General features: G+C 40.3%; 2 protein-coding genes across 4 annotated transcripts; one reads left to right on the forward strand and one right to left on the reverse strand.

The window, feature by feature from the left end:
• The first annotated feature begins 26,249 nt into the window (after positions 1-26,249).
• Positions 26,250-87,894, forward strand: SHTN1 (shootin 1). 3 transcript variants are annotated; one of them, XM_051617812.1, is made up of 17 exons: positions 26,250-26,403; positions 34,963-35,015; positions 42,630-42,690; positions 46,180-46,274; positions 49,046-49,214; positions 52,385-52,482; positions 53,451-53,532; positions 56,068-56,162; positions 65,231-65,377; positions 66,692-66,845; positions 68,999-69,104; positions 70,820-70,902; positions 73,181-73,290; positions 74,245-74,298; positions 77,157-77,277; positions 78,276-78,459; positions 86,687-87,894. In XM_051617812.1, the coding sequence occupies exons 1-17, from the start codon at positions 26,346-26,348 to the stop codon at positions 86,895-86,897; spliced, it is 1,881 nt and encodes a 626-aa protein (XP_051473772.1). In that variant the 5' UTR covers positions 26,250-26,345; the 3' UTR covers positions 86,898-87,894. The 3 variants fall into 3 exon arrangements, with proteins under 3 accessions (XP_051473772.1, XP_051473773.1, XP_051473774.1); XM_051617813.1 differs by lacking the exon at positions 26,250-26,403 and adding an exon at positions 27,163-27,231; XM_051617814.1 differs by lacking the exons at positions 26,250-26,403; positions 34,963-35,015 and adding an exon at positions 41,026-41,087.
• ENO4 (enolase 4) lies at positions 87,503-109,556 on the reverse strand. Its single transcript, XM_051617811.1, is given in 15 exon segments — positions 87,503-88,981; positions 88,983-89,032; positions 91,024-91,141; positions 91,721-91,788; positions 92,750-92,945; positions 94,972-95,097; positions 95,999-96,166; positions 98,194-98,256; positions 98,961-99,026; positions 100,507-100,638; positions 101,665-101,834; positions 103,960-104,096; positions 105,603-105,793; positions 106,982-107,110; positions 109,389-109,556. Coding segments are annotated over 15 exon segments (1,938 nt in total). The 5' UTR covers positions 109,545-109,556; the 3' UTR covers positions 87,503-88,813.
• Positions 109,557-144,179: the final 34,623 nt, after the last annotated feature.

Genomic DNA, 144,179 nt, shown 5'->3' on the forward strand with positions numbered 1-144,179 from the left:
CCAGTTTTCTTCTTTCTGGTTGCACTGACGCAATGAGATGTTGTTGCACCATGTGTAGTAGTAAGAGTGAACACTAAATCCCTTGCTACGTGCAGTCTCTGGAATGACAGTCATGCAAGACATTCACCTAACCGTCCTGAATAGCAGAGCAATTTGGGGAAAAAAATAATAAAAGCACAAATTATTTCTTTCATATATCAATGAAAAGAAAAAGAAAGTCCTTGAATACTTTAATTCCTATAAATCTGCCCAGCCTTAATAATCACACACAGGGAGAGAACAGAGGGGGATAAACACAAATGATGTCTGTCTCTGTTTGCAGAAAACTAACCTGGAGGAGTATCAGAAAAACAACTAGGAAAAAATCCATTATGAAAATATTTTACATTCTGTCAGCTTTTGCCTCTGTCAGACAAGAAGTAAAAAGGCAGGAGAGCATGATATTAAGATGCCACTACCTAATAATTTCTTCATAATTGCTCTTCAAGAGCAAATGACAATGAAATGAGTAAGGTAGAGCTTTCACCCACTCTATTCTGATTTAGGCAGTATGCTTTGGTACACACTTCCTTTGAGTAAACAGTACCTATAGTTACAGAGGATCTATTCTCCCATTGATGTACCAGGGATTTATGTAGGTGAGTCCCATTAATGCTAATGGAAGTTATGTGTGTAATTCCCCTTTTTCAGCAATGAGAGAATAGACCTTTATGTTTCTAAAGTAATTACAGCCTTAGCTCTGGCTAGGCTGTTCTCCCCACCCTCCCCCCTTTTATAACTTCTTTGCTTCCCTCCCCAGCATTGACTCTGGCAGGAAAAAAAGGGATAAATTCCTCCATTCAGAAAGGAAAATTGGAGAAATAGCTGAAAGGTGAAACAAATGTAACTAGATCCACTCATTGTGTGAAGGAAATGCAAATACAGGAAGCCAACCTACATCCGCTACCTTTGCTGTGCTTTTGGGGACAGATGTAGATTCATTTTCCTTAAATAGTGTATTCATTGGGTATTCACTCTTTTCTGGGCATGTAGGTTATTTAGAGAGAACAAGTGGGGGCCTGGTACTTCATTCTTAATCTGGTTTAGGTAAACTACACATTTTGATGCTGCCAAACCTTTGCAGAAAAGAAAGTAAAGAGAAGTGAAGAGAATGGAGGTTGTGGAGAAGCAATGAATTGATTCACAGAAATCACTGTCATTATCTGAACCAGAACTGGGGGACAGGGTATCCCATGTGAGAGCTGAAACACTCTGGAGTTCTGAAGCATCTCCTTTAATGGGGTTTCTTAGCCCTGGGCTCAATGCCAGCAGGCTTCCAAGGGCAGACTGTACATAGTGTCAAACCCTCAAGTTTTAAGCATTATGTTTATGTTCTGTTCCTGATTCTGCAACAGATTATCTCTGAAAGTCATGTGCCAGGTTTTCATTACACCACTCCACCCCCCTTTCTAAAATGCAGATCCTAATATTTTCCTTTCAGAGTGGGATGATGGGAAGTCTATCTCATTGATGTAGTTGGGGTGTGCAGAGAAGACCTGTATTATTTACCTGTTTGGTCATTTTAAGCATTTCTGTCCATAAAATGATGGGAGCAATATTCTGCCTCCTTCTGAAGAGATCAGGTGAGTTTTGCAGCTTTGCTGACTCCGTTTCAGTCCCTGTCGTTGCTCTCCAGAGCTGCCCCATGGTTCCTCACATGGGATGGGGCATGAGGAGGGTCCCTGCATCCCTGCCCCAAGATGGAAAGGGACCCTTGAAGAGCTGCACTTGCTGCCTCTGGGGCTGCTGCTCCCGGTGGGTCTTTCTTCCCTCCTCAGCAGCAGCTGGCACTGCACACACAACCACCCCTCCTTCCCAGCCCCCTGGTTTTGCCTGTTGCTGACAGACACAAAAAAGGGACTGAGGACTTTTTTTGCCCCTTGGAAATGTGCTGCTCTCTGCAACCCTATTCCACCCCTGCTTTCAGCCAGCGCTGCTGTCATAGCTGCATTTAGAGCCAGCAGCAGCCTTCCAGAGCTGATTCCAGTAGGTGTGAGTGTGGCTGAGGTTTTCACCCATGTCCCTGAAAAGCCACAAAAGTAACTTGAAAGACAAAAAATTACAATGTTAGAAATCCCCAGAGGCTATGGAGCATGCTGCTCCAAGTTTCATGGGGGCAACAACAGGGGTGAGGAATCCCACTGCATGCTCTGCCTCCTTTTTTTTTTTCCTTTTTCATTGAAATTCTTCACTTAGTCTTTTTTTTTTTTTTTTTAATCTTTTTGGGGTTTGTTTGTTTGTTTGTTTGTTTTCAGAAAACAAGGTGGGCAGACAATATCCAGCAGGATCAGGCCCTCATTTAGGAATCTTTCTATTTTACTAATCTGCAAAAAGGAGCTGCATATACTTTTGTGGTTCTTTGCCACCTGGCAGGGATAACAGAAAATACCCAACAGTTTCTTATAGACTCACCCAGAGTTTAATACCCCTCCTGCCACGTCAAGAGAAGAAAGGAAGAGTGGGTGGAAACTTTTTTTAAGTACCAAATCAGCCAAAATGCTGATTTATTTTCTTAAAAGCTGGTAGAGATTAACCCCTGTGACATTTACAACACACATACATTAGCTGGATTGAAATACCACTAGAGCTGTAAATGTGAGGGGGAGTGGAGGGAAATGATTGGAATGGGGAGAAAAAAAAAAGTTTGACATATTCACTGTACACTCACCTCCCAAAGAGGCTGGAGTGGTTTTCAGAGGCTATTTCTTTCTCTGTTGTTTTTTGGATTTTTTGTGGTTTTATTTTTAGTGCTGTAACACTGTGGAAAGCACAGATTCACACACCAGCAGCAGTTCACAAGCATGGCTTCAGCTGAAAGCTCTTTCTCTGTAAAGCTCAGTAAAAAACGAGAATGATTTGGCGCTCTAGAGCAGTTACTTTTTGCTCATCTTGAAAATAAACACTATTTTTTCTTTCCTAGTGATCTGCTGTGGTTCTCAGGCAAAGCCCTTGCAATGAGGTAAACTTTGTTTTCTGCTCTGATCCCAGGCAGCTCCAGAGAAGCTGGTAGAATTTGGGTGAGACACAGGGGGGATTTGTAGCAGGATTTCTTGGGTTGGTTCATTCAGTCTCTTCTGCTGCCTCACCTTGTGTGGCTTCAGGCCTGTTTTATAATGAGCACTGTACGTGGATGACTCTGGGACAAGTCCTGCTCACCTTACTCATGTGGGTAATCAACTCAGTTCAGGAGACAGAGCACGATTCACCTGCAGATGAATCAGAGACATTTTTGGGTTTTTTTGGTTGAAACTCCTGAAATATGCCACCTTTTCCAGCCCTTGCTGAGCAACTCCTCCAGCACATCATGGGGGGCACATGGAAGCCTGCTGTCACTTACCCAAACTCTGGGTCCCTAAGTCATGAATTCCTTCTTGCCTCTGCTTTTCTTGCTAAGAAGTACATTGAGACAGAAATAAACTTACGAAATATGCAAAATCATTAAAATCCATCTGTATGCTTTAAAATTACAACTATATTATGGGAAAAGGAAGGTTATTAGCCTTCTTACCTATGCATTGAAATTTTGATATTTCTGTTCAATTCATTCTTCAGCTTCCAAGGGAATTTTTTTCCCAGTTTGATCATCTGCTTTTCCATCCGTTGCTTAAGGTGCTTTTGTGGTCCTGTTTGTTTCTGAGATACACTTTGCCTTAACATTTTTAAGCAGCTGACCCAGAAAGTGCCAAGCCAGAGAAAGAGTTACTTTTACCATGATGAGATCAGTGAATCAGTCATTCATATCAAAAACGCACCTTGAGATAACGGAACAAGATTAGCTTCTGGTAGCTAACCTTTCTTTTTTGACATTAAAAAACAACAACACACCTCATATTTTAAATATGAGTAAGGAAAATACTGACATTCTCATTTGCAACCCTTTCATCACCAAAAGTGCTTTAGGAGATCGATAGGAGATTGCAGCACTTTTTGCTGCTGTCTCTAAACGGATACTCTGCATTTCTTTGACATTTTGTATTCAGAGGGTTAGTTTGTTTGTTTGACAATAATTGTGCAAGTGTAGTGTCTTTGTCTTACCTTCCATCTCTAATGATGGGTCCTTATTCTTTGAGCAACAAGTCTCTGCTAGTTAAGGAATCTATCATTTTATATGCTTTATCTTCTTTTTAATTATTATTATTATTACAAACATTCACGGAAAAGTACATCTGAGTAGTTGTTCTCTGGTGAAAGAATTGCTACTGTAGTTTCATTTCTGTGTACACTGATGTGCTATGTAGGCTTTTATTACTGTGTTTTTACATTCGACACCTTGAAACACTCTCATGAAAGAGTCTTTTAAGTGTTTTGCCCTTGCCTAGAGCAGGGTCTAATGAAAAATATTCATTATGAGTAAATGCAGGAATGAAAATATACCAAATGTATTCTATCTAAAAACTTGCGTTCAGCAAGATTATAATAGTACACACACACTTTATATCTTTCTACTTTATCAGGCTGTGGGAGGCAAACTCCTTTGACCTATGAAGTTGATCTGTGAACTGTGTCAAAAAATTCAAAACCTCACGGTTGAGGTTTGTGCATTCTATTAGCATAATTTACCACCCAAGCTGTAAATGTACACTTTGTACAATGGCATGCTGAACAGATAGCATTTTACAACTTCCTAAGGGGGAGTGTTTATATCTAACATTTCTTGTGCACATTTGATTACAAGTTTGCCATAATAGCTGCTTTTTCCCCCCTTTTCCATTCCCTTTTTTTCCTCCCCACCAGCTGCTCTGGAAGTACCTAATAAAAATGTCATCTCTACTTCAGATCCTAGATATTTATTTGTGCCACATAATGGACCAGCAGAACACGCAGGGGTAAGGACTTTGGCCTGGACTGACCCACCTCCTCCCAAGAAGGACAGGAGAAAGGATGTCAAGCCCTTGGGTTGCATTTGGGTTTCTCCCCCAACCACCTCCAGCCTCCAAAGCACAATTTGTGCATTAGAAATAACAAAATGGAAGAGGAATCCTAACCTGAAACTGAAATATAAGCAGCCCTTGGCTTTTTTTGGGGGGGCGAGTGTGTGTGTGTGTGTGTAAAGGGTGTTTGTAGAGCTTACTTCATGGTTCCTAAAGCTTTGTACAACCAATTCAGAATCAGCAAGATGATGTGTGCCATCCCCCCCTCCACCATAACCCCTCTGGTTACAACCTCCCTTCCTTTTTTTTTTTTTTTTTTAATTCCTGAAATTAAAATGTGTTGGAATGCTCAGTGCTGCTTTTCACTCTCTTTTCAATGGGCCCTTTAGTTTTTCACACCAAGGTGTCCTTTGGGGTGCCAGGTCAGGCTACCAAAACAGCTTCTAGGAGGGGATTAGGACCAATTAACATCTTTGTACACAAAAGCCACTGGCAGCTGAACAGGCGGCCTGGTGGCCTGCTCGGGAGCTGCATTTTAAATAGGGGCCTTCTGTACTTGAGCTCAAGTGGGAAGAGGCGGAGAAAGTTTTTATTTATAATTGAAAACGCTGCTCCTGGATAAAGTCTAATGAAAGGCAGAGTGGTGTTCAAAAGTATCTAACAAATACCATTTGAATATTGGCCTTTCTTGTATGATTTCCATCAAGGATAGCATAACAATATAGTCATTTCTCTGACATATTGAGATGAAGTGATTTTTCTTGTAGAGGAAAACAGCTTCAACCACAACCCTTCTGTTTTTCATTTCTTGTTTTAAATTCTGCTATACATTAAAGACACCCAGTAGGATGGCTGCTCAGGAGTGATGTATGTCCATAAACCTCTTTTTGAAGGGAATTTTGCCATGCATCTACCTGATCCACTGAAGCTCAAGCACATACTAAAGAAATAAGAGAGAATTCAAGTATATGCATCAGGATGGAGGGGGAGGGAGTCCTACAAGGGAATCACTGGGTTTCATATGGGCAAAAAATAAAGAGCTCCAGCTCTGAAGTGTTGAATTCAGCTGAGCCAGATCCTCAGCGGAGGTAACGGCCTTAGCAGCTTGGCTCTGGGTATTTTGCACCTGACTTAATATCTTTACTTCTGCTCTGCTTTGTTTTCAGCACATATCACTTCTAAATCATCACTCTTGCAATCTGATCAGGCATTAAAAGGAAAAGGAAAAGGAAAGAAATATATGGTGTGTGAATTACTATTGCACGAAACCTAGCAATTTACAAAAGCTTGTAAGTGGGAGTTGTGTGAATTTGCAGCCACGCTATGTTATAAGGATTGTAATGAAACTGATTTCTGTATTTTGAGGATGATCTGTTTTCAAACACAATATTTGTAATCATTGCATAAGCATTCCTCCTTCTCCTTTCATAATAGTAATAACAGGGCAGTTTCGTATATTTGTGTCACTGGAACTGGAAAGTGATTTTTAGATGGTTTCTAACCACGTGTTTGATAGGGAAAATATTCATGTTAGGAAATAACAAATGCTGTAAGTCCATCAGGCAAGGTGGTACCGATGTCCTGATTGATAGGGTTTTAAATGAAGGTGTTATAAGGTGTAAGGATGGTGCACAGAAGTTTCCAAGAGGTTTGAAGTGACTGATTGAAAGGAAGCAAGAGGGAGATCAGGAGTTTGGTCAGTCCATGTTGGTTTAGCTGCACTGGTACATATGAAGGATGTGGTCTGCTAGAAGAGAACTGGATGGCATTTGCTACAGTGTTTATTCATGTATTTTTGGTAAGCTACTAAAATATGGATTTCTCTCTGGGTTGACTTGAATAGAAAAACCCTAATCATGATCATTTTCAACCTCCTGGTTTACACAAATAAGGAGAGATTCCACTTAGTGCGACGTTCTGCAGCAAACATTAATACACTCGCTATGTGTGGCTTTGCCCCTTCCTACCCCCTCTTTAGTTTCAGATACTGTATTGTATTTCTTCCGACATGTTGATTCTACCTAATGTTAAATGGTAATTGGCAGTAGTATAGGTGGGGAGAGAAACACTGTTATATTTTGTTCATTTTTCACACTTCAGCAGTTATCCCTTTCTCTCCCTGGCTCTACGCTTATTAGTGTACGAAATGCAGGTGTGTGGGAAATGGCAAGCACACATTGACAGGTTATTTTGTTGGCCACTGCCTAATTAGTAGCATAGTGGATGCACCCTGCTAAGCTTTAGTGTGGTGCAGTAGAGCTGGTCTGTTCTAATTTCCTCACAGCTTTGATATTCAGCAAGAGATTGACGGTTCGCACAAAGAGCCAAAGCGCGACGGAGGCCTGCAGAAACAATGGCCCTTCTTGCTTGTAGACACCACAGATGTGAGAGAAAGCTGACTAAAAACAATCGGCCGACACTGTCTAATTGTCTCCAATGTCAGCATCATTAATGTTTTCCCATGTAAAAAGTAAAAGGCCAAGGTTGTATCCTCCCTTTATTTTGAGTCACATGATTATGTAACTTACTGAGATTCAGATTAAGTGTTAATTGTATTTGTGCAATAAAGAAACTGAAGCTACCTTGAATTTAATGAATATGTACTTAATTAATTTTGACAGCCTTTATCTTTATTACCTATTGAATAATCACAATCAGAATTAATAACATTTATAGGCAATTAAAATTACAGCCTATTTAATGATAATATATGTTTACATCTTTTGCCGAGATACAAATTATGAATACTTATTAGCAAAGAAGTTGTTTCCCTGCCAGGAGGGTTTCTTGTCTGTGCTAACAGCAACAAAACAACAATAATCAGTTCAATGTGTAACAGTGCCTTTCACATCCCACAGTCTCCCAAAGCGCTGCACAAGGGCACGTGAGAAAAGGCTTCGCAGAATTTAAAGGTAATCACTAAATGGCAAAAATTGTAGTGTGCCTGGAAGAAATGCTTCAAAATTACATATGATGAGACAAGTCCAGCAATATTGGAGCAGTTTCAGAGCTTCATTTTCTCGCAGAAAAAATAACAAGAATAGAAAGGGTCCATTGAGGGTGCAACAGCAAAATCCTTGCTGACCTAGTACGATCAGACCTGAGCTTCAGCAGCTACCAGCCAGAATAGCTCCACTGATACCAGTGTGGCTAAAAGTCTTTTGGCCCCAAATCTTGCTTAGAAATCCTAATTCCCTGGTACTGCGGAGGGAGAACAGACATGGCTCTGACTCTACCAGTACCCGCAAGAATAGGCAGCTTGATGGGAAACACAGTAAATCGTACAAATAAAGATGCTTTGGAACAGTGGATCCTTTCTGCCACCATCCAAGAGCAGCAGGGGCATTGCCAATTAGGGTAAAAAGGACACAGGTTGTTCAAAGAAGGAAAGAGGATCAGGCCTGAGGTTTGGAAGTCATAACTTAAACCATCTCATGCAGCAGAGAAAGCCAGATGGTGTATGTGCCCACACTGTGTACATCTTTACCAACTGTATTAGTCTGCACAAGTAATTTCACTCTTGGTGGGTTTATTTTCTTAACATTTCTGCCCCATCCGGGGGGTGGCAAGTCTTTGTCCCACTATACAGGCACTGTCTTTGGCATGATGCACAAGGGCTAGGGGGTAGTTTGGAAACAGGGCCATTTTTCTGCTATTGACTTCTGTGAATCTTTGTAGAAGAAAACTGCAGGGTACCTGCAGAGTGAGCACTGGAAAGGATTCCTTAAATCGTGGGCTTTCCCTTGGTCCTGGCTTGGGAGAATTGGAGGGACTGTCTCATTTGAGAAGAGGTCCTAAGCAGGCAGGGCCTTTCTTGGAACTCCCAAGCCAAGATTTGAGCACCTCCTGCTCAAAGTTTACTAGCCATGGCAGTCGCCATGCCTGTGTAGAATTAATGGAAAAAGTTGCACTTACATTTGGCTGCTAAGAAAACAACTAATTCTGCAGTGTAGTGGAGGAGGGGAGTGGCACAAGTAAGCTAAGGGCTAGAAGTTTGGAAAATGGAGAGCCTTTGGTTCAGAGAGACTAACAGAGTTTTGCTTGCTCATCCTGTCAAAATGAGCATGAAAAAGGGGAATTATTACTCTTTACAAGTATATACAGTCAAGATCCCTGAGGGAGAAAAGCTACAAGGTAAGGTTGATGCTACCAATAGGTAGTTAGATATGGTCTAACCTCTAGTTTAATATCTGAGTAGCCTTGCAATCAGAGTTAAGTGTGAGTAGTGTCTACTTGGTCTTGAAAGGGAGCTGGATAACTGTATGAGACCATATTGTGAGACTAAGTATGGGGCTGAATGGCATGTCCTGAATGTTCTTTGTGGGCTCAAGTTCCCTAAGCAGCAAAAGATTATACTGGAGGTGGCTCTACATAAAGAGCTTTGGCACATGAAAAAAAGGAGTTGTCCTGCCATCCTGACTTCCGAATTTGGATTGTAATGGTAAACTGAGGCTTTGAAAGTTAAAAACTAACTGCACTAATTCAGATTTCTGAAGACATGCATATCAACATTCACAAAGTTTAAGTGAAGTAGCACATTTGAGGGCCTCTTACCTACCATTTAGAAAGGGGTCTTATGACTGACTTGAGGGTAAGACTCCTGCCAACTCCCCTGTTCCACAAAGAGACAGTAAATAACCAGTTTCTCCTGGGCATTGACAGAAAAAAAACCCCACAATACACTGTTCTACAATAGCTATCATGTATGAAATAATTATGTTAATTTATAAATGTTCACATATTGTTATGATATTCATTAAGCTATGGAGTGTATACACAATAGTTTCACAACCCTGAATGTGTGGTGTATTCTCATTTATTCAAATGCACCTCTTTAATCTCACACTTCATCAACTTTGTTACACTTAAGGCATTGACTTTTCTTTCCCATCAGGCACAGGGAGGTGAATCACTCACCCCTTATGCAGCTGTGTGCTCTTAAATCAGCTTCTCTCACCTTAGAAAAGTTTACTTGATTGTATCGAAGATAATTGAGAGCTCAAAGCCAGGTTATTTCAATCTGGGGTTGAACATTAAGCTTTTCTGCACTGCAAAGCAGCTGTGAGAAGGCTGTGCCACTCACACGCCTACTCAGAAAGTGCAAGACGAGGGCAGATGCTGCTTGTAGCAGACAGTGACCCCAGAGTCCAGGGTTATGTTGGACTGCTGATGGAATGACAGCCAAAGGTGAGACCTTGGGGACTCTTTTACAACTGATTATTTTCAGGGATTTTATTTCCCATTATAAAAGTGCTGGAGTTCCGTCCTAGCCAAGCAGTTAATTTTCAGGCATTGGTTGTACAACTGCTTTTCTCAACATGTTCAACAGTGTAATGCACTGCAGGCTGAGCCTGCCTGCAAACAAAAATACAACATGTAGGGGAGCTGAGACATCAGTAAGTAAATGATGACACAAGAATCCCCCTAAATAGCTCAGTTTCTTGTAGAGGTCAGCAATGAGAGATGGAACTCGCAGAATGCCAGAAACACCTGCTTGTGTGGAGGAATGTGTCTTGCTGTCTGGCCATGGGACATCCCCATCTTCCCAGGTGCTTCTCAGCACACCTCCCTGCTTAGGAAATGTGTATTAAGCAGGACCTGCTGCACAAATGCACTGGTCTGAGCACAGCAGTGGGAGATGACTTACTGAGGAGAGCTGCACAGCATTATTAGCCCAGGTGCTACTGTTGTTCTTGTTACAGATGACACTCAAATATGAAAGCAAAGGATGGATACTAAAAAATACCCTTTTTTCGGATACTGACTATCTTGGTGGAAACCATTCCTTATTTAATTGAGGTTTGCATTAACAAATATGAGGTATGAGATCAGGTCTCCTCACTAAATTTCTTGGCAAAAGGTAAACTACAGGAATTTGCAATTTCCAGGGCATTCTCTCTTCTGTGATGTGGCGGAGTAAGCAATGTGCTACTGAGTCAGTTGTTTGAGATGAATTTCTGCTTTTATAATCTGCCCCTGCATGCATCAAAGACAGTGGTTGCACAACACACCATGTTATAGCCATACCTAACAACAACATTACAGAAGATGAGGGCTTGTCTTGCACTTTGAATAAGTCTTTAAGTAGCAGTGTCTTCACCATCTGCACTAAGAGGCTCTGAACTCCAGATGTTGCTACAGGATCCCTTTGCCCAACTGGGAACTTCAGCACCTAAGACATTCTAACTTTCTCCTTAAAAAACATTGAGAGTTCTGCTTATACAGATTGCATTGCATTTCCTGCCAAAAGTACAGACTTTAAGCTAGGTTTCAAAAGCCAATCTTCTGCAACTATTCTCGTTGCCTTTTTTTTTCAGTGCCTATTTTATCCTTTCTTAGTGTTCTGAGTTTTCACCTGAATGCATTTTGCTTATCTTAATGAAAGGCAGTTTAAATAAATGGTCCTGTTTCATCCATTGCTATGGTACCCATCAGGGAGATCAATAAATGAAGCAAATCTTCCTAGAAATAAGGAGGCCAAGGAAAAAAATGTAGGTGAGTTTTGTAGTATCATTCACTCAGCAAATGATAGTCTGCAGTAATGTAGGCAAGAACAACAGTATCGACTTCTAATCCATTATGAACCAAGGTGTTAGCTTTGTTGCATGGTCTTGTTTTCATTTTTTAAGACTTCCCTGTGGCTTTTAGTACTTTACATCTTCATTAAGGATTTTAAAAGCAAAGATCTTTGCTTACATTTAAAATATTTTCCCAGTGCTGTGCTGAAGCACAGTCACTTGCTAATGGATTTCTGAATGCCGTTTTCATTATAATATTTTTATAAGACCCTTCTCTTCCTCTGTTATTACATTTGCTTCTGTAAAATGGTTGAGACTGCTCATCATGTACTTTAGGTCCTTTAAATATTGTTCCTATTTACCATTATGGGAGAGAGTTGGTGTTTCATTTATATAAGAATAAAGCCATAATCCAGTTCGTATTTGACAGCTAAGTGTATTTACCCAGCACCAACATTTACTCCCAGGATGGATAATAGGCCATCCTCCTTCAGTATGAATCAGTCATGCAGTTAACTTTGAACTATATATATGTAACATTGGCTGAAGCATTAGTCAATGCAGTATTTATATCTGTAGGTGTCCAGAGATTCCACAATGCCATAAAAGTAAACTCGGCTGCACAGGATAAGTGGTGTTATTTAGGGGAGATGAAGCATTGACAGCTTGGCCATCTCAGGCATGACTGTGCAGTCTGTCCATGAAACAAGGGGGAGAACGAAGTGTTGCAGTTTCCCTGCCCACATGCAGACACCTGCTAAGAGGTGGCTCCTGTTTGGAGTGGCTGCTGATGGCTGGGGAGGGACGTGGTTATCTTAGTCAAGCCAGTTTTACGTCACTCCCTGTGCCCAGATGGGACAGTCTCACACTCAGACCTTCCCACCAGTCTAGTGGTCTTGTTGAAGAAACTGCCTTTTATTTAACTAATCAGCCCATAGGCCTGACTCCAGCCCAGCAGGACTTCACCAGCCCAAAAGCCTTGCCTGGGGCTGCTTTGCCCCAGCCTCTTCAGGCATCCCTGCAGCTCACAGGAAGGGGGCTGAGAGCCCGAACCTCCCTGGTGCTCACCACAGCCGGGAGGTGGGAACACCACTTCCACCACTACTGGCAACTTGGCAAGGAAACCTTGACTTCTTCGTGGTGGCTCCTCCAAGGCATCCACTACCCTTCTCTTCACTTAAAAATACAACATTAGATTCTCTCCTGATCTGTATCAAAACAAAGTGGAGACACAGTCCTTCTGGTTATAACACTAGTATTCTGACAGCGGCCTCTTTGTCACTGTCCTCTGTTGCAGTCATCTTTCTTGATTTAATTTTGTGGAAAGTAGAGCTGACTTTTGTTCCCTGGATATAGTTCTGCAAGTTCACATTAGTAGAGATGTACTTGTGCCTTAAGTAGGAATTATCTAAAATGAATGTGGTTCCTGGCTGCCCAGAATACTGAGCAACCCTTTCAAGAATGGCTGTTGTAAATACCAGTAATGTTAACATACAGAGTGTTATTACAGAGCTTTTGTGATGTATTTTTATGAGGTATTTTTACTAGTGTTTTTCAGTTATTCCAGCTATAGTAGGTCAACAAGCCGACTTAGCAGCTCAGGATTTGCTCCAATGGGTAGAAGTCAAGGAAAGAAAAGCAATTCTTGGGCTTGATGAGTGTTACACTGCCTTAATGCATCTTTTAACTGATCTGTAGGAAATATTTCAGACCTACTAATCCTGAAAATCTTCTTTCTGTTCATCTGTATGATTTGTGCTGATAGCTCTCCTCTCTTGGAACAATGATAACAATGCTTTATAGAATTCCTGCATAGTTAAAAGCAGATGCTACCCTTATGAATCCCACATGTTGAATGTGCTAAAGCAAGGACAAAAGGCACAAAGCCTTGAGCCCAAGGGCTCCTGATAGGCAAAAGGAGACAGAAAAAACAGCAACAGAGGCTGTCTAATGACAGCACAGGTGGCACTCCCTTTCTTCTAGTCTCTGATTGCACTATCTATGGAAGCTGAATTTTTTTTGGAGGAGAGGGATGGAGATGGAGAGGTTTAACCAGTACCCCATCCCCAGGACTTTTAATGGCAGGATCATGAGCGTAGGGTTCAGCTAGAGCTGTTTAGGTGCCACTGCTCTCCAAACACACCGGATACAACCTTGAGCAATTCCAGATGGGGGATCCCTGTCACAGCTCCAAAGGATGGGTGGTGGGCATTGTGAGTAGAGTGAACATGGAGGGACCTGGAAAACACCTGACCAGTGCAATATTATGGTTGGATGGGTCTCTGACCAACTTTGTCTATTTGAAGATACCTCTGTTTACTGCAGGGGGATTGGACTAGATGACCTTTAAAGGTCCCTTCCAACCCAAACCATTCTATGGTTCTAAAACTCTACGGATGTTTTCAATCTGATGAGCAAGTAAAAGAAATGAAGAGGGCAGAAAGGCAGAGGGAGACAGAGTACACACTAGAAGGCTGATTCTGCCAGTGTAATATTGCCTGCCAACTTGAACTCTCTTTCCTACTATCATCTGATCTGGTGTTTTGTTTGCTTGCTATTCTGCCTCCCCACCCCACTTCTTCATACACTTTGGTCCTACTTGTACTACTCTGCAATTTGTAGGCATGTTGAACTTGATGTAGTCCCACTGAAGCAGCTGGTTTCATCCTAGACATGAGAGAACTGAAAGGTCCTGGGTATTTTGAAGAGATTTTCCTCCTGTGTTCCTGACAGGAAGATGATTTTCTGATTTTTGATAAAAACCAGTTGATTCTTAACCTGGAACTCAAGGCTAAGACACGTTTCAAAAGCATTACTGAGATACTACCTCTCCAGACCAGAGGCAAGGAGAGTAGAGCTACAAAACTGTTATTTACTTGAAGAGTGGCTGGTTTTTAGTAGCTCTGGATATGTGGGAAATTGTTCTGGTGAGACAGCATAGAGAGGAGACTGAAATTCAAACTGTTCATCTCTAGGTTGCCACATCAGACTGGGTCAAGATTTATGTGCTGATGTAAACAGCTTCTAGAAAGGGACAGAAGGATATTAGCATCTCTCAGTGCTGGTAAGTTGTATAAAAGTGCTGTGGATGGAACAATTTATGGTGTTTTTTGAGTGCAGTCCATTGTTCTTCATCAGAAACAGAAAGAATAGAGATTAAATCACCATTGGTGCATGCCAAGGACTTTAACAGACCTGGATGGGCTTGAGACTCATTACTAAATCTGCTGCTTACGCCAGAGCCAGAACTGGAGGAGATGTCATGGACCTGTGGTGGAAGCTCTCCCACACAGGCAGTGATTCTCACCTCTGCAAGCCACCTTTGTTTCCAGACTTTTCCTGCCACCATATTTGGTTGGAGAATCTGCCCTTACTTCCAGAAAATACAGCTGGTTCCTTTATAAAGGTCAAATGCCATTTATGACTGGGCAGAACAGGATGTTCAAATGAGCTAGGCAAGCTGGACCGTGTCCCACGCAACACACAATTGCCTGTGTTTTTTACTAACCACACCAGAATGCCTTTACCAGTTTAATAAGCACATGCAAGTTAAACAGGCATAATTCTTGAGGCACTGTAGGAAGTAAAAATGTAAAAGTAATTTTTTTGCCAAGAATTTGTTCCAAATAAATGTACTGTTCAATAAAGACTGCCTGTTCTTGGCTCTTCTGCTGCCTCCAGACCAGCTCAGAAGAGTGTGCTTGTGTTCAGTGGAGGGGAGAGCAGTTTCTGCAAAAGCTGGTGTGGCTGTAGGTCAGTTCACTCCTTGTGAGGACCCATAGTTAGGGTGAAAGTACTGGTGTGACATTTTTACTACAAAATCATGCTATCCCAGTTTCAGCAGCTAGTCTGTAAACATCTGGGAGTTGGTGGTCTTGCATAATGCACAGGGATGACTCTCCTGCCTCAGTAGTCTGACAGGAGCAGTACCATAGGCATGGACAGCAGGATTTCAGTGTCAGCAGAGAACAAAGTGGCTCCATATTTTCCCCTCTCTGGAGGGGATGGAGCTGCTCAGACTTGTAGCTGTAATCCTATCATGAGACAGGAATGCGTGTTCCTGCAGCCTGGGTTAATAGTGGGCTTACTGCCCCTTTGCAGCATTCCCTCTTCCCTTCCTTCTTCCTGCACCTGCCTCTGTACATTCCTGCTTCAGCAAAGAATTGTTAAGATTAGAGCCTTTGTTTAGAGCACTCAGACTCAAATCTTTTTTTTTTTGCAAAGTCGAGCACCCAACTTACCATCCTCAAAAGGGTGTAGTTATTTTGTGTTTGTCTTACAATACCACCTAGAGGCCTTCACTGACTTTTGGTTGATAAACTCAGCTTTTTCTGAAAATTGCAGTCTTTTAAGGCTTTTCTTTAACTGGGTGCTCCAGAAACAAAAGCCCCAGGAAGACAAGTCACACAAGGAGTTGGGGTGTTTTCTTTCTGGCAGAGTATTCTTCACCAGAATTTCTGAGCTGTACAAACTGCTCACCGCAGGGATTGTTTTTTCTATGGTGGCAAGAACTCCAGATGAGAGTTAATTCAAAATTAAGAGGGCACGTGGCTCCCCTTCCTTTATGCTTCAGAGTCAAAGGCTTTGGGAAAGCAACTCACCTGAGTATTAAGTTTGAGGGTATCTTGTGTAAGTATCAGAAAACCTAAATGGAGAATGAAAATGGGCTGAAGCAGTGAATAACGATGTACAGAAGGTATGGAGCACTCTTCTAGAGGATACTCTTGCCAGCAGAAAGTGTGACCATTTCCTGTCATACCCCGTGGAAGTCACCTGATGAGCTGATGCTGTGGTTTCAGAGCACAAATGTAGCCTTTTCATATCAGGGCATCGTGGTGCTGCAGCTCAAGTGGCTCAAGTAGAAATGAGCTTGCTTCTGGCACTTTTTCTTTCTGTTAGGAAGCAGGACAGATTTTCTCTAAGCAGTGAGGAATGGTGCACTCTTATTCTACCTGTGATTTCTCAAGCCGGCCTGCTTTGCTTTGAAAAGTGTGAGAACAACTGTAACACCTGATTTACTCAAAGGTCTTGTTTTTAATCCACACACAACTGCTTATCACCAATGGGGAAAAGTTTTTACTTTGTGTCCTAAGTCCAGGCCGAAAATTAGACCTTAACTCCCCATATTTCAGAAAAAAAAAATTAATACACATTAAGTCTAGACAATGGAATTGAATTGTTAATAAACAATATAAAGGCTCTTGGATAATACAAACAGTAATCCTAACTAAAAAAAATGATACTGTCTTTAACAGAATGTTGCCTTAACTACCTCTAACAGGCTGAAGTGTTTAGTTGTATTAGTTGTACACCTTCCAGATCCTGCAACAAGATGGGCAGGGCTGCTATTAATAATGGAAGGAATAAGATGGGCTCCACAGGGAAAACAACTGTCATTACATACCAAAGACTGCACCCTCAAGCATAGAGATAAATGAAAGAATCTAAGGTTCAGAACTAGAGGGATCCACTCCAGCTGGGCAATGGTTCCCAGTATTATAGACTCACTGTCCCTCTTCGATTCCCAGGTCACTTGTTTCCCCAGCCATTCTACCTTCCTCGTCCCATACTCTGTAAGTGGTGCCTGCTCCTACCCACTCTACTACCTCCTGCTCAACACGGACTCAGTGTACACCATCTCCTTGCACCATGTTCCTCCTCCAGAGCCAAGAAGACTGGCTGTCACTGCCTGTCTCCAGGTTGCTCAGGTGGTGCAGAGGCCACCTTCTCCAGGCCATCCCTGCCCTGTGTCTCCCAGCCCTCTGCTCTGGCAAAACCAAACAGTGTGGCCAAAAGGTCTCCAGGCCACCACAGGGGTCCCTGGCTGGGTTTCTAGAGCTGCCACAAGGGGGTGAAGTGCTACAGCTTCCCAAGCCAGTGGCAATAAGATATATATATATTTTTTTTAAGGTATCCAAAATCAGTGGCAGAGTAACTGCTGAAGCAATCCCACAATGTGGCTTTAGCCAGAAACTTGCCACTGAATTCCATAGTCCAAATCATCATATTTTTGGTAATGCTATAAACAAAAGCAAACCAGTCCTTATCATGATGTGTACCCAGCACTCGACCTGCTCTGTGGTTAGTCTGAGATGTTTTACAGTAGGTAAAGAAGTGTCTTGATTGCCATGCACTTGCATACAAATAAACAGTGCTGTATATTTGTAGGAAGCAGTAAAAAAAAATCCCAAACCTTTTTCAGCGTCTGTAGCCTTTGGCATTACCTATGAGATCATTCACTGAACGGTTTAAAGACAGATTTTTGTCATTTTTCAGTAGCACTAAGCATCAGCACAGCCCACGGGTGTCAACACCTTGGGATCAAGGCCTTAAATGAAAACAAGCAAAGAAAGCCAACAGAGTTTCTTCAGTTTCTTTATTTCAAGTGTAAAGTTTTAAAATCAAACTAACCTATTTTGTGTGAAATCCTCTACAGAATTTCAGCTCAGGAATGCAAAAGCAGGATTATTATTTTATTTTTTTTTAAGTGTATCAGCTGAATTTCTGAATGTCTTTAAGTGGCTTATACTGTAGAACAGTCTGATCTGCTCCTCTGGCACCTTCCTCTAATGTTTTGTTGAGCACTGCTGGGTACAGCCTGGTATGATTCAGAGTTTAGCACTTGGCCCCTCGCCTACGGAGGTGCAGGAAAAGGTGGAAAAGGCATCCTGAGGGAGCCCTGGTATGCATGCTGCAGCCACCAGCTGTGTGGGCTGTGTGATGCCAAATGCAGGGTGACACAGAGGAGTGTTGGTTGAATGCCTGACCCCTGGTGTGTGCTCGATCCCTCTTCCCAGAGCTGAAATATGGGCCCAGCTCAGGTCACGCTTTGCATATGCATTTTCTCTGAGTGTCTTCATTCTATCAAGAGATGCTTTGTATAAACAATGCAAATTACAGCTTCATCTTCCTCCAGGAACAGAAGGAGAAGATAACAGAATAGGGGACAGGGTGTTTGCTTTGGCTTCTAGCACCAAATGTAAGTGGCTACCATAGCAATGTGAAGCAGATTTTAATGTTTCCTGTTGTTTAGCAGATAATCAACCATGGCAAACATTAATGTTTCATGTCCAAGGCAGTGTGGGCAGCTGAAGAAAGCAGGAGATGGAGACATCTTAGACAATGGCAGTGGAAAGCCCTGCTGTAAACATCGAGCTAGATGCTCCAAGTAGCTTGATCCTTACCTAGGTAACGGATTCTCGGACCTGCAGAGCAGGAATGTAGCTCAAAGGCCACAGCTGCAAGACCGAACGAGGCAGTGAAGTCAAGAGTATCCAGCACAAATCAGATCACAAGCATCTCAGTCGGAGTTTCTTGGCTGAATGCATTTGGGGGGGAATACTACAAGATGGCGATGCTGAAGGCTGCAGTGGCTCTGCTATGTTATTTAGATGAGCAGCTTGCAGAATTTCTCCCTCCTTTCTACCTTTTATCCTTGGGAATAGTGTTCTCGATTAACCTTTTGGATTGTTAATGCTCATCATCATCTAAATCGCTTTTTGTCTTTCAGTTATCGCTCTCTCTTCTTGTAGGCGGTGTTCATAGGAACTTCTTCCAGGGAGAGAAAAATTATGATTAACCCTTCATTCGCCTTTTTATCTTCTCTTGATTTTAATGAGACAAGAAAGGCAAAAAGTCTGAGGCATCTGTTGTTTCTTTCAGCCATTTCCACAGAGACATTAGATAGCATTTCAAGCACTCAACTGACAAAACAACTCGCCTTGTGAGAACGCTCTGACTTATTAGATTGTTGCATTGCTCTAGTTTTGTACAGTGGAGTGAACAGCTCTTTCTCTATGACTTCAGTTTGTCCCCATTAAAGCAGTATTTCCACCTAGTGTTATGTTATTTTATGATAGATGAGTAAACAGATGCTTGATATATGGAACGTGAAGGGAGTTAAAAAGAATGCAATTAATGTCCAAAATAATCCTCTGAAGGGATCCAGAGGTGTGGTTAATGCATGATTTACCATGTATTTTAACTATCAAACTTCAACATAGAGTCAGTATAAAAAGAAAAAGCCCTGTCAGGATGACAATATTTTAAATATTACTTCTGATAATAGATGCAGTGATAATATGATATATATTTTTACTGGTGATAGAAACAGTACATATCCTCATCCAAGGAGCAAACTTCTCTTTATTAAAATGTGGTGAACTGAGAAAAAATTTGAAGCCAAGGTGGTTACTGAAAACTAATTTTAGTGTGGGAAGCAGGATTTTTACCCCAGTGTTCACTCCAAGGAGCTCCTGTATGTCCTGTTTTGTTAGGGAAGACACGGTGAAGTGCTCTGTTGGCTAAAACACTGTGGGGCCAGGCTGGGTGACCAGTGGTGGGTGTGCTGCCCTACAAGGTCCTGCCTCATTTTTACTGTCTGCAACTCTCAGTTTCAGACTCTTGTAGGAACTCCCAACAACCTCTCACTGTACATTTTAAAAGTCCATGTAACACTGAAACTACAGGGCTAGCCCTGGCTCCAGCTGACCCACAGAGCCAGCTCACTGGGGTTGCTGAGGGCTCACAGGAATGAGTTGCTCTACAGAGGGTCCAAGAGCGGGGAGTCCTCTTCAAAATTAACAAATGCTTTGGGCCAAATTCAGTGCCAATAAAACTCCACTGCAAGCACCTTTTTTATCTCTCCTGAGCAGCCCTTTATGAACTTCTTGGAATTTCCAGTGCAAGGTTCATGACACAGTTTCTTTATCCTCGTTTATAGTATTGCCGTAACTGCACCTGGGTGAGCTGTAGGAGCTGCCCTGGGGTACAGCAGATCAGCAAAATGAAGGGTGTTGTAAAGGATATATTTCCTTGGTACCTGATGATGAACAGTTGGGCCAGTGGGATAAAGTTTGTCTGGTATTTTTCTGGAAGTAAATTTGCTTACTCCTTAGTCCCCTTGCTTCTGCCTTGTTGAATGACTCCCAGAAACACTGGTGAAACTGGTGAGAATCCTTATGGCAGCTTTGTCTCTGTTCCTAAATTCTTACAAGGAGCCTAGTTTTCTACTGGCATGAATTGATAGAGCTCCACAGCATGTAGTAATGCCACGACAATTTTTATCAGCAAAATACCTGGCATAATTACCTTAGTGTAGCAAGAGTGGTTAAGCGGTGTAATGTAATCCCAACACCATCTGAAGAATGGTTTTGCAAGAAGGGGGTAGAAGGGCTTGGAAGGAGAGCCCAAATGCCCTTTAATTCAAGGAACTAGCATCTGACCCTAATTAGGTAGTGAAAACAGAGGTAGTGCAAGCACCAGAAAAATGGACAAGTATGCAACAGGAAAAAAAGCATCAACTGCTGTTGAGCTGTATGCAAAGTTCAACTGAGAGAGAGAGACAGACAGACAAAGTGGCTCCAGTTGCACATAAATACTTGATGGGAAGTGTGCTGAGGAAGCAGGGCAATGGGTAATTTCTCATAAGCTTCAAAATTGCTTGATGTAAGTGAAATGAATTGCCCTTCTTGTAGAGATTAATTATGAAGGCAACTTTACAGAGTAGCATAATAAAGATGTAGGCAAAATAACAGTGGTACTGAATTTAAAAGCTATGCATAATGAATGGTCTGTTAACATGCCTGTGATCTGTACCAAGAGACCTTGACTGTTGTATAGTAACATATTTAAGTTTTGAACTAACTGATTTTATTATTTAGTTTGACATGGTGTTAGTTGTTTATCAGAGAGCAAGGTCTAAAAGAACACTGCAAGCTCAAGGAATAACTTACTAAGGAATAACTTTTTGTATTGAGTGACACTTCATTAGATTTTAGTGTGTTCTTTCCCTAAGATTTCTCTGATGATAAATACTTCTCCACACCAAAATCTGATTATATCTACGTTTCATAATGAAATTATGAGCACAGAGATACTTGATCCTAAAAAGCTAAGATATATTTTTCACCCAATCTGATAGATCATCCCTTCTTCCTAGAAAAAAAAAAGAAAAAAGTAAAATTCTTTGCTGTCATCATTTATCGTCACATAACACATGGTAATTGTTTAGAGATATCAGAGGAGGGACTACTGGGAGTTAATGCTGTTTAAGTATTTGCAAATAAGCCACACACAGACCAGCTACCTGTTAATAGGCATTTAGGAAATTTCCAGAGTCCTGGTAAGACTGTGGGAAGTAACTTTTTTTGTAGGGGGGAATATCAGATTTTCTTTGAAGCAGGTATGATCAGTCTTACCAGCTCATCTCTCCTCTTTGCAGAATACCACATAACAGAGGCTGGAAGCAAAGGAGATCTCATATTTTGCTGGTAGGAACATAGTGAGTCACTCCTGAGCTACTTGTTATCTCTAAATATGTGTCCTTGCATGTGTTGGCAGGTGTTCACAACTCAGCGGCTGAAACCCACCACCTGTCTGTGCTTGAAGACAGAGGAAGCACCTATTTCAACCAAATTATACCAGGTGAGCATCCATGAAGTGTGAAGCACTGCTCTGAAGGGCAGGTAGATATCATTTGCCTAGTTACATTTTACAGTTGCAAATTCAATATGCAGAGTTGTTAATTATGATATAATCAGAGCATTTTAAAATGCCATGCTAAATACTTAATCTTCTTCTTATATATTCTCCAATCATGTTGTGCCTTTTTTTGTGCAGATAGACATTTGCTATCCTAGATGGGGGTAACTAGCAGAGATAATGCCAGTGCCTCTAATCAAATGGTTAAGTTTTTCAAATGAATCCATATTATCTGAGTTTTTATTTTTAATCATACTTATGCTCCAGTTTGAATGGCTGTTGATTAGTTAGTTGTCATCTTAGGGAAACAAGAAGTGCTTATATTTACCCAGGTATATTATGCTAGTCATTATGCAGCACTGATTGGTCTGATGGAAAAATATACATTAACTCAGCAGATAAGCTGCTTAGTCGTATTCATTGTGTTAATTATATACACAAATAGCTATTGCCAGTTAATTTTTGATGGAGTTTATTAATAGTTATTTATCTGTGCAGTGATTAGGTAGTTTAGTCTTCCTGCTCCCCCCCTCCCCCTGCCAAAAAAGAAATACGTCTGCTCTGAAAGTGGTAAACAACTGGCTGTAGCCATGTCCCCAGGGTAACTTCAGCTCATACTCACAGTTGTTTCCACAGGGTAGCTCTCCTCAACAGGAGGATGATGAATCCTCCAGGGTTAATTTAGGCTTTGCAGGCACTGATGGACACCACTGCTTCAGAAGAGAATGTCCTTGTCTCCCAGCCAGAGGAACTCCACAGCCATTTGTTGTTGGAGATTCTTTTGTTTTATTTACATACAAAAGGTAAGATTGTCTTTTTGTTCCCTAAAAAAGTAGCTTTTAGCCCAGACAAGGAAAATGAATATGCACGTTTAGCATAGATAACAACTACATCAAGTTTCTGACTGTCGTATCTCTTCAATAAGGTACCACGTTCTTCACTTCTGCATGTACAATTTTGTGAGGTGTTCTCTTCAATAACTAATTAATGAGAAAAAAATTATGCTCTATGCAGATTAATAGATAAGGTTCTCAATCTACTGTCTCTAGGTGATTCCAGGCCAAAATATCTCATTCACAAGATGACTGCATCCAGTTCCTAGCTCTGCTCTCGAAATTCAATAAATGTAGGAGTTATGTGAGTAATCACTAGCATTTGCTTCAGTTTGTCATTCTGTGAAATATTCAACTAGCAGAGTCCCTCTGGGTGAATACTCATCAAAGTCCCATCCAAGAGGAGAACAGGCATAAAATATGTTCTTAACCAGGGGAAAAAAACCTCCAAAAAGTACACACAAGTTAATTATTGGTAAGATTCTGCACAGGTGTAACAACCTGCATCACACATTTGCATTGGGAACTGTTTCTCATCAGCTTCAAGCATTAGTGAAAACAACAGGTGCCCAACAGCTGACTAAGACTGATCCCAAGAGAAGACAAAGAAAGCTAAACCTCTCAGCATTTTTCTTTAATTTTCTATGTAATTCAGAGCCACATATTACTTTCATTTACTCAAACTTGCAGAAACTACGCACTTACTGTACTGATGCATTTGATTATCACTGTTTCTGTGTAGCATAAGAGAGCATTTTGTACAATGATACCCAGGTGAAATCACTGCTCCGCTTGGGCAAGAGATGAATTTCAATCCCACTTTCTGCAGTGCTTCTAGCCTTCCCCATCGTGTCTGTTTTCAATTTTCCTACTAAGTATAATGGGTGGTTCTCAAAACTTTGCACGGTCTGTGACAAAGCTATCCCAAGTCTTGGAAGAACAGGCACAGATGGGTGGAACCTAAAGATATGGTGAATCCATCTGAATTTTCATCTCCAAAAGGAAAGGAATTATCCATAGCATGCCATGTTCTGTAGAAAGTGACTCCATCGTTGATTTTTTTTTTCCCCCAACACTGATACTGACTGAGTACTGGACAAGTTTTCTGACACATTTCATTTCACTTTTCCATACAACAAAGAAGAAATAGAATTCTTGAAACGATATAGGTCTATGTGACTAATAATAAGAACAAGGACAAAGCTGCAATATAGAAATGATGGAAGGGAATTCTTTTAGCAGAGCCATCATACTTTGTTTAAAATAAATAAAATAATGGAAGAATCGTTTTACTGTCTCTGCAGACATCAAAGAGATTGTATGCCCTGTTTTGGCTGTGCACAACAAACAGAACGTTGTTACAAGATGAAGACCTTGGGTATCTTGGCACAGTGCAGGGATAAGCAACTCTACAAATGACTCTTTTGCAAATGCTGCTATTTTGCTGCATGAAAGATGTTGGTTTGGAATTGGAGAGGGGTGATATCAGCAATTGGAAGGGGGGCCTGGAATGAGACCTGTGGCTGAAGGGAAGCCAAAAGGCAGCCCAAGAAAGGACACTAAAAAGTAAAACCCTAGCTAAACTGCTCTGGCTTAAAGTGGAGGCTATTTGAAATGGAGGTCAGCCCAGAACTCCAAGGACCTAAATAGGACCTCTGTGTTCCTTCAAATGGAGGCAATTTATTGATGTGTGACTTCATTTGTAGTTTTTACGTTCAGCTTCTGGTTACAGACACAGATTCTGGGTGACTCTTCTGCACTAGGCTGAAAAGCCCTCAAGTATTGAGGATTCTATCTTGTGCAATTAACATAATAATTTATTTCCTTTTTGCTCAATTAAAAAGATCAAGGGTTTGAGGTCTCTCATTGCAAAGCAGTCTCCTCAAATCTTGTTTTTTTCTCTTGTGGTTTTTCCATAAATGTCTCTGTACCATCTTTTGAAGAATTGGATACATTAACTTTGTCAGTGCCACAGAAGAATTTTTTCTCTGCTGTCAGTGTACAATCCATTTTGCTGCAGTATCTCACTGGCAGCACACATGTAATTACTTGCACACTTTTGTCTTCCAACTTCCTCTACCAAACCACCAATTTCCAATGTAATTTCTTAGAAAAAAAAAAAAAAAAATCGCTCCACCTCTAGGAGCACGAATAAATAACTTTGCATTTGGTACAGCTAGATGCATTTTGTGCTGACTAGTTTGAAATAAACTGACTAGCTTACGAACTTCCCTGCCTGGCCTTCTTTGCCTTACATGAGTGTACCACAAGTATGAGAGGCACTGGTAGAGCGCACATGTATCTCCTGGCTTCTTTCCAGAATGCTCCACGTGTTATTAACTACCTCTAGGACTGATAACACTGTAAAGTATCAATATGGAGTCTCTTCATGTTTTAAAGGTTTACTAGGTCAAGGTGAGAAGACTGGAGGATGTAGTGAGGGAGGACAGAGGAGGGCGGACTGAGCAGCTCTTCGTTGTGAGGCGTTTTTCTTTTCCCTCACAGGTATTTCTAACTAGTGTTGCCACGTCTGTGGCAAAGCTGTGTTTTCTGACCTGCCTGCCACGGTGAAAGGCGGGTGTTTGCCAAAGAAGGAGGGAGGGAGGTGTATGAATTGTACCTTTGCCCATGCAAATCTGAAGACAGTTGCCTCTCGGCTGACTGCTCCTGCAGCTCAGCAACTGCTGAGGCAGAAACAAACCCTGCAGGGCACTCGGTGCCAGCCTTGGGGTAAACCAGGTAGGGTAACCATTTTCACACAGAGAACATAACTGGTTCCCCTCCTTCTTCACACTGCTACCATCGGAAACCAGCAGAGAGACCTGTGTCCTTCGGAGAGGCACAAAGCCGGGCTCCTGCCAAAGCCTTCTGCCCTCGTGTTGTTCCAAAGTCGCATTTAAGCACTGGAAACCAGAGCTGGCGTGCAGCTGCTTCCCTCACAGCCTCACAAACAGTAATGCAACCCTCCATTTCTTTTGATTTTATAGTTTTTTTTTAAAAAAAACCTTTTAGCTTTCTTCATTCCACTGTACTCAAACACCAGCTTCACCGTCCTCTCGCAACTCCTCCGGGCACTGCATTGATCCTCAGCGGACAGCTGCCCTACCCCAACCGTGTAGAAGGTGTTATCCAAAAGCCACGCACCCGCCTCAGGAGCGCTGGGGATCCCCCTGGATCAGGAGGACCCCCGTGGAACGCCCTGCTCGGGCTCTGGCGGGAAGGCTGCTCACGGACTCCCCGTGCCCGTGAAGGCGACCAGGGGGCACGTCTCCCCTGCCCGCTGGCCTGATGCGGGGTGGGGGGGGGTTTATCCCCTCCTCCCTCCCCGCTAACATCCCGAGCAGCCCTGCCCGGCCTAGGGGAGCGGGCAGGGGGGGCAGAGGAGCCGGCGCTGCGGGCCGTGCGTGATCCCGCCCGCCGGTGCCCGCCCGCGGGCCGAGGTGCCGCGGTGCCCGCACCCCGCACATGCTCACTGGGGCGCCGCGGGAGTCTGGGCATGTGCAGAGCGGGCCGGGCCGCTCGCCGCGCCCCGGGGCTCCGGCCGCCGCCCGCTGCCAGGTGTAGCCGCGCTAGGTGAGGCGGAGCGGGGGCAGCGGGGCAAGATGAACAGCTCCGACGAGGAGAAGCAGCTGCAGCTCCTCGCCAGCCTGAAGGACCAAGGTAGGGGCGGGCGGTGCCGTCGCCGGAGGGAGCGGTTCCCCGCCGTTCGCCGCCGCGGGCCCGGGCTCGGCCCGGCGGGGGGGAGGCGTGAGGCGGGGGCGTGAGGCGGGGGCCCGGGGGGCCCGGGGGGCCGGGGCGCGGCCTGCGGCGGGGGGCTGCGGCCTGGGCGTCCCCCGGCCCGCCCGTCAGGCCCCCCGCTCCTTCCCAGGTCCCTTTCGCTGTCCACACAGAGGGGGGGGGGGAAAAAAAACACAACCCGAACCGAAACCCTTAACTAAATCAATAGCGGGAGCGAAACGTGTTGGGTTGTTGGTGCCCGCCCCGGCTGCCGCGCCTCCCCACGGGTGCTCTCGGGTGCAGCTTGGTGGGGCGGGCGTCGCGGCAGGCGATGGGGGGCTGAGGGGAGGGCGGGAGGCTGTGGTGCACATGGGCTGCTCCTCCTGCCAACCCGGACCTTCCTGCCCAGCCTGCGGTGCTGACCGCGTGTGTCGCGGATCCCCTGGCTCCTGGTGAGCCGGGATGTCTGCCTGGCTCCAGGAGCTGAAAGTCTGTCAGCCCTGCTCTCTTCCTCTGCGGAGCTTCGCTTCCCATAAGGTGCCTGGCCGTGCCTAACCTTGTATCGGGTCCTGTCCCCCGCTTCGCCTTTCAGGATCCGGTGCTAAGCCAGCCCATCCATCGCACGCCCTCTCTCCCGTGCTCCATCGGCGTGCAGGCTTCCCGCCCTTGGCTCGAGGCTCGCCCTGGAACTCCCCAACGTTTCTGTAGAGCCTTTGTGGTTCCAGTGTAAAGGAAAGGAAGTGCTTGCCTGGGGCTGGTTGGATTCCCCGTGTGAGTCACTCTTTGTGCTTTTGTAGGAAAGTCCAGTGCTTCAGTTTGGTGAATGACCAGCTGCTTGAGTGCGTAGTTTGTAATGTTTAATTTTCTGTAAGAAGGCGCGTGGAAAAGAGCTTGGATGCTCAAAAGGCAGCCTGCTTTCCTAGCTCCTCTGGTCAGTCCGTCCCCAAACCATGTTGCCTAGCAAAGTTTCTACCTTGTCTGGTTAAGTAGACAACATCTGAAGAGTGAGCATTACCAGCCATTTGAACTGTGTGGACATCTGCCTGTGAGCAGGCATCAAGGGACTGGTGTGCCTCCTGTCTCACAGGGGGTGCAGAGTACCAACCAGCGCTGTCATTCACAGCTGTTCATTTCCACAGTTGCATTCCCCTGGTCCCCCTGGGGGCTTGGGAGGAGCTGTTGGGAAAGCACCTGTTGGACAAAGTTGTGTAAAAGAGTGGAATGGTGGGAGCGTGAGCTGTCACTCCTGCTGACCAGAAACACGCTCAGTCACCTCTGCTGTATAGCAGAAGTTTTTCTTAACCAAATTTCAGTTGGATATTTATGAACTATCTGTGACCTGCTTTGGCACCTCTTTTTTAGTTGTTCCTGTACACTGAGCATTGTAAATTCATTATTACTGGCTGCACTGCATAGGTTCTGACTTATAATGAATTTTACACCCATTGAAATACTTCTAATCTTGCAGCTATGGGTTTTGATAACATATGACTGAAAAATAAGGCTAAAAATCTGGGTTTTGCTGACTGACTCCTTCCTCTCAGTGCCTTTGTCTGTGTCAAAAGGACAGCTGTTAAAATGTCAATAATCAGTTGCGAAAAAGCAAGTTTGGGATGTTCTTTAGAGAAGTACTAGCCTCTTGAAATTGGTTAGACTGGGCCTTCAGTTCTGGTGTCTGAAAGTCTTCTGCTCCAGTAGGCTGAGTAGCCTTTAATGTGTAATGAGAGTGTATGAACTGCAGGAATTAGTTCAAGGGAAAGATAGTGTAACTTGAGGACTGGCTGTCCCAGATCCATTTAAGCTGTTGAAATAGAAGCTGTACTCAGCAGGTCTTGTCCTGTCGGGCACTGTTCTTGATGGGTGTTTCTCCTCAGATGTAAGAGTTTTAGTATGTTATTGTGAGGCTGGCAAATGTTTTTGTCATTGTATGGCTGGCAAGAATGTAGGGATTTTTTTTTATAGATGGAAAATTACCTGGCAAAAGACTCTTGAAAATACACTTCTGTGCTGTTTTGCATCCAAAACAATGCAAAATTATGGTAGCATACTGTAGTTAAATTATGTTAACTGACAAGACAAAGTAAAGAGTTCAAGCGATGAAAAGGTAATGAGATGTATAAAATTAATCCTAACAGTAATGACCTAAATAATGTTACTGTAGGTAGATAAATTTTTATATACTGTAAGTTTTATATGCTTTTTATATACTGTAAATTTGAATATATAGTTTGCCCTCCATTCTTACTGACAAGGAAACAGAACTATTTGAGATACTAACAGCTTTCTTCAAGCAATTTTAGGTTGCTCTGTTAAGCTGAGGCAGCATGAAAAGAAGAGAAAAAAAAATTATTTCTCTTTACTGCTTCCAGGTGTAGATAACAGTATTACTTTGGAAGTAAATGGGATCTTCTGTCTCTAAATATTTGGGGTAATGAGTGTACATACTTTCCCAGAGTCCTACCTTTATTGCCTTCACAGTGGCATATGGCTTCAGATTACTGTGACATTATGGTCTGTAGTCAGATTTCTGAAAAACATCCATTGATTTGAAGGGATTTCAGAGAACATTTATTCAGTAGTCCTGGTTTGGCTTCTCTTTCAGGATGCATTTTTCCTAGTCTTGAGAAACTTGCCTGACACCAGGTAGCTAAATTGGCTGAGAAGTGATGCAAAAAGTAGAGGGAAAGGCAAACAGCAGCATGTGTGGCTGATTGCTGTCACATTTCAACTGCTGTTGAACCAAGATCAGTAGATTGAACCTGAGACAACGTGATCTGTAGCTGCCTGCTTAATTCTCAATGGCAGCTGTGACACTGACTGGTGTCTGGGCAAATTCACTTGGCTCTTTTGAAGAGCTCTGAACGACATTGAAGCTGTTTGTGTGCAAGATATGCTTATCTTTCACCCATGCTGAATTTTCCAAGTCCTGGATGTTAGACTCAGATATCTGATACTGATAGTTCTTCAGCTCGCTCCATTACCAAGTTTAAGGTGAGTGTCACAGAGAAACACTGCCTCTGTATTGATGATATTTAGGACTTCGAAGTATTGTTTGAGTTTTAATCCTGTGAATGGCTTTCTGAGATGGCTTGGTTGAGTAAAGCAGATCCAATATAAATATTAGTATTACCTAACTACTCCAAGTGCTGTTTCCAGCAGTGCACATTTCTGTTCAACTCGCCCTTTTAATTTCTAGGGGTAAGACTTAAAAATTGAATTAAAAGAAAATCAGGTGGTCAAAACCTTGTGTTATTGGTGGTTGGTTGCAGAACCTGAGTAAAAGCTGTAGCAAACCTGAGTAAAAGCTGCATTGTAACAGCCATTTGTTACCTGCCTGGAAGGTTGCCTTGTTTGCCTTTGGCACTGCAGGTACTTTGCCCTTAAAGATAGTCGTCTGCTGCTGTGTTACTTCTTTGTTCAGTTGAAAACAGGAGTCAGCAACCAGAACATCTGGGATTACAAAAGAGGTGAAGTTACACCTCAGCTGCTACTGTCACAGTCACATTTCTACTCACTTTGCAAAATTGCTCTGCTTAACAACTACTGTTAAATACACAAGATTTTCTTCATCAGTTTTAAAGATCTTACCTTGCTCTCTGTTTGTTGGCTGGATTTGATGAAGTGTGATGGTTTCCAGTCTCTAGTCCCAAGCACTGTGGCTCTGTACAAGATCTATTTCATCTCTTAAAAAAAACCCTAAGAATGTCAGAAACTTTGAATAAGGGAATATACCATGGATCTTCTAAGGAACAGACTGGCAATCTGTCAGCAAAATCTCAGAGCAGTACTTTTAAAGTATGTGCTATTGACAAGCTCTTAATGTGGTTTGACAAATTTATTCTTCTTTGTGACAGAGGGGTAATTTTTATGGCTGGAGGAATTTCTTTGTTTAGGGTAGGATATCTTGTTGGCTGCTGCATTCCCTTCTGTAGTCATCTGCTCGACAGATAATTTTTTTTTCTTCATACACCTGTGCATGTTGGTGTCCATACACAGCAGCCATCATTCCCCAGCAGAACCCATCCTGCTTGAATGCCTTCTTCACTTATTAAAGTGTTTCCCACTTCAGTTTCTTATGTCGAACCATATTTGTTTTTCCATAACTTGTGAAGGCAAATCTTCTGGTGTGAGCTTAGTGGTTAGGATTTATCAGACTGTGGGGTGTTTAATTTCCCTCTTCAGACTCCAGGAAGTTATAAGGCTGCAGCATGCAAATTTGGGGTCTCATTAAAAAATTGTTTGTACTTTTACAGATTTGTGTAAAATCAAAGCATGTGGAAACACAGGCAAAATCTGATTTACGGTATTTGTATTTAACAATTACCTTTATATACTTACATGTGATTTGAGGGATGGTTTGTACAAAAGACTAACTCTTCCTATTCCAGGTACACTGGGATGAGAGAGTAGTGGCAGCAGTCCTGTTAAAGCTTCTGGTGCAGAGTAGCTGCCAGGAGTAATGATACATTCAAACCTGCAAAAAGCTAGATGTTAATTTTTTTCTACCAAAAATAAAAAAATTACTTCATTAGGTTAGCTTGTTGCATGGAGAATTAAGGACTTCTTGTACTGTAAGTTCTTATTTTGCCTGTTATCAGTAGAGGCATGCCTGGTTCATAGTCTACAGTGGAATGACATGAGCTTTCCTTGACAGCTCTCCTTACTTTTTGTTTAAATAAGTAGGGTTGAAATGCTGGCGTGGCATTGCTCATTAGTGTGGCATGGAAGGGCTCTCAATATCCTTGAAGGCCACCTTGGTTTACAAAAAAAGCATATGCATTTTTCAAGTTGCTTTGTTAATTTGTGTTTTTTTGATGTACAGCTTCAGAAAAGAGGTTGAAGATTTTTAATAAAAGAGTAGGAAGAGTTTCACCACCCCACTCAGTAAATGGAGGTGTCTTTTCTGTTCTTCACTAGGAATTATAGTCATGACATACTTTTACCCTTATGACCTTGTTTTACTAATAAGTGCTTTCTAGCCGTAGTAAGTATCTAATTTAGATAATACATATCTTCTGTTAGCAAATTCAGGTTCAGGAGACAGAGACTCACAACTAAAAATCAAAAGACTAAGACATAATTAAAGGAGTTTCTGTATACAAAGTTACCTGCTTAATTAATACAGGTGATGTGCATTGAGACGTGTTGACTGGACAGTCTCTTCTGGCCACTGGAGCTGAGTGAGTAGATGATGAACAAGGGTGGTCATGCTCAGAAGGAGCATGCTGTGCTCACTCATGTTGGCTGTTTTGTGGTTTGACTGTTGTACAGTGAGAGCAGGGTTGTCTGGTAATCTTTTGGGTGGGTTAAGAGCTACAGCCCAAAAAATGAGGTCATTTTCTCCTTTTATTCAGTTCTTTCCATAGTCTTGTAGTGTTGCCCTCAAACTGCATGAGGACAGCCTGAAGCAACGTGATTTGTATCCTGGTACACTGTTTATATAATGCTGCTGTATATCACAAATAATTCTGTTAAGGATAAACTTAAGTTAGCATTAGAAAGCAACAGCATCTCAAGGGGTGTCTAATACATATTTGTTACAGCTCTTCAGGATTCACTGGAAGGCTAATGACTACAGCATAGGTATTTTACTGTCAATGCATGCTACAATATTGATACTTTGTAAAAATGATGTAGAGTTATGGGATTTCAGTAGCACCTTTAGTAAAACATCTTCAGTTGTTTGTTTCATTCATCTCTAATTTACTGGAAAGAGATATCTTTATTCTAGGGTAATGTACATATAGCATAATCTGAAAGAGTCATACTGAGATGTGAGAAGTTTTGAGATGCTCAGGTGCTATTGTCATGTATATTGTGTGAGAGCCTTCCTAGATTAAGGACAAAAAAATAGTCCTGTCTCTCAGAAAAGGTTTGGGAAAGTCCTTGTACAATAGCATTCATGGCTTGTCAATCTACAAAGAAGACTGACAAATATACCTCCTATTCTACCAAAGAGGTTTTACAGCTAAATAATCTACATGGAATTTGGAACATGTAAAGTGTTGCCTAATGCTGCTGGTATTAATTGTTCTAGGGTAGTTTTAGGGCAAAGAGATCATTATCAGCTTTATGACATTTAGTGCTTCAGTGTAGGTTATGTATAATCTTGACCTTTTTTGAGATGGCCTCAAAACCTCATTGTACATAAAACACGTGAAAAACTGAATATAACAACTTCGCTATACCATCTCATAAGGTTAAAAAAAAAAAAAATGCACCAACTTCCCAGTCACACTTCTCAACTTCTAAGTCATCTTCTGCATTTGTAGAACCTCTGACAGCAGAAAACATGTAGTAGTTTTTTATTATTGTTTCTGTTTCCAGGCCTGTTAAAAACAGCAGTTTCTTTGTTAGGTTTAGTGTTTAATAAATCATACCTGAAAGTCTGAATGATGGGATCTCTATGGGAGCATCATCTAGAGGTTGCCATCTGTGAAGAACAATCTTATTCTAGGATATCAGATCCTTACTGTGCATTAGCTGTATTCAAGGAAGAAGTAATAGCTTTGCAAGGACAGTGAGGGCATGGTGAGCATGGTAAAAAGGCACTGAAGAAAGGTGCTGTGAGTGCAGCATGAAGTACCTGATGATTTTGTTTGCATTCCATGATGAACATGCTGTGGATTACCATCTGCAGTACAACAAGGAAGGGCTACTCTGAACAGGCAGCTTAATTCCCAATCTCACCCAGGTGAACCCGTACTGGGCACTGCTGGAGCATTGTGTAAGTTCTTATCCTTGTTTTTTGGTAGCTTGTTTTTGTATCCATGCCTTGAGGGCTGATGATTCAGTTTTCTATTCATGGAACACGTGAGGAAACCTGTCGAGGGTGGGGCAAATCTGTATTTATTCTTTTCAGTCATTTATAAAGTATTGAGCAGCAAGTATGAGTTTGTCTTAAAGGCGAGCAAAACCAAGCAGTTTTCAAGTATGAATAAGCTTGAATTATATCTGTTTATACAATGTTTGTTCGTTTTCTTGTATCTGCATGCTAGAAATCTTTTCCCTTGTTTTCCTAAAGGGAACAGGGAAATGGCTTAGAAGTGGAACACAGTGATCAAGAGGCATAGCTTTTAAGTTACTGTGTGGGAAACATGTTGTTTCACTTTAGGTGCCCTTTCTTAGGGCAACTACTTCAGTGCAGCTTCATGCCTGTTCATCTACCTGGTGTTTTTTTCAGCTTCTTGAGTATGAGAGGTGGGAAGGGGCCTCAGGGGCAGAGTAAAGGGTAATAATATGCAGAAACAATCAATCAGTTACCAATTAAGCTTTCAGTTTACTGTGAATTTTTGTGTGCCCTTCTTAAACTTCGTTTTACTACCTTAGTAAAATGGTGCCATCATTGCCCCAACTTCCCAATTCTGTTATCCTCTCACTGTGTCTCATATGGGCAGTTTGGCCTTCAGGACCATAGAAATTTTATTGTCACTCAAAAGATGTTGAATGTATCTCCAAACCTTAGAAAAACAAACCTTGCTAGAAGGAAACACTTGTCAGTCTTTAAGATGCATACTGCAAGAATAAAATGAGAGGGCTGTTGAAATTACATCTTGTACCAGCCCATCAGCATCTCCTCAAATTTTTCTTTGTACCTAAAAGCTACACCTAGCATATAGGTGTTATTTCAAGCCAACTTAATTAAAACTGGATAAAAGGTATACATGTATAGTTTTCAGCTGATGATAGCAGATATGTTAAAGTTTAAGATGAAACTTAACATGCCTTATCCTACATCTGAAGACATGAGCATGTAGAACCTGAAAACCTACTAGTCCTTTCTAGATCTAGATAAACTTTTTCAAACAAGAAGCTCCTACAAATAAAGTTACACTTTACGCTGTCATGATGTTCCTTTTCTCCTCCCTCCCCAGCATTTCAAAATCTTGCATATTATTTACTACTTTGAAACAGTGGACCTCCAGCATCCTAGAGGTTGATCCCTTCTCACCTGATCCCTACATCTGAGTTCTTGTGCAATTTTGGGTAAATCATACAGTTGTTTTGTGTGGCCTCTGTGGAGTTTAAAGAAAAAAAAAACCCAACAACTCATAGGACTCTTTTTGGAAAAATATGTTAATATATAAATAAAAAAGGTGCTCAGCTACTCTAGAAATGTGTGCAATAGTATTGCAATAACCATGCTTCCTAGCATTGATCAGTAACCTGAGCCAGTGTGGGTTTGAAGTGGTGGCTGCAAGCCAGTACATTCACCTTGTAATTTTTGAACTCGATCAATAAGGTTGCTTAACACTCCATTGATGAAAAATTGATTGTTTTGGCAGTCACCATCTTTTTCAGCCGCTTCCCAATTACTTCAATTCGAAAAGGATATCCAATTCATCTGTAGGCTATTAATGAAGTTTATGACCCCTGTTATTTAAGAAGTCTATGTAGATAGCCAGAAGAGCTTTAAAATGAATGAAATGGAGAGCTAATTTGGGTAAAGGAGATGCTGCAATATTAACTTTTTTCTTTTTTTTTTTTTTCCTCCTTGTATAGCTATTGGTGAATATGAAGAGCTTAGAGCAGAGAATAAGAAAACGAAAGAGGAGGTTTGTATCTACTGATTATTTCTTTAAAACTAAAATGCTAAATGTTAGAATACCTTATGCCTATGGGAGGTTGTCATCTGCTTTTGTGAGCTCAGCTGATTGTTTATAACAGTGTCACTCCTAAGTACTACATGTATGCCTGTATGTATTAAGGACTCCCTGTATGTATTATTAGTCAACTCCCAGCAGCTATTCTAGCTGTCCCACTCCTGAAAAGTTGCTGTTAATTTTTTTTGGTTGGTTGTTTTGTTTTAATGATTGCTGCTATATCCGCTTTGCATATGGTTACAGGGTGAGTATAGACCAACTCAAGTGTTTATATATTCTTGGGAAAACTTGTTACTCTTGGATCTAAACCTTAGTCTATTACAACTTGATTTGCACAGTGGAACTTACTGAAAAGAAAATAAAATGACTCCTCTCACCCAGCCCTTCTGAAAATTCCGAATGTCAGAATATGATTTCTGAAGGTATTGGAAGTCTTTCTCCCTGCCCTACTCCTCCTTAAGCCCCCCAACTTTTAATAGAAGACTAAGATACCCTATCTCAACTTGCAGAATGGTACTGCAGCATAGAACAGATTTGCAGCACATTACATATCCTGTGAAATCTGTGTGCCTGTCCAACTTGAAAGGAGGCTTTGAATGTGTGGGCTGAACTTCATACATTAGTGCAGGCTTAATTTTTTTACTGCTCAGAGATACTGGAGTAAGAAGAAATGACCACTTTCTAGACTGTTCATTAATTATGATACATTATCTTCCTAGTAGTAAAATTAAGCATATTCTGTAAGGTAGCTCTTCCTACCCAGAACTCTTGTTGATCCAACACAGCTGCTTTCTGCGAGGAAGCCAACAGGAGCAGAGAGCTTTGATGGCAGTGTTCTGTTGCATAAATCCATGTCAATGTGCAAAAGGTTTTTAGCAGATACCTGCCAAAAGAAACTGTGACCAGTTCAAGTCTCTTATCAGATCTAGACAGTGGGATGGCAGAAGAGTCAATGCTATGCTGTGTTGTACATAGAAAATTCTCTTTTCTCCAGTATTAGTGACCTGAACATGCAAGAAACATGTTAGTTTTCAAATCCCTGTTAGTTGCCAAGACACGTAGTTTTAATTTAGCTTTTTGTGAAGTCATTTCTGAAGGGTCACATTTAGTCCAGCTGCTATAAACGCTGCAATTAAAGTCTGTATTGGGAAGACCTTGTCCTTAACTACTTTCCTATTATTAAATAAAACTTGAAAATTATCTTCATGCTATGCTTCAGCAATGATTATTTGTATTTCCACTGAGCTCAGCATATTGTATTTCACTCCCTCCTACACACTGACTTTCTAGACTTTTTTATCGTGCTTGTTGTTGCATTCCCATTATGCTGCCCTACACCAGGGCCTCAGATATCCCAGGAGATCTCTCCTCTCCACAGAGGCACTTGTCCTGTCCCTCACAAGCCTGTGGTGATGGTTGGCTTCCACCATGTGTGAGGAGTTTCACAGCAGGATTGTCCACTGCATGAAAATTGGGCTCTCCAGCTTTGCCCTGAACCCAGATTCTGCTAGCTTTGATGTTTCTTGAACAAAGCTCTGTTTAGCTTGGGAAGAGAAGGGGAATGAGGCTTTTCTTGAGCTGCATTTTTCTTCAGAAAATGTTTTTCTTCGAAGGCAATTAATGTGAAAAATGTTGTCACCAACACTGAGATGAAATGAGATGTTCTGAGATTGTTTCTTGCATTCTGCTCTTCTTTCTTCCTTGCTCCACACTCTTACAAGACTTCTTCCCTGTAACTGCATGTCTCTAGCCACTCCTGTGTGTTTCTTCTGACAGTTGGTATGATGTTTTTCTGGATACTTGTGTAACAACTGAAAATCCTCCAACCCTGAGCACATGGGGATTACATCCCCAGTTGGGCAAATTAGTTAACTGTGTGCTCAGGGCTGAAGGATTTTCAGTTGTTACGCAAGTATTCTTCATCCAAGAACCTCCATCCTGGAAATTGGTGTGCTTGTGTAAGCAGGCCTGCTTAATTATTTAAGTGCTTGGGCTCAAGTGGTTAAAAGTGAGGCCCTCAGTGCATTTCTTCAACAAAAAAAAAAGAATTTACTGATACAGAGTTCATGGCTATGTTTGCTTACAGAAGAAACTATTCCCCATGTTACTGCAGGCTTGGGTAATCCTGAAAGCTTGTTAGTGTTTCTCTAACTTTGTATCTTAGTTTGCAGACTCAAACCTGATAGTGGAGGAAGTACAGCACAGGCTGTCTCTCTGCCTGTGGCTCTGGGAAGTTTGTGGTGATTTCTGTTCCAGTTTCTGGCACTGTCTGTCAGTATGAGTGTAAGCAAATGGCTTCCTCTGGATCAATTGTGGTCACGTCATTGCGTTGGTAGGAGGAAGAGGGAATTAATTTTTTTTAGAAAAAGATATGCAGGTTATTTGTGGAAAGTACCACACAGGAGTTAGAGAGCAGACTGTGTGTATGTGCTTTTGATGCACTCAGTGGAATTTTTTTCAAAGTGGCCTGTACATTTCTATGGCTCTGAAAGATGAGCTGAGTCGTGGACAAATGATCCTAGTTTAAATTAGAACATGGAACTTGGTGTATAATAGGCAGCTAATTTAAAATAAGGTATAATTTTAATTTTTGAAGATTTGTGCTCTCTGTTCCATGTTTTTTCTTAAGATTGGATAGTAAATTGACTTTCACATAGATTGCTTAGTTTGAAGTACTGCTGCTTAAAAGGATGTGAATAACTTTGAAAATTCAGGAGTAAAATATGACATCTTCTACTGACAATGTCTCTTCCTCATTCATTGCCTTCTTAAACTGCCAATTTGGAGACCTCTAGTGGGGCCTCTGACAAAACTGGTGCAAGCATTTTGTTTTTTAATTAGTATTTTTAAATACTTTGAAAAACTGGGGCAAAAATTAAATTCGCAGATTACTTCTCTTAGGTCATCCTTTTAATTGAAGTAACCAACTGAACATGCGTACCAGTCCCCCCAAAAATAGATTAATAACATTCAGTTGCACACAAACGTAGATAACTTAATATGCAGTTCTGATGTATTCAGAGTCAGATCATGAATAAATATTTGACTACTTGCTAATCAGAGAGAAATGACTCTGAACGCTGGTTTTGACAGTGTTTTGTCATTCTGCCAGTAGGGGGATATAAAAAAAAAAAAGCAAGACAGCTTCCCAAAATAGCAGGTGTAATGCTATATCTCTGATACATCATTCATAGTGTTTGTTCTGTTAAAGCACATGTGTAGACTGGACTATATGTGTTGTCAGCAAATGGGAATGGGGAAGGAATTCTGCCTTTTTGTTATGCTTATTCTTTCTATAAGAGTATAACAAATGTCATAGGATACTTTTGAGCACTGTACCACACTCATAATTTTAGAAGCAGCATTAAATCTGCATACATTTCACAATGTGTGTAAATGGGAAAGAATGTATCTTGTTTTGCTTAGCAATGACTCAATTGACCATATGGCTACTACGTGAACTTCTTGCATCTTAATATCTGGACTGAACAATCTCCTCCTTGTTTTTGCCCCTTGAAGGCCCTTTACTGAAGTCAGTAGGAGCTTATGTGCAAAATAGCTGGCAAAAAATAAGCCCATTAGAAGGGAATAGGCAAGAAAACCAGGCCTCCCTGGAATTAGTGGCAAAGAGTCATTAGGCTGGTGGGAGTGGGTGTGCAGAGACCTGTGTATCTGCAGGCTTCCAGGCTGTTGTATGTGACATCACGTTGCAGTGTCAGGTTCCTGTGATGGCATGGTACTGTCCTGGTGTTGTGCTAGCTCCAACCACAGGCCGTGTTCATGTGCTGCTGTTCATCACACTATAATGCAGTATCTGGGGTCCATTAAGAAGGGTGTGTCCAGCAGGTTGAAGGAGGTTCTCCTCCCCCTCTGCGCTGCCCTAGTGAGACCACATCTGGAGTATTGTGTCCAGTTCTGGGCTCCCCAGTTCAAGAGGGACAGGGATTTACTAGAGAGAGTCCAATGGAAGCTATGAGGATGATTAAGGGACTGGAATATCTATCTTATGAGGAAAGGCTGAGAGACTGGTCAAGAAGGAGGGGCCAGTCTCTTTTCAGTCGTGCTCTGTGATAGGGCGAGGGGCAATGGATGCAAACTAGAGCACAGCGAGTTCCATCTCAACATGAGGAAAAACTTCTTTACTGTGCAGGTTACGGAGCACTGGGACAGGCTGCCCAGAGAGGTTGTGGAGTCTCCTTCTCTGTGACCTGTCCTAGTTGGTCCTCCTCTGCCAGGGGGGTTGGACTCGATCTCCAGAGGTCCCTTCCAACCCCTAACATTCTATGATCCTGTGGTTTGAGCACCCATCTTTGTCATGTATGTGGTTTACTTGTAAAGAGTCAGCATATCAGTTCTTCGTGTTCAAAGTTGGAAGTATTGCCTCATATCTTGTGTGTCTAGAAGGCAAAAATCAGAAAATGAGTGGGATTGGCAAAGCTCCTGAACTTGCTCCTGCAAAAATGAATAATTGCAAGGAATTATTCACAAAAAAAAATTTCTAAGCTGAACTGTTAATTTGTTTCTAAAAATACAGATGAAATGTCTTTTAATTGCCAAGACATTATCATTGACTCCGATAGTTCAGGACTGAAATGGGAGTGATGTCTATTACTTTTGGTTTTATATTGGGATAATGCTGCTATAAATATGAGATTAAAAATATAGTAAATAAGATTGTATAAATGCTTATTTTCCTCTGCAGAGGAGCTGGAACTTGTAACAAAAGTTAAAGACAGAAAATTGAGCGACAACTCAAAAGATACTAGCTTTATTTTTCATTTGAGAGTTCTCTTGGGTATGGAGCTATCAGTTAATACTGACAAGTGGCAACTTAGTAAATACTTGAAAGCTTTTTCCTCTCCACAGTTGCTTCTGCTTGAATGTGAACAGGGAACAGTAAGTATTTTAGTAACGTTCTGCTATTTGCCTTTTAACATTTAGGATTAGTGATATTCTTGTCAATTAACAATTCTACTGTATGTCTCAAATTACTCTTTTGAAAAGTGAGGTGGCAGTGAATTTTGAAGGCTTCTGTGCAGCTTTTTGAGAGCAGCTAACACTCCTAAATTTTGATATTTTAAACTTTTCTATTTTAAAGGTAAGGTAAATTTATTGTAAGGAGTGAAAATGGTTTTCATCATGAAACTTATTTACTTTATAAGAATGTTTTGTTTGTGTGACTTTCCAGTTTGAAACCATACAAGTAGTTAATTTTTCTAATTTTTAGCTAAATTGGTTATAAACTGGTTTTTATGGTAGGACTTATAACAGCTCTGCTTGCACGGGTCTGATTGCAAGACAAAAGGCAAAGTGCTTTCCATTGATCATTTCAGCAAGGGCAACAATCTCCTGCTCTCCTTTTCTTCCTGCTCTTTCATTCTGAAGCACAGTAGCAGTGAAAGGAAAATATTCAGGAAGCTGCAACTGGGAGCAGGAATTGCTCTTTAGAGACCCAAACCTACAGACCCTGATTGTGCAGGGAAACATGCGAAGCCATCAGGAGAACAGTCAGCTTGCCGTGGTCCAAATGGAGCTTGCTCTGCAAATAGCACTCAAGGTGAAGTGGAATAGCTCATTTAACTTCCCCTTTTGGCTGCACAGGGAAAGCTGTTACGCCTTGCAGCATGTTGCTGGAGGATTTCAAAAGGAATTTTTCCTATCATTGGGATAGGGGTTGTACTGCATCTTCTACAACCAGGTTTCCATCAGTAGGAAAGCATCTTGTTGAATTCCACAGGCAGCAGATCAGACCCTTAAAATGCTGATCTTCCTGCTTTTTCAATTGAACATTAAAAGCACTTGCTCCCTTAGTGTGCAGTGGGCTGAGAGCTTGCAGCATGCAGAAAAACCCGTGGGTGAAGTATGCCAGTGGTGACAGTGTCTCTCTTGTAAAATACAAAGAGGCAGCAGCAAACACTGATCCTCCCATTGCAGCCGAGCTGTGCTCTGCAGGAGCAATCAGAAATACTTTCTTTCCATGTCTTTGACTGCCTTCTGTTCTTAGACTGCACTTCTGCTGGTAAGGTAAGGCAAACTTTTGCTGAGGAAACTGAGAGGGAGGGTAGCAAGCAGTGAGACTGATGAACAGATTTCCCTTCCCCACCTCTCCTGTGCAAAATTCTCCAGACAGCTTCTTTGTTAGCAGGGACAGGTGAACCAGCGGGTCCTCATCCCATGCTGCTTGCTCAATACGTCTTGCTCCTTCTGCAGCTCTTACTTGGTTCGCAGACCTTTACAGCAGCTGGTGCCTGAGCTGTTCCCCCTACTCAGCTACTGTCCCTTGCCTCATTTCACCCCAGTGGCATGAGAGAGACAGAGATTGCTTGTTGGGTGCAGCTCCTTTTGCTTCCACAGAGAGCCATCAGCATTAGCTTCCAAAGCCTGTCGTCCTGAGGTGACACCAACAGCATCCTCTCCTTGCCCAAGAGCAGATCCTTCTTTGGGCCTCATCCAAAGTCCTCTGGAGCTGATAGAAGGGCTCTCTTGAATTTGGCTGCCTTTGAATCAGACTCTCTCCCTTCTTGTTACTTAACAGCAAACTCCTTTCTCAGCTAACTCAAAGTGGGTCCTCATGGAAAAACTGAAAATCAAGCAAAAGAATTTCGGGGTTGCTTTTTTTTTCCCCAGTTCTGTTCCAATGACCGGTATCCTTGTCATTGCATCTACAATGTGAGGAGCTCAGTCACACAGATCTCTTCCAGAAGTTAATTCATGGTCTTATGTTGATTTATTACTGTGAACATAGACAACTGCATGTGAGGAAGGATGTCTGGTACGCTGTGGATGCCAGTCATACTTCCCCTTGGGTCATGTGTTTTTCACAGTGTGGTTAATCACTGACTGTGTCTCTTGTGCAGTTTACTCATTTATTTGAGTTCTTTCATTTACTTATAGCAGAGGTTTTCTTAGGGAAGTCTATTTAATGTCTGTTTTATTCTTTCTCTTTGAAGAAACCTCTCCATCTTAAGATCAGTGATTGCAGCCCTGTGTAGTATTAGTGCTAACCCCCAAATTAGTAAAATTGGGGTGATGGGAAATCCTCAAAGTAAGAAAATTAGTGTCCTCCCCTCTTCAAGGCTGAAGTTTTGTTCATGATGTTATTAAACTGAACAGCATGTCCCTGCTTATTGTCTTTGAAGTTGTCTTTGCATATCGTAGGTATAGAAATGTGAGGTTCTTTTCCAAGTCTATTTGTGTTAAAGAAATGGACTTAAAGCACATTCTTGACACCCACAGTATTGCTTTTACTGTTGTGTGGAATATGGATGACTGTTTATATCAGTTTTGGGTAAGATGGCTCTTCTAAAATATTTTCAGAGTAGCTCTGAATTGGAACCTAAAATCAAATGCAACTTGCCAGCTTGGTTAAGAAGTACTCTGGGTAATGAATTTTTTATGTATAGTTTTCATTGATCTAGCATGACTGAGAGCAAAAAGAAATGGTGCTTTGATAGGTTTCTCTAAGTTACTGTGCAGGCAATTGATCTTTGTTGATTTTGCATGTTGTGACTGACTGCTAATTAAATAACTGGGATCAGTGTTTCATTGCAGTTTTATCTTCCACAGTGTGACAAGATCAAGCAGGAACGAGATGAGGCTGTCAAAAAACTGGAGGAGTTTCAGAAAAGTAAGTTGATAAATGTTGGTGGGAATTTTTTGGGTTAAAGAGTTATAAACATCTGTCTGCATACTCTAGAGCAGCATTAAGGATGGAGACATCGGGATCCACTTGCTGTTTCTCCTTCAAAGCCTTGTTTGACGGAGTTAATCCAGTGGGACTTTGACCATGGTCAGACTAACTGCTGTGACAGTCTTTACATGCCCTAACTCAAGTATCCATTCTTAAGGTGCAAAGTGGTGAAAATGCAGTGGTACAAAGGTGGCTCAGTCTCACCTGGATCTTGCAAGTGACTTCTGGAATTATATATGCTTGTATTGAGTGGGATTTGACCTGATTGTTGTTATTAATAATAATAATGTTAGTTTTTTCATGAAGAACGAGTAGAATTACCTTCAGCATAGATACACCAATGAAGTTATTTAGGATTAACTGCTGTCTCTCTGTAGAGCAGGTTCCATCTTGTCTGAGCTGTGAGAATGTCAATATTCACTTTTACACTTTTATGGTAATGGTTCTCTTGAAACTGTATGGTGTCTGGAAGGAACAAAGCAAGTGGAAGTATCCTAGTGGAATACCTCCTTAGAAAAGACAATTACAGTAGAATTGCAGTCTGTTATGTCTGGTTTTGCCAGTGTGGTGAACTGCACAAGGAAGCATCAGAAATGTGGATGAAGTTAGTGCAGGAGAAGGAAATCACATGGTCTATACTTTTGTCTGACTGTTAATAGGGGAATTTGCTCACTTCTATTTTATAATTGTTTGTATGATACAATTATGGAGAATAATCTAAAATCAACAGGAATCATCTACTGCCTTAAGTGATCTTGGATAACTGCTCTGTGAGGCAAGAGTGTTCTCTAAGTCTAATTCCTCTGAAAAAAATTGCAGCCTGTTTTGTTTTCGTTATGATACAAGGAATACCAGAGTGTGGCAGAAAACGTCAAGTAGTTAAGACTTAAAATTTGAAGTAATATTTGATGTTGTAAAATTTTATGGGTTTCTCTAATCTTCCTTTCACATTTTTAAAGGACATACCTTGTAAACATAGTGATAAAATGCCAGGAATATTAGGATTTTAAGGCAATAATAGAGCCCATTATTTAAACGACAATATAAAAAGCAATTATATTGATGAAGAGCTACATCGGCTTTGTGTCTGTGAATAAACTTGGCCTGTACTCAGCTTCTATTTGTTCTCCTGGCATAAACACATATTGTGTGTGATTCCAGTTTAATGGGGCCCCGTTTGTATGCCAAGCAGCTGCATTTTAGGCCCTATTGCGTGATTTCATAGCTCTCTGAAAATTGGTTCTATTGAGCACAAGAGATAGAAGGTGGTGGTGGGGGGGAGAGCTTCAACACACAATCATTTCTTTTCAATTGGAGCCAGCAAGGTTGATGACAACATGACCATTGTGTTATAATGATAAGACCACTAAGGATCTGTACCTCTCATCAAGGCTTTCACACAACAGCAGATACAATTTAATTCACTGCTCTGTCAGCAGTGCTGATACCATTATGCCGTCTGTCTCCACAGTTATAATCACTGTCCTCCGAGAAATGCAGTTGAAATGATCTTGAGCAGTCAAAGAAACTCTCAATTAAGCCTGCCACTTCCAATGTGTCAGATTGTGTCTTATGCACTTGGTACAATTTTCACTTCCAATCCTGTTTATTTACAATGTCTACCAGTAATTATGCTTAACATGTCATTTAGTGAGGGTGCCCCTGCCAAGGAGATTGTTGGGTGCTGCAGCACCATTGAGTGGGAGTTTCTCGCAGTCAATGCCATCAGCGGCTTTTAGTCCCTGATGGGATGCAGTAGTAATGTTGATAATGCAAGTATCGTGCTCATCAAGTCATAATTAGATGCCACTCAAATGTGCCACTTGTAATAACAGTGTTGATTCATGTTTTCTCGGTGACTGCAACTACTAATTAGTTAAGTGGTTTTTGGTTGGCCTGCATTTGCTGCGGATTATTATTACCCCGAAAAAAACTGTCAAGGTTAGAGATGTTTCAGGCCACTTAGTGCTGCTTTATGAATTTTAATATTGACATAATAAGAACTTTGGACAGACTTAGGAAATAATATATTTTTGTATTTAATTTGGAAAGATTTTTTTCCCCTGAGTTAATCATAATTGCAGGTTAATTAAGTTTAAATGAACCAAGAGTAATCTCCAGTTCTGCCATGTGAGCCCAATCCTTGTTTCCTAACTTTAGCTTTGCTTGAGGCCATTAGATGCCTGTATGTAAAATAGGAGCAGCTCATTATGTCCACTGCTCCCTCATCCTGGCCAAAAGATTTCAATGCTCCAAATTCCCAGAGCTAGGTACAATAAAAACAGAAAACATATAGACATGTCCTGTTTTCCAGTCATTAAGATGACCTTTGGATATTAGGGATGACTCAAGTATCTCTCTTCAGTATTTAGGCAAAAGACTTGGGAGAGAGCAGGTGGGACTTTCTAGCCCATGGTATGAAATCACTAGTTTTTGAAACTTCATGAAAAGGAAATACTAGAAAAAGTTCTCCGTATTTACAGTGTCCTTCCACCCTTGTTCCTGCTCCAAAGTATTGTTCAGTCCTTTCTGCACATTGAAATCCTGATGCTGGGCTGCCAAGCAATCTGTGCCATGAAATGACTTGCAGAATTAGGGTCTGGGCTGCTTTTTATGATGTGTAAGGGTGCCAGCAGCCAAGGAGGACTTGCTTTAATGAGCAAGGTGCTAGCCTGAGAAATGGGAAACTGTTGTTGGGTTTCCTGCTGAGCTCCAGATCCCCTCTGTCACTTGAAGCTTGTCACTTAGAAGATGACTTTTAACACTAGTGAACTACTAAAGCCAAAATGCATCTTTGCTTTTACATGTCCTCTGGCTCACATTGGTATCTGATGTTACAAAATAACACTACACCAAATATGTGGGCATTTCCTAGCAAACCTGCCCTAGACATGTACTGTATGTCCATCCTGCTGCTCTGATTGTACAGTGTGTTTAGCAAGTGTAATGGTTCTTAAAATACCACACATACCTGGAGACTGGAAGGTGAAAATAACCTTTAGAGGACATCTCAGTCTTGCTGTTTAAAAATATTGAGGTTCCAGTCTTCTAAAAGAGGCATCCATACCAAATTTTCAAGAAGATTATGATGGCAATCTGAAGGGATGATCCTAGTGGTCTGAGGCTGATTCCTCAAGTATAACTGAAGAAAAGATAGTGAAGGAGGCTCCTGCTGGCCTTCCACTTCCCCAAGTTTATGCTCAATTCTACAGTTACCCCTCCAGTGCTTCAGACGTGGCTTGAAAGAGCTGCTTAAAGCAAGGAAACAGATATTCAATGTTCAAAACAGTTCCTATCCGTGGAGATTATCTATGTATATACTTCCCTGTATTTGAAATGCTTACATGGAAAGTTAACAAGGTATAATGTTTCTCATCATGGGATGCATGTGTCAAATACTGACTAATTTTTAAACTTTTCCCCTAGTTTCTCACATGGTTATTGAGGAAGTAAACTGTATTCAGAACCATCTTGAGATTGAGAAGACGTGCCGTGAAAGTGCTGAGGCTTTGGCTTCTAAGGTGAGAGAAATTACAGTGATTCTGTTTCAACTGATTTCTTGTTTATTTTTATTTTTTTTTAACTTGAGGTGGTATACATGTCCCATTTATGTTTTTGTATAATTTTGCTGATCTGTGAAATTATTTTGAAGTGGCAAAAACTGTAAGCCATGTGCAGGATGCACAATACTATTTCTTCCTTTAAAGAAAAAAAAGCCCAACCCTGTTTTAATTTAGTTTCTATTTTGGAACCAACATCTTGATACCTGGATTTTATATGGATTTAGGTTAAATGGAAAGCAAGTTTTAGAACTGTCTTGTGTGAGATATAAAATAATAATGAGCATTTCAGTGTCTAAATCAAATGGAAGAAGTCAACCACTGCATTACATTTCAGGTGATTGTTTATGGAAGCAAAGCGAGGGCAGGGGAAAGGTGACCTCCTCTGCTCTGTTGATTGCATCTAGTCTGATGAATTTAGCAAGTGTGTAATTTTCTATATTCCATCTCATCAGAAGTGCATTATTATTAAAGAATGTTTTTATCTCTCTGTTATATATTTTTGGTTGTGTAAAATGCATCTGAGCCACTTCATCAGAAAATGGATTACAGCAATTTTGGACCAAATTTCATTAGCAATGCTGACTGCCTTTTTCTTCTTTTTTTTTAATATATTTTTTTTTTCTTTCCCTTCCCCATCCCTTGCCCAAAGTACATCGTTAGACATAGTAAAAATCACACCAGCAAGAAATCACTCTAATTTAGATGCATTAGCAGTGTACTTTCTGGAGGTATTTACTTAATTGTTTGCATAATGACACTATATTAGAATTCATAAGTTAGACAATCAGCATATAAGTAAGAAAATTAATGTATTTATGCAACTTTTCTTCTTCTCTGCACATTTCCTGTAATGCACATACAGGGGCAGCTCAAAGACTGGTTTCACCCCATGGAGCTGATTTGCCAAAGCTGCTTTGTTTGTTGCTGTGAGCCAACTAAATAAGGTTCCTTACACCACTTTTCCCACTTACTCAGTGTCATTCTTTGGGAATGAGATTATGAAGTTCTTAAGTAAAACTGCAATAGCTGGGGAGCTGAGGAAAGGGGAGATCAAAATTGATTGCTTAGGTAAAAGTTCAGAGTCAGTGTATGCTTTCTTTCAAGGTAAATACTGGACTTCTGAAGTGCATGTTCATGCAACATGTTGTACACCATTAGTAGAAAACGGAGTCTAATTCTGAGATCTGAATGCAAGGAATGCTTGTCTGGTGGGTGGACAGTCCCCCCAACATTAGCCTGCATGACCCTGAGACTGTGCTGAGCTTGCTGAATGCTGCTTATGTGGGGTGTCTAGGTGCAGAAAGAAATGGTGAGAATGAAACATTTGCAGAAATTCCTGTTGTTCGTTTTTTCCTGGCACTTTGGTCAAGATGGAGATGCCTTACAGACATCCTTCAGTGTCATCCACCAACCAGACATGTTTTAAGCATCCAGTCCAGAGTTATTTCTGACCTGTGGCTTGACACATAAGGAATTGGTTTCATAAGCTTTCATCTTATGTATATTCACTCTACAATAATAATTGCTGAGAATTGGAAATTAAAAGAATTTTGAAGTAGTTCTGCAATGACTGGCAGTATAGTAGTTGTGGTGTCTGTAACTTAGAAGTAAAATAAGGGCACAGAAGGAGTTAAGAGTTTGTATTTGGCCAATAGATACAGCTGGCAAAACCAGATGACCTTTTAGGAACACAAGGCCTTCGTCAGGTCTTTCAGTTAGGACTCCTGTTGGTGCTGGTACATGCTTCAGGGTAAGGAGCTGAAGCAGCTATCACAAAGAACATACAGCATTAAATAATGTTGCTAGTTGATTTTATTTGAACCTACATAGGGTATTTATTAGTCAGAAGTACCACAGAGGAAAGAAGGGCATGAATGAAACATCATGTTGAATTCAAGCCTCCTCAGAGCAGAAGGGCAAGCTTCCTGTCTTTAGACCATTTTGATGTTAAATGGAGCATTTACTCCCATGTTAATCTTCTTTGTTTGATAGACCTTTTGATTATAAGGGTGTCCTGGTTTGAGCCAGGATGAAGCCAATTTCCCTTTTTACTGATTTTTGTTTTTTTCTTCAGTGAGCTTTCTTTTAACTAGCAACATTCTGTTCTAGCTAGGCTGATAAGACATTGGAATGTTTTTCTAACTGCTGGGTCTTCAAGGTCGCACCTTCACTCTGCCGGCTCAGACACTACAGGCAGATCTGTGACTCCCCCCCCCCGTAGGAGGCTGAGTTAGACAGACAGCAAAATTGGCCAGAGAGATGCCATTCCATATATCTACGTAAGGTCAGAGATCACAGAAGACAACTTCCTTCCTTCTTCCCTTCTCTCCCGTCCATGGCCGGTGTCCAAGGAGGACTCTGTCCATCCATCACCGTCAACTGTTCTAGCTCAGGGGAGTGTGGTGGGAGTTGCTGGAGGTGGGGGGAGGCGAGAGGCTCTTGCACATGCCTGAACTTATGGGTATATAATTGTATATATTCTCTTATATCACTAGTGTTTAATTAAAGCTGTATAGTTTAGTTTTCAATCCAGCCAAGTCTCTCTCTTCTTCTCTCTCTCCTTCCCTACCTGGGTGGGAGGGGGAGGGGATCGAGAGCATTGTTGTCAGACCTGAGTCAAACGGTGACAAAGGGAGAAAAAAAATACTGTTTACTTTTTTTTTAGTTTTGCACAGCAGCTTAGAGGCAAACTAACTATCTTCTTACTGTTTGTTCTTCTCAACTTTCAGCTGAACAAAGAAAACAAGACTTTGAAAAGAATTAGTATGCTCTATATGGCAAAACTGGGTCCAGAAATTATCACTGAAGAGATTAACATTGATGAGGACGATTCATCCACAGACACAGAAGCTAACTCTGGATCATGCAGTTCTGTGCATTGTCAGCAGCAAATAAAAGGTGAGTGTTGTTACTAAGCCTGCACCACCATCCAAGGCAAAAATTGTCTAAAGAATGGCAGTATTGGTTTGGACCAGAGATCATGCTTCCGAGATTGGCCATCAAAGGATTTCCAGGAAAGACTGTAAGAACATGGTAGCCTTGTAGTGATGCTGTGTAATGTATATGGTGGATATACAGCCTGCAGAGTAAGTTACAATGCAATTAGAAAATGTGATTTGCACAGCTAGGAGTGTTCAGTGTTACTGATTTGGAAAAAGAAATGTTTCCTCAGATCCTTAACAAAGTAAGAGTTAAGCAGAAGGACAGTGTCATCTTGGTATTGCTTCAACTGCAGTGTCACTATTCCGAAGCTTCTAAGACAGGACACTCCAGCTCTGCTTCCATTATGTACCTTTGCATGCAGAAACTTTGTTCATATTTCAGAGCTATTGCCAAACAAGCACCTTAAAAAAGGACTGTTGCACTGGGTAAAACAGCAAAGCTTGGGAACTTGGAAATACATTGATAAGAGGAATCTGTGCTTTGTGAAGACATTTCTGGTTCATTTCTGAAAGGCAGTTAATGACTCTGTAATCCAAAATCTGCCTTCCTCTCTCTTCTAACTGTGTGATGAAGTCAACATGATTCTGTATGCTGATATGTCATAGTATCCAAAAAAGGGGAATGCCCACATTCTGCATTCAGTGACAGAGAGAAGTATTAAGTGGTTCATTTTATTTTTTTTTTTTAGAAAAGCTTTCACTTTTTTCTCCTGGTTAGTTAAAATAGCAAAATGATGTCTAAGTGCAGCTTTCCTGAACTATCAACGTTGCTAATTGTTTTCTGTTTGAAAGCAGCAGCCTCAGTGAGGTGGTACAAAGGATCACTGAGAAAAAAATGAGCAAGTGTTATAAAAATGCTTGAAAAAAATTCTAACCAAGAAATCAGATGTCATAGCACCCTTCTATAATAAACAATTTTCTATCCTGTAGATGTAGGAAAAGAGGCAGAGAACCAATCTGCATCAAAAATAAGTCTCTAGAGTTCCTCCTGTCTTTTATTGGATAAAGGTATCAAGGATACATTTAGAGAGAGCAAAGACTCTGGCTGCAGATCAGAGAATGTGGTTAGGAGGGTACCAGGGTCAAATGAGAGAAATATTTCAAAAATACCTCTGATGTATATGCCTTTTGTCTTGATGAACAATTCATTAAAGAATGAAATGTGGCATGTTGTAAAGGATTTGCAGCTCCTGGCTTCTGCTCCTCTCTCTGGCCTTATAATTAAGTTTTAATGACCTTACTTTTACAAGTGTTGAGTATTTTAGAAAGCATTGGCATCTCATTTGCTATAGGAGAAGATATTCCATCCCTGTGCCAGGAGAGAAGCGTGGGTGTGTGTGTGGCAGCAGAGTGAACTGAGAACGTGCACCAAAAGGCAGTGTTAGGGCTGTGTCTCTAGCCTGAGCAGAGCTGCGTGGCATTTGTCTTCAGGAAAAAATCTGAAGTTATATCTTGGATTACCTGCTACGTGAAAGACCATATGCAATGAAGGATGTGTTTTCAAAACTCGCCTTAATGCTTTGGGTTGTTGCCCAAATCTGCTCATCTGTGCATGGTTATGATTCCAAGCAGTTGGATTTTGTGTTGGAAATCTTGGAAGTCCTTTAGCCTTCTCACCATTGAACAGAATATTGGATGTTTCTTGGAATTACTCCTTCCCTTTTACCAATTTTTTGTAAGGATGTACAAATAAGATAGTACAGTCAGTTATTAAAGGGATAAAATCCTGTCCCTCAGATGCTTTCTCTATTTTTGCTATCTCATGCATTGGGAAAGCTGTAGTTCCTAAGGAGCTGTACCTGGAATTCACTGATAGGATTTGGGTTTTTCTTTTTAGCTTAGCTTTCAGATATAATAAGAACTGAAAGCTCAGCTGTGGTGGTCAAGCAGTTTTGTGCATACCCTCTATCTGGGAAGAAACATTTCTTGTGCACAGTTATGCTTTCTTTATATGAGATTGATATATGTATTGTAAGACTTGACTTAATTCAGTTACCGTAACTTTCAGTGAGACCTTTTTTGCCATTAATTTCACTGGAAAGCACAAATCCATAAACCAGGCAATCTGGCTTAAGAATCTTCTGGGAAAACAAATATTTTTATGTACCTCAGAATGTGTGTGCCTTTAATTTGGGGGCAAATAAATCTGAAGTTCCTGACCAGGGAGGTGTGGGCTGTGGTAGAATCAACGTTTTCAAGATGTGAGACCAAACAGAATTATATCCAGCATGTCATCATCATCTGCAATTGATTAGCAACAATTTTCTCAACTCGTGGCTGGGATTCAATGAACAGCCGTGCTATGAAATACTGGAAGCAGGTGGGGAATGAGAACACTTCCTGAAAACTAATTTATATCAATAAATTGATGTTTTGGTGGTGTTTTTATGTTAACCTAAACCTTGATAGATTATGTATGCAAACTGATCTCCTGTTAAGAAGTTATTATAATAAAATGTTTTATTCCATTGCAAATTTAATTTATTTAATATTTTGATAATTAAGGAACAAAAATTCTAAGGGGAAAATTACAAGCATTAGCTCTTCCATCAGTGAAGGTTATATTCTGACTCTGTTCACAGAATGTTACAAAGACTGTAAATTGGCAGCTGTTCAGGACAATTTCTTCAGTGAAAACCTCCCAAGTATTAACTGCCTGTTGTTTTGTTTATTTCCTTTGTGACAAGAACTCAGGATCGAAAAAGAATTTAAGTGCATTAATTTGTTTTAAAGGATGCCTATTAAAAATTGCTTTCTGCTGCCTTTGTACCAGAGTCTCTGGGATGTGGCAGTCTCCTGAGTAGGACTGAGGATACTTTGTGGTGCAGGATCAGCCTTGTTATAGCAGGAAATGAATGATTCAGCATGCAAATAAAGACAGCAGTGCTGAACAGGGCACCTTATCTCAACAGGGTATATTTGAAACTGTGGCCCAGTTATAGATCTGTTACTTGACACTTATGTGAAGTTCCTAAATTATTGAGGATGCACCTTGAATGCAGCTAATGCCTCGTATGGAGTTAAGGTCTTCTGTACCCAATTGTACATGCATTGCTATGACATTTCCTTTGGTTTGTTTTCTTCCAAGAATCAAAGATATTTATCATTTCTTTCCTCAAACTGCAGAGCTGCGAGATCAAATCATATCTGTTCATGAGGAAAAGAAGACCTTAGCCATTGAACTGGAAAACCTGAGGTGCAAACTTGTAGAAGTAATTGAAGAAGTATGTATTGTACCTTGGAAGGCGAGACCACGCTAGCGTGTAGTCAGTACTTTTTGTATCTAATTTTGCTGAAAACACTCAGTTGTGAAGTTAATTGAATACTATCTAATCTCAAGCCCTGCCAGCTTGCCCATATAATGGAGCACTTAGGGCCTATGCCTAGAAAGGGCATCCTATGTCAGAGTCCACTCTGCTGCTGTTGCTGGCACATGACTTTTGATGATCTGTTCTACTGCCCATATTACTACTCTCATATCCCCTTCCTGACAGCTTCTCACTCATCAAAGCCTGTGGGCTATTTTGGATTTCCTTAAACCTGTGCGTGTGCAAGAAATACTTTTGGAGAATGTCCAGTTTAATCACTGGTGCTACTTCATTGAGCATATCCTTGAGTTTAGCCATTGGCAGTGCCCTGTCATGGTAATTAGACCAGCAAATTGGCTTTTTGAGCCAACAGAGTTTCATTCCTTCTTGAAAACTGGATAAGCCATGTACTGATGCAAATCAGGACTTAGTGGCTCTTCCTGTCTATGCAACACTTGCATTCAGAAAGACACAGCTGACAGCTCTTGGACAATAAACAGAGCCCAGGAAAAAAAGCAAAACAGCAGCCTGACTATATTAAAACACAAACAGTCAAGGATGAGCTAGTATCTTTTCAACCAGGTGCTATGGTGCCTCATCCTGAAAGGTTCCAAAGATGTTTCATTTGCAGCTGTGATGGGTACGTGCCATTAGAATGGGCCATGGGAACCCCATGTGAAGGATTAGTTCATAACCCCTTAATGCCATCTGTTATGGGGCTTGTAAGTTGGGCTAAAAATGCTTTCCATCCCACTGGAAACCCTAAGATAAAGCCGAACATAAAACCAGAATTACTGGAAGCAAAACATTGCTTGCGCTATGTTTTGTTATATGCCTTATGCCACTAACTAAACCACTATTTTTTTGTCTTTACACTTTTCTAGGTGAATAAAGTGAAAGAAGAAAAGGCTGTTTTGACAACAGAAGTTAATAAGCAGCAAAAACTGTTGGAGAAGTGCAACAGAGGTGTGTGGTGTCAGCAAGTTCTCTAACAGTTGGCTACGTCCTTCACAGAAGTTTTGTTGTAGTACACAGAGTAGGTTACAGAACAGTGACTCTGGTCCAGATCTGACACTTGGCCTCATTGCTGCAGGCACTGCAGAAACACATGGACTATTCTAGACTGTCTCTACTCCAGGAAAATGTGACAGTGTAAATAGCAGGTTGAATGTGAGAATAGGAAAAATTTTTGCTCTGTGGCATAGGTGGCAAGCTGGGAGAGGAAGAAAGTGCTTCACAGAGATGGAATTTGATCCTTAATCTCCTGTTTTTCTAAATCATTACATTGTCTTCCTTTTAGTTGAGATACAGTTAATTTTAAATATCTAACAACTTGGGAGCAACTTTTATGTTCAGAGGATGACGAGAAAAAGGCAAGAACACTGGGAATTGGATAAATAAGATTTTCAAATTATGGAAGGAAAGCAGAGATCTTCCTTTCCTAGAAAGAGAGAAAACTAAGGCAGGGCAAGTCTAAAAAGAGAGAGGGCTCACAAAAGGAAAGCTTCCATGTCAGAAATAGCTGACCTAAAAGTAGTTCAGAGGGGAGGTTAAAGATTTTAGTGCCTTGGATTACCTTGCCCTTTTCTCTTGTTGCTGATTTAGCCTTGTAGAAATGAAATGGTTTGGTTAAAAATCTCTTTGGCTGTTTAACATTTTCCTGAAGTGGCAAACAATGGATCTGGCCTCTAATGCCTGCTGGTCTTGATGCATTGCTTGTTCTACCTTCCAGAGTTAGTTATTCGTTTAACAGCACCTTAACAATACATCCTGGAGCTCTTCAGCTGCATTCCCAGTTATCCTGATATTCAGGTTTTTCCTCTGCGGTTGTGTTTTACTTGCTTGCCTGGGGAGGAAAAATAAAAACCTGTTAAAGACATCTCCCAGGAATCCTGAAGTGTTTGTCAGGCAGTGGAGGGAATGGCCAGGGCCGGCGCTTTCACACGGAAGGACCTGTGGAATAGCCACAGCTACAAAGGGAAAATACAGCAGTCTTTGGAGTAGTGAAGAGTAGTGAAGACTCTAATCATGCCAATAATACTATCTTTTAGTTGGGAAAAACTGTACAAAACTGGCATAGTCCATGTTTTTAAGGTAAAAGCCAAGGTTTGAGTTACAGAGAAATGTATGAGCTCCTAGTGGGAAAGAATGTTCTGTTTTGTCCTTGTCTGATGGGTCAGAGTCTTACCTTCTGTGAATGCTGCAGCTGTTTCTCAGCACAGGGAGAGGAGGTGTATTCTGAAAGCTTCCAACAAGTGTTCATTTCTTAACTATTCCGTGTGCCTTCATTGCTTGAGTCTGTGACAGACAGTACATGGAGACTCTTGAAATACCAAACTTTGGATTCATTGATTAGACAGAGCAGCTTGAAGAAGCTTTGGATGCGATAGTGTGGCAGATCAAATGTTTCTGAAATGTTTTCTTCCTACTAAGCACAATCAAAAGAACAACCCCTGATTTCATTTTTGCCTGTTTTCCAGGAAAAAGGAGTTACACCAGGTTAGGTCCTAATGCACTGGCATGGTTTTTTTGTGTGCTTAAAATGAGCTACCAAAGTATCTATTCAATATCTACTGTATTCTATATGGCGCTGTCTTGGAACTGTGTAATCAATACACATTTCAGTCAGAATTGATAATTTTATCTTAAATCTTTTTATGTGTTGGTTGGTTTGTTTTTTAAAGTGAATGTCATTTTGAGGGTCAGGTGGGCTGGGATGTGTATCTCACTGTGCATAGCTTTAAAAACTGTTACGCTTGTCTCCACAGAAGCAAGTAGCTTAGGTAGGACAGTGCTAGAAATCCAGTGTCATCACCCTGCAAACTGTTGTTCAGCCAGTAAGAGCTAAAGCTTATCACAGCTTATCAAGCAAGTGGTCACTGAGGCACGTTAAGCATAAATGATACTTGAGTAGTTACAAATGCTGCTTGCTGCCCTGCACTGAGGCTGTTCAGAATGTTTTGGGAAGCATGCCCTGTGGTGAGCTTTAGCCACCTGTATGAGTCTTGCTTTTGGGAGAACACTTTAAATACAGGCAAAACAAATTTGCCCTGCTTTCTTCCTGAGGTTGCTTTAAATCTCTGTTGTAAAGGGACTCGTCAAACCTCCCTCAAACGTGGTAGGCAAAGACAGGCACCTCCAAAATAACAGTAATCTTTGGTAGGTTCAGCAAGGCTCTCTTGAGGCTTTGATTGTCCACACCCAAAGAGGCAAAATATGGTCAGTGCTGAATGTGCTACTGGAGTTTTGAGCCTGGGTGGAGGAGTATTACTCTATTCAGAAGATCAGTAATTGTGCATCTATATGTAGTGAGGTCTAGAGCACACAGGACAAGTATTGCAAAGGGAACTGTATATGGAAATGTAAAGCCAAATTATACTTTCATTCCAGGATTTGTGGTGCTGGGGAAGAATTGCTTATTTGGGTAAATGAAGTAGTGCTTTCATCTCATTTTGATCCATTCCACTTTTACTTCTGATCTTGTTTCATTCTTATAAACAGTGTCTGTGCTGGCAGTAGAGGAATATGAAGAGCTTCATGTAAACTTTGAACTGGAAAAGAACCTGCGGAAGAAAGCAGAGTCATTTGCACAAGAGGTGAGTAGACAAGAAAAAGGGATCTTGTAAAATGAAGACATTGCAACTGGGCAGAAACCTGCTAGCTTAGACGACTTGATTTCAGTTCCTAGCTCTCCTACAAAAGATGTCTTTGAATGTCCCCATGCTGCTACTTAGCTGACATCTGTACTTCATCCGTAAAATGGGCTTACTGTTTCAACAGCATCTATAAAGCACTTCACAATTATCCATGCAGTCTTACCTCTTTCCCCTTTTTAAGTGTGGCTTTAAATTTGTAATGGGCTTAGTCAGCCACAAGATTTCAGTGTGGTGTGTGTAGTGGTTTGGTCTGGGAAGGATTAGCTGCCTATCTAGTGATACAATTTGAAGCACTGTGTTTTTCCTGAAAAATACGTGAACTTACAAAAAAGTATTGCAAAACACAGTATTTGTTGAGGTTTGTGCAAGTTTGACTGCTATTTAACATCTGCCTTTCAAATAACTTAGTGCAGGAAGCATTCAAGCTGAAAAAAATGTTTCAATGTTCCAGAAAAGATATAAACACATGTTCTAGAAAAGGTATAAACTCCCAAAGAAGAAGGTGAGTTATGAGCATTATGGAATGGCTGGTGGTTGCTCCAATGGCTTGTGACTGGCAATGTTTGTCTTAGAAGGTGCTGACAAAGTCTTTCATTCTGTTGATTTACTGAAGCCCTATAAAATCATGAGTCTGTTTTGGGTTTGTGTTTTTTTTTTTTTGCTCATGTGCTTTTTCTGTTTGCACTCTGGATTTCCAGAGCTCTGCAGTTGGGTTATATTTTCAAGCTTTTCTATGCCAAGCTATGTGTCAATATTGTCTTTAATAAAAGTTGGGCTTCCTAAGTAATCATTTGTCAGGGAGCTCAGATTTAAAGAAAGCCATTACATATCAAATTACATGAGTCATCAGTACTGAAATACTGTAAATAAAGGAAACATCTGATATGAAGTGGATTTTAGATTTTGAAACCAGGGCTACTGACAGGCAGGTATTTAGCCTTCAGGAAGTCATCTGTGTCTGAGTAATATTTGTAATATCTGCAGAACTGTTATTTTCAAACAATTGATTTTTAAGAATGTTAAGCATGTTCATTTAGTATGCATTATTTCAGTATCTATCTTGTGTCTCCTGCTGTTGCATTGCTAAAGTTATTCTCAAGTACAGAATAATTATGTGCTTCTGTTCATTAACTGACATCGGAAGATTGTATGTAAATGTTTTGCATCTCTCAGAAATGAGTAATTTATAAATGTGTTGTTAAGCTGCTCTTCAGATCATAAAAGAATATAATCTGATACTCTGGGCCCAGAATGTTGCTTCTGCTTAGCTTTCATATCTGCAATATTCAGACACCTATACATTTTGAAAGATTATATTTAAAGTTCTTTCTGTGTTTGAATAACAAACTGACAGGCAAGCCATTAAGTACAATGCCAAAGAAATGCTGATTATTTGCAAACTAGTACTTTGTGGGTTTTGTCATCATTTAGTTGTCTCTTCAGAAAATACGGGCCCCTGTTATTGCAGATTGACAGTGTAGTGTTTCAGTTCAGGCTTTAAATTCCATGAAGTTCTCCAATCCAAAATGGAGCCCTTGCAACTGAGAGTTTCAGGTCTTCCCTTTGTATTCACTTATCTTCCTTTTGTATCATGTTATTCAGAAGGATTTTTGAAAAGTTCTTTAAAATACAGCAGCATGTGACAACAAAAGCATCATTCAGTTGTGTTTGGGGAACTAGTGGCATTTCAGATTACTTTAAAATTCTGTTCTCTTTGGCCTGGTTTCACACTAGTGTGACCCTTTAGTGACCTGAGACATTACAGGGATGGGCTCTGGCACACAACTGCATCCACACAGCAAAGCTTTATGCTCGGATGAGGCTGTACGAGCATCCTCTCACATGGATCATGCTGCAAGGTCACAGCTGTGTTTTGAGAGCTGAGGTTTCTAGGATGTGCTTACAGGGGCTGTTTGGATTACACCAAGGATGTGCAGGGATTTTCTGCTTTCTTTCATCAGCCTCATGTTTTCTCTGTCCCTCTATAATGTTAGAATCACAAAATCTTGCTGGATGTTTGCTTGAGTTCTGCAGAGTTGGCATGCAATGTTGAGAAAAGGAATAGCTTCCAGTAAAGGCAACACTGCACGTTCAGTCCTTTGTGCTTGACTTGTCTGCAGCACTTTGAGGATGAAAACAGGCTCTGTGTAACTCGGTGTCACCACAGCATAGACTTCAGAACAACACATTTTTGTGTTTTGTATTGCTCTTTGTGACATTTCAAACAGCCTAGATGTGTCTCTTAGGTCACTAAAATATGGATCTACTGCCTGTGGAGGGGCTTGTTTGGTGGTGGACTCGTCTTTTGAAGGGGCTGAGGTATCTGAAACTTGTCGTGGTGGGGGAGTTGGCCCATGTATTCAGATGAACCCTTTTCTCCATAGCATGTTTTCATCTTTTAGCTTTGCCCTCCTGGGGTTGCAAGGTGGCAGCGATGGGAGTAGAGCAGATAAGCGTCTGGCATGGGCTGCATTTCCAAGTGATGCCGTTTATATCCTGCCCTTCTGACAAGTGAGGAGGATTTGCCACAGAACATGAGCAATTGGGAGTGCAGGTGTGAGAGATAATGGGTGGGTGAGCGTGTGTGCAGAAGCAAACACAGATGGGGGGACAGGAAAGACAAGGAGTGAGAGAGGGAGGGAGAAAGCACATATAGGAGTGAGAGAACACTTGAAAATCAGAGCTTTTGATTAAAAAAAAAATCCAATACAGCTTTAATTATAGTCGTGCTGCTGGCACCACCATAATATATATTTAATTAATCAAAAATGATCCAACTTCAAACATTAGAATTCATGCTCTTTAGAGATTCTAAAGAAACTGAGTAAATATTGTCAGCCGTGGTATGGAGAGGGGGAAGGAAAAAGAAAGGGGGTTTGAAGTGAGTCACAATCCATTGTGAAAGGTACGGGAATCTGCATAAAAGCACTAAATAAATAGAGTGTGCAAGGGGCGGGGGCATAGAAAAGTCTGTACCTACCTGAATAAAACAGGGTTGTTAACACAGGAATCTTGGCAAGCTTAACCAGAATTCTAGTGTCATGTTATAAGAGACACTTTAGAATCGCTCAGCTCTTTGTGGAGCAGTTTATAAGAAAACAAAGGAAGGCAGAGAGTATCTTGAAGGCCATCACAATAATATAAAGGCTAGCCCTGAAAAGTGCTCTTCCACAAAGATGAGCAAACTACAATACATAAAGCCAAAGCAAGCCAAAAAGGGAGGAACACAGTAAGAGAAGTAAATTGAAAGTCTCAGCAGTGTAAAAATCCCAGGAGTTTAACAAAATAATCCAGCATAAATGGTTTATTAAGCATACATCCTGCCTTGCAACAATATTTTGTAAAGTGAACAGTTATTACTGTCACTTTGTGCTGGCATGGAGACAACCCCTGTACCTAAAGTTCCTCTGAAAACCTCCTGGAGAAGAGGCAGTGTGCTCTCAAAGTTAGCATTGAGATCTTGTTTTCAGTCTTCTGTATCCTGGATAAATAGAAATTAAGTGTGAAACTGCTGAGCAGGTTCATTGGGGTTCCTCTCGCTTTTGAGGCTAGCATAGGCTGTTTCTAAAAACACACAACTGGAATAAAAATTGAAGGGTTTCCCAAGTGTTTATGGTTATCTGTAAAACAGTTTGGGGTTTGAGAGGTTGAAAGGCTGCTTTCAAAGGGGCTGTGATCCAGATGGATGAAACAAATAAAGTGAGATTGTAGTGGGCATTGTTCATTTTTCCCTTGACTCTCCCTCCAGTTCTCAATACTTATGGCTGCATTAAACCAGCATGCTATACCTCTGTGTTTCTGAGTAACTGTTACCCAACAACATGCTTGAATTTAACTTGTTTACCTCAAAATTACTCCATCTGCCACCTGGGCGGGTGCACAGCTGACATTACTTAGTCTGGGACTAAATCTTCCCTTCTTGAAAGATAAAAGGTGGTTATCATTTTATAAGACATAGGAAAAAATACTGTCATTCTTAACAGATGTCTGCAGTACTCATGAGGCCGTGTGCAATGGATTTGGTTATCTCAATGACGTGAGCTCCCAAATAACTCTTCTTCAGATGCATTTGTGACCTTCTTGGGTTTGTTTGTGAGGACTGGCATTAACATAGCTGCATCTGTGAGTGGATACTGCAAAACCAGCACTCATGGAGCAGCTCTGTGCTTACAAGTGCCACACCCTGTGCATTACTAAGGATAGTTCAACAGTAACTGGTATCTGAAGATAATTAATTTCCAGTCCAGCTGACTGAACTGGAAATAATTAGAGAGATAGGTGGTTAGTACCTGAATTCTCCTGAGCTTGGATGTTACCACTTTTGAAGCGTGGTGTAACGCTACTTCATTAAGCTTTTTCCCAAGAACAGGCTTGTGAAATGGTAACAGATGTATGCTCTAGGAAACTATCTCTTTGTTTTCTCTCTGGTTTTTGTTCCCCTTTTCCCTCATCTCTTTTTTGTTCAGGCAATTAATCTATTGGGGGGGGTGCAGTGCTTCTTTCATGTGCTATGTGACCTATTTCTGAATATATTAGATAGTGTCTAAGCACCCTAAGACTCTGAATGTCATAGAATGTATCACTCTGCTTCTACCGTAGCAAAAAGAAAACAGTTACCTGGAGGAAATGAACAAAGAATTAGCAGTAGAGATTACTTTTTTCCCCTTTATTTTGGGCCTTGGGCAGTTATGCCTTATAAGTGAAGGATGAGTGCTGAAGTTTGACAAACCCTTTTGTACAGAACAGGCTGGTAAAATATATTGCATTTTTAAGGAAGTCACAGTGCTGATGGGGATTCACTTTTCTCACACTGTGGTGAGGAGCAAAGGATGGACAAGAAGTAGGATTTAACTCATCCTAACTAGTTGCCATATTCTGAGTAAATTTGACCTCTTCCTTTGAGCCACAAAACTTACTAAACATCTTTAGAGATAGTCCCTTCAGAAGTTGTCTGGCAATTAACCAAATAACTAAAGCAGCTGTATTGTATCTTTATTAGTCTAAAGTTCATGTAGGTCTTAAACTGTTAAACATTAAATATTATGAATCATCTAGAGAGATGTGACTAATGGCTGCTCATTGCTATGCATCCTATGTCATTTTTCATTATCACATTGCTCAGTTTTCTGTGGCAGTTTGAAAATCCAGCTACGGTTGATCTTTGTAGCTGCTTAATGGTACTGTATGTACATTTTTTTCCTGATTAGCCATTAAACCAAAATCCACACCTGGATTTTAATTTTAAACCGAGTACCTCCTGAATTTAGAGCCACCTGGTACCCTGTCAAGCCATAATCAGAGAAGATCACTCTGTACCCACATCACAAAATCCAAGGATTCAAATTAGGGCCAACTGCTCAGTTGACTGATATCTTTTCTTTTCTGACTGAGACTTCCAAAGTTTGACTCTGCCTTGCTATGTACCTTTTGTTATTCTATTTATTGTGGGTAGCATTTGCCACTGATTTTTATTTCACTTTATGCAGCCATTGATTTCCTTATAACAGTGCTGATGAATTGAGACATTTTTCTCCTTTCAAACTGTTAGCTAAGATTAAAAAGTTATTCCACATAGTGAGTACCCAGACGATGTCGAGATGAAAATATAGCAATATCTGGATATTAAAACATTTCTGTTGGTCTTATTTTGCTCCTAGGAAAGGAGTTAGCTGGAAAGCATCCAGTTATACCCTGAACACTAATGGAAGGAGGATCAAAGTTCCCAGGGACTTGACACTAACAGAGTTGCTTTCTAACTCATTTAATGAGGAAGAATTCCTTTTTCAGCTCTGGAGTAAACAAAAAACAGCTGCAGTGAATGCTCTGTAGGGTAATGGTTAGAGCAGGGGTCTGAGAATGAGGTGTGGCCCCATTAAGGTCAAGGGGGAAAAATAGGGATTCTTTTCAGGATTTCACTCCCTGCTCTTTCCCCTTCCCCAATTCTTGTGCAAACTCTGCTGGAAAGTGGCCAAGCCCCTGATTTTCTGCACTTTGGAGCTTCTGTTTGTAAACTCACATGGGAAATATAGGTAGCTGGTTTGCACAACACTTGGAGGTTTTGTAAATGGAAATGATAGATGCAAGCAAACTGTTGTCCTGTGTGATCTGCCTTTAGTTGCAGTCGTGGTTTCAGTAGATTCCTCCAGCATTGACTTAGGTTTCTGGCATTGATTGGGATACTCTGCAGATAATTGTCTAGCAGGTGGCAAAGTCGGAATTAATCCATCAGTTGGTTAAATTCCACCTAGTCCAAATAATCCTGTTAGTAGCCACTTTGCCCTTTCAGCAGTCACTTTAATTAATATTCAGGGTTGTGCAAGCACTCAGGTTTCTGTCCTGCTAACGCACTGAGTGATTGTTTTAATTTTAAATAGTAATTATTTTCCAAGGGCCTTTTTTGCCCCATGTCAAACACCTGGAGCAACCTCTTAGAAACTTACAATTACTTAATCACCAACTCTCTTTCTGCTTAATCTGCCATGACCATCCTGTCTAATTTTGTCTCTTCCATTTGGAATATGCTGGTACTTCAAGGACATACGTGTAACTAACTTCTGAAATGGATAGGGCTCCCCATGAGAAATTGATTCCTATGTATCTGATTGCAGCATTATAAGTAACTTAAGTTTTTTGTGGTGAAAACAACTTTCACTTATGCTCTAAGCGTGACAGTAATTTATAAAGCTAATTGAAAATGCAGGACTTAATTTTAAATGATTTCTGAATTAAAATATTTTCACCCGTTTCTTCAAGAAGATTTTTTTCATTCTGTTGCAGAGGAGCATGAAACAAAGTGAATATGAATTTTCTCCATTTGGTCAAGTATCTGCTCAAGTTGAAGAAATCAAGTTGCTCTAATTGATTTCTTCTTGTTTTGGCAGCTTTTCACTCCCTCGCTCCCTCGGGCTGGAACAACTCTCTTCTCTTGGTCTTAGTGGCAGGAACTTGGGGAACAAAAATCTGGAATTATCACCTCACACTATTTTTCAGAGTCCAAAAAAAAAAAAAAAAAAAGAAACCCAAGTTTTAACTATGCTTTGGAAGTTCACAGTGAGTAAACTGTGATGTTTGCTAAAGGTGACTTCTAGAGAGATGTTGCTTCTCTCAGTTAAATAACTTTTGACTGACTTTACAGGACAGCAGGAAGCTTTGAGACAGCAGTGAATTCTTTAGCAGTGATTTAGAGGCCCTTCTAAAGCACAGTGTATCAAAGATGCATTTTCTTTTTAGAAGATGAAATGTTAATCAAATAGGTGCAATACAAAGGCAACCTTTACAGGTTGGGGTGGGTAGTTTTGATTCTGAACTTCACTTGCCTTTGAATTGTTTTTGCCACAGCCCTACTAGGGTGAGGTAACGCAAGCGTAATTAGTTTGACTGGCACAATTTTGGGTCACGGTGCACCTCGCCTATGAGGACAGGCTGAGTTGAGCTGTTCAGCCTGGAGAAGCCTCCAGGAGGACCTCATAGTGGCCTTTCAGTACCTGAAGGGGCTGCAGGAAGGCTGAGGAGGGGCTTTTTACAAGGGCTTGTAGTGAGGAGACAAGAGATAATGGATCAGAACTGGAAGAGGAGAGATTTAGGTTAGACATCAGGAGGAAAGTCTCCAGTGTGAGGGTGGTGAGACTGGAACAGGTTGCCCAGGGAGGTTATGGATCTCCCCTCCCTGGAAGTGTTCAAGACCAGGTTGGCTGGGGACCTGAGCAACCTGATCTAATGGAAGGTGTCCCTGCCCATGCAGGGTGGGAGGCTTGCACCAAATCTACATTAGCTGCTGTTTCTTTAAAATTCCATTATATTAAAATAATAAATCAGGTAGCATTGCAGTAACACCAGATGGGAAGAAACCATATCTTGTATCTGTAATTTTGATTTGTGAATAAAAAAGTATGGGGACCTGAAAAGACCTTGTGGAACTTTGTATTTCTCCTACTTTGTTCTTAAAATAACACTTGTTATGCAACAGGGTTTTTACAGGCTGAGGGAGTGTCTGTGTTCTCTGGCAGTTCCCTGTTCTCCTGCCATAAGTGGCATGCTTTGCTGACCTGTGCACACTCATCTCAAACCTCAGCATGACCCAGTCACTGTTTCTTCTGGAAGAATAGGGACAGCTGAGTTTGTCAGCTGGGAGAGTGAAAATCCTTATTGTCTGGGGGGCAACTCTATCTGAAAGAGATGGCAAGATGCAGAATAAATTCAAAAGGAATTTTTTTTTTTTTTTGGCAGAAAGCAGTCCTTTTTTTTGAGTTCCTAAAGAGTGTGGAAGGGGCAGATCTCTCTCACGTGCTGACAGCCTCTGCACCTCTTAGGTGAAGAAATGTGGGATGACATTTTTATTATCCATGTCATGTCTCTAGACCTTTTGATTATTCCTAACTCCCTCCCAATATATCCATTCCCTACATCAAAAATATTACTGGGGAAGAGGAAAAAAACACAAGTACCAGAAGAAAAAGGCTGAAATTACCCTGAAATGCATTTTCCTGGGGCAAGTGCCTACACTGGTTACACAAACATAGACTGAAATTCATTTCCCAAAGACACTCCATAGTTCACATATCCAGGTAACCTTCAAATAAGTGGGCTTTATTCCAAGGCTTGCAGGTGTGTTTGAGGAGATAGCTTGTGAATTCATAGATGTTTTTTCCTCCACACAGAGTTCTTTTAATCTCTCCAGAGCTCCAAGAATAGGGATCAGATAGTTCCTCTTTGCAGGAAACAAAATTCTGTGACCCATTTAGATTCTAAATACTGCCAACCTGTGGGTAATTGAAGTGTAGCAGTGGGTGGTTCTCAGCAAACACCTGGTTCCTATCAGTCTGAGCTTAGTTCTTGACAATTTTGCTCTCAACTTTCCTATCCCCTTCCTTCTCAGCTTCTTCCCCTCTACTTCTACCGTGTTAGGACAGTATTTTTTTTCTTTTACTTTCCAATTGCCATATTTCCCAGGATAGCATTAGACTGTACTTAACTTTTGTTTTTGTTGGGGGTGGCTTTTGTTTTGGCAGATGTTTATTGAGCAAAACAAGATGAAAAGGCAAAGTCAGTTGCTTCTGCAGAATTCTGCTCCTGATCAACAACTTTTGAAAGCTTTGGATGACAATGCTAAGCTAACCCACGCATTAGAAGAAGAGAGGCTTCAACACCAACAAAAGGTAAAACAGGATTCTGTTCCTTCTCATGCAGAAGTCTCTGAAAGCCTCCTGAATTTCAGGAGTGTCACATATTTGTTACATTCAGGATTATTTGAGAGCTTATCCCCTAGAAGAGTTTACAATCTGAAAACTAAATTTCAGAGGATACTGTGAATCCCTTCTCCTGGTTCCTTGGTAAGACAAAAGTACAAAACTTGAAGGTTTTTCAGCCTGAAAGCTCTGATTGAGTTAAGCATTTTATTATGGATGCCAGTAAAGCACATGCTTTATTACAAGTATTATGTGAAGTACCATTACGCAAAGAAAAGGTGACAGGAAAATATTTTGGATGTTGAGTAATATAAAGAGTATTTAGGGGAGATAGCCAAGAAGACCAGGAGGTGAGAGGTGGACAGTTCACATTAGTATGTCTGGTCGCTTGCTAAAGAAATACATGGGGAAGAGCCAGACATATTGGAGCAGGGAAATGTTAGGTGAATGCTTCAAAGTGGTGTGATGGGCTCTGAAGTGCTAGGATCTAAACAGATGTGTTCTTTGAAACTGGATTAGGTCAGTCTTTAAGTGGGAGAAGCCACCATTGCTTCACTTGAAAGCCTGAAAATGAGTTTTCACTTAGTTGTGAGGCTAGTTCTTAAAACTCTGCTAATAAAGTAGCACTAGGAAGAGGTGCACAGTCCCTGGGCTTTTATCAGTGCAGCAATGCTAAGACTGTATATAATCTCTTATACCTCTGAAGGAGTATTTTGGAAGAGTAATTGCCAGGTTATAGAAAACCTCTGCATCTTTGGCTTACTAAAGTCTAGAGCAAAATGTTTATATTCAGGGAGCTAGGAATTGATTAACCCTCTGCACCTTGATGCTGCCTCTACACCTGATGTGCCATAATTCACTCCCTGGCATCTGCATGAGTTGAGAAAGGGAGTTTAAATAACCAGCCTCTCAGCAGAAGCAGTCAGTAAGAGAACAAACATGTCAGTGTTCTCATGCTTCAACTGAAGAAGCGTTTGAAATTAAATTCTAACTGTATGATAAAAACTATAAAAAGAAAAAGGGAACATCTTGTAGCTTAAGTACTTTGGAGCTAAAAACATATTCTAAAAAAAGAGATAAAACAAGTGTAGATCACAACAGAAAATTCTGACATCTCTCAAGAAAAATCTGTACAATTAATTAAAAAATTGTCCTCTTTGTGGGAATTTTAGTTCACTTCTATAGTATAACATCACTTTTTTTCAGAAATAAGAGATTATCTCTGAAAAGAAAGGACAGAAAATGCCATTTATTGTAATGAATGCTATTGTTTGCCAACTGCAGATCAAAGAATTGGAAGAGCAGCTAGAGAATCAAGCACTGCATAAGGAGATTAGTCGTCTTAAGCAGCAACTAGAACTTTTGGAAGAAGATAAAAAGGAACTAGAGCTTAAGTGCCAGAACTCGGAAGAAAAAGCTAGAGACCTAAAGCATTCAGGTAAAATAATAACTTTTATTTTAAGATACAAATGGGGGTGAGTGATGTATGTCTGATAGAGTTATACATGTTACATTTGAGAAGCAACAGCTTTTGTGGAGCTGAGTTCCTTCTTCACAAGACAAAATACAGCAGCTGCCTTCAACCACAGAACAGTCATGACCAATTACCATGTAAAACTTCTGTTAAGATATAAAAGTACTGTCCTTAGGTTGCCCTCAGTTTTAGAACAGAATAGATACATCTGAATGGGTTTCTACTATGAAAGACATAATCCCTTAGATTCAGATGAAACGTATTCTCTTAGCTAGTTTTAAAAATAAATAAAATATGTTAACTGCTCTCTTTTCTCTTTGATGAAGATGCACAGTGTGCAGACTGTGGAGTCTGCATTGTATCAATTGTGCAAAAACATTCTGTAATTATCAAGCTACCCAACCATTTAATAGTCTTGCAATAGAAGATAACAGTGAAAGTAAAGACATTATTTAGCCCTTCATATTGCCATATGAGAAGACAGTTTCTGCTGATGGGAGAGGGCCTAGGGTTTTGTTTTGTTTTCCCTTCTTCCTTTTTATTTATTTTTTTAAACCATGTATTAAAAGGTAGTAATGCTTTGAGCCCTACAAAAGGAGTTAGCCAAACAGATCCCGTGGGCTTTTAAGACTCACATCCATAAGAACTGTGCAGCTAAATGTCTGTAGTGGTAGTTGAGTATTTTGTTTCATGTCAAGTGACTGAAAGGAGGGAAACAGTCTTACTAGCCACTGTGTCTTTCTCTTAAGATGTAATGTCTGCAAAATATAGACAGGAAAGATTCACAGATCAACTGTTGCAACACAGATGTTCATACAGTGATTGCTTTCAGGATGGTCCCTGGCTTGTCTGCAGCATCTGATCTATTAAGTGAGGAAATTTTTGACCTAATGCTCTTTATTTAAACTTGCTTTTAAAAATAGCCCCTGGTGTGTGTGACCTTGCTGTAGGGAATATGGTGTTACGGCTGGTTAAGTATTTGCATGAGCCTTTGATTTTGGTTCTTGATCAGATCAAGGCCTGAGCAGGTGCTAGTTTTTAAGTATAATACCTGGTCAGGAAAGCACTTGAGCCCATGTCAGAGGAGGCCAAGTAGCTATCCTTAGTTAAGATTCCATGTATAGCCATGCTTTTCTGAAAGAGCTCCTTAAGAACAATATTATCTTTAGTCTTCTTAGTAGTCTTGCTTAGAAAAATGGCTTTTTGTTAGTTTACATCACCCAGCCTTAAAAATATGCCTAGGCCGTCATGTGAGTTCTTCTCAGCTGCCTTGGAATAGATCTAACCTTCACAGGATGTTCTTTCTTTCTAGGCTCGTTTGTCCTTCAGAAGGAATTTATCAGCATAAAGATTGTACCTGGAATTTCCCTTTTTAAATTTAAAAGTAAATGTTAAAGATTGTCATTTTAATTTGAACCCATCATTAGGATGGAACCATATCCACTTTGGAAGCCATATTCTGTACTGCTGCCATAATTCCTCCTGTATTCAGAAGCAATTGCAAATAATTTTTTGAAACTAAAAATAATAAATTTAAGACTTTTCTCTCTGTTTTTACCTTTTCCCAGTGAATTCCATTTGGCAACATTTCAAATGCAGAAAAGCAATTTCTGCATTTTTAGATCTGATACAAAAACAGGACAGAAAAAACCCTCTGCCCACTGCCAATTTTTGGTGATTTTTTAGGGGGGGAAACCACACCAAAGTCCATCAGCAAGACACAGAGATGAGACTGGCAGCAGAAGCTGTTAAAGTCTGTCATCTCTTGTTTGTTTATTTTCAGAAAAACCCTTTAAATAGACCAAAGCAGGAATGTGATGAAGTTTTCCCTGGTCTGTCGTTTTATATGAAGAATCATGTATGAGGGAGAGTGTCGATTTAGTTTCAAAAGTAGCTCAGGTTGGAGGTAACTGGTTTGATGAGAATCCTGTGCAGCTAGGACACTGTTCTTGGTAGAAGACATTGCCAAAAATAGGACTTTAGCAATTGTGTGGTTTTCTCTTGTTTGTTTTTTAGTTAATTAGTAGGTTTTTTTCCTTAAACCGTTAGAGTTGTTTTTTAGAACCGATGTGAGAAACCACGAATTCACTCCAGTTTGCTTTATTGATCTTACACAGTTGATGAGCTCCAAAAACGAGTGCAGCAGTCTGAAAATCCTGCACCACCTCCTCCACCACCACCCCCACCTCCTCTTCCTCCTCCACCTCCTCCCAACCCTATACGGTAAGTGCTTAAGCCAAGGGTCACAGCATTAATGCTTTGCTGAAGCTGAATGCATTACACAAGCTTGCAGCCAAGCAGGAAAAGTGTCTTTAGAGAAAAAAAGGCTTTCTCCATCTGTCTTGGCCTCTTTACCAGCAGGACACACTCTCTGCCCCACCTGCCAACAGAATAGCACCCTGACCAATTTTGAACGGTGTCTGCCTTGCCAAACCCAGCCAATTCTCTAGGCTGTGACTTTGGATGAGGAGGGATACCTGTCTCTAAATTTAGGAGGTTATTTTTTTCTGTTCACCTGATAGCTGTAATTATAGATTTGTGAACTGCTTGTCTGAATCTACTGCTAAGAAAGCCCCTTTGAACCAAAGGATACATTGGATTACTGTATTCCCCTTCCTGTCAAATCCTGGTGATGAAAACACAGACTCCATTTCCCACAATTGCTTTCGTAAGTTAAAAAAAAACAAAACAAAACCAACAAAAAACAACCCAGAAAATCACCACATCATCATCATCAAGCAATTTTGGGCAAAATTATCAAGATTAAGCCTAATTTTTTGAAAGGACTGTAAAAGAGACTAAGCAATACATGATGTATCAGGCATGACATTAACTAATTAAGTCCAAAAGTGTACTTAGTTAATTTTGGGAACTCAGCTAATCTAATTTGCTGCTTGATTTTAAAAACAAATGGACTTTAATGACACTTTCTAACCTTCTGTAATAGAAATTACATATAGGAGTCTCGTTAACTACTGTGTTAAATATATGAATAGAGGTGATTACTAGGGAGAATTCATCCCTTTGTGCATCTTGCTTTGTTTACAAGATCAAACTAAATATTTTCTGAACAGTTGTTTTGGTCTTTTGCTCCTTGTATGTCTGCTAGCTCTTGGATTGCTTACTTCTTTCTCACTAAGCATGAATTAACTCTGTGGAGAGGTAGACTTTTTTTATTGTTTCAGTTTGTGCTCTTTATTATTTGAAATAGATAACACTATTTATTTTAAGTCCTGTAGTAACTAAATCAGAGTATTGCCTTCAGGCACTGTGAAATTTAAATGCATAGAGGTGATTTCAGAGCCTAAGCACTGGATGCTGCTTTTTTCTGGGGCAGAGTTTTGACCCTCTATGTCAGGGGTATCACTCCATTCCATGAGGAACAGTATTCAGTAGGGAGCTATAGGCCCCACTGGCACATCAAAATATGCATAGGAGCTTGGGCTTTAAGATGAATAATTTCCTTGCCTGGACTTCAACGTTGTGACTATAGTGAAGGGATAATTATCTGACACTGTAAGAAGATTACAAACTTGGAGCTGGTGAGGAGATACTGATCACCATATTTAAGTGTCCTCTGGAGAATAATACTTCACTTTAAATTCTGCAGCTCTTCTTTCCTTGTATTATGCTGGAGCAGCTTCAGTTTGTCATGTGTCACAATGAGACACTGTCTTTTAATATTCAAATCTTGGAGTGTTTTGATTTGTGCCTAATGTCTGTTAAAAAGAAATCAGTTTCTCTGGTGCATTTTGGTGGGTGGCATTGTGGGGAGTAGTTCAGTACATACATCTGCATTCAAGAACTGTTACATGAGTCTTTTGTAAGTAGCTGTATAATCAGGTATGTGCAAGCTGTTTGTGTGTCATGTTCAAGTTCATTCTCACAGTGCCTAACACAGGACAGGATGACAGTCTGCACTTCCGTTTTCCCCAAAGGTCTCTCATGTCAATGATTCGCAAGAGATCTCACTCCAACACCAATGTGAGCAAGAAGGAGAAACCTCCTCAGCAGGAGTCAGGTATGGCTCATCCTCTCTCCAAGTCATGCAGATTATCCATCAAGTACTGCAGATAACGCTACCGAAAATGAGCTGGGTACAGACAGTAATGGAAATGCTTATAGATGTCAACATTAACAACTGCTGTCCATGTCCTACCATATTCGTCTACCTTGCAGTCCAGAAATGTGATTGCAGCCCAGCCAAAAGTGCTCTGAAATAGGAAGCAGTGTCTTTGGCTCTGTAGCTTTGGTTCTGCAAGCTTCCCTGAGATCCCCAGGAAATTTGCATAGCCCTTGTAGCCATCTATATCCCCACCACTGAGCTGGGGATCAGCATCCAATTTATTTTTTCCAAATGGATTTTAGTATGAACAATCTTCAGGGAAGACCTGGCACTTGCTGTGACTGAAAAAAAGTTCTTGCCTTCCTGCTTCTGGCTCTCATGCTTATTAGATATGTCACTGAGCTGATTTCATTCACTGATGTGGCAGAAAAAGTCATCTTTCTTTTGTTTTCCTTTGGGGAGAGGGTGGTCGTAGTTACTACAGGCTCTGAGAAGATAAGCAGTGAGCTGGGTATGGTGATGTGCTGGGTGAGAAGGGGAGAACAGAATGGTTTGGGTTGGGCCCTGTGCTGTTGCACTGATTCTGTGCAGCTTGTTGAGTTGCACCCTGGTAGTTTGGTACTGCCTGTAGTAGTTGCTCTATAGCAGCACTGAGAGGCTCAACCTGTACCTCTCCTCTGGAGATACTAGGGCACGTAGCTGCAGCCACAGTATGTCTGGGGCTTTGCACTTTCACAGGGAAGAGGCAGAAGAACAAACCCAACAAGCTTTCAGATGAGAGCAGGTTACATACAGGATAACACAGGCAAGTTTCCAACTTCCAAATGGCTTCTTGTTTGTGGTTTCTTCAGTCCAGAGGCTCTCTGCAGAGCTAATTTGTTAAATGCTTCAGTTTTCACCCCTCAATTCATATTTTAGGAAATTACCAGTCAGAGTAGACTGTGATGCTAATCCTTTAATAATACTGAAAACCTAAAACAAAACAGAATCTTGCACTAAGGTGACTCTGCATGCAAAGTAACAGCTGAAATTGCATTCTATTGTTGTTAATGGAAGCTGGAAACTTAGTAGGTTGAGAGCAGGAGTTAAGTACAGATTTACAAATGATGGTGAGTGCCTGAAGAGTCAGAGCTAGTTCGACAAGCAGTTAAATAACCAAGGTTTTTCTCACTGTTTCTCTATTCCTTCTGAAACAGCAGGAGTTTGTTTGTAGTGAATTGCTTAACTCGTTTGCTGCCATTTAAACAAAGGAGGGGGCTGGAGAAGGGGACCTGGCTGAAATTATAGGTATAGGATATAACTGTTGTAGAAAAAATCACTGTCGGCAGACTGTGGTGGCATGTAAGCATGGCTGGATTGTTGGATGGGACCAACTGGCAGAAAATGGGGGAAAGGAAGTGTTTTTTTTTTTTCAGGATAGGAACTGAGGAATGGGGTGACTTGGGCAGGTCTCTGAGGGAACTGGTTAGCAGTCTGAGAGAAATGAAGTTGTTGGTCTTGGTAAAGTAATTAGCAAAGTACCTTGTACTGAGATCTCTGATGAAGTGTCAATCTTTCAGTCAAAGTTCAATTATCTTGCCTTCATTTATCAAGTTTCCTTACCTTGAAGCATCCTAGATGTTTTGATTACACCTTTTTGTTGAGACTGTTGCAAACAGTGATTGCAGGAAGTACTATGAAATTCAGTGAAGTTCTCTACACCCCATTCTTTTACTATTTATTAGCAAACTTCTAACAGTTCTGACCTTTCTTCAATAACATAAACTGCTTCTTCTCTTAATAGTTGGGCTGTTCTTAACAAAAATAAAGAAGAGGGAAGGTTCTTTCTTGATTTAGTTATTATATCCAACTTGAGGCTTGTTTTGACCCTTGTTAAGGACTTAGAATGAGTGGTTTCTATCCCATACCATCAATTAAGCTTTTGTACTTGAAACAGCCTGTTTGCGAAATTAAAGCCTGACGTTAAATCACCTTACAATACAGAGGCTGCATTTCTATGAATCATCAATAGTGCCCTGACAAGTGAGAGAGAAAAAGTCTATTTAAAATTCCTGTTATATAAGGTATAACATTGTGGCTCTGAATAGCATCAACCATATTTCTCCATGTATTTATTTGCCTCAAGCACTCTTTTTTTCCCCCTTTTTCGTATGGCACATTAAGTGTTTTTTTGTTGTACTGTTTCTCTGTAGTTCATATCTGGAATGTGATATGGTCTGATGTTTTGGAACAGGTGAAGAAGTTACAGATCTGAAGAGACAAGCTGTTGAAGAAATGATGGACAGAATTAAAAAGGGAGTTCATCTGAGACCAGTCAACCAGTCAAGCAGGCCTAAAACAAAGGTTTGCAATAAATAGCTGAGCAGTAATATTGGCTAAGTATAGTAATTTACACTGAAAAATAAATCAGGCTTTCTGTAAAACATTCAAAAGAATACATTTGCCTCACCTCATTTGCTTGGCTTGATGGTGAATAAAATGAATTAGAACAGCATATATCTGAAGAACAGAAAAAGAGGTGAAGCCAACAGCAAGTAAATATAGAAGCCTGGGTTCTTTTGGCAGAGAAAGGAACTGAAGCCAAACATCTTGTAAACAAACAGCTAGTGAGAAAAAGCACAGAGAGAATAACTGAATTGGGGAAAGGGGATGATCAAGAAGTTGACTGTATTTAGCAGTATTTCTTCTTTTTATGCAGCATTTAGCACTAATACCTGAATGTGGCTGCTATAAAATATTGCTTACAGGAAAGCTGGGGAGGGGCTTTTAATCAGAAAAGATAATGATAGGACAAGGGGTAATGGTTTTACACAGAGAGGGGAGATTTAGGTTAGATATTAGGAAGAAATTCTTTACTATAAGGGTGGTGAGGAACTGGAATGGGTTGCCCAGGGAGGTTGTTGATGCCCCATCCCTGGAGGTTTTTAAGGCCAGGTTGGATGAGGTTTTGTGCAACCTGATCTAGTGGTGGGGTTCCCTGCTCATGGCAGGGGGGTTGGAACTTGATGATCTTTAAGGTCCCTTCCAACCTTAATGATTCTATGATCTTCCAAAAGCATACTTTTTCTTATGTGTAGGCTGTGATTCACAGTGCTAAGTGCTAAGACTTTCCCCTTCATCTGTATAAGCCAACAGCTTAAATGTCACTCGACTGCCTGGGAGAGGAGAAAGCAGAAGAATGTAATACAGCTGCACACCTGTGCAGCAGACCCTTGTGCCATGTCTGTCTTCAAGTACAAAGTCTGTCATGGTCCATTTCACGTGTTTTTAACATGCATGTGTTGTGCTCATTTACAGCCAGAAGCACCAAAGCCCTCTGAAAGTGCAATGAAAGAATTAAAAGGGATTCTGGTAAGAAAACTTGTAATTTCTATTTCAGGTTTTTCTTCTCATTGAGCTGACAAGCCCTTTTGTGCAAAACAGCTGAGTATTTGAAAGTTTTGTCATAGTCTTTTGGTTTGAAGCTGTAGAGCAGTTTGGGAGTGAGTCCCTCAATTCCACTTTGGACTTTGGTCCAACTGAAAGGTTGGTTTTGGTCTTGCTAAAATAATTTTATTTTGGTGAAAACTAGCCTGTTAACTCTGCTCTGGATTTGTGTGTTTCTGCCACTAGAGGGGATGTTATGGTCTGCACCTGCCATAGATCGTCTGGAAACTTTCCAGGTACTCAAGAGTGGGGATGCTTAAGGAGGGAGAGTCCAGAGTAAATCCCCTGAACTGCATGTGTGGTAGATGTAGGTTTCATATCATCAGCTGCTCTGAACTCCTGCTCTTCCCTGAGGAACCACAGTTCTTGTTAGACATAGTCTAAGTAGAGAAAGAGTTCTTGAGTTTATCTACAGTCATATACTAAATAAATGGTTCTGAATAGCTGTCCCCATACCCATATATGACTAAATAAAACTATTAGGCTTGTGTTTGTTCCTGTTCAGAGCAGTGTACTATTTGCTGTGGGCCTCTCCTTTACTCGTGTATTGCAGTGCTTATTAAACTGCTTGTTTCTTTTGCACAAGTGCTAAAATTGTATCTAACAGTCAGAAGGAGCTGTAGCTCTTGCTCCCTGACTTCTGTGACCCTGAAGCTTTTAAAGCTGAAGTGTAACTTTGGCACATCAGGTGAAATTTTGCCTTTGTAAGGTGAAAACCAGTGAAATTCTGCCCACATCAAAGCAAAATGCTTCACATCCGCTCCACAGAAGGTAAGGCTGATCCTTCTAATCATTTGTGATAGCACCTAAACTGCCCTTATAAAAATAACTTCAGTATTGTGTTGAGTGAAGCAAGACAGTACAGCAAAGAGTGTAGCCACAGCCTGTGCTGTGACCTAAAATTACAAGTGTGGCATCAACGACATGTTAAACTTGCTGTTCTCTAGTCACATGAAAGCAGGGGAAGAAGGGAAGAAATCATCTAGAAAGCTCCCAGACCTTAATGCTGAGCTCTAATTAGAGGGAACACATAGCTAAATGTGGAGGTAACTAGAAAAGGAATAAAATGCAACATGGATATTATGGTTAAAATGGAACTCTGTAAGTATATGCATAGTTTGGTCTGGTGTGCTGTTTGGATCAGTGAGGGTTGGACTCAGTGATCTTGCCGAAGGTCCTTTCGTTTCCTAATAGCTGTTTTACTGCTTTGACTGTATCACTGGCATCAGGGGAGACATGATTATGTGCTTCAGGGGGAGCAGCAAGAAACCTGCAGTCACTGCACTTCTGTATCTAGCTTGTTGCTTTTGAGCCCTTCAGGATATTTGTAGTATAAGACAAACTACATAAAATCCAATTCCAGTCTATTCTTGAGACCCATCATTATGCACAGTCAGACAACAAACACAGGGGTGGGATGTGATGGAGTAAACATTTGTTGTTGCCATGCTAATTATGCATTTCCTGTAGACCTCCATATAATTGTTACAAACAAAACACATTTGTGTTCTGTAAATTGCAGAGTTTGAGTGACTCCCCTGCTCAAGTTGCTTTCGTATGTGTACATTTGTGCAGATTGGGAACATAGTAATTCATCGTGTACCTGCTCACTTACCTTTCAGATAGTTGCCAAAGAAAATGTTTGGGTGGGGAGGTGAACAACCAGAGTTACTTTGCCAGTATCTTGAAAGCAGCACAGCTTTTGCAACTTGTGATGCCATTTCCTTTTGTCGTTTGCTATTTCTGATCAGAAATTAAGAGCTTGTCAACAAAAGATGTTAATAATATGTTATTTTTATGCTCTATGAGTCTGACGCTGAATAAACAGGATTCTTTGGGGGTTCCTAAAGATGGCAAGACTCAGAGAATGAAACAGCACACGAGGTCCCAAATTTTCAGTTGCATTATAAACATTTTGGGGAAATTTTACAATCAAGCGGTTGCTGATCCAGTAACTAACTCTTGTCAGCTAAGAAATGCGTGCAGTATGCATATTAAAATTCCTGTGGGAAACAGCTTTGGGAAATTTCAGGCTTTGATTAAGGCATTCCCCCCCCACTTCTTAGTAGAAGTGCTGCTGTACTTGCAGCTTCACTCATACAAAATACTAACCTTGGCACAAGGCAGCAGTGCCAGGCATTTCTATTTTATATGTATTAAAGAAAACGGTTTCAACATGAGATCTAACTTAAGAGAAACCATGAAGTATGTGGGCATAGGGTGAGGTTTATGGCAGATCAGATTGATTATAGGATATAATAGCATGCTGCAGTTGCAGCTAGTACATACTGACCTCTGCAGATATGTGTCCACACCAGGAGGCAGCAACACAGAAGCATACTAAAATAGAAAGTTTTCTAGAGCCATAAAATCTGGATCTTTGTCTTTTTGCTAATAGAGGTCAGTTGTAAACATTGGGCTGCAGCATCTGCTCTAGCAGATTTTGAAGATGCTTTAAATATGAAGATGGAGGTAATTGGCAGTTCCCTGCAAACATCAGTTTATTCATTAATGATCCAGAGCATCTTTCTTAAGCCTGAGATCCGCCCTGTAATGTGTAGGTAAGTGGGGCTAATCCCTGCTTTGGGAAATCCAAGTACAGGGAGGAGTGGTGAGCCAAGCCTCCGGAGCTCTCTGTTGTACTGAAGCTGTTGCCTCACACGCTGGTCTAGAGCTGCAGTTGCTTTTCTGCAGTGTAAAAGGTTCTCACATGGTGTATATGGGATGTTTGGCAAAGCATGGTATGTCTTCAGAGAGCTTTTTATGCCTGTTTCTTGCTGCAGGAAACACTGAACAAATCCACTAGCTCCCGAAGTCTGAAGTCCCTTGAAACAGACAGTGGTGAAACGGAGCTGGAACGAGTTCTGCGACGCCGGAAAGTGACCACTGACCAGGACAGTGGCAGTAAGTGGCTGGACTTCTCCATAGTCTTCCTCTTCTCCCTGCATTAAGTGACTCTTGAAACTTTACTTTCTCTTCCAGACCATTGCCATTTCAGCTATTACGGAGAACCCTGTTTACTTCTACATTGACTCACTTCCTTGTCACACCTGTTGCTTTTCATCCCTGTTTTCTTCATGAGATGCCTCTGTCAGGATATTCTGTGTGCACAGACAAATATACGTGGGTTCCTCTGTTCTGCCTGGAGCTCAGATGTTGTTACTGGGGTCAATAGTCAAAGCCTACTGTGAAAATACCTTTGAAAATAATGGTAACCAGAGAAATGAGGGTTTAAGACTAATGTTTTGAATTAACATTCTGCGGGGCAAGGCTCTGCAGTTTTTAAGCTATGCTTTACTGTCATCTTCTGTAAGAAACTGTTGATGTTCTGCCTGGTTAGAAACACAGTCAGTGCAAGTCTGAGTCTGTGCCATAGGCTGTGCAGATGGGGGTGGTGTTAATCATAGAGTCATAGAACGGTTTGGGTTGGAAGGGACCTTGAGTATCACCTAGTTCCAAACCCCTGCATGGCAGGGACACCTCTCACTACACCAGGTGTCCCTGTGTGGTCTTAGCTTGGACTTTGTAGATAGACAGCTGGCTGACGACTCATTCATGAGAGCAGGCTTTTTGTTTGACTCTCGCTCTGCCTGCACTTGGGGCTGGGAGAGCCCTGGTGAGTTGTGAAGTGGCAGAGCTGTGTGGGCAACAGGACACAGAAGGCAAAGGGATTGAGGGCACCACTGTGTCAGTACAGCTGTTGCTGTAGGTTAGGGTTAATCTTGGCAGGCTGAGCAGAAGCTGCAAATACAGTATTTTGACACTGCATGCACTCACTGAATGCTGTTTGTTAAAATTCCATTTTGATTTCTGCAGTTAGCTTGAATTCTGCTGTGCTTCTCTCTTGTTTCTAGACCAGTCAATCTATATAACAGAAGAATTAAACTTTCTTTGGGTTTTAGGTCCCACTGGAATCTTGGCCACATCAGAATCAAAATCTCTGCCTGTGCTGGGCTCGGGAGCCAGTGCTGCACAAAGGGCCTTGAACAAGAAAGACCTGGAGACAGAATTCGGTTCCAAAGTACCCGACTCAGGTCCTGTCTCTAACCAGCCTAAGGGTGTCACGGGCTCCAAGCCAACATTACAGTAAGTAGAATATGGATTTCTAAATATACTTTAGTACCTGATCTGTTTAGCTGGTGCATTTTGAAAGTTACATAACATAGATTTGGGTTAGCAGGGTAAATGTACAGTCTGCAGCAGTTTATCAGAGTCCTCAAATAATTTGCAGTCTCACATGAGGTAGGGATTGAATTCTCTGTAGTAAAGCTCTTCCTGTAGGTTCTCTAATGTTCTTTAAAAAGAAGTTCATTGTCTCTGCCAAAAAAAGAAAAAAAAAAAACCACCCACAAACCAAACAAAACTCAGTGATTTCTCAAGGAATGATGAGGTTGAGGTTTTTTTCATATCTGAAGAGAAGATAGTTATATATTCCACTCTTGGATTTTTTTTTTTTTTTTTAAAAAGGTAGTTCTAGCAATTCCTTTCAAAAATAGAATCATATGAGTCATATTAGTCTGTATGTGGGTGTGCAGGGCAGTTTCTGTTGGACCAAAATGGGTGCTAACTAATACTTTTAAATGTTTGGCAATAAAAACTCTGAATTACTGTGAAACCTCAATATTTAGATTCTTAAAAAAAACCCAAAACATCCCAAGACCCCAGTTAGTTCTGCATTTGCACAGATGGGTAGAGGGAGCTTTCAACTCAGCAGACTCAAGAGCCAGGGTGGCAGTTCAGCATCAAAGAGTTAAAACTGCTTCAGAATTATTTATTTCAGACAGATCCCCCAGAGGATTGGTTTGTTTTATAACAATACCAAGCTCCTTTAGAAATTAGTCTGTGCACTTGCTTCAGTTCCCTTGCCAGGTCATTTGTCAGTTTGTCACTTCAAGAAAAGAAAATAGATGAGACAAATCAGATCAGCAGAATATTGTAATCATGGCTAATTAAACCTCTGTTTTCCTGTTCCATCACTTAAAAAATACCACCAGTGCCAATTCTAGCAAGTCTTCACTGCTTAGTTCAAAGGAGTAAGTCATGACAAATGAGCTGCAAGTTCAGTTCACATCTGTCTTTATGCACTGACAGGTACTTCACTCTCCTGCAGGTACTATTGTTTTTTACTTTTGAATGGATAAAGAGCCCAATTTCCCTTTGTGTCTGACAGTTTTATTTAATTCACACCAAGTTTTAAAAGCAGAATGCCTTTTCCAGTCATACGTGCTTTCCCCTTTTGTTTCATATAAGTATCCTTAGAAGAAAGGTGATCTTCATTTTAATTTAATCAGAAAGATGAAGATTTGTTCAGCAGTTAATTTGACATGAATCATGCCACTGCATTTTCTTGAACTGCTACCCTGACAGAACGGTGAGGCTGCTCCTGAAAAGTACTGTGTTTGTAGTTTGTTGATTTCTACAGTTTTGAACCAATAACGTTAACGAGAAAATACAGCAACTCCTACCACCCTTTGTCTACCTTTTATTCCACCAAACGAAGTGGAAATTGCATTTACAAGAAAGGAAATGAAATAATTGCAGGCCCCAAGGTCTTGCAGAACGTGTGGTGAATTGACAGTGAAAAGGATCTTGTGTTAACTGTCACAGTTGTTATGTGTTATAAAAGCATACGTGAGGCTCAATTTATTTCTCAGCTTGCCTATTCAGTGACATCCTAAAAGACACATTTCACTTTAAGTTATCTGTTTAAAGCCTTAAAACAAATGTGGTGGGCCAGATTCCTTAGTGCTGCAGGCCTTCTTTGCACCCAGTCACTGGTAATTGGAAAGGCTCATCGCTGAGGATGGTTTTCCAGCAAGGGAAGGTGCTGGGGCTCTCACACTCCTCTGCCACTGGGTTGGCAGGGAGGAGCAGAAATAGCCTAGATGCTTCGTACCATGTCCAAGGGCAATTACTTCTCTTTTTCTCCTGAGTGCTGTTTGCAGCAGAGGTTAGTCAAAGCAGTCTCCAGACTCCAAGGTGTGTTAACTGTTCTGAAGCAGGGCTCATTTGAAGCAGACATCCGAAGGAAGTTCATTTGTCTAACATGTCTGACAACTTGGCTCTTTAATTAGGCATTTTTCTGGGCTTCCCTGGGTACATCTTTGCTTGTGGTTCTTTTTGGATCAGCAGAACTCTTGTGAAGCAAATCTCCCTGTTGTCCGCATTTGCCATGCTTTGATTTGTGTCCTGGAGTGGTCTTAGTGCATAAACTGAATCCCTGGATTCGTTAGATGAGTGAAACTAAACCAGAAGACATGATCTAGTTTTTAATGCCTGGCCCAGGGCCACATCAGAGCCAGTTCAGTGAATAGCCCCACACACACACCCCTAAGGTGTACGTTTTGAGGACATCACTCTGAAGCACAGGCTGTTCCCTCTGCACATCTGCTCTGATTGCACCACATGACTTCCTAAAATGAAGCATGTTAATTCAACAAATAGTATGCTGCTTTGGCCAGGTACCCAAAATGTGACAAAGGCACAGGGAAGTTTTATTGTGGTCCTCCTCTGTATTCATACCTGAGGCAGCTGTCTCATCATTTGCAATTCCTTGACAAAGGTGTGACCTGCTTCAGCTGTTTGCAGCAGCCAAGCAAACCTTTCACCTTTAATGTACAGCTTCTTATAGAAAACCTTAGTGATCCTTGTGAGATATTTCTCTTTGCTGCACTGTCCATTTACTGGATTTGTTATCTGAAAGAGGAGGTGCTGCTTACAGACACTTAAATGCAAACATCCCTATTTGACATTCTTTATTCACCTTGAGTAAGGTCAAGTCTTTGAAAAATACCCAGTCTTGAAGATCTGTCTGTGAAAAATAAGTAGACAGAAGTTCACCTCATTGAGTAGAATACTGGATTCTTCCCACCCCAAGTCAGGGACAATCTAACCTAAATAGTAACAGGGTAAGGGATTTTCAGGCTTTGGTTGAAGTAGGAGTTGTAATATGGTCACTCCTGTGTTGAAGTGTTACCAAAGCATTGACCTCCAGCTGCATCAGCTGGGCCACTCATATGAGTTGTCAAAGCAGGGATAGTGGAAAAGGGCTGTAGTCAGCAAAAACAGGTTGGTTCTGAAATTTCCCTGTGATCAAACTAAGTGATCACAGGGATCACTTAGGTATCACAGGGATCAAAGAAATTAATTCAGGAGGAAAATTTGGGTTTCAAACCACTAGGTGAGGTGTTCTTTCAGTGCAGAAGATTAATAGAGGAAGGGCCTGAAGCCATTAAGCAGATTATTTGGAATGTGTGAAGCTGCTGAGGTGGTGCTGAGGGGGAAGACATCAATAATATGTGTCCTACAGAGAAATTGAGGCTTTACCTGAGTATTCAGGTAACTTCCTCTGCAAATTTCTTCCCAAATGCTTAACCCAGCGTGAGTGCAATTCTGTAACAATTGCTTTAAAGAGAATAGGTGAGAATTTAGTTCCCTTGGGAGGAGAGTTCCGGTGGCTCCCTGTGGTGTGCAGACACAGAAGGAAAAGGTGTGTCTGGCCCTGCCCCCGGGTTTTTTGTTGTGGTGGTTTTTTTTGTTCCCCAGCACTTTGTAAACATTTTGTTTCTGGGCAACAGAGTTCTCCACTAACAGAGTGAACCACAGAGAGGGTTAGTCTTAATCTGATGATTTTATACAATTAAAGGATTTGTCCTCCTTCTCTTGGCTGTAATCTTAGTACCCCTGAATCATCTACCAGCTCTGCAGGGACCAGCTCAGCCCCAGCCAGCCAGAACTGCTAAGGTTTTCCAGTGCAGCTTGAACCTGGGCAATTTAGTTTGAATAACAAATGAAGAAAACAATGGGACGTTATGGAAGTTTGAGGTGTCCTCAATTTTAAACATTTTTCTTAGGCTGCACTTTTTGTGCTCACTCTCCCAGTGCAGGTAGAAGCTCTCCAAGCGTCTTCATGTAAATGAAATTGCTAATCTTTTTGAGCATTTTCAAAAAAGCACCTAAAAATGGGAACAATTTCCATGCTAAAGTTTGTCTGCAGTTCCACTCTGCTCACTGCAGTGTTGACCACCCATCTACTCAGATTTAGCAGAGGCAATTCCTGAAATGCAGAAGGGTTCTTGCACTTTCTTCATAGATACCTGGTGTTATAGATAGTACTGATACCATCAGAGGAGGGAACCAACAGACTAATTCTCTAGTGTCACTGTTTGTGTTCACTGTAATTGCCTTTTTACAGATACTTCAGTGTGATGGAATTTTTTTGTTCATCAAAGACTTTCAAGACTGGGAATTGGTGTATTGTATATTATTGTTCAGTATTAACCCTTGGTCCTGTGTTATTCCCCTGCATTGTTAAAAAATCTGACATGCTTAATGAGTACATCTGTGGCTTTCATCCTCAATGGAAGATTTTGACTGAGGATAAAAATTGACTTGGCTCTTGTGGTCTGGGCTGCAACAGAGGGGCCACAGTGGCACTCTGCTGGGCTGAGACCCACCTCTCCATACAGGCTGGAAACATGGGCTGGTTAGTCTGAGTCAGAGGTGGGAGAGCAGAGCTGCAAGCCCTCCTTGTGTGGCAGTCTGGAAAAGGACATGGTGATTGGAGTAAGAGCTTTATTTCGCGGGTGATGTTTGCCCTCAGTTATGAGGGTCTTGTAGGAAAATAGGAGTGCTGGGGTCAGGGCGGGTGGTAGTTAGGCAAATAAAGCTATAATCAACGTGTAGGCATGGTTTGGAATGCGTTATAAAGGAGCAACTGGTGGTGACCAACTGTCTTAATGCTTCAAATCTTATCTTTTGGGGAGTCAGGAATAGCACCAGTGGAGTTTTATTTTGGTTTGGAAAGCAATTTTGCTTTGAAGAGCAATGACAGCTGTTTCAGCATCTCTGTGAGGGAGCTTGCTGAAAGATAAAGTGTACTGGTTTGATGCCATGTTAAGTGTTGGCTTCTGTAGCAGAAATTACTTCATTTGTACCAGCTCAGACTCCAGGCACAGTATCTTACGTGGAGTCTCCCATGCTTATACTAGGTACTTGCAAAACCTGTCTTTGCTGGAATAGATTTTGCCAATGTTTTCTAAATATGCTGTAAACCCCATGGATTTTCCTACAGTGTTTTCCTTGAATGGTTTCCTTTAGCCTTCTGCTTTTATGTCATGTTAGGAAACTGCACAGGCCTTTGTCCAATACAATTTTCCATGATATTTACATGAAATTCTTCTTTGTAATGGAAACATATTACAATTATTTCATGAATAGAGCACCGAGCAAGGTTAAATATAATACCAAAGTTTTATAATATTAGCTAGAGGAAACAGAAAATCCAAGTCTCAGCTGACAATCCTATCCTTAGGTTGTCCTTTTCCACTCCTACAGTAAATTATTTACAAAGGGGCAGCAGTTTGAGTTCACGGATGGCCCGTCAGGCATAACCCTGTATTTTTACATCTTGTAAATATATAAATATTGCTTTTGTGACTCTTGTAGCACAAACAGCCCTCAGTCCTGCATGGGACATTGGATGCTTCAGACATTAATCTATAATGCATTAATCATCTAAACTTGGATTTCACAGTACAGATTGTATTTTTAGTCATAAAAACATGCAGACTTTTGAGCAATCATGGCTGAAAGACTGCAATAGAACTAGGCTCTCAATTTCTGGCTTAAGTATATATTTGGACAAATAACAGGAATGCTGATAACAACATAATCTTAATGAAGGAAGAGCTTTGCATAGAGTTAAATGCAAATACCTTGGCTGGACAAATTTGGGATTGTTCAAAACTGTGGCTAAATGTAGCTGCACTAATTGCTTTTCTCAGCTTTCTTTGTAGCAGCAAAACCTGTATGTTTTTGGGTTCTTTTTGAAAGGGAGCAGCAAAATTATCTTTATTCTTGCACTGAAACTTTATTATGCCTGTGTTCTGCTCTTGACAAACTATAGAAAATGAGCTATGAATACCTGATAAATAGGGTTAATAATTTTTTAACAATACCTCAGCTGTACCAGCAGCAGTCAGGCTGGTGTAAAGGATTTGAGGAAGGGAATGCTAGTACAACAAAGTCTGAATAGTAATTCTTATTTTTGTGCCTGAAATGCTGATTTAATCACTGGTTTTCTCCATTAAACTTCTTTATATCGACATCTTTCATTTCTCTGTCCTTTGAAAGGGGTAAATATGATTGCAGTTTTATCCATTTTTGTGGTAAATGAAACAGACTTCCGAGCGTTTGGCTGTGCATCAGTTGTTGGAATGCTGCCATGCACTAATGCAGACTCCCCACTGTGAGCCCAGTGAAGAATTATACTTTGATTCACCAGATTGTATTAAATAGTCCAGCTGTTGGGATTTGAAAGATAGTTACCTCCAAAGTGAAATAAAAATGAACTTGGCATTTATGGCTTTGAACATTTTTATAGTGTTGGGCAATCAGCTTTTCAGAGGTAGCACTTTTAAAAACAACCCTCTTCTGGTTACACTGCTTTAAAAAGTTTAATTTGCAGTAACGTTCAAAATACCTCACCTTGTATTTTCTGGAATGATTGGCAACTTTTGCATAAAATAAGCATTATTTTCCTTATGAAATCACTAGCTTCTGATGATAAGCAAATGAGTCTGAAACTGTATCTATTAGTGCCAATTTCTGCATTCATTAACTTACGCTGAAGTTCCAATGTTAGAGACAATTCTGGTAATTAAAGCTTGAACATGGAATTTCATTTGCTGTATCCAGTGCTTTGGTAGCAACCTGAGCAAATTCTTTCTGAAATGGAAAGTGCAGCAACGGTTGTTTCTGTGATTATTTATTTGTTTTAAGCTGCACAGTTACTCTCTCCCCCTCAGGTGGGAGCCAGTACATTCTCTGCCCCGTGCTCTAATTGTTGAGTGGGGTGACCTGTTTTTTTTCCTTGTCATTTTCTTTAGGACAAAGACTGTCACAAGAAAGGGTGATTTGTAGCAGATGGATCCGCTAGCTGAATTTCTTTCTCTGGCCTCCAGTTGATTCTATTTTTTCATTTCAAGGGTGTTACCTTAGCAGTATGGAAGGTCTTTTCTTAGGAGAGAGCATGAAAAATTAAAAAAAAAAAAGAAAAAAGAAAAAGTATAAAGGAAAGGCTCTGGATGAGCAAACACAGATGCATTTAGCAGCTCTTAGCTTCCTGGGAGCAGAGCCACACACCCACTGGTGCATGTAGGACCCTCCTGCACTGAGATGTTCTGCCCTTGTCCACTGTGGTGGTTGTGGCTGTCTCGGTGTGGACACCTGGATGGTGTGTGCACCAGTGGGTACAGCCCTCCCTCAGGATGGGCTGGGGGCAGCTGTGCCTGCCCTGCGGCAGCACATGGTGGCACACAGGGCTAGGAGGCTCTGGGAAGCAGGTGAAGGAGGTTCAAGCCTGCAGGCTCCTGCCTGCCTGGGATGGTGGCACTGGAGGTACCCCAAAGCCACTTCCTCAGGTTGTGCTTTCCCCAGCTTTGCCTCGCTCTCTGCTTGTGCATTCCAGCTAATCTAAGGATTTGCCTGCATGTTTTCAACACTAGTACAAAGCTTTTGAATATAGACACGTGCTTTCAGTGTTTATTGCATGATGCCAGCCTCGACAAACAACCCTGGTCTCTGACCTTTCTTCCCTCTCTCCCTGCTCCGAGGGCTTTTTCTCTGCAAAGATCCCAGCGAGCAACCAAGCTGTAACCCCGTGTCTGCAGCGCAGAGTGCAGGTCTAACGCCCTCTGGATTTCAGCAAATCCAGCAGGTGAATTCTCAGAAGTCGTTTGCACTTGCTGCCAGTGAGATCTCAAGCAGCCTGTTAGGTCCCGAGCCCCTGCAGAAGATCGGGTTGCACCAACCACCTCTGCCTCCCGCCTGGGGCTGCAGGTGTGCAGGAGAAGCCATCTTCTCCTTCCAGGCTGCAGGAACTGGGAGCATTTTCTCTGGTTACATGTCCAGCTGCTCTGTTTGGACACGAGGAAACCTACATCCAGCTCCGAGATGAGCAGAGAGAAAAATATTTAAGACTTTAAATTGGTTCTTTCATAGTCTAAGGGTTTTTTTCAGTGATTTTTAAGTTTGTTTTCCTGTGAAAGATCTTCCATGGTTGGCTTAACAAACAATTTGGGAGGAGTAATGTGACTGTTGCATTTTGTGCACTACTATCTGTATGTAACAGCTGCTAAATCTGTAAGTGTTTATTATTTTGGTAGATCTGTCCTGGTGATACTTTCTATTACTGGTACATAATAGAAATAATAATAGAAACTAATAATAGAAACGCTTTTCTGCATATTTATATTCCTTCTATAAATGTGAGCTGTTATCTATATTCATGTATTTATTCTTTTTCCTTTAGATCGACTAGTCTCACTGAATTTACAAGAAAAGCTTCTAACAGTGAAAAAGAGACAGAATCAGTTGTAGTTTTAGATCCTGTTTCCACCAGAGGGGATCAGACATCTGAGAACGCGCTGAATCCGAGCAGAGTGAAAGAAGAGAAAAGCAAGCAGCTGCAGAAAGAAACTAGTGCTGAGAAAATAAAAGAAACAGACAGTTCTAACTGTTAATTGTTACTCTGAAAGGCTGTAACTTTTGGGAATCATTATCTGGATGTGTAAATGGCTTAGGTGTGCTACTAGGGGCTACTGTCTGTACTCCAGACCTCTCAATAACGCAGATTGAAACGGTCTTTTTATGCAGTTTTGTTACAAGTGTTAAATAATGGTGTATCCACACGAGCTCTCTTGAGGAAATGAAAAGCACAAGCACAACACTTCCATTCCAGAAACCCCAGTGGACAGTGAGCCCAAGGGCTGAGGAGCAGAGGCAGTGCAGCTTGTCATCTTGGTACCAAAAGGTGTGGTGAGCACAGCCGGGAGTGTGCAGGTTGCGATGGGTGCTCTCATTTGGATAAAAGCTTTTCAAAGGAGGATTTACCTCCTGGTTTTTGTTTTAGGGTTACATAAGCAAAGTTTGGAACTGCTGTAACTGCACCCTGCATTTACTGCTGCAAAAAGATTAACTTATCCTGGGCCTCTGTGAATGAGGACTAGATTGGGGAATCAGTCATCCTAGGATTGCAAGTGACTTGGAATCAACATTTTGAGAACTCCCAGCTGAAAGCTTGCAGCACTAACAAATAAGCCTTTGCTGTGAGCCTGGTACACACTGGTGGAGTGAATTTCTTTATTAGGTAACACTTCAGATATTTGTATCTGATGCCACAAATCCCAGTTTCCCTCAGCCCTTCTCTCCCATGAAGGCAGTGAGGTGGGCATGTAACTGACTTGCTCCACTGCCAACTCACATTCCATTGTAGTCTCCTTTTAAATTCAACACAGTATCTTGTTCTTTTATAATGAGTGAACAAATGTAATCAGGGATTTACCTAAAGATGGGAGTAACTGAAACTGGCTGGTCAAGTACTTGAATGCACTTGGGTTATTTTTTATTTAATGATTTGAAACAGTGATAGTATTGAAGGATGAATGTTCTGAGTTTGCTGGTTTGGCTCTGCATGCAACTTTCTGGTGCTCTTCCTAAAAATAAAATTCTAGCAATGAGTGTGGTAGTTTCACATCTTTTTTGGTGTTTTTTGCATGTTTGCTAAGAAAATCTTTGACTCAGTCTCATTACTGAACTGCATATAATTCCTAAACCTGGGGAAATTTGTCTCTCATTGTTATCTTCATTTCTGGGGGGCGATTGGTTCTGGTGGTTAATTTTCCATTGAAGTATCTGTTACACTGAATTTAAAATGCAACATTTTATATATGTATTTTTCCTCAACTTACTGCTGCTGTATTATATGTTCAAATTATGCAAACCCCAGAAGTTTTTAAAGAAGTATTTCTTTTACTTCAACTGTTTGTTACCGAGGACGTAAATTATTTATCTTTTCACTGTTGCTTATTAAAAAGACTCCTGACAAGTTTCCCAGCCGTTGTGAAATTGACTGGTTATTCCCTGCCTCTGACGAGCTTCCTGGTGATGCCAATTACAGCTTTGTGCCCTACATTTGGGGCTTGATGCACTGATAGCTAGAACTGGAGCAACATTTCCCTTGTAGGCTCCATCTAAGGGCAGCATTGAGAGTGTGTGGGGGGATGGAGCAGCAAAACAGTCAAGGCCTTTGTTTTTTTTTTTGTAAAATGTGTTTGGTTGTTGTGTTTTGTTTTCGTGGGGTTTTTTTACTGTTTGTCAATAGCTTGCTCTTTGTATGGAGAGAGACTTTGACTTTCCCAAAACAAACAGTTCGTTTTAGATCTAACATAGAAGCATTTGTTTTGTCAATTTGTAAATACAGCACAGAATTTTGTGCTGTTTTCAAACTGTAGCTGCTGCTCAGTTAACTTGGTTTCAGCTGAAAGCCACAGTCTCTTGGGAAAAGAGAAGCTGGTATCTGAATGCTTTTGAAAACATTAACCAAAGTAAGTGCTTGAAAATAAATGGATTAAGAAGTAGTTAACATATGAGTTTCTTACTAGATTTTTTTTTTTTTTAAGAAATCTGTGCAAAAGTTAACGTTGACAACCCAGGTCAGTGTGCTGTTCTCTGGGAGGAGAGCAGGCTGAGAACCTCCAGGTCTGGCTGAGAGCTGTAGAGGCAACAAACCCTGCTTTGGGAGAGGAAGTATATCAGAAAGTTGTTTGTTCTGGCTCTGATTCTTCAGCAAAAGCAGTAAATTCCAGACTTGCTTGACCTGAAATAGAAGAGGAAAAAGAAAACTCATGTTTGCTGTAATCTGGTTTCTTGCAGTGTTCTCTGGTGCACTCAGATTTGTTTAAAATGCCACATGACACACACAGGTGCCTCCCACTGCCTTTAAGAGTCTGGTCCTTAGAAACAAAGGAGCACCAGCCCTGTGCTTTGTGGGATCAGTGCAGAGCAGCCTGAGCTGGGACGTTTATTGCATTCCCTTCCTCATTAATCCCACCTTGCTGCTTTTTTTGGAACACCCTCTGCAGTGTTGCTGTTGCAGAAGTCCCTGTCAGCTGGCTGTGCCTCTTCTCTGCCCCAGCCTTCAGCAACTAACTGTCTGAAAGCCCATGAGCAGATGTGGCTCCTGTGAACCCTCTTCTTGCTGTTTTTCCCAGTTCTATGACTCCTTCCTCCCTAACCCCACCACCCAACTCCCTGTTTTGCCACACACCCACTGCCCACCCCATCACTGACTATCTCAGCTAAGTATGTTCATTTCAGTAATGGAGTGGCCAGTCTGTGCTTCAGCTACCGAGTTCACACCCACCTTCTGTGAGAAGCTGGTGGCAGAACCATGGTGTTGGGACTGCAGGTAGGCCAAGTCTCCTGCTAGAGGGGACAAGGCTGTCACCCTTCCCCTGGGCCCAGCTGCCTGCCCCCTTCAGCTGCTCCTGGGGACACTCCTGATGGGCCAGTGTCACCACTGACAGAGTTCCACTCAGCTCTCCAGTGTATTCTGGAGCTGGCAGCCCAGCCAAATGAAGGGTTTGGTATGCAGCTCAGACATGCTGTCTCAGAATTTCCCTGCTGGTGATTTAGTTACTGGATTTTATTTCTGCCAAATGATTCACAGCATCAGGAATTGTTGCTATTTCATTTTATGAGATCTAGGTCTAAATATTTGTCAAACTCAGGCTCTTCTGTTTAGGCTATACCATTTGAACAGGGAATGTGAATATTGGCGAGGCAGTTAAAATTCATAGCTCTTTATCTGTCTTGGTTTTGAAAAAATGCATTCTGTCAAACTACTGTCTCAGCAAAAAGAATTTGTCTGTTTCTATTTTTTACAATTATATATGAGCACGGGGGAGATTTAGAAAACTCAATCTCAATAAAAATGTCTTAAAGTAAAAACTGTGTTGTATAGTGTGCATGTCCAGTGCTGCTATCCTATGTATAGAAGACTGAAAATTATTAGAAGCAAGAGGACAAAATGATTTAATTCTCTTTCATGCTTCTTTTTCTTAGGTGTAAGAAATTCTTAGAAACCCTTTCCTTCCTTTTTTGCTCTCCTTACCCCTCTGCCTCTCCTTCTGACTGTGTGTGTGCCTTTATTCTGTCTTGATTGATACCTGAGCAAGTGAGAAGTGGTTTTAATGAACTATTAACAGTTTCGAGGGCAGTGTAAGAAGCTGCAGATCCCAAGATGCTGCAGATACACACAAGTGGCTCAGGCAGAATGTGCATCCTCTACTTGGGGCTTCCTTGGGATTTATATTTAGCCCTTACCCATGCGATTGTAACTTTCCAAACACGTCTTGCTGGAAATGTAACAAACAAAAGAGGGTTGTGAAATCAAGTTTTGTTAGCAATATATGTTGAGGGGCTCGAGGGAGGTGGGGTATTTGGCCTAAAATTCTATTTTGGCAGCTTTTTGGCGTCTCATATGCATGGGTTTTGTTTTGTCCCTTTTGCACTGTGGGCTTCGAGACTCCAACCAATTAATTCTGGGGGGAAATAAAAAGCAGCTTAATGTAGGCTGCTCCTCAAGAAGGGGTCTATTTTAACGTTCAGTAAACAGATAATCCATTAGGACAACAATATACATTGTGGCAAGTGCCATCCTAGGTTGTTTTTTTTTTTTTTGCCAGCGCTTATTTCTAGTCTTTTGATTTCGCTCCCCTCCTGCCGAGCAGTTTCAATCATTCTCCCTCCAATCTTTGTTCTCGTATTCATTGCCAGCAGAAAACAAAGTAAGAAAGAAGCTCGTACGTAGGGTTCTATTCTTGGCCAGTTCTTCCTCTATAGCACGGAGGCGGTTGTATTTGGTCACCCTTTCTCCCCGTAAAAGACCTCCCAACTTGATGAACCTGGCACCCAGTCCCACCGCCTGCAACGAGAGAGTGTGGAATTTAAAACCACACAAGGGTGGGAAGTGAAGTGACTCTTCGTCGTTAAACGTGGTATCCTGCTTCTAATTCAACACTCTTTCTACTGCTTAAAAACCCTCCTTTAAATAGGAATAAAATACCTCAAGGAAAGGTTGGGCTGAGGCAAACAATAATTTTCACTGGCCTGTGAAATGAGGTTTTATTTGCCAACATGGCTTTAGTACAAAAAGGCTAAATATGTTAGTGTTACAAATTTTTGCCTACAATGTTGTTACTGCTCAGAAATGTTTTAAGTAACTCACTTTCTTTTTACTTTTTTTATTTTATAAACTAATGCAATCAAATAGATGGTACCTATTTGGGAATATACTCCCTGCTTTGGCAAATTTCCTGGGTGTTCTTTTTAACTCAAAGATGAACTCGCTGTGGGGAAAAAAAAAAAGGCAACTCTCTAGAAAAAAAGCCCATTTTGTAAAATGTTTCTTTCTCAAGCAGAAATATGCTTTCTCCTTAAAAAATAGTTCATGTGAAAAGCAGGGTCTTGGCAATTCTGCAATGAAACAGCTTTCAATGCTTACCAGATCCACAAGGCTATCATCAGAAGATTCTCCATCTGGACTTCCTAATATGGTAATTTGTCTTTGATCTATATATAATGGGAGTGTAAAACCTTCATTAGTGTAAATTTTATATATATGACACAGAAATAGTTTGGACTTTTTTTTTTTACCTTTGGGCTATCTACACTACATACAAACAGGAATAAAACCAATGAAACCCCTCTAACAAAGATGTAAACTGTATCAGTTTGCTACATTAATATCACATTTTATTTTCAGTGTGGATAAGGGAATATCTAACATCCTACCCTAATTCCCTTCTCTCCCTGATCTGTCTGGGAATGTATTTTGCAGGCTGGGAGGCAGTTCTATTTATTTAAATGTGCTCCTTGCTATCGTCATGATTTTTCCTCCCTATAAAAAAAAAGCTTCCCATCATGACTGAAATCTTTATGCTGTTATTTTCTCACTTTGAGTAATTCTGGGCTTTTTGGAGGAATAAGGAATTAGCTACATTACATTTGTCCATCTATTCCTTGGGTATAAAAAATGAATGAAGAAACATTGATACAAAGAGAAATCTTACATATGAAACTGCTCAAGTTGTCTGTAGTGTTAGCACAAAGGCTCAGTAATATGTAGTCAATTACCTGTATAAACTATAATTTTAAATATTTTGGACTTATTTGGATTTCTTTATTATTAATACTTGTATGAGTCAAAATTCAGACTACTCATCTGTATCTTTTTTTACTGTGTTTAATTCTGATACCTAACTGTATGACACTGAGCTGCAGTGTCAAAGGGCACCCATATTCAAAGCATCCACAGTGAATTAATTTAATGTAGTTGAAGCCTTGAATGCTGTTTTAAGCTCTTGAGCAGAGACGTGTGAATCAAAACATGATTTCTAGCTTTCTTCTGACAAGCTCTTTCTAAATTAGAAGTGGCAATAATTAAATAAAATTATGTAGTATTTAGAAGTGTAGTAACTCTATTTATTGACTTGCAGGGTGTGAGTGTCAGCCTTTTTCTCCCTCTACTCACCATCTAGATGTCCAGTAAGTTCTATGAGGTCTGACACCTTGGTTTGGTTAATGTATTTTAGGACAAGACCACTGCAGGTTGGTATGTTTATCATTTGATCAGTTTTCAGTCTGGAAATGCACCTGGCAGCATCTTCAGCAATCAGGTAACATTTGGAACCAAGAGCACAGCATATTTTATTCCATTGTTGTTGGTCCTGTAGGAACAAATAAATAACTGGAGTTTAAAAAACTGAATGAAAACCCTAAATGAAGAGGTAAATTGGAAAAAAAAAAAAAACCAACAAAAAACCCACAACAAAACAAAAATTGGATTGAATCCTAAAGATACCCTTCATATAAACAGATTTTATTTTGTGCTTCATTTTAAATCTGTCTACCAAAGGAAAATACACCACTGGAATTTTGCTAGGATTTAACATTTTGGAATTAATCTGGAATTAATCAAAGGTAGTTGCACACAAGTACAGTTTAAAATATTTCAAATTAAATTAAAGGTAGGACTTTGCTATTTTGATTTCCTTCCTGAGATTTATTTAATTTTAATGGGATACAAGATATTTTTCTATTGTTTTATTCAGAGGAATCATTCTTGTGTTAATATTTTACCCATTTATTTAAATATAAAATACTGAAATAGGAGGCAGCCACAGACTCCTAATAAGACAGGACAATCACAGCTGTAAGACTGATGCATTTGGTACAGCAGAACACAACACTCTCTTTCCATCAAAGCTCTATATTTTGTAGGGTCTTTGCTTCTTGATTTTAATGCATTGCCTACATGGTACTGGGATTTAAGGATAAATAAAGGACAAGGATATATGAAGAATTTTAAAGAAGAAATTTACAAATGAATGTGCTTTGTGTCCACTGAATGCAAAATTCTCACATTAAAAACATTACTTTTCTAGTTCATAATTCTACCCATAATAATTCTTGATCTGCAGATCAGACTTCTGTACCTGTAAAGTTACAATCTGGATAAGGGTTCATTCCTATGAGGATTTCAAGCCCACGTTAAGTTCTTCACACCTGAACAAATGTTTAAACTAGTGCTTACATGTTCTGCTGTCTGGCAATGAATTGTTGAATTGGTATCAGAGCTAATCCTCTAGGACCTAATGATCTGTGGCACAGGTAAACTTTGTGGATTTGGGTGGGGGGAGGAAGAGAGGCATGTCCCTCAACAGTGTTCTTTTTCAAACTGTAATTCTCCTGCAGATTTTCATATTGCAAATATGTTTCTTTGAAGGAATTCTCAAGGAAGTTTGCAGCCTTGGCAGCAGTGGAGAATAATCTGGTGAGAGGCAATAGTAATATTCTCTGGAGTGAGATAATAGTAAACACAGGTGGTTTTAAAAATGAGCTTTTTAATAAGTCTTTTAAAAATGTTTAAGCAAAATTGTATTAAGTTGTGCAACTGCAAAATCCAGGTCTACAATTGTGAGTTCTGCTCCAATTCAGATTTTTTCCTTTTTGTAATACAAGGAAACTTAATCTTACCTATAAATGCTAATATTTAAGGTTATGCAATCTGTTTCTTTCCTCCAGCTATCACCTGGTAACCTGTTTAAATAGTATTCTACTTTATTGTAATCTATTGGCCACACTAACTGACTCCTCTAACTTTGATAACAGTGGTTAATACATATTGTCTTACTACCACTTTAAAAATTCTGCCAAGCAACATTGCCAGTGACAGGTTTGCTCTGGCTTTGGGTATAAATCATAACCAAAAAGAGTAGAAGAAATAATTTATTTTTTAAGTGATTATAAGGAATATAAAACTAGGTCCAAATTTTTCGCTTCTCCCTTATAAAACAGTATCATTTGTATATCACTTGAATTTTATTATTTGATTTTATATTGTGAATTATTGTTTACAGAAGAAGGAAAATGTAATAAAAATGACAGTGGTTTAGCAAGTAAAATCAGAAAAAAACCCACAACATTTTATTGTTATTCTTTAAAATACTTCTCCTGATCACATTCTGTTTATGTCAGGAATTATGTCAGAAGTATAAAAAAATTCAGCATTATTGTCAATTACAGATTTTCGAATGAAATTGTTAAATACATTTTTATAATTATATTTTTGTGCCCAAAAGCTCCAAAACCAGAAACTGCAAATTCCATGTTTTGTAAAAATATGAAAAGTTCAGTGATATACCAAGTAATATCATTATAAAATTTTTCAAGGACCACACTGTGCTATCTTACCTCTTTCCTTAAGGGATCTATCAATGCAATAATAAAAGGAAATTTATTAATCAGTTCCACATACATGTCAACCATTTCATCAGGACTTTTGAACGTTCCAGTGAGTGTTTCGTATTTTCCTTTAACCTAGAAAAGTAAAATAAAAAGCATAAAAAGAAGGATGGTAGTACTTTAAAACCCAGGGTGCTAACACAAGCATACAGCTCCTGTGACAGTAGTGTCCCAGTAAGGCAGCAGGTTGTGTGTTCTTCAGTAAGTCCCTGTTCACTTGTCTACTTTATGTCTCAGAGCTCAGCACACTGCTATAGAAAACTCTGCCTGAAGTAGCAGTGGGTTCCTGTGGGCTCAAGCCAAAGTCTCTGGAAGATGCCACTCCCAAAACAAGGGAGGTCTATTTCAGCATTTTCTAGGCAACACAGCCAGTTTTACTCTGTCATAAAGTGAGTAATATTTGACATTTTTATTAGATCTTGCATGAAAAAAATCTCACTTTTCGCACCCCCAAAAAAATTAATTTTAATAATTTGAAACAGACTGATCTGAAAAATCTTATTAAATAAACAAAGGATTTAACCTGGCTGATGCAGGCAGACTCCTACCCTTTGAATGAGTGAAGCTACATCAGGAAGGTGAGAGAGATTCCTGCAGATAGGAATGTAATAGCGGTCTACCTTGGTCCACTGAGCTTTATCCATCGCCAGGTGCCCCACCAGTGTCCTGGTACAGCTGTGGAGGAGGAATACCTGCATTCCCACTGCTCCCACTGCACCAAGCTACCAGAAGGATGTCTGCATGTCTCATGCCCTTGCATTCATCATCCAGTAACATATCTGCACCACTTGTAGGACAGATTCTACCATAATTTATAAATGCAGTGACAGTTCTTTTGGTTTGCTTGATTGCTACCTTAAAAATGGAGTTAGAAGCTTCTAGGTGAGTTTGCAATGTAATTGTAATCATCAAGAATGTTAACAAATCACTACATTCCTTTTAAAAACCAACAAAAGAGAGATGGAAAATAACTTACATAATCCATTAATTCATGAGCAGCACAATTTATTGCTAAATACATGTCTGTTCCTAACTGCAGTCCTATTTTATCACAAGCTGTTTGTATTATGAGCAGCAGTTGTTCCAGATGATCACATCCTATTATTAGGCAGCCTAAGTGTGATACTCTTTTTAAGGCTTGTGGCTGAAAGTGAAAAACAAAACCAACCACTTTATTTGCACACATGTATATACATAACACTTATATATATTTTCATTGTCATTTGAGTCTGCATTCAGTCATCAAAACATAAATTTGTTCTCAGAAATTGCATTAGCAACTTTAAGGATAGCTCCCTGTGACTGAAGACTAACCAGGTGCTAATGAGTAGAGAGCTAATAGTCCTTGGAAATATGTCTAGTCATGGAGTTCTCATTCTTATATGACCAGTTTATAGTTTTAAAGGTACTCTTAACAACTACTGAAATTGTTACGGATGCTACGTAAAAGTTTCATGTGCTGGAGACCATCCCTTTGCCACAAAAGACATGTTCTCCTCTTTTAAACAGCTTTTACTCATTTTTCCTCAACTACAACTTTGATATTGCCTCTGTGGACTGTTCAAGGAACACTAGAATCCTCCAAGATTTCTAGAAGGAACACATTTCACAGAGGGGAAATATCTCTAGTAGAGCTGCAGGGAGGTGTCTGCCTCAGGAAGTGTTCCTGGGCACCAGTCACAGGCAGAGTTACATTGAGCAGATATTTCCCATGTGCTTCTGTTGTCAGGGTTGTTTTTTTGTAGGTTTTTCAAACACTCATTTTTCAACTTTAAAGTCTGTGAATTTGGGATTATAACGAATGACACTAAATTGCCCAGAAAGCAGCAGGATATAATCCTGAGGTAGACTGGATAAATCAATTGGAAGACATCAGTTTTGACATGAGTTAGAGAACTAATTACAGTGGACAGAACAGAGGCCCAGCTACAGAGGATATAGAATGTTCCCTCACATAAAAAATTAGGAAGAAAACACAGGTCAAATTATGAGATTGTTTCATAGCAATCTGCAAAGAGAGACAATCTATTTGACTTGCTCCTTTTGGAGCTCTAAGCTGAAGCAATAAACAGCAAAAATTGCTGCAGTCTTCCTGCATTTAACATGAGATAGAGGTTAAGTCTGCTTTTTCATCCAGTTCTGACACTTACATTCTATTAAAACAAATGTTTATAACATTTTCCTTCTCTCTAGTCTTTACTCCTATAACTTAAGTTCTTCTTCACTGCCTACTTTGTCATTTTCCTTTTTTTTGTCCACCAAAAAGAGTTCAAACCAATGTGGTGCTTTTATCAGTTTAAAATTCAGTCTCACTACTACCTCATTTAGATTTCTTCTATTTAAATAAATTGACTTTTTCTAGGGAATCTAATGCATTGTTTCCTTGTGCATATCTTTAGGAATTATTTTAACTTGTGACTGCAGTACATATTGTGCTACCCACCAGAAAAACATTGGCCAGCTGCTTAATGATGGTGAATTGTTTGTTGTATTAGCAATGAAAACCAGTAAAACTTCCACTCATCCTCTCTTTTGTATATTCCACAACAGCAACAGTTCTCACCTGGTAATATTTTCATCATCTCAGAACGTGGAGCAAAACCCAGCATGGCATTTCCATCCCACTATTTGGAAAACTCCTCTATAAACTACAGGTTTTGAAGTGACAAAAAAAGATCATTTGTGCCAAACAAAAGAATGCCCTGCACATTATTGTGAGACCAACTGGTTCGTATCTGCCCTTATCTATAACCTCAAAGAGGAACTTCATGCAACATGAAGAGAGGAGTTCTGCTCCCAGAGTTTGGAAACAGTATGCAAGTCTTAGAGGTAGTAGTTTTATGGCCTACGTGATTAAAAGGGCATGTTCTCTGCTGGTGCTACAGACCTGCAAAAATGCACATGTGGATAATTTCCCAGGATTTCTATATGAGAAAAATTACCAGATTCCAGTAAAATTTCCCCTTTGTCTTACTGTTCCACAGGAAGGGAGGGTATAGTCAAGAGAATCCAAATTACTATGTAAAATAGGAGCATTTGGAATAGTTAAAAATCTTGCCTTGACCTCTCCAAAATGGCAATGTAGATTAGTGATTTTATTTCTTACAAACATTTTGGTTGCCTGCTGTTAATACCTTGTTGAAGGCTTAAAATGAAAATCTCTCTTCTTACCGGAGCTTTCTTCCCTGCACTATGTGCTTTGCCTTTCTTACTGTCTGCTGCTTGAGAAGTGGACTGTTGGGAGTGAAAGGAGAAAGAAATCAATTCCATGGCAAAGTCCAAAACTGACAGACAGAATGAAATAAAATAAAAGAAAATATAAAATAATTGACTGATTTTTGCTCTGAAGACATTGCAAATATTGAAGTTAGGAAATGGCTTCTGTTGTGTCTGTAATACTATCACCAATCATCCAGTTTTACTTTGTGGTGATGACTCATTTCAAATGTTTATTTCTAGGTGGGCATCACCCCAGCCAACAATTGTTATTCTGAAGATTGTCAACTAGCCTATGAAAATTACAGGGGATCTCAGGAATGAGATCTAGGCTCTGTACTTGGAGAAACCCAACAACCTTGCTTTGCAACAAGCAAACGCACATACTGAGACTGATACAGAACTACACCAGCAGTACCTTGAATAATGCACGTTGCATGTTTGTGAGACTCAGAGAGATCAGAAGCACATATTGTATATTCACTGTGGTACCATTCACTCCCAGGGCACTTCAGGTGAACAGACTTACTATGCTTAAAAAATGTTTTATTCTATCTTAATTAACTTAATATCACCAAATGGTCAAAGTTCTATTCATCTGGCTGAGAAATCTATCTTCTACTCTGTGCCATAAGGCTAAGCCTGACAACATGCTCCATGTTTAAGCTTCAAAAGACAATAGTAGTAGGATGTCCAAATGATTATACACTTGGTTATTGTACCGCTTTGCTTGGAGGATCCATCAGTCTCACCATTTCTTTCTGAATATCCAGAACTCTTTGTGTGCCCTGGAATTAAACAACAGTACTTTTCAAAAGAAAGATCAATTGTTTCATCTTAGCAGCTTAAAGCAGAAGAGAGAGATGTAGATCTTAATATAAAGTCATTTTTAAAAAGACTATTATAGACTTCCTTAACACAATCCTCACACCACCCCCCCCCCAAATGCAGTCAAGTGCCCAATGATAAAGGGTTAGCAGCAGTGGAATGAACAGGAATATTTGGTTATGCTGATAAGTGGGATGGCAAGAAAGTGGTCTCTTCTTTCCCAAAAGGAACCTTTCTCAAATCTAAAAAGCAAGCAATGTCCGAGTTTGCTTAATATCTGAGACGTGGGAAGATGATAATCACTGTTCACACTTGTGACCTTACCTATTAGTTCCTAACTGGAAACTCTGACAAGATTGAAAATTTACCTTTAGAACATTTCCAGGAAGCAGGGGAAAAAAATGCTGTCTTCAATTTAAACATTGGGGAACGAAGGAACAATCCAATTAAATTAATCCATTGCTTTTAACGCAAGACTTTTTCCTTTTCAGCTGAGTTAGTAAAAGTTTAATGCGAACTTTTAAAATCACATTTCCAGTCTTTTTGAACTATGCCAGTAAAGGAAAACTGAAGGGGGCAGGAGTCAGTCACAGCTGACAACACATCAACACAGCACCAACAGCTACTCTTTCTGCACTGCAGCAAGCAGCTTGCTGCTCTCCCATCAGCACTAGGAGGCATTATGTCTTTGAAAGGTACAGAATGAGCAAGCTTATTAAGAGCTCTTGGTGACAATTCTAAAAAGTTAAGGGAAAAGGAAAAAGAGAGAGAATCGAGCTCAGCTGTTTGTTCAGGTCACCAGCATACAAAGTAGAAATCACAGGCTTGGTGTAGGCATCTTGTGCAGATCCATTCTTTAATGCAGCACTTGAACAAAAAGAGATGGTTGATCCAGTCTGTCTCATCCACCCACCTGGCCCCTTGAATGGATGTTGTTCTCCTTTGTGTTCACTTCTATCTTCACAATTGCATTTTAAAAGCCATTTATTCCCAAAGATTTTATGCTTTCCAGTGAAGTTGTTATGAATTTTGTTGTTTTACAAGCTCTATCTATATACTGATATTATTTATAATCTACTAATGTCAAATCACATTCCGAAAAAATCAAAGCCTCTTATTGTTGTGTCACACATGTTCCCCTACATCTTCTTCAATGTACTGGTTTTTGCCTCTCTACTAACACATACATTTTAAACTTGAAATCTTCATGTATCTTCTTTTAAATCTTCATCTATTTACAGCTTTTAATGCTCCTTGTCTTAGACTTCTGCACTAACATTTGTTAAAACTTTGGCCTTGCCAGCAAACAAGAAATGAAAAATACAGTTTGGAAGGACTATATTTAAAAGGTCTATATAATTAGTACATAAATACTATGTAGATATATAGTTTATATGAAGACTGTAGAGTACATTTATAAAAACAAAAATGAAACAGTACCTGTTCAAGTGATAAATGGACTGGTGGTACAAGCATAATTTCTTTCACTAACTTCAGTTTTGCAGATGTATTTTTTTCACAGTTCAAGAGATTAAACATTGGGATTGGCAGAGTCATTTCTTTAGGTGATTCCTGCAATTGGGAGTACCATGTGAAAATAAGAATGTTAAAAATCTGAATAATTGTATTTTTTTCATTATGGCACATGGTTCAAAGACTGCTACAGGCAGTGGTCCTAAGGATATATTCTACAAGGGCTGTGCTGACATCCAGTGTGAGCTGGACAGGCTGGAGAGCTGGGCAGAGAAGAACCTAATGAGGTTCAACCAGGGCAAGTGTAGAGTCCTGAACCTGGGGAGGAATAAGCCCATGCACCCATATAGGTTAGGAGTGGACCTGCTGGAAAGTAGTTTGGAAGAGAAGGATCTGGGAGTCCTGGTATGCAGTAAATTATCCATGAGCCAGCAATGTGCCCTTGCTGCCAAGGAGGCCAATGGAATCCTGGGGTGCATAAGGAACAGTGTGGCTGGTATGTCAGGGTCTCCCTCTCTACTCTGTCCTGGTAAGGCCACAGCTGGAATTCTGTGTCCCGTTCTGGCCTCTCCAGTTCAAGAGAGACTGGGAACTACTAGAGAGTCCAGCAGAGGGCAACCAAGATGACTAGGGGATTGGAGCATCTCCCTTATGAGAGAGCTGGGACTCTTCAGCCTGGAGAAGAGAAGGCTGAGGGGAGACCTTATTAATGCCTATAAGCATTTCAAGGGTGGATGAAGGGAGGATGGAGCCAGGCTCTTTTCAGTAGTTCCCAGTGACAGGACGAGGGGCAATGGGCACAAGCTGGAACATGGATGTTCTGTTTAAATATGAGGAAAAACTTTTTTATGGTGAGGGTGACAAAGCCCTGGGACAGGCTGCCCAGGGAGGTTGTGGAGTCCCCTTCTCTGGAGATATTCAAGACTGGATGCAGTCCTGAGTAATGGGCTCTAGGGGATCCTGGTTCAGCAGGGGAGTTGGACTAGATGATTTCTAGAGGTCCCTTCCAACTCTGACAATTCTGTGATTCCATGATATATAACACCACTGTCACGAGGGACTACTGGCTTCAAAATTCTAGGATAATTGGGATAAAATAAACAAAATTACAGAAGTCACATGTACCTGCTCATGTTTCAGCAGTGCAATATGTAAGTACAAGGGGACATGGCTAATGGTGGCACCAGCCTTAGCTATAGCAAGTGATGTTCCCCCAATGGCTAAGCTGCCACAGAGCACAGGTTCATCAGGTTCTGCAGGTGGAATCATTCTCTCTACAACTGACACCTTCTTTCCTGTGAGACAGATAGTAGTACTAGTTAAATATTTTCTTAGTTTAACACATGTGCTCATGCATCACAGTTACATGGGTAAATATATTACCATTTCAGTATGTACTCTACGTATTACAAAAGAATCTCTTTTTATTTACTTAATCTTGGCAGTTGTTTAATGTGAAATGACCTTGCAAGTAAGCAAAATATCTGTCCTCACTCTGGTGTCAAATTTATTTCAAAGCCATTTCTTTGGAGATCTTCCAGCCACTGAAATCTGTATTTTTATTTATCTGTGTTTATATCCAGTAATGTTACATAATTTTGCAGCTTTTTTCCTTTCATAAGCATAATTTCAGTATTCTTTACTGTCCTGCTCAGCTTTTGCATAAACAGCTTGGAGGACAACATTATAACCTGACTAGAAGTATAGCACACACACCTGATTTCTTCTAATAATGACTGTGAAAAAATTTAGGCCTATTACAGCTGCATTTTCCAATGAGAAAATAGGCTTTTTAAATATCCCACATGCACAGTCTCACTAAATTTTCAAAATAATTTATTTCTTTCAGATAGAGTAACTTTTGTCAAAATGCCTAAATCCCAGCAGCTCCCACTGTCACATTTGCTGCCTACATTACATGAACATGTCCAGTAAGCACCTCTTTGAACTGCAATAAACCATCTGATTCTCAACAACCACATGCACTGCGGGCATTTTGGAAACCTGACCATCTGCTTTGGATTCTAATTGGAGTGCCATGCAAGTTCTCATTTCAGTAACATAGAAATATGACAGTATAAATCTGATTTTATTATAAAATGCTCTTAATGAGACCTTCCTTGGATATGCAGATTATACTATACATCATCTGCATGCTATACAGAGATTCTGTACCTCTTATGTTGAGGATGAAGAGCAACACACATTAGACACTAGTCATCAAGTGCTGAGCATCTCTGACAAACTGCAGTATTTTGCAGAGATCCTTTCCACTCCTCTACTTTGTAACCTGCATCAATTACAACACAGATGATCCCTCTGAAAGCATCTGCTACTGGAAGTCACCACCAGAAAGCATCTGGTCTCCGATGACAACAAGTAGCTTCATTATCATTGGGTCCTAAGAGTCAGGTTCTGAGTTCCACAATAATATTACAGTCAATGTCAGAATCAAATATAAAGACACCACAATTAGTGAGAACAAGTCACACATCTATCAGCAGAGGCTTGATTAGAAGCATAATATACAAGATGATGACATCTGGATGGACCTGGCAACTCCAGATGTTACATTCCAGGTCAAAGGTGAATTTACTGTGCCCACATCTAACATATTAATTGGGAGGTTTTACTGACAGTGTATGACAGTTGAAACTAAACTGACACGAAATAATCACTTGCCAAAAATTGTCTGCTCTTCCAAAAAATGATAAAAAACTTTTCCTGAGGGTAATACATATATGGAGGCACATATGGTGCTTTTTCCCTTTGGATTTGGTGGTTTTGGCCATGTATACTTTCCCTGTTTCTCCACTCTCACACCATTTTTCCCCTTAGTAGCACTGTTTGCTTACTTCTTTTTCCTCTGTACTGCCCATCATTCCCATCTCATCCTCTTTCTTCTTTCTTTGGTTTTTCCCTTTAGTACCTCCTTTCCTCAGTGTTAGCAAGAAACTTCCCCTCCTCCATCTCTGCATTCTTTTCAACTTCTATCTTAATTCTCTTTCCATTTTCCTGTTCAGTTCTGTGATTCCCTTTTCTTTATCATTTTCATTTTTATTCTTCATTTCCATACTCCTCTATTCTTATTTCTGACTCTGAAGAGTAATAACCTCCTGTCTAAGCCAACTGTAAAACAAAGGCAGAAACTCTGTTCAACAAATGCATGTGAATGATGAGAAAACACTGTATTTTTCCCTCTCTCATTTCTGCAGTAGAAACTGCTGGGATCAGAAAGAAGATTTAGGAGACAGTAACTAAACCCTTTGAACATGAGACACGTGAGACATGTCTTGTGTTCCATGACACTGTGTCATGTGTTCTGAAGTATTCAGTGCCCATGGAATACTTTAGAAAGTATTTTAGCACCTTTATCAATATCTATATTGCAGAAAATACTAAAATAGAATAAGCAAAAACCTGGTTTTTCTGCCTTTTTTTTCCCAGGTAGTGTTGTTGCTGATGAAGTGCATGAAACAAGGGTGACTTCTGCATCTTCTGCTTTGTCTTGTTTTTTAATTTCTTTTTCTTCTTCTACTTTTCTTATAAAATATTCACTGAGGGAAGCAGCATAAAGATTACTGGATCAAAATATTGTTAAACATGTAACACATAGACACAGGATACAGGCAAAAGAACATGCCAAGAGGTGGAATAAGGGCATTTATTTGAGCTTCTGCAATAGAGTCAGTGTGTGAAGCTGGAGAAGTCAATAAATGACATTATTTTTTGGTAGTCACCTGCAGCATTGGTTACACAAAAAGAACCACAAGCAAGTACTATAAACCTTAACAACTACTTTTCAAAACACACTGGTCTGAAAGTGAGCTCTGTGCAGACAACCTTCGCGTGAAGGATGTATTTGCTTTGCATGAGTAGTAACAGATCCTGTCATAACTTCCTGACATAGAACAGCTTGGCCTAGGTAGCTAATCCAATAGCTCAATTGTACACTGGCTGTTTGTAAGACCAGAAGTGGCTGAAATTCAATTACATGCACAAAGTGGAAACTGAATACCTGGGTCACAGTCACCCAATCCAGGCAGAGTATGTAAGATATATAAAGTAGTGTAAACAATGCATTAAAGTCTTATTTAGATTCAACGCAGCTGGAAGAATTTCTTCCTGCTTGAATCCTTCTCCCCTTCATCAAGGTTTCCCCAAAGCTAATCCACGTGGAAGGCACTTAGGTCTGTTTGCCAAAGTCTGTGTTATGTGTAGCAGCCCAATCCCTAACCCTACAGCAAATTGTCATGTAGCTGAAAGAAACACTTCCAACTACAGGACAGCAGGACATATTTCTACTTCCAGGTGAAGGAAGCCACTATGTCACCAAGTAGCTCTTCTAATGTTACCATAAAAACACATTCAAATACATCTGTGATAGTTTCACCTTTCCTCATTTTTTTTCTTGTAAAAACCAGACATATTTATTTGAATGGAATAATACAGCCATTCTTTTTTACTTTGGGATGCTCCCCAGAAGGAGTATTTCCATAAAAAACTGAACATGGATGTTTACTAAAGATACTATGTTTCCAAATAAATTAATTGCCCCAAGGAAGAAGCCTTTTGGAGTAGCATGCTCAGAAAGATGACTCCACCAAAACTTCTCTGCATATCCTTGTTTTCTGTGGATTAGCTCAGTGCAGAAGAGAGACACACAAGCCTTCTGTGCCACTTATGTTCCACAGTGCAATGAACAGAAGTGGAGTCACAGTCTGAAAAAACATCCCCACAGAATTAAACTGGCACTGAGTGAATTTTTTAAATGGAGCCTTTCTCATGAACATGTCCAGGCACTTTTTTTTTTGTTGTTAAAGACTCTTATTTTTGCATCCCTTGTGTGAAACTCTGTAAAAAAAAAAAAGCATGATTTTCCTATAATTATGAAAAAAAGCAGGAAATATTATACTGTAAGGTCTCTGAGATAGACATCACATCCTAAAATAAATATTTAAAAAAACAGTACAAAACATTGAATATTCTGTGGTTTTAATTTACAAGACAAATGAACGGTGTCTATTTCAAATGCAATAATTTGCATAATATGGAAGACCTACCCAAGCATTTTATCAACTTCACACTGGTCAGTGGGCTTCAAGTCTCTCAACATTGTGTCCAGGGATTCATTCACCCATTTCACAGCAGTGTTAACAGAGGAATTTCTTTCTTTCTCATCATCTTCATTTGTTTCAGGTAAAGCATTGTCAGGTATTTGAAAATGAGAAGGTACTATAATGGAACAGATCCTCTGGGAAAAAAAATAAATAAAATAAGGCTTAAAACTATTTCATTTCCTAACTTGGAAATGTAACTTGAAAGCCTAAGAAGTACGTGTCCATATCAATTCTACAAGTATCTATCTCCAAACCTTCAGTTTACTCCACTTACTTATCTTTTTCATCCAGCACCTTCTTCCCAGTCTCCTACTTTGGAAATCATAGTTGTTATTCTTGTTTCTTGAGCTACATTATAACTACTTAGGCAAAAACCACCTGAGGGATCAGCTTCATGCATATGTTTTGTTATCAGAACAGAATGGAATTATTTTAAAGACCATACAGTCATTATGCATCTTTTATTGCACCCTGTTGTACCATGATTCATCAGCATTCATGCCTAAAGCCCTCATTTTCAGTTACATTTTTGTCTTCCTTAGGTAATTTAAACTTACCTTTCTGTACTGCCAAAGAATAAATAATACTTAAGAAAATTCAGTTATTTAAGACAGAGTTGCCTGCAGTGATAGTATTAACTCTACATACAGTGAATACATATGAACTGGTATTTAATTCAAGAATGAAGCATAGTTTAAATGAGAGAAAGTAGGAATAACCACTCCACAATAGCTAGAGTTGCAAAGACAGTATCTTGAATATTTTAGGTTGGGAGAAGAGATGGCAACACACAATCAGTTCTGCATGCAGGTGGCAGGTGGATATGTGTGACTGAACTATCACATCAGCCTATCAGCTTGGGGTAAAAATGTGCCTTCACCTGCACTGTGTTTTTCACCTTTACAATATTTTTTCTGAAACACTGTCATAGAAATATAAGGATCTGAAAACAAAATAATATTTTTTAAAAAAATGTAAAAGGAAAAATGAACTTACAGGACTACTTGTGGGGTGTAAGGAAAAGCTACATGATCATTAAGACAGACCAAAATTTAATACACAAAGATGCACTGTCACATCCCACCCATAAACTGCAGTATTGTCTGATGCATGGAAAAATAAAGTTGTTATAGTTGCTGCCTCTGTCTCACTTTCAATGCCTTTTTTTTCCTAAGCTACAACACTCAACTGTGGAGTCACAGGAATTCTTATCTTTTCATTAAAGATGGAAAAGAAAATGTTCCTTAGGATGTGAGGAGAGCAGTACCTCTCTCTGATACTCTCTTATGAAAATAAATAAAACAGGAAGAAGCAGCTCCTACCTTCTCATAGTTTTTAACTGTACAGTGTATTTCCACTTCTAATGTTGGCAGACCAACTCCATCAAGAACTTTTCTTCCAACTACTTTGCATATTACTGGAACTTTTGACAATTTAGTAAAGTAGTTAGCCTTAAATGAAAGAGAAAGAACTTCAGTAAGGCTGAATTTCTGTGCGAAGAAGTTTTTATTACATTAAATATATTCAAATCAAATCCCCCACTAAGCAAATCCATGCATACCTTCCAGTATTCAAAACACTTCTGTTAAACTGCACATTTACTTCTATTTTAGCTGCTTAAGAATGAGATTCCAGGGAACGGATCCAGCCCATATCCAAGCATGGAAGTCCAAAGCCACATCCAGGTTACATGAACATGAGTTTTATTTGGCAAAGTTAGTGACGAGTAACAAAATCTCCTTAACCCTCTCAGAAAATAGGCAGTTTATTCTAAAGTTTACTTGGCTTTGCACTAAATAATAAAAATAGTACTCATGCTACTCATGAAATGAATTTCTATTAGAATTCACACAGCCTTGACCTCCCCCATGCAGCTATAAAATAGTGATTTCGTCCATGGATAAGATCTTGAAAAAATACATGTGTCTTCCCTCTCACAAAGGGAGAAGAAGGATCCTGGACATGAAAAACTTAGAAATCCATACATAACTCTACCATATCCTGATGTTATATTAAATTTCCTGTAGCATTATTTCATTTATTTTTCTATTATCAAGAAGTTACTAAGCTTTAAAATACTGTATTTTTTCCCCCTAACAAAAATACCCTAAACAATCTTTAACAAAAAGCCTCCTCAGAAAAAGTTCTCATGTGAAATGCTACTCATAGAACTTTGTATGTGCTGCAGACAGGGAAGAACAAGAAGTATTTTCAGAACACACTTCTTGCTTATAGAAATAATGTCTCAATTATCTAACATTTCAAGGTTCATTTATTGAAGACATAGGCACAGTGGCTCATGTGTCTCAAATCTCAACTAATTCAGTATTAAAAAACTTTATAGAAGATTTATTCTGAAAGGGAGTGAAGCTTGTCAGCAAGCCCCTCGATAGCAATGATAACCACTCCTTTTGCAGACTCTTGTTGTACAGAACATATTTGGTGTAAGGCTATTTATCACAACGACCTAATTACGTTTGGGGTTTTTTTGGCTGGACAGAATTGAGGTCACAAGGCTGGCACAATTTTAAGGTGTTGTGGGTATGCCACACCTACTGACAGGACACCAGACAACTGATGTAGCTGCGGGTCACCACTCCATGGGAAATCTGGGATTTTAGGTTAGGTTTGAGCCCTGCAAGAAAGATGAAAACCTAGACTTCTGGCAGGCAGAGTTCTCTTCCAACATGGTCTTTAATGGGCCCTTTGAATTTCCATCATCCAAGTGTAAGAACGTATTTGGGGTTCTGTTCATGAGCACTGATGTTACTTTAAATAAAGGATTAAGTGGCTACTACCTGAGGTTTCTTACATACCTCCTTACTAGTTCCATTCTTTAGTCTGGTGTCTGAGACATCTGAAACCCCAACCAAAGCAAGAACTGGTGTTACCAGTCCTAGTCCCTCCCACTGGTGGTGGCAAACAGGTTGAAGATGGGAGAGGGTGTAAAATGTAACAAAACGTTTCATTTCCACTGCTGCTTTCACATCAAAGAACGTACTATAAATTGTTGTTTGTTGTTGTGTTTTTCAAGAGTCGCTCGCTGTTGTATTACTGGCAATTCCAGTACTGCCAAACACAGAGGTTTCAGCAGGACTACTGCCTACGGCATTTCGCCGAGGGGGAGCAGATAAAGCGGTTCTGACCCTTCACGACGCCCGGTTTCTCGGGGCCGCTGGCCCGAGACATGCCGGTGCCGAGCCGCAGGCTTCCTGGGGACCCCCCCCCCGAGCCCCCCCGAGGCAGCAGCCCCGGGTTTTGTGTCGAGACCAGCAACGCGCACAGGGCGAAAGGCCCCGCGGCTGCGGAAACGCCTCTGGCCCGAAGTGCCGCTGCTCGCAGACACAAAACCCTGGCAGACCTGAGCCCGACACCTGCCCGAGTCGGCAGGAAACTATTTCAGCTTAATTACGGGCACAGCGGCACCGAGCTCCCGGAGCCAACCCGCGGGTCTCTCGGGGCGGGCAGTGCCCGCCTCGCCTGAGGCGCCTGGGAGGGCGCGCCCGGCCCCACGGGCACCCGCAGGTGGGTCTGCCTTCTCGCCCCTGCAGGAGAGCCCCTCCGGCCGGGGAGAGCCCCTCTGGCCGGGCACAGCCCCTCCGGCCGGGCACAGCCCCTCCGGCCGGGCACAGCCCCGGGCACAGCCCCGGGCACAGCCGCCCCCCCGGCGGAGCCTCCCTCAGGCGCAGCAGAGGAGGCCGCTGCCCCCGCTGCCCCCCCCCGCGCTACCATCTCCCCGTAGAGGTCGGCGGGGCGCCGCGGGAAGAGGGCGTTGAGCGCCTCCTCCAGCCGCTGCGGCACGCCCTGCCCCCGGTAGTACTCGGCCGCCTCCCGCCGCAGCCCCTGCAGCCGCCGCCGCCGCTCCCCGGCCCCGCCGGGCTCCATGGCGCCGCAGGCCGGGCCGCTGCCAGGCGACCGCCGCACCAGCTCTCGCGAGAGCCGGCGCTGCCCGCCCGGCGGCCCGGCCCGGGGGAGCCCGGCGGCCCGGCCCGGGGGAGCCCGGCGGCCCGGCCCGGGGGAGCCCGGCGGCCCGGCCCGGGGGAGCCCGGCGGCCCGGCCCGGGGGAGCCCGGCGGCCCGGCCCGGGGGAGCCCGGCGGCCCGGCCCGGGGGAGCCCGGCGGGAGAGCGGGCCCCGCGGGGGCCGGGAGAGCGGCCCCGAGCCCTCCCGAGCCGTCCCCTCCGCCCCCCGAGCCGCCGAGCAGCCTCCTGCCCGTCTGGGCAGGGCTCGGGGCTCGGGGGAGCCGGGGGCCTGGTTTGGTTTTGCCCAGTGCCCTGTGGCGTTGGCGCTTCCCTCGCCGGGCGTGTGGCGGTTTTCCCAGTCGGAATGCCGCCGGCAGGTGCTCCTTGAGGTTTTTTTTAAGTCTCCGGACGATAAAATGGGGGTAAGATTATCGTCCTGAAAGAGAGGCTGGTCGCGGTTTGCGGGAGGGCCGGTGAGGCTCGCGCTGCAGCGTGCGCCGGTAACTGCGGAGGCCTGGAACAGCCCGTCCCTCCCTTGGAAAGAAACGCTTCGCAACCCAAACGATCGCTTGTAGCCTGCAATTCCCTACCAAAAAAAACCCCACCAAACACAACCAAACGCTTCCACTTTGTTACGCTGTTGGCCAGTAATTCTGTTGAAGGAACCGAAAGTGGAGATGCTTGGGAAGCCATGCGCTGCGCGCTTCGCCGGCGGGAAAGTCGATCCGCGTGGGCCTCGGCTCGCGGTGCGTTCGCTGCTCGAGGTTGGGTGATGATGAGGAAAAATCCCTACGGGCTCGTTTTCCTTGCCTTTCGCGCCCTTGAGGAGTAGCAGGGTACCTCTCCGAAGGGTTAAACGCTTTCTAAGCAGTTTCCTTGGAAGAAGTTTCCCTGCACGGACGCTGCCCGTTCCTTGAGGAGAAGGGGTGGTGAATAGCTTGTGCTCCCCTTCCAAACCGCTTAGCCCGGTGGATGGCTGCTCCTTGGTGGCTGTTACTGCTCAGGAGGGGTTTGCATGCTCCCAGATCTGTGTTACAGGACCAGAAAGCTCTGGCTTACTTAAATATTCCTGGGAGAACAGAGTTCTGTGGGTAGCAGTGCCGGTGTAGTGCTCTGAGAGCACTGGCACATGCTCAATAGTGCACTCTGATGCAAGACCTGCACCTGCTGATACATTTTTTTAAAACCTCTAGATCCGTTTTCCACCTTCTGCCTTTTGAAGGGCTCTAAATAAAATGTTTTGTGGAGACACGGCTTCATGTCTTGCTCTGTGGGTATCGGCCAACTGTCTGGGAAAGGAAACTTGCCAAATTTGCCTTTAGGAATGCAATGAGCTCAAGCAGGTTGATACTCAGTCTATTTAATGACATTGTACTCTGTTTTTTAACACTTTGAAAACTATTAAGGATTCCCCTGAAGTATTTGTAATTTTTGGTTCATGATCAAGTGAACGTTACATGAATTATCTGGACAGCCATGTAATTTCCATTAACTGCAACAGTAATTGTAGGCATGTAGGATCATAGGATAAGCCATCCTTTTCCTACCTATTATGAAGTAGTTAACTGATTAAGGTTAGGATATTTCAAGCCACTTCATTCCACAAGTGAACTCTCTACAACCCCATTATCTTCATTAGGCTTGTGTGGGTGTAATTAATTGGTGTTTAGTTAACAGTTGTGTTGAATGAAAAGAATGCAGTTCTGTTTCTCTTAGTTTTATTGGTCCCATGGTGCTAACAGGCTAAAGTGTAATTAAAAACTCTCTGATCAAAGTATATGTAGCAAGCCCCAAGGAACAACGCCAGTGAGGAAAAGCCTGTGGTTGGTGTGACTTGAGAAAGAACCAGGTACAAATTGCACCCTATAGTAGCTCCTTCTTGGTTTTTAAGGAATGAAGATGCGCTACTTATATCAACATGTACAGTTAAAAGGTACAAAACTGTATATGCTTGCAGACATCACTTTTCTAGACATGTCCATTAACACCACATTTTGAGGTCTTATCAACACATTTTCTTCCAAAATCTTTTAGTTCATATTTTGGGTGGATAGAGAAATGGGTCTTGTGTGTTCTTTGTGTGTTCAAGCAGCTGTGCAGAACTTGTGATCAACTTTACTCTTGTGCCAGCAACTTATGATCAGCTGTTCCTCATTTATGATACTTCATTGTGTGCATTCTCTTTTTTTTTTTGGAGGTGCTTTGTATCTCACTTAGGTATTTATACATGGTGCTAATCTGTGGCACTCTAAAACCAAGTATAATATGGCAGGCTTAAGTGCTGCATAAAGGATTTGCTTTTTGCTGTTCTAAAATGTTGCTTTAAAGATAAAAACTGGCCCCTTAAATCAATTAAGATCATGGTCTCACTGCCATCTGTGTTCTTGTAGGATTTCACAGAAGAGTAATGTGTGCTCATTCCATTGACGGGGTCTTCTTTGAAGTCAAGTCCGAGTACATAAAATCTGCATGACATTTCCAATAAAATCAGGATTGCCTTCTTTGCTTGGCAATACAAATACTCTTGTACATTGCTGGTTTTGAGGCATTTTGATTTCTTAAATAAAACAAAAGACTTTTAAAAATGTTTTCTCTCAACACCAAAAAATACTGCTGCAGTCTTTTTTAGTTCTCAATATTCTGTTGTTCTATGAAGGATAAAGTTCAGTAACAAAGCTAGACAGAACTTTATGTATGAGATTAAATAAAAGCCTTGATGCTAGGATGTGGCTGAACATCACATTTAGATTGGGCTTTGAGTCTAGATAAAATCTTCCAAGAGCTTGTGTAATGTATCTGTATCCTGAATATTTGGAAGCTTCTAATGATGATTTAGGTGTTTCTTGTTTTTATCTCTAGCATTATTATTTTAATTTCCAGAGTACTCATGTAAGAGTTCATTTGCCTTGAGTAATCATTCTCCGCTCCAATGGTTACTTCAAGTTGAGTGGGTTTTAGTACTAATTTCTTTCTAAAGTTTGAGGATTCTTCCTGGGGGTCTGTTCAGCTCCTGCTGTGTGAGGGTGAGTCTAACCTTCTCCAAAGGAGCCTGCTGAACTAAAATGTAAGAGCTGATAGGCTTTGATTTATCACTCTAAATCTAAAGGGGATTTGAAACCTACAGTGTTTAAAGACAAGGTTTTGAGCTCATTTTTGAGGTTACAGAAGATTTTCCTCAGATTGCTGTAATATAACTGGGTTTTGTAGCAATTAGAGTTTTAGGGTTATTTTTAATGTAATGTACAGGTTATTGATGAATGCTAGGCTCAGTCTTGGATATTAGGAGTTTATCACATTATTTTCTTGTGTGTGTGTAAAGTAACTGTATGCCAGATTTTATGGTATTACTGAATCCTATCCACTTCAGGGCCCCTGACATGATGGATTATAGGGATGTTTGTCAGTATATTGTCAATATTGTACTTTGAAATGTTTATGCACTTAAAAATATGTACAGAGTCTATTAGGTTTTGTGAAATTCATATTAATATTTTCTATGATGTGAAAATAAAAACATGCTCGTACATCAGTTACTGCACATAACTGATAGAATTTCAAAGATGTTGTAGTAACGTGGTCATAATACACTTGCAGTTTATACAAAATAGCAATAAAACTTGGAGACAAACAGAGTTAGAAAACCAGGACCATGTACTTCAGTTTTCTAGTTCTGAGGCTGAGTAGATCCTACTAAAGGAAAACTTATTTTTACATAAATCAGCAGAATTTATTGTTTTTAATCTTTTTTTTTTTTTTTTTTAATGATCAGAATGGTTTTCTTGATGTTCTGGTTTGAACCTGCAGTATAACAGCAGACAGAAAAAGTAATGGATTTGTTAGATGGGAATTACTCTTTTCTACTTTTCTGACGTTTCTCAAAAGTATCTTTTGATATAATTTTAGAAGTTCTGAGCACTAAAGCACCTTTTATTGATACGTCTTTCCATTCACTGCTCTCATTATGAAGAATTTTGCAGGTGTTTTTTTTTTTAATCTAAATGTTTTTATAGCATCACCCTTCAGGCTTTGTGTTGTCCTCTTTCCTTTTATATTTGATTAGAAAGCCCCTAAATTTGCTCAACTGTCTGAGAAGCAGTATTTGCAGCTCTGAATACAGAAGCTTTTGGGGTAGTTGGAAGCAATCTGTAGATGATCTCTTACTGGTTAGCAGATTAAAGGCTTACATGACTGAGAAGTGAAACCCTACTAGTGCAGATGAACTGGTGATCTATGGGGTACATGAAAAATACAGTTTAAAATCAGAGTTACCTACAAGTATGTGATAGTCAAAGTGAATATTGCAATGAGTGAGAAATAGTGTTAATTGAGTCCTTAAGTCTTGTAAATTGCTGACAGATTTTAAGAGAAACCTTTCTGTTTCTTTCCAGGAAAAGTGAAACTGGTAGCAGAGGGATTTAAAGAGTTCAAATAAAAAGGTCATTTTTGCATTACTATTTAGAAATGGAGGTTTCCTGTGGTTTGTTTGTTGTTTTTTTTGTTTTTTTTTTTGCTTAAACGCTTTTTTTTTGGGGGGGGGGATAAAACTCCCTATGGAAGAAAAGGAAGAATGGATTTTTTTTTTTTCTCTCATAGTATATCTCCTGATTTTTACAACCTTAATCACTTGGGGCATGTCTTGAACTTTTAACCTTCTTTACCCAGCACTGATGCTGTGAATAATGGACTCTCCTGCTTGACACATAACTAGATTGCAGTTCAGAGGGGATGTCACAAACACTATTGCACCATCTGGAGCAAAAGCTTGAATATAATTTCGGGATAAGCCCATAAGATCATACAATTTTATAACTGACTTATTTTTTTCCATTGCACCAATTTAGGTTTCTTTAAATTAAAAATATGTTCTTTTAACAAAGAACTTGCCTCCTGTTGCTGGTATTTTTTGCACAAGCCACCAAAATTTTCAGATCTTGTATGAAAGTCATATTACATTTGTAACTATTTTGATTCTACTTTTTGCTATGAACAAGATTTAAGTGGACACCTTGATTCCATCGAAGCTTGGGAAATTATGTGGGAATAGTGGAGATAAAATTATCTATTTTCCCCTCTTTCCATTGTTAACTTTAATACTTTAATTCAGTTCAAGACTCATTTAGTTTAAAAAAAAAAAGAAAAGGAAATATTTCTCCTGCATATTCTTAAAATAAATTACATTTTTGAGGCTAGATGTGATTGTAAACTGAAAAGCTTTTCAGTGTGTGACTTCTGAATGATACATAATATATATTCAACTATACATTTGAATAACATCCAGCTGATGCAATGAAATATACCTTATTTTGAAGGAAAAAATTACTGACATTACTGCTTGGGGTTGTATTCATCCACAAAATACTGTTTTTATTCTGTGTTATGATTGAATTTTATTTAAAGCTGGTTGTGTGGCTTGTCTCAAAGAACCAGATTTTGAGTGAGCTGGAACACCTTAGACTTCCACTGAGAGTTTATGGGACCAGTAAATCTGTAGCATTTCTTACAGAAGGGCTTAAAATTAAAGATGGATCTCTATGGACATGAGGTCAGTCTGGTGTGTTTTCAGTGTTTTGGAAAAGATGTGATTATTGAAGAAATAGTCAAGCATGGTGTATTTGCACAGAGTGGATCAGTTCAGATTTCAAATATCCCTGTTTCCTAAAATGAAGCAGTGGCCAATACAGACAAAGAGATAGTGACTTTCTAATACAAAACCTTGCTTCATTTTCTTCTTTAAACATTGATAAACAGGTTTCAAGAAGCAAATGCAGAAATATTCTGCTTCTGAATGTCACCTGGTTTTTGAAAATATTTTTGGTTCTACATAATAGCTGAGAACTATATCAAATAAGGAGGGTGTTTAACATGATGTTCAGAAGAAAATGCTGTTTAATATTAACTCTGTATTTCAGATTCCAAGAGCACAAGTGTACAGCTCTCAAATGAGTTTTCACAAGACTTGATCTTTATTTCTTGAAGCTATGCTATGATATGAATTACAGAATCACAATCACTTAGGTTGGAGGGGACCCCTTGAGATGACCTATTTCATCTCCCCCCATTAAGCAAAGTCAGCTTGAGTAGGTTGGCCAGATTGACTGTCTCCCCAGAGGAAGACACCATAACCTCTCTGGACCACCTGCTCCAGCATTTGACCACACTCACACCAAAGCATATTCTTGTCTTACACTGGATGTGCTATTTTTTAATTGATGCCCCTTGCCTCTTGTTTTGCTAGTGGGCACTAAGAGGAATCTAGCTTCCTGCTCTTCATTCCCTCCCATCAGGTAATTATACACATTGATGAGAGCCCCCTGAGCCTTCCCTTCTACTGGCTGATGAGTTCCAGCTGTCTCAGCTTCTCCTATTATGAAAGACACTGCAGGTCCTTAATCATCTTTGTGCCCTGTGCAGGACTCACTCCAGCAAGGCCATATCTTTCTTGCATTAATTGCACCGATGGAAGTTGCATAAATGTGTTTGGTTATGGTGTACTGACATGGTTGTATTAGTTTAAGATATGGTTTGATGGAACATAATTGGAATTAGGAACAGAATTCAGTGTCTAAATTCCTGTCAGGATTTGTATAGTTATTAAAAAAAAATGCATGTTATCCACTGAAAAGACTGCCTGCTTGGTGTTTATTGCTCTGGTAGGAATGTACCTTTAATTGTGACACAGGACTGCTACTTTCTAGTCTCCACTTCTTACAAATAGCTGCTGAAAGCAACGTGAGAGGAGGAACTGGCAGAAGTTTTTGACAGAAAATGCTCTAGAACCAGAAGCAAGTAGTGCAGCTGCAAATTGTATGTGTTGTGAAATGTACCTAAGGCAACGAGGACAGTATGTAGGCAGGCTTCAACCCGAAGGCAATCAGTACACCTTATGTGTCCTAATATCCATCATAAAAATGACCACTTTCCTCAGCAAAGAAAAAGGATCTATTTATTGTCAACTGCTGATGTCTAGTGATCAAGCCAAGAGTAGTACTAAATGTACTCAACTCTATCTGTCAGAGCATAAAACATGTATGTTTTTTGACTCTTGAGAGTTGATTCTCAGTTACTGGCTCCATTCACAAGGAGAGAAGCAGTTCATCACACACAACCTGGAACATTCTGGCAGTGCAAGTTGAGTAGAAATAAACACAATGCAAGTACTGTGAGAAGTGGTTACTATTGCTCTATTTTAAAGTTAAATAATGTCCCAGCACTTAGAAGCTTAAATCCACAAAGGACTATCAGATCATCTACTCTTGACCTCCTGTGTGTAGCAACCACTGCTTTGTTTTTTGCATATGAACTACAAGTTGAAAGGATTTTAGGCTTTGATTTGAGATTAATTGCTGCCTGCTTGCATCGAAGTATCTTAATAAGCGACATAACTTAATTAGCAATTTTGTGGTTGAATTCTACCCATATTCTGTGACCACTGACTATAGCAAGCAGGAAAAACAGCACAGGAACATCTTAAATTCTCTGGCTACTTGTCAAAAGATAGCAGAGCTTTTCTTTTGCATTTCCTACTTATAAATGGTCATTTTTTTCAGAACTGCCATGAAGTGTTTGTGAAGCTATTGCACTAGTCTGCCTTGTATTGGGAGTTCATTCAAAGGCCATGTTTTTTTAGGACAAGCATCAGTAGCAATTACCACTTCCAGCTTTTCTCTAGAAGTGTGAGTTTTTTGTCAAGGGCTCCAGAGCCAGACTGCTAGCCTGAGCTTCAGACACAAAGCAAGAACAGTTACTCTCAATTTCCTGTGTCACAGCTCTTGAGTTGAAGTTTTAGGTAAAATTTCTACTCTATTTTTGACAGAGAAATTGTAGGACTATTTGAAAAAACAGAGCCTGTTGCAATTACTGAGTTTTCAAAGTGTACTTGTGAAAAAAGCAAGAGGAAAAAAGTAATTCACACATCTGCTGAATTCTTTTACTTCACTGCTTTAAAACATTGTATCATCCAGCAAAAGCTTTAAAATAATTCTGAGTAAGTTATATAATGGACTTTAGAAATCCCTGCTTAGTTTAATTAGATGCCTATACTATAATTCATTCAGCCTTTCAGGGAGCAAGCCTTACTGCATGTAGCTCTACATAAGAAAACAAAACCATGAAATAAGTCCTCAAATAGTTGTTCCGTTTCTGAAACGGTCAATAAACAAGTTGTGCGTCTGATTCTGTACCTCGTGTAGTTAAAAGTAATGTAAGTCTGGTTCAATTATATTGCAAGATTGGAGCCTGGATCCCTCCAGATATCAGTCATACTGATTTGGGTGCTTTTTATGTTGTGATATTGCATAAACCAACCATCATATAGTTGCTTACATTGGAGTTCCTTTCAACAGAATAAGGAATTTCCCTATGGTGCTTGCTCAGCACTGCAGCATATGAAATGCCTGAGTCATCCAGCTGCTGATCCAGCTCTCCATCCTATCTGCAAATAAGAAGCTTCTAAAATCTGTTTATTCTTTATGGAATTGTGGTTAAAAGATTTGATGCTTATGACTTTGTGATGGTGTGTTATTGGAGACAGTGCATGTGTAGCATAGAAAAGATGTGATTTAAAATATGGTAAAGGATGAGGGCTTGTGCAGTCTTATATAAGCAGTGCTTATTTGCACTGTCAGTTAAATAAATGGAGACCTTGATTTCACTCAAACTCTAGAGCCTACATATTTTAGTGATAAAAAGCATGATGTCTTTGGATGTGCTGTTGAAATGTTCATCCGTGTGTAACATCACGTGTTTGTTAGAAGTGACAGCATATGTTTCAGGTAGAGAAATTATTTAAATACTGGCTTGAACGATTTCTGTTATCTTCATTGTACTTAAATTCATAGAGTGATATTTACATAAGCTTTTGCTGATATAGTGTTTTTCTACCAGCTATCACTTCATAAAGCTACAGAGCAGAGCTGCACAAAACATGGTCTCGTTTGAATATTTGGCAAGACGCTGTTGCTAGCAAATGACTAAATCAGAAGGGCATTAAATTCATGGCTGTATTAAATAACTCCACCCACTCCTTCAAGCCATTCCAGGCTTTCTCTTGGCATCTTCTCTGTATGGACAATATTTTAAGATGAAGAAGAAGTTGCGTTAGTTTGGTTTCTAAGAAATGGCATGGGGAGTGGGGAAAATGCAAAAGAGGTGATTATGTATTGTCTTCCAAAGCTGAAATACAAGGCGTAGAATCCCAAAGTAAATCAGAGAAATAACTTCCTTACGTGAATTGGTGTGTTTGTTGTTTAGCTGCTTTAAAAAGTAATGAAAACATAAAATGTGCTGGAAGTGGTGCTTATAAAGCAAGACAATCTAGGAGAACTGACCACTACAAACTTACTTTATAGGCACAGATGCATCCATTTATAGGAGCAGCTTCTTTTTTGCCTCCTTGTTCTTGAACTTCACTAAGAGCTTTCAATTGCTCTGACATTTTCAGCCGAGGAAGTAATAGTTGTTGCTGAACGGTATTCTACAGGCAATTATCTTATCTGATCGTTGGAGCAACCCCCACTAGAAAGGAACCAATACGATCAAGTTAAATCGTTACAGAAAGGCAAGAGAAACAGAGGGAGGAACAAATACAGGAAAAAGGAGCTCATCTCATTAACGGGTGCTTGTGCTGCAGGGTTCAGAACAGCAGACAATGAAGTTTGTCTGTAAGGCAAAGCTGTGGAGTTGCCTCCTGTAGCTGTTGACAGGTCTGAATCCTCTTTTCCAGAGCCTGTTCTGGCCGTAGTGCAAGGCACCTGCAGAAAATGTGCCAAAACTAGGCAGGGAGCACAAGCTTTTCAAGAAGCTGTCACCTCTCTCTCCCTTCACCCACCCCTCTAGTTCCCAGCGGGAGAGAAGCCGAAGTGAACAACTAGACTGGGAATAGTCATGTGATGGGAAAAGGGGTCAGATACAGACCCCTTATGGTTACTAGCTTTCTGAGCCTTGTATGATCCAGCTTTTAGGGAAATTCCTGAAGAGTATTTATTCTTTTTGCTAATGTTGCTTCTAAGATCATGACCTCTAAAAAACTGCATCAATGGGATAGGGAAGTCACCAAGTGATTATTGCCAGCAAGTACATTTTTAAATATTTATCTCTTCCTATTTCTGCTCTAGAAAGAAACATAGGGCTTTTGTTTTGTGCTGAGGTCATGGTGTCTCAGTCACGTATTTTTATACTAGACATGGCACAAACAGAAAGTAAGTTTCCTAAAAAGAAATTTAACAGGTTAACAATTGTTGCATCTGCACTGTGGAGTAGAAATACGTCCTGTATAGCCTTATTCTGATTTTTTGGATACAAATTTTGCTGTGTCTCCATCACAGAATGGAGATTTGTGAGGCATCCGACGTAATCTGAAAGTGTTGTGTCCTAATTTTCCCTGTCAGGTGATGTGTAGAAGTACAAAGCTTTTCCCTTTGTTCTCAGGTCAGGGTTGAGGGGGAAGGCTGGCTTATTTAACAAACTGAACAAACAGGGATCAGGTGCATAACCAAAATTCCTCCCCTTCCCAATATGGCACTTCCATGGCTTGGAAACAGGGACCAGAACCTCTTGGTATGTCACTGTGTGAGGAAACAACAATACTGTTATTTCAATTTCTACTGTGTAGGTCTGAGAAAGAGGATAACTTTCCATTGACTGCAGAGCAGGTCTGATAAGTTGGAATTTGAACTGACATCTTCAGCATCTTCATCCCAAGTATCTTACGTGGAAGATCTATTTTAGTGTCTTATTATTTTGTACTTTATTTTAGAAGGCAGAAATGATAGTCTGTACAGTTACAATGTAATGGAATTATTTCTTAACAAATGAGGTTTTTTGTGGAATATAGGTGTTACTGGTAACATAGCTGTTACAGACTGAGGAATGTTCCAAAACCTAATGTAAAATACTCCTTATGTGGCCTTTTAGCTTCCATTGGAGAAAGAAGGAGCTAATGAGTTCCAAGGAAATGTAATGAGCATGGATGTGGGCATGCTAATGGAAAATGGACGTAAAATATCTGAGGAATGGACACCCTTCCAAGTCCTGCCTAGTTCTTTATTAAAAAGTGTGTTTCTAATTATTTTCTTGCATCTCTTATCTCCAAAAAAACTGTCAAGGTTTTGATTAAGTATTGATATGTTACTGAAAATATTGAGTTCTAATAAACTGTCTCAAGGCTTCATACTCTTCTGTATGAAGAAATTTTTGCATGTAAATTGCTGCCAGTGGAGACTTAATTAAGGTAGGTGGTTCATATGCCTGAGTGGTATTTTTTTATAATCTGTCAAAGGTATGTGCAACGATTAAAGAGATTGTAAGGGAAGAGGAGGGCAATGTATTCTTAGACACTCATCCTTTTACATTGCTGTAGCATTTGATAGCTCCAGCAAAAGGTTGCAGGCTTACTGGATTAGGTACCTATTCTTGGATGTAACAAAGGAAGAAAAAAACAATGAATACACTTAGAATAATCAGATGAATATGGGATTGTATGTGTCTCCAGTCTGAGTTGTGCATGCTTTCCCTTCCACATGTGCCCTTAGGCATGTTGCAGCTAAGATTGCATTTAGTTGTTTGTTCATTCACCAACGTGCTCCCCAAAAAGGCAGGAGTTTGTGTCTGATTGTTTAAGACTTTGCTTCTGCTTTGAACATGTCTAGTTCCCTCGGAAAAAACATTCTCTACATCCCCATCCCCCTTTAGAGAAAACAAGTGAACTATTCATGCAAAAAAGTGTGTGTGTGGTTGGGAGAGTGGGGGGGCCTGCAGTGCCACCGACAAACCCTATTGAAATGCATTGGCTGTTCATTTACATTCACACTTTTTTTAATAAAAATGTTAACTAATGATGTTAAATGCTTTGCCAAAGGTCCTGGCAGGTCAGTTGCCGAAGTGCCATTTCTGCCTAATTAGGGCTCTTGTGGCAGCCCAGGGGCCTCCTGATGCAGTGGGTGACAAGCCGGGAGCTGACAGCTTCAATCGGCTCCAACAGGAAGGTTGGGCTGGTCATGTTTTCTAACTCAGCCAGGTGTTAGCTGAATGTAGGGGGGGTCTTAGCCAGACCTGAGCACTCGTTTGATCTTCCTTTCTTTCACTTGCTCTATTTTGAGCTCTTCCCTTTGCCTGTCCCATCTTGTGTCAAGGTCAAGAATGAGCTTGACTAAATCAGCAATTTCATTTATGTCTGGGAGATCATTAGCACTCCTTCTCCCTCCCCAAATAAACCTTAAGCACTGGTGCAGAAACAGCACTGGTTCCAGCAACCAGGCACTGGGCAGTCCAGATAGCAAATGGAAAAGGAATAAATGAAGATCTTTCCATAAAGAAAATATTTTCTACTTCTCTGTTGCAAAACTGTTCCTTATTATTAATGGGTATTAAAAATCTCCATCAAAACAGAAGCCCTCAAAAACATAAAATGCTTCCACAGTCACAAAAAAAAAATCTTAGAACTTGTTTAAATTTTATTTCATCACTACTGTAGTAAAAGTATTTTATTAGAAACAACAAGAAGAACAGGATCAATAAAGTTTTCTTTTGACCTCCCCTGTTTCATTGTAGCACAGTGATCATATTAGTATGTGGCCCCATGCTTTTGATAGTTAGCCAGTTTTAGGTGTCTTGACAGCTGAGAACTGTGACATCAGCTCATCAGCAGGTTGGGGAATTGGCTTTTTTGGATGGATGTCTTCACTTGGTTAATCAATAGCACTGACTTCAGCTGAGTTATGCTAGTTGATGTTAACTGAGAAAATAGCCCTTGAAACATAACCACATTGCTGACCATTGTATAAATAACTTTATGTATAAATGCTTTACCAAGAGATGACACAAAGCATTAGGCTGATCAAGGTTGAAATAATTTACTAGATTTCTTTAAGATTAATCATTTTTCAGATGTTTTCAGATCTTACAACTAGATTTCAGACTTTTCAGTTTCAGCTGAAGAATTTAACTGTTCCCTGTTTACACAAAAGTCCTATGTGCAGGAATTGCTTTGGGTTCTCTGGAATAAAACTACTGCTGAAGTAAAAGGTTGCAGTTGGATATTAACAGACAACTGGTTAAAAATGCTCAATAATATTAAGGACAGGAAACAATAAAGGAAATTATATCACTTGATAGCTGTAGACATAATGATAGGGTGTGTGGTTTCTTTTTTAAACAGGAAGACTATAATAGGAAACAGTTCCATCCTTTCTTATTAATGATGTTAAACACTTTTTGTTGTTGTTGTTTTCCTTGTCTTTAGCTCTGATCCAAAAAACAACTCAAAAGAAATTCAGCTCTGGAGAAAACAAATAATCTTGTGTTACATTCAGCAAAATTGTAGCTATGAAAAGGTAGAAAATTGGAGCTGACAGCTGAGAAACAGTTATAGTTTGAGAGCAAGGACAACTGAAGTGTAGTTCCATCCCAATATTTTAATAAAAATAAATTTTCAGTGAAGACAGCTGTTACAGCAGCAAGACATTCCAAACAGGGAGTTGTTACACAGTTTGCTAAGACAAATATTCCTAACTTTCAAAAGGCATTAATATTGAAACAGGAATGTTATGGTGGGTCATGCATTTCCTTCAGGAGAAAGTATAACTAGAAAATAAAATGAATCTCATTACTCAGTATTTTGCCTGATCTAGTTTCTGGCTCTCTAGTGTGCATCCAGTTTTCATTATGTTGTCATAAAAAGAATTTAGCATGCAGGAGTGGGTGGCAAACCCACAGGGTAGTTTCCAGAGGGGATGTTTTCTTTTGAGTTTTGTTTTTTTTCTTGAAAATAGTTTGCCTTGCATTGTGAATGTTGAGCTTTTTTCTCGATACTTGGAGTCAAAGAGTATGAAGCAGACTGCTTGCTGTTTCTGTATTACTGATTTCCTGCAGTCTAAAATAATTTTAGCACTCTTTTAGTAATGTTGACTGTTTCTGGAAAGTTGAGGACAGTGACAGTACAGAGACTTTTTGCCAGATTATTCCAATGAGAGCATTGTGATTATGCAGATGTGCACTGATAATACCAAAAATACCAATTACCAATTTGATAGTACTAAATAATAATTTTATGCATTCTGTCCCCTGTCTTAAAATGTAGTTTGTCTTGGTGTCTGCTGTCATAAATTATGCAGATCCTCAGCAGGTTTCAGAAATGCATGTATGTCTGAAAGGTAATTGATTTTTGTTGCATGCCGAAAATTTTTATTTGCTGTTTATGTTACCACATCAAATCAGTTGCTAAAAACATGTACACATCAAACATACAATTTTAACATCTTAAAGTGCAGTTCCTGGAAAGGTGAAGCTGCAATGAGAAATTATTCAGATTATGAAAACAGTTATGAAATGCAAAAGATAATGCTGTTTTTTTTTCTTAAAGGCAGTTACTAAGGTCTGTCTTTCTCTCTGTTTTATTATATCCACATAGTGCAGAACATCAAATAGCTTAAAATGTGTAATTAATCTTAAGATGGGTATGTAGGGAAGATAAGGCTACTCTCTACAAGCAGGTCTCCTCTGTGCTGTTCTGGGAATATGCCCCAGAAACTCATGCTGCTGTAGTCTCCTCCAAACTATGTAGGTTTATATTAACCTGCAGCATACATCAATCCAAGCATCCTGCCTTGCAGTTTATCTTTGTAAAGCAGACAAAGTGAATTGAACCAAGGACAAGGAATCAGGTTTTGCTCTGAATTTCCTTTCCATTTATAAGATTTAGAAAGGTTTCTTCACCAGGTTACTCCTTAAACATAAAAGGCATGTGCAAGCTGACTATTCCTGTTGCGAGTTTCCTTTCTTCGTGACTAGCTAGTTCTGAGAAGTTCTTTCATTATTTCTTATTGATTGTTGTAATTTTTTCAGTTGTGTTTTTTCATGGAGGAAGAATAAATCCTTTTATTGATTTGTTTTATATATCCATCTGCAACAAAGTTATGGTTGATTTACTCAGTCTGACCAACAATAGGAAGAAAAGACATGCACAGACAGGAAGGATTGTGCTCTTCTGCAGAAATCTGCACTGCTCAGAGCAATTGCCCTTGCTGCCACAGGGTAGATCTGAGTGTAGTGCCAGAACTGGTACTTATTTTGCACTGTAGGAGTCTGTTAGGAGTAGTCATGACCTTGGAGGTACAGTGTGTGTTGTCAGTCCTTCCAGCTTTCACCAACTGGTGCATTAGAGGAAAGTAGTGCTACTCGCCTTCTTAATATAGTCTTTCTAATTCTTTTGCAGTTTAGGGAGGGAACAAACTGTGAGGCCTGGTCAATGACCCATGAATCCAGTGAAGATTCACCCACTGACCTGCAGTTAGCAATGAATCAAGGCTTTAATGATTCTGTATTTTTCCACTCTTTTCGTGTTTGCAATCTTTAATTACTATCTTCATATCAGATGAGTAGAATGCATCTATAAAAGCTAAATACAGTGACATGAGGTCTGAAAAGGTCAGGAGCAGACCAGATTTCTTTCCTCCAGATGGAAGCTTTAAAACAACAGGGAATAATTACATATAAATGCAAGAATGCTCAGGTAACTGATCGGATTTTATCTGCCTGATCCTTGCATGATGTGAAGAGAAGATCGACCTGTCCCTGAACTCTTTTGGCAGCTTCACGGAATGACTTAAATGAGATCAGCTAAAACGATTATACTGGATGGGTTTTAATCATTAGTCAAACCAATTTATCAGCTTGTTTCTCATTAGTACTTTCATTCTACCACGATACACAGGCTGAATTGATGGAGTGGCTGCATCTTGTTGACGAGGTAGTTTAAAATTTTGGAGTTACAGCTTTTGAGTTTAATTGATCAAGTTGCTTCCTAAAATACCTATGCATGTGACATGCATGTTGTGATACATCAGTAGTAGGCAGTCATTGAGTTGAGCTGCTGGAATTCTTCTTGACTTCCTAAAAACCATTTTTTGTCAATGTTAAGTTAAAATATTAGAATACTAACACTGAAGCAGGCTGAAGCCTTCTGAGCTCACAGAATCATCCATTGTAGGAAATACAGAGTTAAATAGCAGAAGTCTGTAGTAAAATTGGTCTAAAATATTCCCACCCTGATCTTGGGTATCTGGAAAGATGCAAATGAAAAACCTGGAGTGCTTTAATGTCTGTCTAAACTTTAGGGCGATCTATTGAGGAAAGAAGATATTCCAGCTGAACATAATAGAGCAAATTCCAGAATGATTAGAGACAGTGATGTCTAATTAATTAGCTTTTATGGCAGTTAATTAAGTGGTCAAGAGTAGTATATGAGGCAATAAAGTCTGGTTCTAGCATTTAGCAGAGCCAAAGATTATTTATGGAGTACAGATAGTGATGTATTACACTGCAAAACTTGCAGAGAAACGTGTTTGTCCATATGGTTTAAGGTTGGTAATGGTTTAAAACAGGAGAATAGCACGGAAAGGAGAAGCCCATGGAAAAATCTTGTAGTGAATACTTGTGCAAAATTACAATCTATGGACCCATGTTCTGAATTGCTCCCACAGATATCTGTCCTTGGGAGATAAAATTCTACTTCCTAGCAGTAAAATAACCAGGATTTAGGCCAAATGCACCAAATTTTCTGCCTCATAAGGAACAAGATGGGAGTTTTCTGCTATTTTTATTAGCTTTTCTGTTATATATAATAAACGTGATTAGGCTTATCTCTGGGACTGCTTCTTACATTTCTGAATCTAAAATTCCAGGGTTTTTTTAGGAAGTCTCCAATGTTTAAAGCTTCAAAGGCTGTAAGACTTGTCAGAATAAATGAGCAGGACTCTTGTGAGGTTGCTTGGCATATCGCTGTAAAGTCCTTGCCATAAGCTTTAACTTTCTTGCATGTATTCACTGACCTGAGAATACTGAACACTAGTGACAGCAATGTAGATGTCAGTGTTGACTATGCACTGTTGATTGGCCATCTTTTTTTACTGTTGTGGGATGACAACATGAAGCCTACATAACTTCCTGCCAGTGCCATCTTATTTGACGGCAGGATGGGGTGCAGGTAAACAGTCCTGGCATCTAAGTCTCCTCAGCAATGAATGGAAAGAGGGAGATTCTGACTTAGGTGTGCTTTGTCCTTAATCTTCCTGAGGACAGCCAGTCCAATACCTGAGGACCCCCTCCTCTCTCCAGAAGGGTGTCTTGCCTGTAGAACAGATTGCACCAGTGTTTGGGGCCAGTTATAGGATCCAGTTGTGAGTGGGCTGGGTACACAGGCTTTGTCAGCCCACATATGATGCTATAATGCTAGCTTCTTAATAGGGTTGCACATCAGATGGCACAGTTGGGTCCTGCAGGGACAGAAGGCAGAGGTCTACAGGGAGAAAAAACAGGAAGAAATGAAGTGGGTGGAAATAACAAATCAGGGGTCCCTCACCCTACAATGACTTACATGGAATGGGTAAGTGCTAATAGGTGATACCAATCCTGTGCCTTTTTCTTACAACCACTCTCCCGAATATGTGTGGTTTTTCCATTTCTTTATTCAATACAGAAACTGCAGAGTGTTCCCTTTTCACTTATTTATCTTTTTATTGAGATCTTCTGCAGCTTGTGGTAGTACATTTCTTTCTTCTTTTTCTATTATTCACAGTTAAAGACTTGTACTGTATATCCAAACCTTTCTGATAGATTCCTTAGAGAAGAAAATGATTCGGGGCAAAAATCTTTTTGAGTGAATTTAAAAAAAAAATATTAGGACTAAAGCTACCTTAAAACTCCCTGCAGGTTTAATGAGAGAGGCTGTTAAATTTTCTGGGTGTAGAAGAATAATTTGCTAAACAAAATCTCTGCAATCATACCCTGGTTGCCTATCTTTTTTTTTATTATTATTATTTTCCCCCCTTTCTTTTAAACTCCAGAATAAATGAAAAATTGATCTGTATGGTCACCAAAACATTAAATTGTCTTATCTGTCACTTGTTCAACATGGGCTTCTTAAACGGGAAAACAACAATCACAATCAGCAGTTTCTCACTGCCTGGAAGAAAATAGAAGCTATAAATGGACAGATGAATTATGTGCTTCCAGTGGTTTTCAAGGGAAGCATTTACTGAGGGAGAAAATTGTTTTAATCTTATAACAACTAAGTAGTGTAGAGTTTGTAAAAACAGGGAACACCTACACATAAACTTAACTTTTGTTGCATAGGAACATATACAAAGTAGCTTTCAACAGAAATGGTTGGGGAAACAAGCTCTTTCATTGTTTGGTCTGCTATTTTGTATGTTTAACAAATCTCTGTGAAGCACTCAGGGAAACCTAAACACAGTGGGTTAGTTGAGTGTTTAGTCTTTACAGTATTAAAAATAAATAGGATTGTATCTTTTAAAATGGAAATAAGTACAAATTTGGGTCATGTGGTGTTTCTTTCCTTATTTTGAAAGTGATGGAAAATAATGGAAGCTAGAATCAAACCCAGACAAAGAGCAGACTCTACATTCTTGTTTTTCATTTCCCTGTCATGTGTCTATTTCTAGATTTTGCTAAGGATTCACTGTAGCAAAATACTGGCTTGCAAACCTGCCCCTAGGAGGCATGGGTATCCTTTCTTTGATTAATTAATCCTGGCCATTAGAGCACCCTCTCACTCTGTTTTTCTTGTCCAGCTGTTTTATATTCAATAGCAGAAGGAAACCAAATAAATTTTGGGAAGCAGGAAAAATCAGAAAGTTTTCAAGAATGAAACTTTTCATTCTTTCTTAGAGAAACTGAGTAAAGTACTGGACATCCAAAAAAAACTTATTATCTGTTAATAAACAATGAGATGTAATATCTGAGTCCTTTGTTACGATGGGAAAGTAATAAGAATCATAGTCTGAAAAAACCCATAATCTTAACATTAGGCTGATTTTGACTGAAAATCTAGAAGCCAAATAAGGCTAAAAATGGTTACCCCTTTTATTGTTGTTGTAATGTATTGCCAAGTGTAATAATGAGATTTTCTTGTGGTTGCCCCCTGTGCTGGTGTGGGAGAACTGCTTAACCTACTAGAAATACTGGGAGAAGAGACAAAAAGGAGAGAAGGTTGTTGAGGACTGGGAACTGGGAGTGTTCCTTTGTTTTTGGTTCTAATGCTTGTAGAGCAGGGGACACAAAGGCAACCTGATATATAAAACATTGATTTTTACACAAGATGGCTTATCTACCAAAAGTTTCCAGTAACATTTTCCCATCAAAAGGGAAGAACGTGGATGCATTACTCAAAGGTAATGACTGGAAATGTAGATCCCATTCCACTGATGTTACAGTAGATGTGTAAGATCAACTCTGAGGGTTACAGAGCACTGGAACAGGCTGCCCAGAGAGGTTGTGGAGTCTCCTTCTCTGGAGACTTTCAAGACCTGTCTGGATGCCTTTCTGAGTGATCTGCCCTAGTTTGTTTTGTTTGTTGTTGTGTGGTTTTTGTTGGTGTTTTTTTTTTTTCTGGGGCTTTTTTTTTTTCCTGCTCTGGCAGGGGTGTTGAACTCAATAATCTTTGGAGGTCCCTTCCAACACCTACTATTCTGTGAACTATTGGTAGAGCTGTGAGCAAAACCTAAGAAAGGAGAAGTGAACTGGTGGAAATGTTTTTAGAAGGGAAGTTTTGTTCTGGAGAGCTTAATAAGGTTTTCCAAGCCCATCTTGCATGCAGGATACAACTTCATGTACAGCCAATTTGTCAAGCTAGTGCCCATCTGTTTTGCTTTGGTGAAGCCACATTGTGGGAGGTACAGCCTGATACACTAGTACAATCACTTCAAAGAATTAGTTCAGTTTCTTTAGGGTTAGTGAAATAACTGTAGCAAAAGCTGCTTGTAGCTGGTGGTAGCACATGTGAAATTGTTCACGTTATACCACAGGCAGTGAGTGTAATATTATGGGTGAAAAGTGGCAAATAAAATTGAGGAGTTATGGGAATAGGAAAGCTCAAGTGTTCAGGTGGAAACTGATAACTAGTGATTCAGACCTCACATGGAATTTTGGCAGCTGTTTCTACCCATGAAAGTCTGTGTTCATTTGACCATAGAGGGGAAAAAAAAAAAAAGGACAATATCTGCAGGGGATATTTTTAAATTTCATTTTGATGAGAAATAGCAGTCAATACCAGTAGCTGAAAATGTTGTAAATAAAGAGGAAAATATTTAGAGGAAGCAGGTATGTCGTTCTGCAGAACAGTGTTGCCAATAGGCTGCTATAGAAGCTTAAGCATGGGGATACTTCATGATCTCTCTAAATACTCATGCAGTTCTCTTACACACTGGGGGGCATTTATTTCATTTATTTATACCTACCTGTCTTTGAAGCACACTTTGAATTCCTGAAGGATTTGACTCTTTTCTTTTTTATATATTTTCTACACACATTGCTACTGCTTGATACCTTACATGATGGACAGCAAAACTTATACATTCCATTAAAGAGATTTTAGCATTAATTTATACTTTAAACAGAATGTCTCCTTGGGTTTTATCCACTATCACATACAAAATAACAGTATTACTTCAGTTGTGTATGATTACTTGTCATAGTGTGGACTGTACGTTGTTTCTTATGTTTTCTTGTGTTTGCACCTCTAGATGTAATGAAATTTAAAAAATGCACAAAAGATTTTCCAGCCTAGCAGATGTTTAGGGTTCAGTACATAAAGAATAAATGCAATTGCACATGACTAGTACAGAGCCAGGCAATGTGCTAGAAATGACAGATCTTTAAGATCAGAAGTCCTCCTCATATGTGAGGACTGTGGTTTTCATGTGTAGTGAAAGATGTAATGCCTTAAAGAACAGATGTCTGTGTTCCAACAAATATGATGCTTTAAACAAATTGTGGTTGTCAATGAAGATTCTGCCAAAGGCAGTTCTTTTATCAAACCGTAAGATCCTAATTATTGTAAAGGCACAGCCTATCTTATTTTTATCTCAGCCACGTTATTTTTGTGCTGAGAATTGTTAAAATGTGCTACTTAATTATGCTTCTTTTTATGCAGTGCTATTACTGGTTTCATGGGAGTGCCACAGAGGATTGTGTGCATTGGTGGAAGCTTACTGCATCCATCAGTGTGGAATAAATGGTAGACATGACCACATTTAGGCTCTCTACATAGAGGTATTTCTTAGCTTTTGGTCTTCCTTGGCATAATTCTAATGGTGATGAAAAACTGGGCCAGAGAAACAAATGTAAGCAATAACCAAAATTGTTGTCAATACACCTATCAATGTAATGCAGTGGGAAGGTTCATGACGAGGAGAATGGAGTTAAACAAGTGGAAGAATCTAGAAACTCAGAGTTTGTAAATAACTGCAGCCTTGAGGCTTTTAGTAGGTCAGATGCTGGCCTTCTCTACTGAGAGTGGCTAAAATGTTTACAGTGCTTTTTTTTGTGGATGACATTTAAAAACCTCAGCAATGAAATACTTACCTTTTTTTCATTTTAAGTATCTGCATACAAGCATGTATTTATGAAATGTAATTTTTGTTTGCCACAAAGACTCATAAGTAGGCAGCTCACAAGTGTTACCTGCACCATAAGTACTTCCTTATTGCCTTTATATTCTGTAAATCTAGGAGAAAAAAACAAGATCAGAATTCATGTGGTTGTTTATGTATCTTCAATAATTAGCATAAGGGAAAAGGTAGGGTCAACAAAAGCTTTATTGAAGAAAGATCAGCCAGGTCTCTGAGTTCTCATCTCTTTCTCCTGCAGAGAATTCATGAGAAAACTAAGCCTATAAATACAGACCTCTCAAGTCTCTGGTTTTCAGACACATGGGTTTCCACGTGTTGGGGCACACGTTTCTGTGCAAGGTGAGGTGATAAGCATATGTCCAGTCATTAAAGAGCTGAATCCTGCAGCACATGGCCTTAAGAAGTGAGCGTGGTTTCTAGCAGGGCTCCTGTCAGCATTGGGTCCTGCTAAACAGCACATTCCCCAGCTGCAATGCCAGTACCATGACCTTTCTTTTGCTCCTTGACCCACACATGAGATGCAGCTGGTCAGATAATCACAGAGCAGACTAACCACCTGCATCAGATGTGTGGGATCCAAAAGTGGGAGAGAAGCCATGGTACTGCCATGTAAAAATGTGCAATGCTAGCAAGGACAGAGTGTGAGACAAAAGAATGAGTCAGTGCATGAGACTTGACAGGTCTGCTTTATAGCACAGCTGGGGATTCACCAGATCCCACAGCACCAGGAGTAGGAAGGGAAGTGCTCTGAGTGCTGCCAATTCCCCTTCTTTGCAGAACAGTCCTTAGAAGTCTGTTTCTGCATGCATAACTTACCAGCCTACCTAATGAGATTTTCACCACAACCACCCCAGCTAAATTTGTCTTACAGATAGTGTGGAAAGCACTTCAGCCTAAGAAAATACGATTTTTAGCCTCTTTCTCGTTTATTTCATAGGGAGCTCTTGTTAAGTGTTCAGGTTTTGAGTCAATGTTAGCAAAGCTACATGTTTTGACAGGTTCTCTCCTGTGTGTGTGTATATGGAAAGGTTCTTCATGTACCTCCTAAGCTGAGAGATATAATTTAAACAGAGAAAATTATGGTTCATAAAGTGCCCTTGTTAGGTGACATGACTATGCTTAGTCCACTGCAGGACAGCCTACACAGAGCAATGCATATTTCCATACAAATTACAGTATACTGCAGCCAAGAGATCAATTAGAATGTCTGCGACCAAGAACTCTCAAGTGTCTCCATTCAGTCTGCCATTCAAACCAGATGAGAAATGCATTCAATTGGTGTAAAGAATTTGAACTCTTTCAGGGAATGTGTAGCGACTGCTGGAAAGTGACATTCCCCACGGGGTGGGACTTGCAGATTCTGTGAGATCCAGCAGCGAATTTTAAGGGTTCTGTAACCTAACATTTTGTCTCCCATTGAGAGAAAAATTGCAGAACCTGCTGAATATTGTGGAAGGACCGAGGGTTTTTTATTGGTCAAACATAACTGATTATGCTGACTCTATCACATGCTACATCAGTCAACTTGATCATCTTAAATCTATGCAATACTCCATTTGAAATGAACTCAAAGCACTTTGCAAGCTGTGTTGCAGACACAGCACCAGCAGCTCTGGTATTGAAATTCAGATCTTCTGGAAGGAAACATCACAGGAATGAAGTGTCATAATTGTTTGACAATGCACAGTTACAGTTCACAGATCAAGACAGGAAATTCAGGTTTAAAAAAACCTTAAAGATGTATTGTCTACACTTTTGACAGCTTTCTGGAGATATTCAATTGACCAGAAGTTGTCAAAAAGTGTACTTAGCGATTCAACATGCCTACCTTTCATCAAGATGATCTAAGATCTGTCCCTTTGATTAGAGCTGTAAAGTTCAATTCTTTCTCAAGTCAATGCAAAAGCTCCCATTGACTTTCAGTAATACAGCAGCAGAATGTAATAAAGACATGAAAGCTATCCCAGCTTTCACTCAATAAAAATCCTTTCCAAATAAAGTCTTTGAAATGGAATAGAATTTGAATATTAAAAATACTTCCAATAGTTTTTTTTTCTGTGTAATACAGTTATATGGGAGTTAATAAGATTATAAATAGTTTATGCTGAAAGTAGTGTGACATTCCTATACATTATAATTTTCTTTAGATATATAATTCCTATAGTATTTCTTTATTCGCATTACAGAGTGATTTGAAACATTTTTTCTCCATTTTAAGCAAACATGCTCCTCCCAACAGCTTTTCCCCTTTAAAATTACCCTTTGGCTGGAGGGAAGATATTAAACTTAGTAAAACAACTTATTGTTATAAAGGTACTGATTAAAAGAGAACTTTTATTCAGAGGTAGGATTTCTTTCACTCATGATTTATTAAGGGTTTTCCCAGGCACTGGATTGATAATTAAGTCTCATGAAGGGCAGAATTCACAGGCATTTCATTTGGAACTCGGAGATTTAAATTCTCGGATAAGCTTTTTATGTTGGTTGCTGTCCCAAAAGTTTCATAATAGTTTAGGTTGCCTCCTCTTGACAGTTTTGATATCTTTTTACTGAAGAGCTCTTTTTAATGGTGGCATGACCTACTGGGTGTCCAATTTTGAACAATCTTTTTCAGAAGGGATATGGGAGCTCTTTCCTGGTAGGAGCTGGCTCAGATTCAATATTGGATAAGGGTTTGCAGCGAGTTTGGCTTAAAATTCTCAGAAGCAGTTGGTGTTTAGCAGCTCAGTTAACTGGGGTCAAAATCTTCACCTTTTTATGCTGCAAAAGAAAAATTTTGAAATCTTAGACCTACAGGGTGGTTTTCTTGGAGAAGTCAAGGGGAGAGCAAGTGAAAGACTGCCAGGTGCTGTTCGTGGTGTGCTGGGAGACAGGGTAAGGGCAGGCAGCAGGGTGCTGGGGCTGAGCAGCAGGCAGAGCTAGAGAGCACCCAGATCCCAGGAGTTCAGGGGCCAGGCAAGCAGCGTACCCAGAGTTAAGGTATATATTGAGCACCCAGACTTATCCAGCAGATGGTGGATACAGGGTGTCTTTGCTCAGTGCACTCGCCTGTCTCCTGTTACAGGTGTGTGGTGCATGGTGATTTCTCGGTGCTGTACGGTGTTCTTTGCTACCCACTCACATAGATGACTGGACTTGGCTCCGAGATAGCAGGTCACTATACAAAGCAATAGGACGCCCTCCTCTGGATTGCTGTGTCCAGCTGCGCGTCTGGTGATGCTGAAAGGGAAACATCAAAATAAGGGAAATGAGAAGGATGAGGGTAATTGAAAGACTTCTTTATACAGAACGTGTTTTAAGGAGAAGAACAGGAAATGATGTAATACTGTATATGGCATATCATATTGAACAACCCGTGAGATATTCCTGTATGTCTGTCCTCTGAGTATGACAGCTAAGAGCTACACTATGTAAAAAAAAGAAACTGAATCTATAACGGTCATGTAAATTTGTGTTTGTATATATATGTAAATTCATGGATATAAGTAGGTTTGACATGTATGCATGTATATGTGTCAGAAGGAAAGCAGATTTGATTTTTGATTGACGTTAGATCAGAAAAATATTTATTACTACATTCAAGGACATGGTGTAACTGCAATAATGGTTGGGTCAGGAGCACCTTTATCCATGACCGTGCATTAACAAATACCTGGTATAAGATTTGAATGTTATCTTCTCCAAGCAAGTTGCTTATTTGAAAGTAACAACTGAGTATCCCTTTGAGATCCTACTGCAGTCCTTGTGAATAAAAGTAAAGACAGACATTTAGAGCGAGATGTTGCTTCTTCACTGTCTTTGTTCCCAGCTGTCAGGCTGTGCCTGTGACAGCCTGCCATGTCAGACCCAAATCCTTAAAAAGTATCATCTTAGATCAAGTGCTATCTACAACTCTTGACTGTCCTGGCCAGCATTGATTTCCTAGCACTATGAAGCCAGGTGGATGTTTTTGAAAGCAGGATTAGTTATTAAAAACAAGATTCCAGGGAAGAAAAGGAAATAGTGAGTGACTTTTGCCAACTGCTTACCATTGGATTAGCCAGGACGTTGCATGAGTGTTTCAAAGAGAGGAAGTGACTGCCCCCTGTGAACGTTGTGCTCATGGTGGTCATAATGCTGGTTTGTGTTGTTTGTTTTGGTTTCTTTCTGTAGTGGAGTCGAGAAGATGAGGCACAGTCTCAACGTTCTGTATGTTGAAAGACCAATTGGTAGGTGCACTAAGAATTGTTTGCTTTGCACTCCTTTTGCCTAAATTTAAGATTCTGAAGAACTTACCTTTTCTAATGCAACGCTAAGACCAGAGCTCTGAGCAAAGTAACAGAAGTTCATGGGAGGCTTTTGGTCCTTTGGGATCCATAGCTGAATACTTAGGGTTAAGACAGCAAGGCATTATCACAAATAAAAGGATTGAGGGAACAGCTAGGAAGCCATTTGCTCTTTCTCAAGTCAGAGAAGCAACAGAACATGAGATCAATAAATATATAAGTAAATAATACAGTTATTCCAATAACTCACCTTTTTGGATTAATTAAAGAAAATGGAAGGGTGTCAATTATCTGCATTAGAAACAGTCTACTATTAAATTAAAGCAATCAAAATGCAGTTCATTTTCAATAATGTTCATTTTTAACTCTTCAAATTTGAAAGAGGAATCAGATTGTTTCCCTTTTTAATTTTTTTTTTTTAAAACTTTCAATAAATACCCTGAAAGCTTAAATCTGGGGCATTATTACTGTAACAGAAATTAAAGCTATGAAATATCTGTGAAAACATTTCATCTGTGAATCTTAATAAATATTGTCGTTGATACAATGAACCACACGATGGCAGTGCATTGTTGGATAAAGACCAGAAGTCTGCTAAACTAGTCTGAAAACCAGCTTCACAGATTATGCTTTTACCTAGTGTCACAGAAATTTTTGTCTTCTAGGGTCATCGAATCCTAATTTTAGCACAAGAAGGATTTTCCCAAGGATCTGGTTAAATATATCCACTAAGAAGCTCTTTGAGAAACAACAGAAGCTTCTTTCCACTAACCCTAGAGTGTGAGAGTAACTTGGAGAGGCTACAGCTTCTTCTCAGTTCCGGACTCCATGACCTTGTGAACAGTAGCTCATCTTTGGATGCCAAATATAACTCGCTGATTCCACTCCTGCTGAAGTCAGTATTAAAACTGTTGTTGCATATAGTGAGAATCGGATTAGCCTTAGAATTAGGGACAACAAAGAAGGATGACAATTCTGATGTGTTTTGTAAGAAGCACCAGATAATGGCTTTTGAAAGGTTAGTTGGAAAAGTCTGGGTCAATGTGTGCGAATCTCAGAAGTTGAGCACTCTGGTTTCACCAGTGGCTGGTGCCTCTCTGGAGGTGGAGAAACAAGCAGCAGTTAACTCACTGACAGATAAGGAGGAGGAATGGAGTGTCTGAGTGCTCAGAGTCTGATCCTTCCTCTGTGTCAGTTAGTGATAACTGCTAAACTGAGTGTTTCTTGGAAGCTGAGGTTTTGTACGTGACCTTTTGCCTTGGTCATTAGCTGCCAAGTCAAGTACCCATTACACTGGACATGGCTGTTCCTGTTAAGGAAAGGGGTGAGGGGGAGACTGATGCCACAAAATTGCTCTGTCCCATTTATTTATTTGTTCTAAAACATTCCTATCCATGATCCACAATGCAGGTGTTAAACAATTGCAAAACAAGGTAAAAAAAAAAAAAAAAAAAAAAAAGTGTAAGAGGGTTTTAAGTGGGAGACAGCCCATCCCTCCCAGCCCACATTTGTTGAAATTTACTTTTTTCAGATGTGTAAGGAAGGAGTGTCACAGTGTGGTTTGATGATCAGTTGAGTTCTGGTAGATTAGGGACCAAACAAATTCCAGAATTAGGACTCTCTCCCTTTCCCCTTCTGACTGGTGAGCTGTTGGCTTGAGGCCTGCTGACTCTTCGCTGTTAGACAGCTAGGTGAGAGGGGCTGTTTTTGAGGAAACCAAGCTGGTCATTTTGGCTGAGATTTCCAGAGGTGGGTAACACTTTTGAGCTTTATACCCTCTTAGGTTTTGGAGCTTAGGTTTCTTTAGGAGCCACAGAAAAATCCCAGCTTTGTGGTTTTACGGACTATTCTGTAAACACAGACATTAGTCGAAGAACTCGCACAGTTGCAGTCAATATTAGCTGTATGTACAATATCTTATGGTGAGCACTGACTGCTGATTTCCAGCCCGTGGGATATCAGCTGTGCAGCAGGGCAGTTCCTAAAGTTGGTGAGCTGTTTAAGCCGTGCCTTTTCCTGACAGTGCCTCAGGGACAGGCTGAAGGCTGGGTAAATAGTCCAGAGAGCTTTGGGCACGCTCAGTTCTCATGGACAATTATAGATCTATGAAAGTGCAATGAAACCAGAACTTCCTAGAAGCATGGATGTGTTGTATGATTAGTTACAATGTGCCAGGGGAAAGGTCACAGCACATGGCACCCTCCTGCCATGTGATATGGGCAGAAGGTGTAGGATATGTTCAGCTGGAAAGACTGGGCACTTTTAAGCCAGCAGAAGAGGTTGTCATGAAGCTCTTTTCTGAGCCCAGAAAGTTGTTTTCTGCTTGTTATGCCTCTTAATGCTTACCAATGATTTCAGGACCTTTTACAAACCTAGTATGTGAAGCAGAGATTTGTCTTTGAAATCAGTACATTGCTTTTCATTTTCCAAATATTGTTATTTGGCCTTAAACTTGAGGAGTTATCTGCCAAGAACTGGTTTTTGTTGGTGGAGTTAAGCATCAAAAAACTGCCATGTGATTGCATTTGTAGCAATGGGGCTGGGCCCCCTCCTTTCATCAAGGAGTAAGAATACTAAATGCCTTCCTTCCTCCATATCACTCCCACAGGACTTTTATTTTTTTTGATTTCCACTGTCTGTGATGCCCACGAGGTCATCTTCTTCAAAAGACTCAATTCCCTGCCTGCACACCACAGAAAAATTTTCCAAAAAGATTATTGGTCCAGCTGTAGAACCCTCTGGACACTATTGCCTATTTTCTCAGTGAAAACTAGCTTGGGTACATGGGACATGATTGGGGTAGTTCTGTAAAAACTGGGGCGTGATCCTTTTGTGTTCTGAAGGACAGACCTTCATTCAGGACCTTGTAGATAAACAGTTTTAGGACTATATCTAAACAGCTCCTGACTTCTTGATGACTTACTCCTTTTCAAAAGAGTAGCTCACAGGTTGATGAGAATGGCTTGCACTGACACCAAAAGAAAGAGAATAATCTGATAAAAACAAAAGCACTAGTTCATGAATTTCCTTCCTTCTTTCCAAAAGAAAGTGAGAATCTGGGGTTTACTTGCCCCTATGCTTCTGAAAATCTTTTCTATACAGAGAAGATGTATGTTTGTTTATGAATATATTTTAGACACAGGGGATCTTCTGGGTCTGTTTAGGAAAGGTCAAACTTTCTCATTGATGTATAGCTGGAGACTCTTCATTCCCTACAGTTATTTAATACTTTTTTGCTTGTTGTATCTGACTAGTGAGAGTTTGCAGGTGGCAAATGCAGTGGACACCTTTCTGATGCATTTCTGAGCTGACAATAGTGTTTTGAGTGAGAAGATTAATAGTTTCTGTGACATGATGCAGCCATGTCCTTTATTTTACGCCTCTAAATCCTTGAAACTACTGGAGTATGTAATTAGGACATCAGATTTGGATTATCATCGGAATAAAATGAAATAATAATTATTTAGCACAAGAAAGAATACACAAGATTAAATTTTGACCATAATAATAGTATGTTACAAGGTAGCAATTCTGTATTTTGTAGTAGCACTTCAGCTTCAGTTTCAACCATATTATGCCTTCTATGTCAAGCCTTCAGTGTCTGTATTCTCTGACATGTTTGTACTGCTAATCCTAATTCCAGCCTCCTGACACAGTTGGAACACATAGATGTTGTTCATCCTAATGTTGGGAAAAAAAAAAAGAAAAAAAAAATGCTAGTAAAAGCTACATAATTTAAAATGAAAACTTCAGGCTAGTCATAAAAATCAGAAATTAAGAAGTCGGGGCAGATGCCTGTCTGTGAGATTGCTATCCCTAAATCCCAGACATTTTTGGTTCACACGTGTGGCTTCTTTTCATTCTCAAAGCTTTGTCCAAGAGTTTTTCAGATGCTACACTGGACCTGTTAGTTGGAGTGTGAAAATTCACTGTTATTTGCTTGGGCCTAAGTAAAGGGGTCTCTTGCCTGCACAAAAATGCTTCCAGTGCATCCCTAGAATGTCCTCAAGGTACAAGGAAGTTACTAGCATCATCCTTGATTTTATTTCTATACCTGAGCCACCTCTTATGCTAACCTGTGTGTGATTCTGGTCTGTAGCGTTGTAGGGCAGATAGTTATTTTGGCACTTTTCTAGTCATCTTTTTGGGGAAGTTCTGTCTGGCCATTGGGTATCCTTGCAGCATGTCTTCTAATTTCTTGTCTTATGTGGCTTGTTCATAACTATTCAGCATTCTTTCTGATTAAAGGCTTGTGGTAGATGTTGGAATTAATGTAATGTCTTCTGCCCTTGAACACAACCTGGTAAGTTTAGTTATGCAGAGATGTGTCTCAACAGAGCTTTGTCCTACACTTGTCTGTCCTCTGTGTCCAATCCAAGTCTTAACAATTTCCTGTTGTATGGAAAAATGTCTCTTGTACTGCACTTTGAACCCTACTTGGTTCTTACACACCTCCCATGACAGCATGAACTGAACACAGTGTTCCAGGTGAGAGCATCATGTTTAACATAGCTTTTTATCTGAGCTATATTTTTTAAACTGTCTTAAACTTTTGATTAGTTCTTGACAGCTGCTGAATGATGCATCCACCCATGACAGCAAGTTTTTTTGTTGGGATTAGATGTCAGTAGTGTTTACAGGATATTCAAAATATTCTTTCTGAAGCTACCCTCTGTTTGTTTTCCTTATGTGATGTTGGGACATTGTTGATAATCTAAAATGTAATCTTTCTGCTTTATTAGTGTCTGACTTTAGATATGCATCGGATTTCATGGTGCTCTTGGTCTAAAATACTGTCTTTGTGCTTCTGTAACAGGGGGAACAGAACAATAAGCTTGCTTCAGATTAATACTATTGGAGTTGTAAGCAGAACTTGATTGATTTCCTCTGCAAAGTTAAGCTTGCATATTAAGTTGGCTGAAGAAAAAGGTCACATCAAAGAGCACAAATTAATTAGCTGGGACAGTGTCATTATCTATACTGTAAGCACTGGCTGTGTGTTTCTCAAACTCCTGTCATCACATTTTTATTTTATTTTTTTTTACCTTGTATGCCATGCATGGGGATGTTCAAAAAGCAGGTACAGTGAGAGTAACACTGACAAGTGAGGAATATTTTGTCAGTGCCTGAGCACCTACGGGTTCTGTAGGGAGCACTGACTGAAGCCTCCAGGCTCCTTCATTTATTCCTAAGAAGCAAAGGTTACAAAGCTAAGGATACAAACTTACTGTGAGATTCAGGCCTTGGGACAAACAGGGTTTGGTCTGAGCAGTTGTGGCATCTTTTGTTACTTTTGTGAAATGTAAGGGCAGGATCACAGACTGATGTTCACTTGGATGGGTTTAGCTTTATTTTTATTTTTTTCTTGAGCTTGCATTTGGGTTCTCTGTGTGGTTTTGTTTCTGTTTTCGAGATGCATCCAGTTCATCTCCAACATGTTGGAAATTGTGGTTTGGGTTCCTAATTGCATCTATGTTATGTTTTTGGGCCTGAAGGTGCAAATCCAAGTGATACGTATCCAGAAATGCTACGGGGTTCAGGCTGGTCTGTCACTTCAGAGCCCGTGTATGGTTGTTTTGTAAGGAGCTGATTTCCATTTTGTTCTTGCCCGAGTGTGTTTAACTTCCATTTGCTTTAAAGAAGGTCACACAAGGTTGTTGAGGGACAAAACAAGCACTGCATAAACAAAATAGATAATGAGAATGGAGTTTCTGAAGATGATATTGTGCCATTCTGAAGATGTCCTTGGCTGTTGCAGAATGCTTAGATAGCAACAACTGTCAGGAATGCTTTTATCATCTGTGTTTGCCCAAGAGTCTGCAACCTTTCCTTTCAGATGCTGGCCTTACACAGTTTTATGTGCCTCCATCACCTCCTGAGTAGATTAGTGTAGTACATGCTATCTTGAGAAATGTCCTGCAATCATTAGAAACTTTGGCTGCTGTGGAAAGTGGTTTCTGCCTTATTTAAAGAGTATGATTCAAGTGTTCAAAGTCCCAAACAGTTTGAATCCAACAGGATTTTGAAAACATTTGTCTGGATGACTTTTAATTGCAGAAGTTGAAGTAACAGCAAGAATACAGGCTTATTGCCTCACACTCCTTCTCTTCCCTACTTTAAACCTTGAGGGAGTTGGATACAAGGAGTTAGGAACCATGACCCAATGAATATGTGTTAAATTTTCATCTTTTGCACCTTTTGAGCTTTTCATTAGAGTGTAGTATTTTTCTGCTCTCATAGATTTTTCTACAAAAATTATTGATTTCAGTAGGAAGAGAAACCTCTACTGGGGAAATTCTGCGAAGAATTTAATTTGGGCCTTTTTAGCAGAGCTTTTTGGGTTTTTAGGTTTGTGAGGGGTGGCTGTCAGGCCAATAAGTATGAAGTTGTGGTCAAATTTTTTGTCTTGTACTGCAAGACAAGTGCCTCTCTCTTCCACTATATCTATCTGGGCAGCAAGTCACCTTTTGGCTTAGGTATGCACAAAGAATCTGAAAGGATCCTGGAGCACTAGCAGTGGAATCACAGAAAGTTGTACTTTAAAAATCCTGCTTCAGATCCCAAGGCATCCACTTGAGCTGCAGCTGCAAGCAGCTTGCTTGTTGGCTGTGAAGAATATCAGCATCTGCCAGCTGGCAGTAACTCGGGTACCCACAGGCTTAGAAACATGCTCCAGTTGGCCTTGGAGAAAGTAGAGGTTCCTGACTGGTGAATGAGAGCCTAGAATGAGACCAGTCCATAACTCTTACCTAGGGCCCCTTCTCAGTGGTACCAGCTGAGACAGGCCAGCCAAATACAGAAGCATTACAAACAGAGCAGCCTATCATGAGGAGATTTAGCAGTGAATTGAAAGGAATTATGACTGCAATTACTCATCTAAAATTGTATTTTTGTCTGTAAAAAACAGACAAAATGAGGAACTGCCACATCAGGAGGATGCATCCCTATAAAACTTGTTCCTACATACACATATGTATGTGTAGAAAATTTCACATATGACAACTACTTTCCTTCTTTATTTGTGATAACTGTATGTATCCAGTCATTCCAAGTCCTTGAAACTTCAAATACCTGTAGGAAGATGCAGTTTTAAGAGAACTACTTCAAGGCAAACTTAATTTTATTTCCAGCAAAAATCTTGTGAACACATGGACACGCAGAAACATCTATTACACAGCAAAATGTTTGTGCCAGTAAGGTGGTCAAAAGACCTAGAAATGGAAATAGCTTCCCAACTGGCTTTGAAAAGCAATTTTACAATTATCTCCTGTAAATTTCACTGAGGTTTAGATGCCTCTGTGGACTTGAAAATCAAGATTGGCATATAGCTGTCTCTGAGTGCTCTAGACAGTGGACATTGGCTCTTTCTGATGTTGAGCAGTTGCATCTCAGAGAAAGCAGCAGTAAGTTAGACTCTTTGAAAATCTAAAATGAACCACTCAGAATTAGTGACCACTTCTGAACTATCGTTTTCCCTGCCTTAATTCTTGAGAGATACCGAGCCCTTACAATACCCATGCAGTGCTATGGAAAATGAGTTATGGATGCCTGTGGAAGACTGACTTTAAAATCAAGAGTGCTGCTTTTGTGCTGATTAAATATCCAGCACTGAAGAGTCTGAAGAAGGAAAGGTGACTATAAATAGTTTTTCATGGCAACATTTAGACTGCTTATATGCCCGTTGTCTGCATTGGTCCGCTTATGACTGGGAATGCAATTTTAAATTAATGTCATTCCAAACCCTTTTATCTGCAGAAAGTGCCCCTCAGATCTTGCATCGGTGAACAGGAAGATGTATTTGATACAAGCACCCTATCTTCCCTGTAGCTATGTACAGTATTTCATGTCTTATTAACATAATCTATCTGCAGTGAAGTTTATGGGCCTTGACAGATAGCACCCCGGGAGAGAAAAACGATGACAGAGAAAATTTACTTTTACAAAGTCAGTCTTTCTGGATCTGTTCTTGGACAGCTTGACACCAAAGGCTATAAACATAGACTGGAATCTGAAGCCTTTTCTGCAATGACCTTGTTTTTGAAAATACTATTCTTATCTCCTTGTGCTTATTCTTCTCTCGGCAGTCACTCCTTGCTGTATGTTCCTCACCATGTGCTCCTTCTGCTTCTTGTGCAGTACCTTCTTATTTATTTTTTTTATTTACTACCTGTTGTTGTTTAAGTCATTCAGTCTGAAGACCTATTCTATGCTACTACCCCAGTTATGTTAATGAGCCATTTGATTTGATACAGGCTTGTAATCTCTGACTGCTTCTTTTCCAGTTCTTTGGAAGAAGGCTTTTCCAGGAGGAGGACTGCTCCTGCATTGAGCACTGCATTAAATTATTCTTTAATGGCAGTAGTTTTGTACATTCAAATCTAAAATGGCTCATTTTTTGTATTAGTGAAAGAAGGTCACTACTTTCTAAATAACAGAGCAGTCATGTGCAGTCTTAAGGGAAAGGACTGAAAATATGGACTTGGTAAAAAATACAGTCCTTTGGAAGAGAGATGTCAAATGGATTGGAACAGTATTTATACACATGCTTCACTGTTTATAAACACGCTGAGTGCTTATTTTTGTATGGAATGTTATGTTGCCATTCTGCACAAACCAAACACAGTCTCCTGTGGTGGTGACTTTTTTTATTGCTCCTACACCCTGCCCATATGACACACATAGTCTGCAAAGCCATTTAAAGAAGCACCTACATTTCCTTTCCTTGCCCTGTGTTTCAGGGCCAGGAGACCTGGGATGAACAAAGATCATCTGAGGTGTGGACATGTTAATCTCAGTGCATTTGCTCTGTTTGGGTTTCCAAACGTCCTTCCTGAGATCTGCTGGTGTTGCAAGGTCCTGAAAGCAAGCTGGTC

This window comes from Apus apus, chromosome 4 (assembly GCF_020740795.1).
Source record: "Apus apus isolate bApuApu2 chromosome 4, bApuApu2.pri.cur, whole genome shotgun sequence".
Classification (NCBI taxonomy): Eukaryota; Metazoa; Chordata; class Aves; order Apodiformes; family Apodidae; genus Apus; species Apus apus.

Excerpts from the sequence above, each read along its gene's own strand:
- SHTN1 (XM_051617812.1), top strand. The coding sequence starts at position 26,346 with ATGAACAGCTCCGACGAGGAGAAGCAGCTGCAGCTCCTCGCCAGCCTG. Across the intron at positions 53,533-56,067 it reads GTTGGAGAAGTGCAACAGAG|TGTCTGTGCTGGCAGTAGAG; the intron begins GTGTGTGGTGTC and ends TCTTATAAACAG. Across the intron at positions 66,846-68,998 it reads TAGAGACCTAAAGCATTCAG|TTGATGAGCTCCAAAAACGA; the intron begins GTAAAATAATAA and ends GATCTTACACAG.